Genomic DNA, 144,179 nt, shown 5'->3' on the forward strand with positions numbered 1-144,179 from the left:
TGACCTGTATCAGCTGCGTTCTGCGTATATCACTGTCAAAAACACTTTACAATACTATTTGACGTTAGGACAAGTCCAGGGGTATTCAATTATGCAAGTTCTCTTGATACTATTTTTTTTTCAACATTACGGCATAGTACAGTTACTTGGTCATGAATTTTCACAATACTTGGCGCACAAAGCACGTACGCCAACGTGTAAGCGTAAAAACATTAAATACACTGCAGAAACCACAAGTTAACTACTAAGTTGAGCTGATAGGAACTCACCACTGCTACCTCCATACCAAGGTTGAAAGAATTTCTTTTTCCTTTTTTCATGGCCTCCGTGCCACGTGTGATTTGTGCCAACAATAACTGAAATCTTCGTCGCCGTCTCTTCTCGACTATACATTGAACCTTGAAAACAAGTCCGCTACACCGCTAATAGAAAGTGCATCTCAAAAACGCCACTAGTTTATGAGCTGTATATGAGTGAGCAAGCATTGGCAATATTCTCGAAATGAATTACAAGCGTTATTTGTGAACTATTGAGTTCATAATACAGCAGATCGGCTACTCGAACGTCGAGTAAACAGCTCTCACTTCAAAAGGCGCCACTATCTTACCGCACACTTGGAATCCCTTGTGTGATGAAGCGTTAAACGCTATATTGCGGAAATAACATGCGTACGTAATAGCTCCGGCACCGTTTACGTTCTGCGTATGCGCAATATGGATCACGGAATGCAAGTGTAATAGCTGGGCCGTTGCATTTGCCGTTATCAGCTTTACTAACGCTCCACACTGATATGTAGAGGCAGCAGTCAATATGTGTCTTATTGCCTGCCATACAGCAATTTTGTACTGAGTATGTCTTACGCATCAAAGTTGACTGCTGAAAGACCTCCAAAATACGTACAGTTGGCATGGCTTTTGCGAAGACGAGGTGAGTTTCATTGCATGAAAATGTCATTTTCCGCTTGAATTCTGGCTTCTACCGTCCGCACAAAGCGTACTTGTCACATACTTGTGTTAATTCATCTACTCTGTTCAAATATAAATTGAATCGAGCAAGGTCAGTGATATCCGTTCTTGCGGTGTCCTTGAAGCGTTAATTACCGCAGCAGTCCTACGAGTCACCCTACTCTGCCTCCTGTATCCGGCATTCTTGTGTGCATAGCATATATTATTTCTCAAAGAACAGCTGTGAGTACAGGGTTACTTAAAACGTAGAGAAAGGTTGCTCTTGTTTTGGGTAATTTGGTTAAGGTATGGTTAATTTTTGAGATATCACTTCCATGTACATCAAAGACGGATAAACTTCTAGGCGTCTTGAGCAATTATAACTTGTGGTTCCTGGCAAAAAGTGACCGTGTTGTTCGCCGCTTTGCTTTACCAAGAGCGACGCACCATCTTTCCGTGCGCAGCACAGAAATACCGGTACGTGCATGTAGGGAGCGCTGCACCACAGTGAAAGACGATTGCAGCTCACCGTCGTGGAGTCTGCTGTCGGCAACCACCAATGGCGAGAGAAACGTGGGTTCTCTTATTCTCGCTGCTATGGCTCGGCGGACACTCGTCCAATTGCGCCGTCATCAACGTGTGTGGTAAGTGCATTTAACTTTACTTGGCGACATGTAATCCGACTAAGTTCAAATGCTTAATATTCATTTTTACACACTCATCGGAACGGCCAGGCGTGGAAAGGTTAGACGGTCCAGGCAATGAGAGATCAGGGTTGACCAGTGTGTGGCTGGAATTTACAGAGGGAAATAACTTCAAGCGCTGAATGTTTATATTTGTCGACATCATATTTCATGGTTTCGGCCAAAGAGCCATTATGTAGAAAAACAACTGCTATAACACCTTTTGGTGAGAGCACGTTATTGAATCTTGAGCTTTGCTCATTGTTGTGGCAATACAAAAACAGAAGAATCAAGACACAAAGGAAAGGAGCATTTAATTTATTATAAGGCGTACGAATAGGACGCATACTTTTTATATTTCTGTGTATTAACTTATCAGTGGCACCTACGCACTTCTCCTTGTCTGTTATTACTCTAGTCTCCATTAATCTCAAGCTGCCAAGCAATAACGACACAGAACCCTAAGAACTATTCACACTGGTAAAGCGTATATATATATATATATATATATATATATATATATATATATATGACGCTATGATGACTGGGAGACGTGGCCTGGCTCATACCCCATGTTTTTTCTATTGTGCCTTCTTCGTTCTCAGCTTCTACTACAAGTCACTGCCTTCCTACGTCACAGAATTCCCCTCGCCCTCCCCAAAAGAATGCGCACGTTACCATCTACAAAACAACAAAAAGCATAAAGTGAAGAATGTCAAAATACGCAGTAGTTCGATTTAAGAAGAGAGTTTCTCAACTCGTACAAAAGCTTCACAGCAGAGGGCAGCAGTCCGGTCATATCTAGGCTAGCTCTGGTGGACAAGGCAGGCTGCGGCGCCCGGGATAGCTTAACTCAGCCTTGCACATTTGCACTGATAATGACACGACTTGAAATCTTGTGAGGTACGAACAAGGCTTGAAATATGCATAGCATTGGATTGACGAAAGTCCTTGGCATCAGCTCCAGCGCCGTCGTGGTAACAGGCGCTTTGCTTCTAGTCGGCGTACATGAGAACCAAGGCTGATGGGACGATATATTTTTTTCTCCGTTGTATACGTGGTAACTTCTTCTCTCTTTCGTAACTTTTTGTGGGGTTTTCCGAGTTTGATGGATTGCAGACATGGCATTGAGAACTGGTGCAGAAAATTTTGTCGACGTTGCTCTCTGCGAAGATGGCTTAGGCATTGACTTTGTCTTTGCTTCTTTAATTGCTGTTGTCTTTGATGACCTTGAAGCCTCAAGTGTAGTCTTGAGGAGATTTCACTTGGTCGTTGTTATTGTTCAAGTACCCGTTGTAGTTCCTGGGGTTCGCAGAGTTACCTTTGTTGAAATTGCTCGTTTTGTTGCGAAATTTGGTCAGATGGGCATCCTTCAGGAACATGAGTCTGCTTTTCTTTGCATGGTGTGGTTATCAGTAGATAGTCGGTAGTCGATACTGTACTGCAGGGCTTTTCTTGAAATAAGAGCAGCGTGGCAGAGTGATGAGAAAGCTTCCCAGATGTTTGTGTGTCATTATTATTTGTAAATGTTTCTGTCAGTTCACAATGCGCCGGCTTTGGTAGATTCGAAACTGCTGTTGTGTTTCGACTCACTTGTGTGTTATCACCTAAAAATGAGAGCGCCGCAGACATGGCTTGAGGGGCTTCTGACGTTTGTTTTTCTTTTTGCTGGAAAACTGAGCTGAGAACGTCGTTTGAAAGACTCTGGTCTAGAATATCAGGGTGCGGGTTGGTATTGTGAGGATTCACAAACTCGTCACGCGTAAATGCCGTCACACGTCCGGAGCCGTGTGGGCCATGCGTGCGACACGAAGCATAAAATGATTCGGGTTGTTCAGTAACACCTGGAGTGTTATGGTGCCGTAAACACATTGGAAATGCCAATTTGATTGGCCATAAAAAGTCCAACCGTAAGTTCAGTCTTTTGGCAAAATGGCCTACATTCCTATCGGCATACGGTATGTGCCATTACCTTCTCTGCTGCGACGTGCAAGTCCCTAGTCGGTGTTGTGATGCGGGACGTGTATTCGGATGAGTCATATGATGTTGCAATAGAGGAATATTTACTCTGAAGACTTGTTTGGGAATTTCGCCTACGGCAAGAAGACTTCGTGTAACTGCGATGGACGAGTTGGAAAGCCTTCAGCTGATGAGGTATGGCCAGGTCTTAATCGTATCCTTTGAAACGGGTGATGATTTCTTTGATCGTTTTCCAAGACTCATCATTCTCGAAGATGTGGCTGAGGTAAATTTTGGATGCCTCACCTGAGATGTAGTCAATAATGTTGGTGATCATCTCTTTTTTCGACCAGGATGAAGTAGCGGCGTGGAGCTCGAACAGGTTGAGCCTGTCCTGTACGGGTCCGTTGTCCGCTGACTTGGTGTACTTGGGATTGTCAGAGCCATCGGATGGTGCTGTAATGATACTGGTTATGGTGTAGAGTTGGGATGTACTCGTGTGGTCAATGTTCGGCCAATGTGTCTTGCTGAGATTTTCGATGATGATGGTCGGTTTATGAAGTGGCCGCCAGATCTTCATCCCGTCGACTCGTGTGACGTTATGATGACTGGGAGACGTGGCTTGGCTCATACGCCACATTTGGTGTTGTTGTTGTGGTTGTTGTTGTTGTTCTTGTTCTTGTTGTTGTTGCTTTCCTCTGCAAATGGCTCGTACCCAAAAGAGGAGATTGGCCAATGATAAGGTGAATTTGCCCGCTACTTTCAGCATTGCTTCATTTCTAAAACTTTTGTTATTTATAATTTTAAGTGCCAATTGCAAATTTGCAAAAAAATAAATAAAGGAAAATAGTGAGACCATAACTGAGACGTTTATTTCTATCTGACTTCTTCTTCCTCGGCTTCTAGTACAAGCCACTGCCTTCCGACGTCATATATAAATTATGAAGTCTTGGTTTGGATTACCTTTTATTAGTCCCGAGGCGACAGCTACGATGACTGAGCCAAGATGATGATGCTTCGCGACAACGATGAGGGTGCATGAGCCACACATAATAATGATGATAATGTACCAAAGAAAAGGATGCGTATACTAAATGCCCAGACCAATTCCCTCCGCGTGAAAGCGGCCAGCCTGGCCGCGGAAAGTCAAGGGGACAAAGAACGTCGCATGAAGGGCTTCATACGGGAGACATGGACGACCTCTGTAGTTCGATAACGGCGATCTGCTGGGGCTACAAGTGGCGTCAGGCGATAATTCACTGGTGAAGTCTCTTCAAGAACTGTGTACGGCCTGATAAACCGAGGCTGAAATTTGTCATACAAACCAGGTGTGTGAACAGGCGTCAAAAAGAGCACTTCGTCTCCAGGTTGGAAGGATACAGCACGATGCGATTCATTATAAACTAACTTTCTGTCTTGCTGGCGGGCTTCAGTGTTTATACGAGCACGTTGGCGGCACTGTGCGAGTCGTGCAACGTATTCCTCTGAAGAGGATGGAGATGAATTTGCTTGGCAGGTAAAGAAAGAGACGTCCAGGAAAGAAATAGGGGAGCGCCCATAAACTAGGTAAAATGGCGAGTAGCCGGTTGTCCGCTGAATGGCCGTATTGTAGGCGAAAGTGACGAATGGTAGAACAACGTCCCAGTTTTTGTGGTCTGGTTGAATATAGGCGGCGATCATGTCAGCAAGAGTGCGGTGGAATCGCTCAGTGAGGCCTTTAGTCTGGGCATGATAACTAGAGGCAGTCTTGTGAGTTGTGCCGGAGGCGTGAAGAAGTTCGTTCACTAGTTGTGAAAAGAAGGCCCTTCCACGGTTACTAAGCAACACACGTGGAGCACCATGACGCAGTATAATGGTTCGGAGGATGAAATCGGCAATCTCAGAAGCTGAACCAGTAGTAAGGGATGCCGTCTCGGCGTAGCGTGTCAAATGGTCAACGGCTATTACTATCCAGCGGTTTCCAGCAGCACTGACTTGGACAGGGTCATAAATATCGACGCCTACTACTTCGAATGGTGTGGCTGGGTACGGAAGAGGCTGTAGTGTAATGGCAGGAGCAGATGTTGGTAGTTTTCTACAGTGGCAGGTAGTGCAGAACCCGACGTACTGAGCTACACTAGTGGTAATGTCTGGCCAATAAAACCGACTTCGAAGGCGATCGTAGGTTTTATGGTAACCAAGGTGACCAGCAGTCGGATGGTCATGAAGCGCCCTGAGGACTTCGGACCGAAGCGATCGGGGTAGAACGGGAACCCAGCGCTGACCGTCAGGATGGTAAATTTTGCGGTACAGCACCGAGTTGTCCAGCTTAAACTACGAGAGTTGGCGACGGAGCCTTGCATTAGGTGGACGGGAACTGCCAATGAGGTAGCATATAATACATCGACAGTATGGGTCAGCCAACTGTCGAGAAGGAAAATTGTAGGGGTCGTCCGAAGGCAGCTAGTCTATAGAGGCGAGAGAGGAAACCACCGTAGACGTGGACTCTGAGGGCGTGTTGTGCAAATTGATGGCGGAAACCCCGTGTGGAGTCGCTGGTAGTGGGCAGCGAGAAAGAGCATCGGCGTCACTATTCTTCCTGCCACACTTGTACACGATCTCAAAATCATATTCTTGGAGGCGTAGAATCCAGCGTCCGAGGCATCCCGACAATTTTTTGAGGGTCGAAAGCCAACATAAAGCATGGTGGTCGGTCACAATGGTGAAATGGCGGCCATGTAGATATGGACAAAATTTCTGTACTGACCAAACGATGGCGGGGCACTCCTGCTCGGTGATCGTGTAGTTCCTCTCGGCTGCGCAGAAGACGCGGCTGGCCTATGCAACGACTCGCTCTCGCGAAGAGTTGTCGCGTTGCAGGAGCACGGCTCGTATACCACGGCCGCTAGCGTCTGTATGCAGGAAGGTCGGTGCATCATCGTGAAAATTAGCAAGTACAGGGTCGGTCGTGAGGGCACTCTTCAACCTGTCAAAAGCCGATTCACATACCTGAGACCACTGAAAGGGCATACCGGAAGCAAGTAGCTTATGAAGTGGTGCGGCTATGGAGGCAAAGTTTTGTATGAATCACCGAAAGTAGGAGGCGAGACCAAGAAAACTTCGCAAATCTTTCGGTTGTCAGGGCGAGGGAAGCGAAGCAGTGCAGCAGTTTTATCAGGGTCTGGACAAATTCCGTCCTTGCTCACAACATGACCGAGTACCTTGATTAATCTGCTGGCGAAATGGCACTTTTTAGTGTTAATTTGAAGACCAGCGCTCGCAAGACAAGTTAGGACCTCATCCAAGCGTTGCAGATGTTGAGCAAACGTCGATGAAAAGACAACAATGTCATCGAGGTAACATAGGCAAGTCTTCCATTTCAGGCCACGCAGCACGGTGTCAATCATGTGCTCAAAAGTTGCGGGCGCATTGCATAGACCGAACAGTATAATATTTAATTCGTATAGGCCGTCCGGGGTCGCAAACGCAGTTTTTTCTTTATCATCTTCGTGCATGGGGATTCGCCAATAGCCGGAACGCAAGTCGAGGCTCGAAAAGTATTCAGCACACTGTAAGGAATCTAGGGCGTCGTCGATGCGTGGCATGGGGCATGCAACGCAGGCGACAGTAGTGCCCCGTGTTAGTAAAATTTTATCTTGTGTGATGTTGCTAGCAGTGAGGATAGGTAATCCATTGTTGAAGCGAGCCACACCTGATGCGAGAGCTATGCCTTTATTAAGGCAACGCGGTGATGGAGTGACCAAAATGTAACCAGAGTCGACGTCGTTGGACAAAACTGTAACTAATTGATGTTCGTTTGGTGGTAACTCGATGTCTACTGCAGCGATGAGTCGAAGTGGTCTGTATGTTTCGTCGTTGAGCAAGTGTTCCGTGTCAATAAGATGGATGACACGTTGTGCACAGCAAATAGCCGCGGAAGCAGAGGAAAGAAAGACCCAGTCTAAAATGAGTTCATGGGAGCACGGGGACAGCACAGCAAATTCTATATGATGAAGAATTTAGTCGATTAGTACACGGGCAGTACAGAGAGCGGAAGAGTGAATCATTGTTCCCTGAGCTGTAACCAGTGTCGGTCCATCATAAGGCGTCGTGACTTTTCGAAGACGGGCACACAAATCAGCACGAATAACAGAAAACGCAGCCCCAATGTCCACCAAAGCATCAACGTCCACTCCCTCAACTGTGACTGCAATCGTATTGTAGGGGCGCGCTGGAGGAATGGGAGTCGTGTGTTGGAATGCAGTTTGTCCTCCAAAAACTGCATCGCTTAGTTTTCCGGACGCCGATCAGAAGTAAGGGAAGCAGGCTGAAGAGGAGAAGAACAGTGACGGTACGGTGACGGTGAACGGCGTCGGGTTGGTCGGTGACTACTGCGCAGTTCACCCGATGCTGGCGGAGATGGAGACCGACGCGGCGGTGTCGAATAACGGCGGCCCTGGTACAAGGCTCCCGCGGTACAGTACCGTTCGCGTATGTCATACCCTCGGCGCTCGTCTTGCTGGCGCTTGCGGCAAAAGCGTGCAATGTGACCACGATAGCCGCAATGATAGCACGTAGGCCGAGTCGATCGATGAGGAGGGTAGTAGCTTGCGCTAACTGCACCGAGAGAGAGAGCAGTTAGAGGGACAGGTGACGGCTCAGGCGTTGGTGATGAAAAGCTCGTGGGAAGCTTGTGGGAGGTGCGGCAGCAACCGACGCGTACGTTCGTGGCGGGGACGTAGAGCTGACAGGGCCTGGTGGTGCGGCGGCGGTGTACGGGAATGATGGTAGAGTACGAGAGACAATTGGCTGTAGGTTGGCCATGTGGGTCATTGACGTGAGCTCTTCCCTGATGACATCCCGCAATGACGTTGAAGAAGACTGAATAGGACACACTGAAGGTAGTGTGAATCCCATTTATTCTAATTCTTCACGTATAATCGCCCTTATCGTGTCTCGCAGGTTTGAATCAGTCGTAAAACGGGCCGTGTCACTGTCTGGTTGTAGGCGCATAGACTCGAGTTCTTCGAGGCGCTGACAGGTTGTCGCGACGTCAGCAACGGTAGTCGGATTCTGGATTGCAAGGGCATTGAATGCGACGGGTTCAATCCCCTTAAGAAGCTGGCGCACCTTGTCTGATTCCGTCATTGGTGTGTCAACCTGGCGGCAAAGTGAAAGAACATCCTCGGTGTAGGATGTATACGACTTCCCGATGTGCTGTTTCCGAGTCGCGAGAGCTTTCTTTGCGAGAGCCGAACGAACAGCCGGTGTGCCAAAAACATGGCGAAGCTGATCTTTGAAGGCTGACCAGTCGGGGGTGTTGATGAACTGGTTGAGGAACCACGTCTTCGCGACACCCGTGAGGTAGAATGACACGTGAGCGAGTTTGTAGGTGTTATCCCACCGGTTAGCAGTGCCGACACGTTCGAAATTGTCCAGCCATTCAACTACATCTTCCCCGCGCATACCAGCGAAGGGATGGGGTTCACGCTGGAGGCTGTTGATGACGTGAGAAGGCGCGAAACGCGGTGGTTGAGTGGGAACGGCTGCAGCACCAGCCTCATCTTGGTGCGACATATTTGCGGACACCTGGCCCAAGCGGCGACCTGAACGTAGCTTCAGGGAGTAGAGTCGTTGAGAGGATGGCGGGGGATCTAACAGCACGCTCCACCACGTATGAAGTCTTGGTTTGTATTACCTTTTATTAGTCCCGAGGAACCGGCAGCCGACAGCAACGATGACTGAGCCAAGATGATGATGCTACGTAACAACGATGAGGGGGCATGAGCCACACATGATAATGATGATAATGTACCGGTGAAGAAGATGCGTATACTAAATGCCCACAATATATATATATATATATGTATATATATATATATATATATATATATATATATATATATATATATATATATATATATATATATATATTGTTGAGACGTTTATTCGCGGACGGTTGTCGACGATGCTTGACAGTGACAGTCAATTCGGGTACCAACTCTCTGCACGAGCTGCTCTTCTTCTTGCTAAAAAGGGCAACCCACTAGAAGGCGCTGGAGAGGACGACCCACTGTTCGAAGGCTTCACCACAACTACCCCGGGTACGAAGAGGGTAGCCGCCTGGCGACCTAGCAGCTGGTTACTATGAGCGGGTCGTGGTAGGCTTTGAGGCGCTCCACGTTGACAATGTCGCGCCCTCGACGGCGCATGTCCGAAGATGGTTCGATGGGTTCGATCAAGTAAGTTACAGGGGAAGTGCGTTCGACGACACGGTAGGGGCCTTCGTATTTGGGCAATAGTTTTGAAGATAGGCCAGTTGAAGTGGTAGGGATCGAGAGCCAGACGAGCGCTCCAAGGAGGAACATGGGCGCAGTGGTGCTGGTGTCAGCGCGAATGCCTTTTTGCCGCTCTTGATCATGCGCTGTAAAGGTCCTTGCGAGCTCTCGACACTCTTCAGCAAGCTTGGCTGTAGCAGAAATAGGCGCCCACTCTGACGGATCTGGCTTGTACGGAAGTATAGTGTCGATGGTGTGCGACGGGTGCCTTCCATATAATAAAAAGAAAGGTGAAAAGCCAGTAGTGCTCTGAGGGGCGGTGTTATATGCGTAGGTGACGAAGGGTAGAATGGAATCCCAATTTGTGTGATCGGCGGCGACGTACTTGGAGAGCATGTCGCCGAGCGTACGGTTGAAGCGTTCATTAAGGCCATTCGTCTGCGGGTGGTAAGCAGCAGTTTTTCGGTGAACAACGTTGCACTCTTTGAGAATGGCTTCGACGACTTCAGACAGGAAGACGCGGCCTCGATCACTGAGCAGTTCCTGAGGTGGACCGTGTCGCAGCATAAATCGTTGGAGCAGGAAGGAGGCCACATCGCTCGCTGTAGCCGCGGGGAGAGCGGCAGTTTCGGCGTATCGCGTGAGGTGGTCCACAGCAACAATGGCCCAGCGGTTACCGGCCGACGTTAGTGGAAGTGGCCCATACAAATCAATGCCAACGCGCCCAAATGGCCTGGCAGGGCAAGGTAGAGGTTGCAGACCTACCGGCGACAGGTGCGTTGAAGTTTTGCGGCGCTGACATTCTATGCAGGAGCGAACGAATTTCTGCACATAGCGGTACATGCCGCGCCAAAAGTACCGTTGGCGAATGCGCTGGTAAGTCTTCGATACGCCGGAGTGCGCACATTGCGGATCAGTATGAAAGAATTCGCATATGTCAGAGCGCAGACTGCGGGGTATGACTAGTAGCCACCGGCGGCCGTCACCGCTGTAGTTGCGTCGGTGGAGAAGGTCGTCGCGAACGGCGAAACGGTGGGCTTGATGACGCAACGCGCGAGTAGATGGAGTGGATGGATCAGTCAGCAAGTCTATCAGTGAGGCAATCCATTGATCCTTGCGCTGTTCAGTTGCAACGGCATGAATGCTAATGGAAGAAACGGCAAGGTGAGACGCTGAGTCGTGGGCATTGTCGTCAGGCAAGGAAGAGTGCGACAGGGCGTCGGCGTCAGCATGTTGCCTTCCGTTGCGGTACAGCACGTGGATGTCGTAGTCTTGCAGGCGAAGTGCCCACCGGGCGAGACGGCCTGAGGGATCTTTCAATGAGGACAACCAGCATAGTGCGTGATGGTCGGTGACTACATCAAATGGGCGACCATATAAATAAGGTCGGAACTTGGTAAGGGCCCACACGATTGCCAGACATTCTTTCTCAGTGACGGTGTAATTAGTCTCGGCTTTTGTAAGCGTACGGCTTGCATACGCCACGACATATTCCGGGAACCCTGGTTTGCGCTGCGCAAGGACAGCGCCGAGACCGACACCACTGGCGTCCGTGTGTACCTCTGTAGGGGCAGTAGGGTCGTAGTGGCGGAGTATGGGAGGCGACGTCAGTAAACGACGAAGCGTTGTGAATGCGTCGTCACACTGTGATGACCACGAATGGAGAGGCCCGTTACTACCGAGGAGTTTTGTCAGTGGCGATGCGATAGACGCGAAGTTTCGGATGAAGCGCCGAAAGTAGGAACACAGTCCTAAGAAACTGCGCAGTTCCTTGATGGATGTCGGCTTGGGGAACTCGGTCACGGCCCGAAGCTTGGCTGGATCGGGGAGAATTCCGTCCTTGGACACGACGTAGCCGAGTATTGTCAACTGCCGAGCTGCAAATCGGCACTTCTTCAGGTTCAGTTGCAGACTGGCGTCACTCAGACGCGTTAAAACATGCCGCAGGCGTTGAAGATGCGTTGAGAAGTCCGGAGCGAAAACGACGACGTCATCGAGGTAGCACAGGCACGTGTGCCCTTTCAGGTCACGCAGGACGATATCCATCATGCGCTCAAAGGTGGCAGGCGCATTGCACAGCCCAAACGGCATGACGTTGAATTCGTACAAGCCGTCGGGAGTGACGAAAGCGGTCTTCGGTCGAGCGTCTTCAGCCATAGGTACTTGCCAGTACCCTGAGCGCAAATCTAGAGATGAAAAAAATTCGGCTCCTTGCAGGCTGTCAATCGCGTCATCCACACGCGGTAGTGGGTACACGTCCTTACGAGTGATCTTGTTGAGACGTCGGTAGTCCACACAGAACCGCACAGAACCGTCCTTTTTTGCGACGAGAACGACAGGAGATGCTCAGGGGCTGTTAGAGGGTCGAATACATCGCGGCGTAGCATGTCCTCCACTTGCTCGTTGATTACACGGCGTTCTGTGGGAGATACGCGATATGGACGTTGCCGTAGTGGTGGTTGTGTGCCTGTGTCAATGCGATGCGTAACAGTCGATGTGCGGCCGAGAGAAGGTTGAGAGACATCGAAAGAAGAGCGGAATTTTTCCAACAGGGCCAGAAGCTGGGAGCGCTGGACCGGCGTAAGGTTGTCGGCAATGAAAGGACCAAATACATCAGCGGATGATGAAACAGATGTAGAAACAGCACTAAGCGTATTGGAACTTCGGCAGTGCGTGTCATCAGGTTGATCCATGACTTGTGCGTCTTCGATGGGTTCCACGCTGCCGAGACATTCCCCTCGCACCAACGTAACACTGTACGGGGATGAGTTCAGAACAAAAATAGTGGTGCTGCCGCGAGTTACTTGCACGGTCGCGAAAGGAACCAGCAAACCTTTTCTGGTGAAAACACCATGAAATGGTGAGAGGAGTGCAGTGGTGTCTGAAAGGCTGGCACAGTACACCGACACCGCCGCGGACGAGTTTGCAGGCACTTGCGTGTCGTCCTTGACGAGTAATTTGCTTGCAGTAGATGGACTGTCGGCCGGCGTCAAAGAAGAGAATGGTGTTAGCTCTATTTCTGCTGGTGCGCAATGAATGACGGCGTCGTGGCGGGAGAGAAAATCCCATCCTAGGATGACGTCGTGAGAGCATGAAGGAATTATGATGAATTCAACGGCATACATCACGTCCTGAATCATGAGGCGGGCTGTACACATCGCTGTAGGGTGAATGCTTTGGGCGCTGGCTGTACGGAGGGAGAGCCCGGAAAGTGGCGTGGTCACTTTGCGCAGTATTCGGCTAAGCTTTGCGTCCATCACGGATACGGCGGCTCCAGTATCTACAAGGGCAGATGCACGAACACCATCCACAAGCACGTCTATCACGTTCGAAGGTCTTTCCTGAGGGCTTCCGCAGTTCGACAGCGTCGCAGCCCTTGCCTCGTGGACTGCGACGACTAGTTTTCCTGGTCACCCTCTAGTGGACGTGGTCGCATCGGCGACAGTGAGCGACGTCGCGGAGAATGTGAGTGGCGGGTAGATTGAGCGGGGCGGGACGACGGTGACGTAGGTGGCGGTTGGTCATAGAAGCGGCTCGATTGGCTGGGAAAATTGGAGGCGACTTGCGGTCGCTGCACACGATTGCAGTAGCGTGCTACGTGCCCGACGCAACCACAAGCAAAGCAGATGGGGCGATTGTCCGCAGTGCGCCATCGGTTCGTGGGTCCCATCCATGTCGAAGAACGCGATGGGCGAGCCGGCTGCTGATATAACTGCATAGTGGGCGGTACACGGGGCACGTGGATGACGTCGGTATATGTAGGCGGCACAGTTTCTCCGAAGGCCTGGGGTCTGGCGATGGTTTCGGTGTAACCAAGAGGGCCAGTCACAGGAATCGGTGGGGGTGGCCTGGCGACAACTTGGGCGTAACTGAGTGGTGTAGATACTGGAGGCGGCTGGTGATATTCTGGAACAACCTCCGCGATTTCCTGCTGAATGGCTCGGCGGAGGGGAGGCAGAAGTGTGCTTGACGACTGTTCAGCACGTTGCGGGGAAGCAAAGGCCAGTAAAGAGACCTGGCGGGCAACTTCTTCACGCACGAATGTCTTGATTTCAGCAAGCAGGGCGGTGTGGTCCGGAAGTGTTGAGAAGGCCGAGAGATCAGCGTCACGTGAGGGTGGTCGACGGGTCATCGAGCGCTGCCGTCACAGCTCCTCGTAACTTTGGCAAAGTGTAATGATCTCTGCTACAGTGCGAGGGTTCTTGGCCAGGAGCATGGTGAAGGCATCGTCGGCGATGCCTTTTAGAACATGGGTAATTCTGTCGGCCTCTGACATGCTCGCGTCCACTTTTTTGCACAAGTCATGGATGTCCTCTATGTAGCTTGTGAAGGACTCACCGGTCTGCTGTGCTCGTTCACGTAACCGCTGTTCGGCTTGGAGCTTACGAACGGCAGGACGGCCGAACACGTCGACGACGGCGGTTTTAAAAGCGGACCAATTGGGGAAATCGGATGCGTGGTTGTTGTACCACATGCCGGGCACACCCGCGAGGTAGAAAACCAGGTTGCCGAGTTTACCTGCCTCGTACCAATGATTGGGGACGCTGACGCGTTCGTACATAGCAAACCAGTCCTCGACGTCCATGCCATCCGCGCCGGTGAAGACAGGAGGGTCCCGGATGCGGGGAACACCGGAACATGGCGTCGGCGCAGGAGGAAGCGTTTGCTGTGCGGCGTCTTGGTGCATGGTAGAAGGCACGGTACGGGATCATAGCTCCAGGGGCATCAAATGCTAACCGAAGGTGTTAGAAGGGCACAGCACTCTCCACCAAATTGTTGAGACGTTTATTGGCGGACGGTTGTCGACGATGCTTGACAGTGACAGTCAATGCGGGTACCAACTCTCTGCACGAGCTGCTCTTCTTCTTGCTAAAAAGGGCAACCCACTAGAAGGCGCTGGAGAGGACGACCCACTGTTCGAAGGCTTCACCACAATATATATATATATATATGGAAACAAGTGTATACATAAGGGCTCGTTTTTCGTGTTTTACACAATAGTAATGAGATGACACGTTGTGCACAGCAAATAGCCGCAGATGCAGAGGAAAGAAAGACCCAGTCTAAAATGAGTTCATGGGAGCACGGGGATAGCACAGCCAATTCTATATGATGAAGAATTTGCTGTGCTACCATCCCCACCCAACAGACATTCATGCCAAGAAAGGTGTAGGGGAAGTTATTAGGCCAATTGTAATGTAAATGAGAAGAAAGAAAAGTGGGTGATGAGATAACTTGCCGTGGGCAGGATCCGAACCTGCGACCTTCGAATAACGCGTTCGATGCTCTACCACTGAGCTATCACGACAGCCATCCCCTCCGATACTTTATTGGGTATCTATGCCAATTTAAACACAAAAGTGTCAGTCAGCGCCACTAGTAGCCATGGCAACAAGTGTGGTACACCCTTTATGAGCCTGTCTGGCGTCACGTAGCACGTGAACTTATTACTAATTGGCAGCTGACCAATGGCCTAGCGTATACAACCTAGAGGCACCAAGTCGGCCAGTACGATTCCCTCGTTAATGAATAAGGGAAACAAGTGTATACTTATGGGATCTTTTTTCGTGTTTTACACAAAATTAATGAGATCTAACAGACTATAATGCCGAGGAAGGTATAGGGGAAGTTATTAGGCCAATTGTAATGTAAACGAGAAGAAAGAAAAGTGGCTGAAAAGATAACTTGCTGTGGGCAAAATCTGATCCTGCGACCTTCGAATAACGCGTTCGATGCTCTACCACTGAGCTACCACGACAGCCATCCCCCCAGCCACTTTATTGGGTATCTAGGTAACTTTAAACGTGGGAGTGTCAGTCAGCGCGACTAGTAGCCATGGCGGCGAGTGTGGTACACTGTTTACGAGCCTGTTTGGCTTCACGTAGCACGTGAACCTATTACTAATTGGCAGCTCACAAATAGTACAGCGTATACAACCTAGAGGCACCAAGTCTGCCAATACAATTCCCTCGTTAATGAATAAGGAAAACAAGTGTTTACTTAAAGGCTCGTTTTTCGTGTTTTACACAATAATAATAAGATCTAAGAGACAATAATGCCAAGGAAGGTATAGGGGAAGTTACTAGGCCAATTGTAATGTAAATGAGAAGAAAGAAAAGTGGGTAAAAAGATAACTTGCCATGGACAATATCCGAACCTGCGACATTCGAATAACGCGTTCGATGCTCTACCACTGAGCTACCACGACAGCCATCCCCCCAGCCACATTATTGGGTATCTATGTCAATTTAAACGTGGATGTATATATATATATATATATATATATATATATATATATATATATATATATATATATATATATATATATATATATATATATATATATATATATATATATATATAAGATTTTAGATTTTTCATTGATACGAATTCAAGAATGTGACATGTGTTTAGTATACAAAACGAGGTTCCAAAGTCAAAAACTGTATAGGGACCTCCTGTTATGTGCAGAATGTGGTAAAACAATGTTAGAGGCAACATAAGCAGTAATAAAAATGATAAGCTGAGCATAATTGCAGCATAATTCGCATTATTCAATGATTCATTTGCTTTTATTTTATGTTTTGTTTTCCTTTGGTTTACACACACACACACACACTTATATATATATATATATATGTATATATATATATATATATATCTATATCATCACCATCATCAACCTGACTACGTCCACTGCAGGACAAAGGCCTCTCCCATGTTCCGCCAGTTAACCCGGTCCTGTGCTTGCTGCTACCATTTTATACCCGCAAACTTCTTAATCTCATCTGCCCACCTAACCTTCTGTCTCCCCCTAACCTGCTTCCCTTCTCTGGGAATATAGTTAGTTATCCTTAATGACCAGCGGTTATCCTGTCTACGCGTTACATGCCCGGCCCATGTCCACTTCCTCTTCTTTATTTCAACTATGATATCCTTAATCCTCGTTTGTCCCCTAGTCCACTCTGCTCTTTTCTTGTCTCTTAAGGTTACACCTACCATATTTCTTTCCATTTCTCGCTGCGTCGTCCTCAATTTAAGCTGAAACCTCTTTGTAACTCTCCTGGTTTCTGCTCCGTAGCTAAGTACCGGCAAGGTACAGCTGTTATATACCTTCCTCTTGAGGGATAGTGGCAATCTACCTGTCATAATTTGAGAGTGCTTGCCAAATGTGCTCCACCCAATTCTTATTCTTCTAGTTTTTTCAGTCTTGTGGTTAGGCTCTGCGGTTATTACCTGCCTTAAGGTGACAGAGTCTCTTACAACTTCAAGTGCACTATTACCTATCTCGAAGCGCTGCTCCTTTCCGAGGTTGTTGTACAATACTTTTGTTTCCTGCAGAAAAATTTTAAGACCCACCTTTCTGCTCTCCTTGTCTAACTCCTTAATCAATAGTTGCGATTCGTCCCCTGAGTTACTCACCAATGCAATGTCATCGGCGAAGCGCAGGTTACTAAGGTATTCTCCAATAACTCTTATCCCTAACTGTTCCCATTCTAGGCTTCTGAAAACCTCCTGTAAGCACGCGGTAAATAGCATTGGGCAGATTGTGTCCCCCTGCCTTACACCCTTCTTGATTGGTATTCTGTTGCTTTCTTTATCAAGCACTATGGTAGCAGTTCATCCCCTGTAGATTTCTTCCAGAATATTTATAAATACTTCATCTACGCCCTGATTCCGCAGTGTCTGCATGACGGCTGATATTTCTACTGAATCAAACGCCTTCTCGTAATCTATGAAGGCTATGTATAGTGGTTGGTTATACTCTAAGCATTTCTCTATTACCTGAGTGATAGTATAATTGGGTCAATTGTTGAGTAGCCTGTTCGAAATCCTGCTTGTTCCTTTGGTTGTTTGAATTCTAATGTTTTCTTTACTCTGTTAGCAATTACCTTTGTAAATAGCTTGTATAGTACAGAGAGCAAGCTGATTGGCCTGTAATTCTTCAAGTCCTTGTCATCTCCTTTCTTATGTATTAAGATAATGTTAGCGTTCTTCCAAGACTCTGGTACTCTTCCCGTCAGGAGACACCTCGTAAACAGGGTGGCTAGTTTTTCTAACACATTCTGTCCACCATCTTTCAGCAGATCTGATGTTACGTGATCCTCAGCAGCAGCTTTGCCTCTTTGCATGCTCTCCAAAGCTTTCCTGACTTTTTCTATCAATACTGGTGGGGTGCCATCTGGCTTACTGCTGGTTCTTGTAGTATTAAGGCCGTGGTTGTGTCGGCTACTGCACAGATCTCTGTAAAACTCCTCCACTATTTTAACTATCCTATCCATATTGGTAGTTATTTTGCCTTCTTTTTCCCTTAGTGCATACATCCGACTTTGGCGTATCTCAAGTTTTCTCTTCACTTCTTTGACGCTTCCTCCGTTTTTCAGAGCGTGTTCAATTCTCTTCATGTTATACCTTGTTACATCGCATACCTTACGTCTATTAATCAAGTTCAAAAGCTCTGCCAGTTCTATTTTGTCTGTTGTACTTGACACTTTCATGATTCGACGCATCTTAACTAGGTTCTTTGTTTCCTGGGAAAGCTTGCCAGTGTCCTGTCTAGCTACCCTGCCCCCAACTTCCACTGCACACTCCGTAATAATACACGTCAGATTATCATTCATTGTATCTATGCTAAGGTTGGTTTCCTCACTAAGAGCCGAATACCTGTTCTGCAGCGACACTCTGAATATCTTTACTTTCCCTCACAGTGCTAGCTCATTCATTGGCTTCTTGCGTATCAGTTTCTGTCATTCCTTCTTCAAGTCTAGGCGAATTCAAGACCGTACCATTCTATGGTCACTGCATCGTACCTTGCCAACCACTTCCACATCCTGCACAATTCCTGGGTGTGCAGTCATTATAAAGTCTGTTTCGTTTTTATTTTCGCCATTAGGGCTCTTCCATGTCCACTTGCGGTTTTCTCGTTTTCGGTAGAAGGTATTCAAAATCCGCAAATTATTGCGTACTGCGAATCCTACTGGTAGCTCTCCTCTGGCGTTTCTAATGCCGATGCCATAATCTCCTACTACCTGGTCTCCAGCCTGCTTCTTCCCTACCTTTGCATTAAAGTCGCCCATCACTATAGTATACTGTGTTTTACCTTACTCATTGCCGTTTCCACGTCTTCATAGAAGGTTTGAACTGAAGCGTCATCATGGCTGGATGTAGGTGCGTAAGCCTGTACTACCTTTATCTTGTATCTTTCATTCAGTTTAATTACAATACCTACCACCTTTTCATTAATGCTATAGTATTCCTCTATGTTGCCAGCTATGTTTCTGTAAATTAGGAACCCCCCTGTCTGTTCTCTTCTGTCAGCCAAGCCCCGATAGCAAAGAACGTGCCCATTCTGTAGCACAGTATGGGCCTCATCTGTCCTCCTAACCTCACTGAGCCCTATTATATCCCATTTAACACCCTCGAGCTTCTCGAATAGTACAGCTAGACTTCCCTCACTAGATAAGGTTCTAGCGTTAAACGTTGCCAAGTTCAGGTTCTAATGGCGGCCTGTCCAGATCCAGAGATTCTTAGCACTCTCTGCTGCGTTGCAGATCTGACCGCCACCGTGGTCAATTGCTTCGCAGCTGCTTAGGACTGAGGGCCGTGAGTTATTTGATGTATGCATGTGGGAGGTAATGGCCAGATACTGCAGCAGGGTGGCCAATCCTTCTCTGGTGAGGGAGTGCGTTCCCGTGGTGGTTACAGGTGAGGCCGCACCCCAGGCCTCTTAATGCAGTTCCATCATCACGCGGATTTTTTTCTCATATATATATATATATATATATATATATATATATATATATATATATATATATATTTCAATTTTCTGCTGCCATTATGCTTACTTTCTAATTTTGATTATTGCTCATGTTGCCTCTAACACAGTTTTATCACAATTTTCCCTTAACAGGAGGTCTTGATATAGTCTTTGACTTTGGGACCTCCTTTTGTATACTAAACACATGCCACAATCTTGTAATCGTATCTATAAAAAATTATATATATATATATATATATATATGTATACATATATATATATATATATATACTTAAGGAAAGGAAACATAAAATAAAACCAAATGAATCCATAAATAATGTGAACAGTATAAGTGAAAAAAAAATTAAAAAAGCTGTTTTTTATAACATGTGGACCTTCAAATAAGGTAGCGCAATGGTAATAAACAGTAAAGCTACGCATGCATACTGTGTGATTTCAGTTTTTCCTATAGTGATGCAAGTTTCTTGCATTTTTAATAACAGCTGGTAGTGTGTTCCAAAATGCTATAGATGAAAATTCAGCAGTTAGTTTATCATTATTAGTACGTACCTCAGACAAAAGGACTTTATTGTTACTTGCGAATTTATTATTACTATGGGAAACAAGGTCGGAAGATGAAAAGCAGATAGGAAGTAGTGCCTTGGTTATGTATTTATAAAATGTGATACCTAAGTTGTAATGAAGGAGCTCCGAAATGGTCAAAATGTTGTTATCATGAAGAATGCATTTACCGTTAGAAAAACGTTAACTGTTAGTAATGTTCTTATCGATTGGTTCTGTAGTGCTTGAAGGGAAGCCAACTGAGTCCTATAGGTGTTACTCAGCACATTATGCCATAATTATTATGAGAATGATTGAATGAATAGTAGAGTGACAGTAAAGTGGCAGGTGGGAAGTATGGACGAGTTTTATTCAGAGTGCGGTTGCTGTATGCTATTTTCTTTTTGATGTGACGAATATGGTCAGTATTTCAAGTTAGAGTCGAATAAATTTCGAGAAAAAAAGCGCAGGGACTGGGAAAAGCAGTGTGTGAGCCAAAAGTCAAAGAAGGAATAGATACTGATTATTTTTGATGCGACGACAATACTACAAATTTAGTCTTGGTTGCGTTGATAGTTAACATGTTAGCACTGCACAATTGTGAAACATTTTTGAAGTCAGTGCATAGCTTATCGACGAGAAGTGAAATGCTTTCGTCAGAAATAAATGTGGTAGTGTCATCAGCATACAAAATGGAATTATTTAAGGACACACAGTTAGGAAGATTATTTATATAAATTAAAATAGATCCTTGATAGACACCAATATTAGTAGATTGGTCCTTAAAATATACATTAGAAATGTACACAAGTTGAACGCGTGTAAGCAGGTAGCTTTCAGTAACGCCAAAGCAGGACCACATACACCGATCGCTTCAAGTTTAGTAAAGAGAATAATGTGATTTAAACTGTCCAATGCTTTTGTTAGATCGATGAATACTGATCCTGCGAATAAACGTTCGTCGATAAATTTTTTTAGTTGATCGGTTAGATGAATGAGTACTAGTTTAATAGAGAAATGATTGCGAAAGCCGAACTGACAAGGGAATAGAATATTGAATTTATCAAGGTAATTCGTTAGGCGTACTTCAATCAACTTCTCAAGAACTTTACCAAAATACGGCAGATTGGAAATGGGTCGGTAATTATTAATCAATGTCCTATCGCCTTTTTATGAACTGGGATAATTTCACCACGCTTAAGTTCTTTAGGAAATACGCCTGTCCTAAATATCAAACCCGTAATGAAACACAATGTATAAGTAATTAGGGGCGAAATGAGTTTGATATGAGCAGGCAGGACTTCATCGATTCCTGCACCGGAGGATTTGAGGTGTTTTATGACAATATGTATTTCTTGAGGAGTAGTGGGAAAGAAAAAAAAACAATGAGAAAGGCGTCTATGTGGTGTGATTTGTGTGGGACAGCGTGCGTCAGCGCTAAATAAGTAGGAACAGAGAGCGTCAGCTATGTTGATAGGCGAGTTGAATTCAATGTTGTCGATTACAATTCTGGATGCATGGTGTCGAGAATTCCTGTTTAGAAAGCAGTTCAAATGTCCTATTTTTCTTTAGCCTTATCACGTGCTTGCGATATTTGTTCTTCTAGAAAAGAACGTTTCGAAGCTTTTAATTGTTGGTTTACAGCGTTACGTACTTTTGTACCGGGCAAATAACTTAGAACTAAACGGCTGACTTTTCGTTCTTTTGCAGAGGTTGTCGCGTTCACGTAAAGCAGCTATTAGCTTTTGAGACATCCACGGTTTATGAGAAAATGCTCATATTTTTTTACATTTCTCTTTACAATTGAATTTTTCAATATGCAATATAATTAGGGAAAAAAAGTAAAAAAAGCTTTTTTTTTACTTGAATGAGGAAGAGTGCAAGCACGTAGTTGTCCATTGAAGCGTGGGAGCAAAGAATAATGATCAGTAATATGTATGTGGAGAATTTTCACTTGCGGAGATATTAGCGAGTTTCAGAAAGCATAATCTATCAGGGTCCCAGCACCACTAGGAACTTGCCGTGTAGGAACATCATTTACTGACTCAAATCTATAGCTTTGCAGTAGACTAGTGTAACTAATAACAGTGAAGTGTAATTGAGTAAGTTAATGTTGATGTCACCCACTAAAATGGCTGTTTTATTTTCAAGAGAAATAATATTTAGGACATTTTCAAGATTCGAAAAAAATTTTCGACTGAGGATGAGGGAGATCGGTAAATGCAGCCAACTATGAAATAACTGTGATCGCAATATAGAGAGCAATTAGTAATTTCAATCCAAACTGATTCTCAATTAGTTACAGGCAAGTGCAAAAATGTCTTCTCCTATAAGCAAGATCAGGAGATATAAAATTGGCTGCACCACCATGACTGCTAGTTTTCCTGTTACAGTATTCCGAATTATAATTTGGGAAGCAATTCAGATTTCAGTCAGCAACTGATAACCAATATTTGTGTTATGGCATTATGTGAAAAAGAGTTACTAACGGAAAAAAAGGAGATCATATATTTCATCGAAGTGTTTACGCAGGCTCCCAGCAATGAAAGGAATGATAGAATTATATTTACTAATGAATGAGTTAACATAGTCTGGTTCTATAAGAGCATCCATGCTGATGCGAGAAAAAAATGATGCAATGATATACTTAGGCAAAGCTTAGTCTATTTTTGTCAAATCGAAGTCATCGTGAATGCACAGGACTATAACATTAGTAGTCTTTCTAGCTTTAATTTGACAGTTGTCTTCCAGAGAAACATCCAGTTCTTTTTTTCTTTTTTTAGTGTTAAGGCTTTGGAAAAGAGGACGTTCTTGCTTGGAGTCAAAGGATCATTGATAAAGACAGGGGCGTTAGTACCACCAGCACTAGCACAAAGCTTCACCTTACGTGCTTTACTGATGTAGTCAGATTTCTTAGTCCGAGAGCAGAAGCGTACAATGATGTTTATTTTATCTTTAGAACGTGCTGGCATGCGATGCACAATGTGGAGATAACCAGGTTATATGGGACAGCCAGCCATCTCCCCTATCATTTTCACGATTACACTGCAGTTTTCCCCGACAGTGCACGAAACGCCCTTGCTCTCCACATTGCTCATGCGCGAGTATTGTTCCAGTTCCTCAACCTTGCTGCTGAGGGAGTCATTCTGGGTTTTTAGTTGTTCATTCTCGTTCACCAATGCGACATTTTGGTTAGGTAAGTACTCAACTAGTTTGTTGAAGTGCTCAGCACTCAATCGTAGGGATACTACTTCTTTTTTTTAGTTCAGCAACATCTATGCCCGATTTTTTCAGCTTGAGTAAAAACCTGCCGAAGACCTTTTCAGATGTGTCTTTAACCAAGCTGTCAAAATTAGCCTCAATATTTTCAATATTTTTTGAGAGTTCAGCATTAGTTGGCATGGTAAACACTCTTGATCGAAAAAACAATTGCTGACACAGAAAAAATGAAATGCGAATCAAAACGCAATTTTCGGCAGCAGCGACAGTTGAAAAAAATAGAAGCTATAGAGAAGAAAGCTTGAAAGAATACACGCAATAACAGGGAAGTCTCTTTAACCTATAGGTCTTGCAATGCCACTGCTGCCAGTGAAGAGCAGGTGCTGGTGCTGGCGAGATTATAGGGCTTGCTCTCAGGGCAGTGACGTCCAGCGGTGAAATCGTCGAATGCTAGCAGCAGGCCACAAAGTGATCGAGCAGTCGCAGCTTCACCACGTGTGGATGATTCAGAAACCTCCAAGGGCAATGCGACGTTGAAGCACCACGAAGGTAACCGCCGATGAAGAGGCCGAACGGGCAAAGATACGGGTGGTCAGGATAACTGCAAGAACAGGAAACTCTGCCTAATTTGTAGCTCGTGCAATGCCACTGCTGTTAGTGGCATTGCACAAGCTATATATATATATATATATATATATATATATATATATATATATATATATATATATAGCTTGTGCAATGTGTGTATATATATATATATATGAAATAAATGATCAGAATTTCTTCTCTTCTTGATAAAAATTATAAACCTTGATAAAAATTATAAAATTCGAGAATAGTGCAGTATAGGAATAAAAGAATACTTTATTTATTTATTTATTCCTAACAGTTTCAGCTGGTGGACCAGCTTTTTTCGGAGGATTGGTGATATGATAAGTGGGGTTTAACGTCCTAAAACCACCATATCATTATAAGAGACGCCATGATGAAGGGCTCCAGAAATTTCGACCCCCTGGGGTTCTTTAACGTGCACCCAAATCTGGGCACACGGGCCTACAACATATGCGCCTTCATCGGAAAGGCAGCCGCTGCAGCCAGGATTCGAACCCGCTATGTGCGGGTCAGCAGCCCGCCGTGGTGGTCTAGTGGCCTCAGCCACTAGACCACCGCGGCGGGGGCTTCTTTGGAGGACCTAAGCGCAATGATACAAAATCCCGCAGCCACCGCAGGCGCGTCTGCGTAAGCGGGCGTTTGGTGTGTAGCGACATCATGGACCCGAGAAAACGGGGGGTTTCAACTTGCTTCCATGCCTAGCCGATTTGGATTTGCCGTGTTTGAGGAAAAGGGGATCTTGGGGGTTGAGCCGACGCTAGTTGAAGGGACCTTTAAAGCCCCCCGGCAGAGGCAAAACATCCCTTTGGCCCCGGCTTCACGTAGACGGCACCCCTGGCCTGACCCACCCCGGGGAAATCGGCAGTAACTTTCTCTTGTGTCTCTCTCCCTCATGATCTTCGTCTTTCCTCTCTTTCAATCTTTTCTGTCAGCTCCTCACTTCTGTTTACTTCCATCTTCCAGGCGGCAAGAGTTAACCTTGTGTATGTGCCCTCTCTTGGTCACATATTATTGGGTTATAGCGGCTTTGTACAGCTGCCACTGGCATGCCTTCATAATTCTGCTGCCGTGTCCCCACGTTGAGTTCGATGGTGGGCGGCTGGCATGGCTGCTGAATTTTTATATACTTTATGGCCTCTTTCTCATTTTCTAAACAATCTGATTGCGCTCCTCCTAAGAGGGGGTGCATCGAAGCAACAACGAATGCATTCATAAAGTAAAAAAAAAATTCCTGCTCTCCATGTAATTGACTGTGAGACACAAGAAAACAACGCAAGAATGAACTCCCCGTTTGTTGTTTCCAAATGCCTCACCAGTATCGTTTGTCCAGGGTATCAGGCTACACGTATAGCGAGTGGGGACCTTCTTCTCGAAGTCAAATTAAAGACCCAGTATAAAAACCTGACAAAACTGACCTGTTTTGGAACCACACCTGTATATATCACACCACATCGTTCCCGGAACAATTCCTGCGGAGTAGTGTCTGATCAAGACCTAATTAACCTGACAGAGAGTGACCTCCTTTAGACTAGAACGAACAGCGTAAATCTTTGAACAGCGTTTAACGCATGTACAGAGAATTCAGATTAGGCGTGATGACAAAGAAACCTCGACAAAGCCACTCATTCTTACGTTTTCACAAGCACATTTCCAGAATTTATTGAAACAGGCTGCTTGAAGTTAAAAGTCCGACCTTTCATACCCAACCCGCAACGTGGTTTTATGTGCCAGCGATTGGGCCATGGTTCTCAGAGCTTCCGGGGCCGTCAAACCTGTGCAAAGTGTAGTTCACACGAACACGCTACAGACAAATATGAAGAAGCCACTACCCACTGCACGAACTGCCATGGTGGGCACCCCACTTACTTTCGCACATGCGCTGCATGGAAACATGAAAAAGAAGTACTCACAGTGAAAGTAAATGAAAACATCTCATTCAGGAAGGCGCACAAGCCTCTACTACTGCAGGGTTCTTCGTTCATGGAGGTGGCACGAAAAGGGGCAGTGCCACCAAAATCCGCAGCGCCCGCACGTACCACACAAAGTGGACGAGTGGCAGCGCCATTCACCCTCTCAGTAGAAGTAGCCATGGCTCTTCCGCCACCAAAAGGCTTGGTAGCCTCCGGATCTGAAGCCCCTGTGCCATCTGTGTCTACAGAAATTACTAAGACCTTCGTGCTTGCACGCGTGAACCTCGAGCGGGCATCCAGCACCTCGTCCGAGGTGATGGACACAACAGCAAGTCCAACGGTGTGCACGGCGCCGAAGGACAGGCGTGGCTCTTTGGACCGCGCCAGAAAGTAAGAAACCATCATCACGGGACCTGATAAGGGCTCCTGACTCAATGCAATACTTCTTTAGTACACACAGCATTCAATTAAACTCATAATGGACACACAAATAATACAATGCAACATCAGAGGACTGCTTAGAAACCTCGACAATATCCAGTAACTGTCACACAAACATTCCCCAAAAGTGCTGTGTGTACAAGAGACACACTTAAATTCCAGAAACACAAATTTTCTACGTCGTTATGTAATATTCAGAAAGGAACGCAATGACGCTGTAGCGTCATTTGGTAGTGTGGACATTATAAAGCATCAGGGCGTAGCATGTACGCATCTACCATTACAAACATCCGTTGAGGCAGTGGCTGTTCGAGGAGTTCTTTTGAACATACTTGTAACCACCTGCTCTCTCTTCATACCTCCACAACCATCTCGAAAAACGAAAATTCCAGTCACTGATAAATGAACTACCGGAACCTTATGTAGTCCTTGGAAACTGGAATGCACCTAATGGTCTATGGGGCGACTCTCGGTGCGATGCACGAGGTCGCCTAATCGAACCGCTCCTCTTTTCTTAGAGTGCGTGTCTGTTGAATAGGAAAGAGCCAACATACTTTAGCCTCGCCAACAAAACCTACTCATGCATAGATCTCAGCATTGTGTCCCCATCACTCGTACCCCTGCTTCAACAGAAAGTGATCAACAATCCTTTCGGAAGTGCCCACTTTCCGATCATTCTATGTACACCACTAGAAGAAGGCCCTCAAGATGTTCCCAGATGGCAGACAGACAATTTGTACTGGGAGCAGTTTAACAACACTACTAGTTTAGGTTGCACTGAAATATGTAGGTTAAACATTGATGAAGCTGTGCAGTGCTTCACCGTTTTTCGACTGATGCAGCAGCCAAGTGCATAACACGAGCATCTGGTATGCCTGGCAAGCGACGCGTCCCATGATGGAGCCCTGAGTGTCGTAATGCGCGAAAGGAGCAGAACAGGGCATGGAGGTTGCTCCGAAATTCACCGACAGCCGAAATTATTGACAGCTTTAAGAAAACAAAGTCTCAGGGCAGGGGAACGCGTAGGCAGGCCAGAAAAGAAAGCAGACACAAGTTTTCATCAGGAATAAATTCGTACACACAAGAGGCTAAAGTTGGGAACATGGTTGGCAGGGTAGCAGAAAGGCAAGTGCACTCGCTCCCACTCGCAAACACACAGGGTGACAGCCTGGAAGATCAGGTGAACTTCCTCGGTGCACACTACGAGCAGGTGTCTAGCTCGTCACACTATCCTGAAGCTTTCCAAACATATAAAGCGAGGATAGATAAGCAGAAACTAGAATACAAGTGCACGATATACGAGGCATACAACCAACCTTTCAACTTAGCTGAGCTGCACACATCACTAAGCTCCAGCAGTAGTTCTGCTCCAGGCTACGAACGTGTCACGAGAGAAATGTTGAAAAACCTACCGCTCAAAACACAAAAAAATTTACTCTCCCTATAGAATGCTATCTGGCTTTCTGGTACCACGCCTACTTCTTGGAAAGAGGCTATTGATATCCTTATTTTGAAACAGGGCAAGGACCTTTCCTCAGTTTCGAGTTATAGGTCGATTGAACTTACAAGCTGCCTTTGTAAACTTTTTGAAAAGGTGATAAACCGCCGACTTTACATTTCCTTGAAACACACAATCTGCTAGATCAATTCAAGTGTGGGTATGAAGAGGGTAGTTTACCACGGACCATCAGGTGCGCATTGAGGCAGAGATCCGGGACGCTTTCGTCCACAAACAATACTTCCTCTCTGTGTTTCTCAATATAGAGAAGGCTTACGACAGAATATGACATTTTAGCATATTAAGATACTTGTCTCACTGGGTGTGTGCGGTAGAATGCTTTGCATAATCGAGAGTTACTTGTCAATTTGGACATTCCGTGTTTGTGTGGGCAGTGTTCTCTCCCAATTTTTGTCCAAAAAACGGGAGTACCGCGAAGTGGTGTACTTAGTTGTACACCAGTCTTTGCACCAGTCTACTGCCCACAATATGTTCTACTGTACAAGTGTCGATGACGTCCAGCTTGGCTTCAAGTCATGCAACCTGCAATGTGTGAGCTACAGGTTCAGTTGTGTTTAAACAAGGTCACCTAATTGGCAGAGGCAAACGGATTGCGACTGAACCCACAAAAAAGCACGTGTGTCTTGTTCTCCCAAAAGAGAGGCCTGCACTCAAAACCTAACAATGAACTGAATGCTCAACGTATGTCTGTTAATGTGGAGCGTGAATTTTTAGGCTTAATCTTGGACAACAAGTGGACCTTCGAACCAGACATCAAGTATTTAAAAACAAAATGTGTAAAACACACGAATGTTCGAAAAGTGTTGTCACGTTCTGCGTGGGGTAGTGACAGGCAATGTTTCATAAATTTGTATAGAAGCCTCATTCACACCCGCTGAGATTATGGGGCCGTTGTTTATCAGTCTGCGACTCAAAGTGCTTTGAAGATGCTGGAGCCTGTGCACCATTTGGGCATTCGCCTTTTTACTTGTACTTTCTGCACTAGCCCCGTAGAAAGCCTTTACGTTGAGTCAATTGAGCGGTCGCTTCATTTGCAGAGAACTTACATGTTCTTTGTATATTTCCTTAAGGTGAAAGCAGGCAAGAAGCACCCCTCATACACCACTATAATTGATTTGTCGAGCTCCATTCTGTTTCAAAGCAGGCCTTTGATGAGGCAGCCCTACTCAGTTCGCCTGAAGGGTCTAGCTGAGGAAACTGGTGCGTCACTTGAACACACTTTGTTGGCTGCTGTAGCACAACCGCCACCATGGCAGTGGAAGACTATAGAATTTGTTTCTAAATATTACAGAATATTTTTTCTAAAGATTACAAAACACGCGCCCATTGCCCATAACTGAACATACTTCCTGGAAAATTAACACAAATACACACGTCCTGAGTTCTTTACAGATGCCCCTAAGTCAACTCCTCTGCGTCCTAGGCTACTGTCAGCCCATCCTTTTCGGATGCTGACCTACTACATCCAGACACAGGTATCTTCACAGGGAAAGCTTACGCAATACTTGTGGCCACTAAACATATCACACAACTACAACTACAAAAAGAGATGGGGAGAGATGGTTAGTACGCAGCCGTTAGGTTAAGATTCACCTTTTTACATGCCACTAACATTCCATTTAGCGGCGGCGGGAGTGACATCGTACCACCTACACAAACAAGGGCTTGAAATCGCAAGTGAGAAGTGTGTAGTCGTGGCATTCACCAGAAAACCAATGTTCGGCCACGGCATATCAATTAGCGGGCAGTTGGTGTCATGCAGCCGGAGTCACAGGTTCTTGGAAGTCGTAATCGACCGAAACCTGTCGTGGACACCCCACGTAAACTACGTGAAAAAGCGGCTGACTGCCAATTGTCACTTATTCAGGTTTTTTGCTGCGAAAAGTTGGGGGAATGTCTGTCGAGTCTGTGTTACAACTGTACAAGGTATTATTTATTGGATTCCTGCGGTATAGCCTACCTGTTATATCTAACACGTGCAAAACGAAGCTGCGCACAATCCAAACTATTCAAGCCCAAGCGCTTAGAATACGCCTTGGTTTACCCCGCTGCGCATCGACAGCTGAAACAATTGTCATTGCACAGGACTACTCGATCATGACGTACATCACCATTGAAACGATGCTTACGTACCTCAGGCAACATGCTAGGAATCCTTCTCATCACTTGGCAACCCTCGCTATTGAGAGGCCCCGCACGAAAATTAGTGCAATTGTCTGTGCTCATCGTGCGTTGTTTACGTCAGGTTTTACGCCTGCTGAGAAACTGGTGTATCCTCCATGGTGCCTGACACTTCCACAAGTACGTGTTTCAATTCCAGGAATACAGAAAAAAATCAAATTTGCCTGCATTAGCCCTAAAACAATTGAGCTTGAGCCTTCTGCACGAAATGTACAACAACCACGTGCACATATACACTGAGGGTTCAACCACAGCGGCTGGCTCTGGTGGTGTGGTGCTGATTCCAGCTAGAGGAATCACTCTGCGAATAAAACTGTGACATGTCACTACGTCTACGGCGCAGAACTTGCGGCTTTGCGTGGCGCCCTAGAGTACATCAAATCCAAAAGACCGAGTAAATAAGCTGTGTTTTCCGACTCGAAACCAGCCCTACAGAGCATGCAGTCAGTCCTTCGACGAGGTTGCCATAAACAATTAACTTACGAAGTTGTCAAGCTCGTTCACCATGTCACAGAAACAGGCCACGAGGTCAAGTTTTAGCGGCTTCCAGGACATTGTGGGATCAGTGGCAATGATTCCGCAGACAACGCGGCTCGCACATTGCACCAAGAAGAGCACACCCTTCCGATTCCTTTGTCAAGGACTGACGCTGCAAAACAACTTTGTCACCTGGCACGTAGTCTGAGTCTGCAGGCGTGGAACACCCCAAGAATAAGACATACGAGACTACACTAAATAAACCCTCGACTGGAACTTCGACCTCCATCCGGACTTCGTCGACTTGAAGCTTCACTTCTTTGTCGCCTTTGGTTGGGGGTCGCCTCCACAAAAGCATATTGAACCCTCATCGGATTGACCGACAATGCGGAATGCGACGTTTGCTGCACCAAAAAAGACATCGACCATCTGATACGCCATACCCTCGATTTGCCTGTGAAAGACAGAAGGTTTCGAACGCATTGCGACAATTGCATGATCGGCCACTCTCTGTGCAGATGCTACTGGAACACCGTCATCGCCTTTCGTCGGCTCAATAAGCAGTCAAAGCTGTCTTGTGCTTTTTGAGGACTACAGGCCTACGTGACCACCCTTAACTTTTGTGTAGTGCCACCGCTGCATACGCGCCAGACGATTGACTGAAAATCTTCCTTTTTTGTTTTCTCTCTCTCTCTTTCTCTTTTCTTTCTTGTCTCTCTCTCCCATCCTTATGCCCCTTCCCATTCCCCCAGCGTAGGGTACCGAACCGGGCATGTGCCTGGTTAACCTCCCTGCCTTCCCTGTTGTTCTTTATCTCTCACCCCTACAACTACAAAAAGCAGTAATTTATACGGACTTCCTCAGTGTGGTAACGACTCTGCACACTATTAAAAAACAGAAAAACTGTCCTCGTCTCATTTTACTCCATTTTATGCACACTCAACACACTCAAACAACATGCTGTAGTGTGCTGTGTGCCAGGGCACCGTGAGAACCAAGGCAACGTGATGACAGATCAGTTTGCTGCATCCCTCCATGAAAGTACTGTCACTACACCCATACCAATCCCGGCCCTTGATCATAAGCCGTCTCTCAAACGAATTCTCAGGGACTACTGACAGAGCAAGTGGGATAGATGCACACAAAACAAACTACACGTTATTAAGCCACACCTGGGCTATTGGCCACCAGTATCAAATTCACGTGGTACAGAGCTAACACTAACGAGGCTCAGTATAGGACACACATACACGACACACTCATATCTTTTGTCCGCTGGCAATCCACCATTGTTTGACAGATTTGGTGAAGCAATAACATTTCTCCACATTTTAATTCAGTGTGAGCAATTAGACAATCTATAAAGACAATACTTTCCATTAACCTGCCGACTACATATACCTTTACACCCTACAATGTTCGTCAGTAGGGAACCGCTGTTCACTCATAAATAGTTGCTAGCTTTTTTAAGAGATGTTCGCTTCTACCATGCCATATACCCAGGCATCGCGTTGCACGACCACTTAAGAGAGGTTGGTGGTGCAGTGGCTACATTGAAAAGCACTTGCCTCGCGGTCTTCGGTCACAAGGGCGCTGATGAGACAGTTGTGCTAGAGCCTAATATTTTTACACATGTTTTTATTATCAAAACTTTTTGTTTTGTCACTCATTTTTACTACACATATCACGCACTGTCATAATTTCAATACTTATGTTTTTACCCCCGTTATCACGAGGAACTTTAAGGCCCCTATACAGCCACGCAACATATACTTTCCACATCTCTAGTCATTGAAATGGCGCTCGTTGGTCATCAATTGGCCCTGTCGCAATAAAGCGCCACACATCATCATCATCATCACAAAATCCCGCCGCAAAGAGCCACCCTCAATGTTTGTAGGCCCCCAAAGCGAAAAGAAAAAGAAACAACAAACAAAACAAATGGGCTAACGAGGCAAGCGACAGACCAGAAGAAGAAAGGAGCGATGGAGAGTCGCAGGTAACTAGGGGTATATAGATAAGACGCGCCACCAGAGGAGGCGACCAAGGAAAAGAGAAAAAGTGAAATATATTGCCACTTACTCGCATCCCACATACGAATCGAGTTAAAGTTCACGTGGTTCGGTGGCTGGCCCGCGACTTCGGGCCCCACTCTCTAGTTTTATTGACTCTCTGATTAGGCATATCCCACAATCCTTCTCATTACACAGTAAAGATACCAGCCGCTTCCTTCGAGAAGTCTGAAAACTTGTAGTGCCCGTAGAATGCTATTTGCTCACCATGGATGTCTCATCACTCACTGTACAAAAATATTTCCCACACCGAAGAAATCGCCGCCTATGGAATAAACAAATGGACGAGTGAGTTCAACAAAAGCGCTTTAGAGGTGCTCTTAAATCTTGTACATAAACATAATGAATTTGAATTTGACCAAATACAATACGCGCAAGTGAACGGAACTTGCATGGGAACCAAAATGGCCCCAAACTACGCAAATACTTTCATGGCCTCTAGAGATTCCTTCCCTCGAAAATTCTCTATTCAAGCCGATACTCTACCGAAACTTCCTTGTTGATATATTTTTCGTGTGGGCTGATGGTGAGCGTGATCTTAACAAATTCATTGCCGATTTCAACACCCTGCATGGTTTGATAAAATTTACGCACACGTACTCGCAGAGGAGCATTCACTTCCTGGATTTCACTGTATCACTCAGTGGCACCATCATATCTACTTCTCTGTATAAGAAACCATCTGGCCGCCAACAGCATCTTCCTTTCCACAGCAGCCACACTAATCACTGCAAAACAGGTGTTGTTTGCTCTCAAGCCCACATAAACAGAAAATTTGTTCTAAAATTGCGCAATTTGACACCCACGCACAGGAATTGAAAGCAGCATTCTTGTATACGCAAAAATTATTCACAATTCAATTCAGCGTGCTTGCTCTATGGACCGAGAATCAACAATGAAAGAAAAAGGCAGACATAAAGTTATAGGTTCAGGAGAGAGAGAGAGAGGAAACTTTATTAGAACTTGGCCGGCAGCTTGGTCTTGGTGGCCTCAGATGGCGGCGCTGAGTCCCTGAACTCGGGCGGCATCTTCAGCCTGCCGGACAGCCCAGAGCTGGTCGTTGAGCTCCGAGCTTCTGAGCGCCGCCTCCCAGCGGTGGCGTCGCCGACGGAGAAGGTCCCCCGCGGCTCCCGCAGACGGGACGGCTGCGGGAACGAGTGAGCTCGAGGCTTGCTGTTGCCTGGTATTGGCAGCCGCCATAGGCGCATCGCGGACGGCGGCCGTTTCTCGACCATTGTTATCGGCGCATTCCCAGAGCATGTGGCGCAGCGTTGCTCTGTGCCCGCATGCTTTACATAGATCGGTAATGTGTAAGCGCGGGTAGCAGTGGCGTAAGACGACCGGGCTGGGGTAAGAGTGGGTTTGTAGTAAGCGATAGCTTACGGCATCGTGTCTGTTTAATTTGTCATGCGGTGGCGGGAACTTTCGCCTTTCCAGTCTGTAGTGTTGCGTAATATCTCGGAACGTGATGAGTCGATCACCCCACGACCATTGTGGTCTGTGTTGTCGCTGCGTGTCTGTCAAAGTGTCTCGATCCGGCAGATCAGAAGCCCCGTTCTCGGGAGCGGAGGCGGCGGCCACGGATTGTGCCGCGGCTCGGCGAGTGAGACCTCGAGCCGCGGCGTGGGCCGCCTCGTTGCCCGGAAGCGGGACATCGGTGTGTGCCGGGGTCCAAAGGAGGAAGACTGTTAAATTTTGTTGTGGCGATCGCGACGCTGAGTCACCATCACCGCACCTCTTAAGGATGCGGGCCGCTTCCCGCGAGACGCGGCCGCGCGCGAAGCCGCGGATTCCTGCCTGCGAGTCGCTGATTATGATCGTAGCGTTCGGCACCGTGGCGATTGCTAGGGCTATCGCGGCTTCTTCGGCCGCCTCCGTATGTCCCGTGGTCACCGTGGCGCTCGCGAGGCATTTGCCCGCACGGTCAACGACCGCAGCGGCGTGTGCGTGTCTCCCGTCCCCATATCTCGCGGCATCTACGCACACAACTTCGTCGCTAGTGCCGTACTTCTTTTGAAGGTCACTAGCTCGCTGGTTACGGCGCCCGACGTGGTGCGTCGGGTGCATATTCTTAGGAAGCGGCGGAACAATTAGGCGGTTGCGAACCGAGGCAGGAACATCCGCTTTTTCTCCCTGCTGAGTGTGGTACCGGATGCCAAGTGACTCGAGGATGTGTCGACCCGTCTTAGACCCCGACAAGCGTTGAAGGTTCAGGAGCAAATTTGATTTTCACATACCCTGCCACCGCCTCTCGAGTGAATTCTATACTAAGCTGCCACTTCAACATACTTAAACAGAGTAGTCACCTTTCTGCCGTTTTTCAGACTGCGTCCAAGGTGCTTTACCGAAGAACTAAACCTGAGAGACTTACTGGTCAGGGCGAAATTACACAAATCCAACCACTGCAACGGCTGTAGACCGTGCGAGAAACCTCTCTGCAAGGGGTGCACACATATGGTGACCACAGATACGGCCGAAGCCTCCTGTTCAGACTTTGTGTACAAAATAAAGAGGACCCTAGCTCTGATTCAGCCAATGTGGAATACAAAATTCGCTGTGAGATGTGCCAACAGGAATATATTGGACACATGGAAACCGCGTTCCGTTTGCGCTTCAACAAACACAGGGCACACGTAAAGGGCCTCCTCAATTTGCTGTTTCCAGTCATATCAACCTTCCTGGCCACTCTTTCGAATGCGTAAGTGTCAAACTCCTACAATCCGGCTTCCAGAACACAAGGGAGCGTCAACAGCGGGAGCCACACTTCATAAAAAAATTCATATCACTTACCTACGGAATCAACGAGAGCCCTGGGCGAATGACGCACCTCCATGAAACTTCGTGAAACACTGAAAGTGAATTACTCAATTAATTTATTTATACATATGTAAACTCGCACACATAGGATGATCAACCTAGCGCGTGAAAATAAACGAATTCAATCCTACGTGTATGAACTGGCGCGTGTTAGTATTATTAGATTTTATTTTTAATTTAAGTACTTCTTGTTCTTTTGTTTATGTTTTTGTTTGTTCATCTCTTGAAATATATTTATTCATTTATTTTTAGTATGACTGGTTATACACTTCTCTGCAAGAGAGGGCAGATGAGGGAGGGGGGCAGAGAGCAGATTTAGCTTTGCATCGTGGCCAATATTTTGCGAAAGCTGGATTGGGTCGTACGTTTCTTGCGTGGCCCGATGGCGCGGGCCAGCCGCCGAACCACGTGAACTTTAACTCGGTACATGTGTAGGATGCGAGTAAGCGGTAATTTGTTTCTCTTTTCCCGTATGCTTGGTCGTCTCCTCTGGTGGCGCGTCTTATCTACCCCTAGTTAGCGGTGGCTCTCAGTCGCTCCTTTCTTCTTCTTCTTTTTGTTGTCTGTCGCTTGTCTTGTTAGCCCATTTGTTTCGTTTTGTTTTCGTTTTTTTTTTGCTTTAAGGGCCTCAAAACTGTGAGGGTGGCCCTCTGCGACGTTTAGATCTTCCGAAGAAGGTTGGTCTACCTGCCGGAAATAAATAAATTATTCTTTTTTGCTATACTGCACTATTCTCGAAGTTTATGATATAAATATATAAAGCGAGGTCCTAACACTAAATAAGTAAGTCATATATATATATATATATATATATATATATATATATATATATATATATATATACGTAGATTAAAAAGAGTCTGGCTTCGGTTGCCGTAGAATTAAGGAAAAATAAGTATACGCCTCCAACAAACTGTTTATTGTTGACGTTTCGATCGGAAACCGAACTTCATGAAGGTCGGTCTCCGATCAAAACGTCACCAATAAACAGTTTTTATACACGACGTCTGATTCAGTACTACAATCTTGATTTCTGAAAAAACTCTGTTTACATGCTCTTTTTACAAAGCACTGTCAGATTTATCACTTTCTTTTGATAAATAAACAAAATATTGCGACTTCAATTGTTATCTCCTTTCCACGTTAACCGGAATATAGCGCCCTCCACGCTCGCCCACTGAAGGCATCCAAGTAGAAAAAATATAACTAATGGTCCCCCTTCGCAAAAAGATGCATTTAATGATATTTATCAATATTGATAGCATTAACATGTACAAGAAGCGACAAAAATTAAGAGGAGGCTGAGCTGGTTGTTGTGGGGCCACCTTCTGCGAATGGGAGGAAAGTTAGCTGCATTTAAGGTCCATATTTTAGCAGTCTCGATGTTCCGTCAAATGGAGCTTCCAACTCACGCTGGTCAGCTGAGATTGTACGTTTTTGCATGAATTGCACTAAAATATCCATATAGAACATGTTAGAAAATGCTCCAAGTTTTATTGCTGTTGCATCTTTCTGTAGTATGTCTAGCATTGTTTTTGTCTTAATAACGGGTTTAGAATATCAGAGCATTGCAGGTTTTTTTAATTCCACTCGCGTAACCACGTTTTACCCTGCCCTCAAGAAGTAATAAGTTTAATTTTTTAAAACCACTGTTTGCCGGCACCAGCACGCTTTGTCCAGTAAAATTTATACTATGCAACTAAACTTAGAGAGAATTGCAGCACTTACTCAAGACTTAGCCTTGTCGTATTGAATTGTTGTGTTTCAAAGGCCACGACACGCGAGGGAAACATGCTATAATGACTGAGTGCGAACTATTTCAACTACCGGAGGCAACTATTTCGCCCTTCTCGAAACGGAAGTTTTATTCGCGGTTCTAATTACACCACTATCTCTTATGAAAATTAGTTTTGAGAGTCTAATGTGCAGCTAATGCACACCTAATGAGTCACTAGATTGACAATAGACCTGCAAAGCCTAATGTCTCTTAGCATCAGGTGTACAATAGAGACTCAGATGACAACATGCACTAGGATTTCTGATGATCAAAGTACGCAGTCATTCAGTGCGTGTCGTAATGTCAAAACACATCTCAATGAAAAAAAATTTGTTAATCTTTTAGAGCCAACAAAAATTCCATTTCTTACTACTAAACGTAATAGTCGTGGGAATTCTAGATCTCAAAACCACTATACGATAATGAAGAACGCCGTAGCGATGTGCTTCGGAAATTCCGACGATTATTATTATTATTATTATTATTATTATTATTATTATTATTATTATTATTATTATTATTATTATTATTATTATTAATATTATGAGATATTCATGCCAGAAGCGCGATGCTGAGGCAAACTTGACTGGGGCATTCAGGGGTGCTTTCCACTAGCTTGCGCGCATAAATTTTGAATATGTATTTAAATCTGACAAACATAGCGTCGATAGCGTACGCTTAAGCGGTACCCCAAACAGTTGCATAGATGTGCCAATGCCATTTGCATGGAGGGGATGGTTCCATTAGCCGATCAGTGGACACCGATGATTGATTGATTTGTGAGGTTTAACGTCCCAAAACCACGTTATGATTACGAGAGACGTCGTAGTGGACGGCTCCAGAAATTTCGACCACCTGGGGTTCTTTAACCAAATCTGAGCACATAGGCCTACAACATTTCCGCCTCCATTGAAAATGAAGCCACCGCAGCCGGGATTCGATTCCGTGACCTGCGTGTTTGCAGCCGAGTACCTTAGCCTCTAGACCACCACGGTGGGACTCAGTGGACACCGAGGGCAGCACAGGAGATAAAGTAATCGTATCGTTGTAGTGAGCATATGAAAGCGTATTTAAATATCAGTCTTACTTTTACAATAAAAATATGGCTGGGAGCGGCAGCTGCCAATTGTTTGCCCCTCTCCCCATTTCCCGCCCCCGGTAGGTGGTGGAGAGCGAAGGCGTGATGGAAGGGAAGAGATAAGTTTTAATGTGCATTCATGCCTCTCACGCCGCCACTGTTTTGCTGTCACAACGCTAGCTGTCACGTAGAGACAGCGGCGTAGATAAAAAAAAAACAAGGGAGGGTAAGGAAAGGAATCCCTCGTTGATCTCGGGGAAGGGGGGGGGGAGTAGGCGAATAGTAATTTCGCTCTATGTATACCACGCCAAAAAAAATTGCCTGAAAGGTGTGGAGAGGGGGAGAGCAGAAAGGGGTAACGGACTCAGTGTGCCAACCGCTAGCTACGCCACCATAGAACACCACTGCGTAGACACGTAAAGGAACGGACACCCGGTCAGATACGTTTCTTCTCTGTAGATCAGGAGTGCATGTCATTCATTCATTTCGGCACACGAACAAAGCCGCTGCTGCAAAGGTTTTGCCCTTGAGATCTGCACTTATTGTCATTGTTTTGCAGAGTCTCAGAGAAGGCCATTGCTGTTGACATGAGTTGTGAAACCTTTTTTTATGTTATGCTAAACAAAATACAAACAACTGCATAACTTTATCCATTGCAAACTAATAAATAAGAGGTTTCATTTGGCTTGAAAAGTTTAAATACACTTGATTGTTATTTTAAAATATTTATATAGTGACTCGTTAGCGCTCCCACCTGCACACTTAATTTGGTTAAGCTTGTAAATCAGCAGTTGCAACAGGCCTCGTTGTACTGCGGGCTCACCACCAGCTTCAAGCAAGAACATGTGCAGCAAGTCCGTGGTTGCATAATTGACGTGTTGATAGATATTGCGTGAATTTCATACTGATTCTCCTTTGGAAGTTGTCTGCGGGATAGTTTCCGCGTGTCGGGAAGTTCTGCTGCTTTGATCGAGTGGTGGACGAAGACTCGTCGTACGTTGCCTGCTCCAAACAGCCACATAGGAGGCGCGCTTTCGTGTTCATTCTAAGAAGTGATTTCTTCCTCCATTTATCGATTACTCGTGTTGTTCGCGTGATTTAATGTCGAGTGTGCTTCCGAAGACATTGCTCGACCCCTGGTGTGACAAGCCATGACTGATGTTATGCGAGAGCGTGAGCTTTTTGACGCGCGACTGAAAAGTGCACAGCCTATGCCAAAACTTCGGTAATTTGAAGAAAGTCGCTGAACTGCGTAATTGGGTTACTTCATTGCGTGACAACTGGTATGCAGGAAGCAAAGGCCCGGGCGGCTTGTTGGCACAGCGGGGATGACGAACCAGAGACCCATTAGGCAGGTATGTTTTGAGGTGGCTTATTTTATGTCACCGTAAGAAACAGTCGCTGTGTGCGTTGATTGCATGTTTTAGATTCACGTTGCGCTACGTGATCTATCGTTCGGTCATGCAAGCCTCTCGTCGTGCTGTCATTCCTTGGCTGTTTACTGCACGCGATTATCCTTTGGTCCCTTGTCGCCCTGTAAAAGTGTCTGCTTCTAAACATACTGGTGTCGCGAGAGCAGTTCACGTTCACCCAACTCGATAGTTTGTGAGTTTTTACTCGCAAAACATTCACACGACTGGGCACGTAGATAAAAAAACGCACAGCCCTGTCAAGCACACACGAATGATGTTTTCGTGGCTGCGCTCCAAATCCTTGTGCCACAAATCTATGTAATTTCTTTATGATTAGAATTTCACCCTAGCTGCCTCAAAAATATTTTAGGAGAGCTAACTTGAAGTATACGTATTTCAGTAATCTACACTATGTGCTGAAACGAAGAGTACACTCTCACCGCTGCATTGAAGATATGTTGATATCGAGTGTTAGTAGAACAAAATGGGAATTCAATTTAGTTGTTTAAGCTAACACATGACACCCTTTGTTGCAATATTTGTGTGAAGTTTTGTTAGCTGTATAAATCTGTTTTCTCCTTGAAGCATACCCGGTGCTTCAAGTTTTATTTCCGTGCTTTCTTTTTTACATCAGTGTTGTACTGATATTGCCTACTTGCATGCTTGTGTGACGAGGATGTATAACTTATGTGTAGCATTCAGGGATTTATTATTTAGTTTGTTTTGAGACGCATAAATTAGAAGCAAAAAGATCTTATTCCTATGTTTCCAGATGTTGACAGAGAGTTTTAGAATGTTAATAATTTTGCGAAGGGCTTATGTATTAAAAGAAGTTCTACAGATTCTGCAGATAGCTTGTGTGAACAAAATACAAACTACATGGTAATTTGCCTCAGAGTACCAACAGTTTGTTTCCTGTATGGCTTACATATATGATGCAATACAATATATACGGCTCGTTCTTACACACGCCATGTGCGCATAAACCATGCACTCTTTGCAAACATTGTTTTAAACATTATTGTTTAATGTTTAAACAATATTTTACAAACATTAATTTGCAAACAATAAATTTGCAAACACTAATTTGCAAACATTAATATTTGCAAACATTGTTTGCAAACATTATTTAGATCACCCACACACATGTGCATGCTCTGCATAGTGTTATTTCGTAGTTTTGTGAATGCCAAACATTCATTGGCACTCTGCCCATTGTCAGCAAGAAGGGGCTAGTCCAATATTGCCTGTTTTGATTGTGCCTTGATGTCTTTATTCAGGGATTTACCCTTTATTGTATCAGTATACTGGGTACCGCGCAAACGGTTGAGAGTCCTCCAAGCACAGTAAGCTTCACCACTGGGGTGACGCGTCACAGCCCCTCGAAGCCCGCCTGTACCCTGTTTAGCTACCGGTAGGTAGCCGGCTGGCACTGGCGATCGAACCCCGCACCTCCCGTAGCTGAAGCGGACGCGTACGTGCAATGCCACAGCTAGGGTTAATGTATCAGTATACACTTTGCTAAGACATGTTTGGTACTCGCTATCTGTGTGTGATATAACATTTGTTGTGTGTGAAAGTAATATTTTGTTGTATCTTTTATGTATGTATCAGCGATGGCAGCTGTTCATGGTCCCGACACAGAGGACAGGTTGCAGTGTGCAATTGGAGCGGTCTTTCTGCAAGCCCTAACGAGCCTTTTTAAGTGGTAGGGATTTCTTTTTGTTACCACATAGTGGTATTTTGGACACATAGCACCTATTGAGGTATAGCATGCACTGTCTTTTAGCTTAGGTATAGGAAGCCTATGTGCTGCACTTCAGTGCAGTATTCCTTGGACATGGAACATGCATCATTTGGTTTGTAATCCTTGAACATGGAATGTTGCCGAAGCCAACGTTGTGACACTTGGAGGCGTCTTGATGATGAAAACAGCTGTTCCTTGTCACTGCTGTCTTGAGCAAGGCAAGAGTTTTTGTTAAAGGGTTGCACAAAGAAAAACATTCAGCATTGTTTGGTAAACATTAGGTAATATTTCGCTCAATATAACACAAGAATGAGACCGGTGCACTTTAAACAAAATGGGTTATTGCAACGGAAGCACAAAAATTGACGGCATGATGCTCACTCTTTATTTTTTCGTACTTAGGTTGCAATTAACCATTTCATATAAAGTTGGACACATGCTGCGTCCTTTCTCATGTTTTTTGTGTTACATTGTGCTAAATATCACATAAGTTGGAAAGTTGGCTGCAGCGACATTCCCTCTTATAGGATTTGTTGGTCTATTCAAGTTTCCTCCATCAACATCCATTTTGTTTGGACTGCCATGAAATTGTGTGCAGTAAAATCTTACTTATAATCATGTTTTGCTTATTGTCGTTATGATTGCTTTTACCTTAAATTTTTTTAGTGGAAATAAAAGATTTTTTGAACTAAGTTCTTTTTTACAAGTAGAAGTGTCATTCATTTTCTGTGCTTTTTAGAGGAACTGTAAACAACACTGAAGTCTAAAAATTTAATGACTATAAATAAGCACACTTTTTCTACGTGGACATTCTGCCGCCAAAATTCAGCAAATTCGTGTTCAAGGAAGTCCCGGGGGTTGTTTTTTCAGCTTGCTTTCGAATTTTTACGTGTATGAGCAGATTTTTGGTATTTTTTTAAGTTGTAGCGCAATCTTGTTTTAAGTAACATCGTGCAACATGCAAGTACTTATTCCTTTCTAACAAAGCCTCCTGAGATAATCCTTATGCCTAGAGTTTGGTCATCTGAATTAGGGACAGCTTTTTTTGGGGGGCAGCATATATTCTTGTTTCATCACATTGTTTGAGACATGTTCCTACTACAATCTATGACAATACCATGAATGTGTTTATGTAACACAGCTCACAAGACATAGAGGCCTATCATACAGAGAAGTGTAATCATTGTGATAGTGCCTTGAATAGCCTTATTAGACTGCAAAGTTAAATTGTTGAATGAATTCATGCTCTTGGTGAAGTACAGTACTCACGGATTGAAACAGGACACTCGGAGCGTGTGGCCGACGGTATATGTGCTGCAGCTCGTGGGTGCACGCAGAACCAATGTGTTGCGTTGTGGTATAGGGGGATACGGGGAATACCTATGGAGCGTGGGTACTCCTTCTGATTGCCAAATTGTCGGCCTGTAGTTCACCACGTGTACACTACCAGGGCAGCGCTGCAAGGCTCACGCACATTCGCATGTCTACCAAACTGGCTCACCGCTGCGCACCACTTTTATTGCCACGCCAGCAGACGACCCTCTCGTACTGCGTGCTTAGGCAATACAGTACGAATGCTGTGCAAGTAAGACGCAAGGTTCAGTAAGTATATTGCGCCTTTTGCGCATTTGTAGACATGATAAACATCTACACAAAAGCATGAAAAGTTTACTTCGTGGTTTCTTTCGTAGTTTCTGTCTCGAAAAGAAAGAAAATGTTTGGCATGTTTTCATTCATGCAACATGGAAATAATATCATGTATTAGTGCCGTTAGGGCAAACTGCGGCCTATTGTTGAATAAAAATGTCAGAAGCTCGCTCGTTCTTCTGTGACCGACAGCTCTACAAATGCTTGTCACACAAAATAGCCGCACTATTCTCTGCTTGGGGCGGGACAAGAAAGTACTTAGTTATTGTTTTATTGCTGCACGAAAACAGGCCCATGACTGGAGCTTTTATTTTTTATTGTGACGAAAAGCTTGAAAAATTTTTCATGCTTTTGTGCAGCTATTTATTATGTCAACGAGCACATATCAGGCGCAACATCTTAGTGGCCGGTATCCAATTACTTACTTGCGCAGCCTACGTGCCCCATTGTCGAAGGACGCCGATCAAGAGCGTCGTCTGCTTGCGTCAAAATATAAATGGTTAGCACCGTCCCCATCGATTCGGGCTGCATGCATGCAAAAATTCGCGAGCCTTTCAGCGCCACGCTGGCAGTGTGCACTTTGTGAACTAGATGCCAACTCTTTAGCGACCGGAAGGAGTAAGCCTGCTCTTTAGCTGTTTTTGCCCTCACTCTATACAACACTGCAACATCCTGGTTTCGCGAGCTCCCATGAGCAGCGGCACATGCATTGGCGGCCATGCTCTACAGCTGTCGTGTTTCAATTCTTGAGTACTGTGAGTACTACCTAACATGCCCAGGATGTTGGCCATACTGGGCATGCTAGGTACGTACAAGGGAGGAAACGGGAGTGCAAGCAAATACATGAACTGCTGCATCCAATAATATTTCTGTGTCGGCGTCTTAGCTCATGATGCTGTTCACTCCGGGGTGTACATTTTATTTCCTCGCTGAGCTCTTAAAAATATTCTCAATTGTATTATCTCTGTGACGTAAGGGTTCAGGTGATATTTTTGGCATCTGCATGATCTAAAATAGTCATGAGTTCAACCCTGTGATGTGCTATATCCCTAAATACTTGAGTAACGCCAGTGTTTGGTGGGGTAGGTAATTAATCGCCTAGAAACTTTTGTAAGGTACGGCGAAATATCAACAGAGAAAAGAGAGAGGACACAAAGTAGTGCTAGCTCGTGTTGTCGCCCTTTTGATTGTGCATGTTTTTTCTATTGTTGAAAGGTTTCTTTAGAAAGAGTTCCTATCCTTGTCCTATCAAGACGTTCAGTAAATGCCAACACACCTCAGTGTAGATTCTTGTGCTTATTAATGACCAGCGATCAATTTCATAATTTGCAATACTGGCTAGTGAACATGGGCAACTGTGCACTTTAAAGCATGGAGCTAGGTAAAAATATTTTCTATTTTATAAAGCTTTTGTCACCTCTTCAAGTTACCTAAATAATGTATTTTTGGCAATTGAATATTATGCAAAAATAACCAAGGGTATAAAAATGTTTTTCTTGCTTCCTCCAATCAGTTGCTTGTAGAAAGATGTGTAGAAACGACCTGTAATATGTTACAACATGCATATCTGTGTAATATACTGTAGGTTACAAAAACCACAATTTTTCAATTGTTTTCATTAGAGTTGTGTAGCTGTATCAGCTAGATGTAGCTCTACATTTCATGTGCCTGTTTGTTGCTCAATTTCATCTTGCACATAGGCGTGCGCATAAGAGTGGGGGCAGCCCCCTCTCCCCCAACTTGTTAACTAAGACGGGGGCTACAAAATTGGAAGCCTACTTAACTAAGTAAGGGGGAGTGCCGTGGTGAACCTCTCTGCCACCCAAGTGTAGGAAAACCCTGCACACGCCTATGACTTTGCACCTCTGAACATGAGCCCTCAATAGTTTTCAGTTAAAGAAGAGGGATTTTAATGTAGAAGCTTTGTGTAAAACAAAGTTGTGGAATATAGACCCACTGTTGCATGCCGTAGTCATACATTGGGTGCAATTGGAATTGTGAAAGCAAGTTATTCTGCAATATTGACTTAGAGAAGCTGACTCAGCTGATTCCTCTGTTCGTGATAGCTGGCTTCCCTCCAATTACTGATCAATCGAAAGCCCTTTGAACTGATGTATAATGGTTAGCCTTTTTCATCGCAGCATGAAGTCAAGGCTATGTGGTTCGATATTGAATCCAGAGGGATTATTTTATACCTGATCAATGTATATCACTATTCAAAAAAGGCATAACTCATCAGTTGTAATGTCTATTCATGTGCTGCGCTAAAATGTATGCTGCAGTGCCTACTAAATTTTTATGTTCTCTCTTGCAGGTTTTAAATACAGCAGCGGTGCCACCACGACGGTGCTACAAAACACCCTATCCACAATGAAAAGTCGAAAATAAATACAAATGTAGTTATTCCTTGAAATGTCTCATTTGGGTTTTCTTTGTTTGTTTGTACTTATAAAACAGGACTTTCGCAAGAATTGTAAACAAGGACGAACTAGCTCTATTTATTGTCCTATCCGAACTGAATTGCTTGACAATGTAATGCGTGTTTCCAAATGCAGGCATTATATACTTGCAGCATTATTTATCGTCTTCGAAAGATTCTGACGTGTAAAAAACTATGATCTGTTCGTTGGTGGAAGTGGTATGATGGTATTTCCTTTACAATCCTCTAATCTGTGCACACTTTCATATTAATAATGAAGCGGTTTATTGATCTCCTTTTCAGCAAATGTTCTGTTGATGGCATAGGACCTTAGTCTACAATGTGACGTTTGATGTCAACCTAGTGCATATGCTCGATAGCACTTCACTAGACAACGGCCATCAGAAACTCAGATGTCCGGACTCTATAGACTAACGCTAGCCAATGGTCATCAGAAACTCTCATGTCGGGTCTCGATAGACTTACGCTAGACTATAGCCATCAGAAACTCTGTCATAACTCCATAGACTAACGGTAGCCAATTACTACTAGACTCACATTAGGTACGCATTAGGAAAGCGCATCAGACTGATAATAGACAGTTTTAAGATTGTGATGTAGAATGACATTAGCCTGTTTATAAAAGTACATAAGTTTTTTTTCATAAGGGATGTCGGATACGCGAGAACGTGGGGTGACAGATGTACTGTTTAGAGCAAGGCCATTAGTACTGCGGCTTCTTAGAAACGTGATTTCTCTCATTGCGAAAGAAATGGTGTCTTTCGCTGTATCAGGAAAGTGGGAAATAATCAAATCGTTGGCTACACCAGGAATTTAAAACACCCTTTACTACGCATGATCATATAATAAAACAATTCACCCCGTATCTGCATCTTAATCTGCAAACGTCGTCGAAAGACGATATTCTTGTGTGTGGAAAGAGTGAACAAAGCATTTATTTGATGTTCTGCGCAAGAAAAATGGTGAATGGTATTCTGGAGGCGCTGCGTTAAATTGCCTCGAACGTGCAGCGTAGGCGAACGAACGCATCAAGTCACGTCACACGTAACACATGGGCACCATCTGGCAGCTTTTTCGGAAAACGATCCGCGTGGCTCTGAGACGTGTATGCGCGCCCGTCTCAGAGGTGAAAAGGTGTAAAACGCAAGGTGACGGGTAGGTGCCACCACCATCTCGTCTTAGCAAAGCGCTGGAAACACTCGCCTTCTCGTGCAAGCGTTGCATGGTTAGTGCAGCGGGATAAGCGCTACGGTCTTTCAAATTACTTATGCATGCCTTTTCTAGTAAAAGACGCACATGCAAAATATGTACGTGTTATTATGGTACCCCTGACATGCGCAATAATTGCTTTTTATTCGACAATTGCATAAGTCTGAATGCTAAACCTGGAGCAACATAGGTGGGTGCTGAAGATGGCGTTGGACGTTTCAAGTACCGCGTGCCATTAAAAGTGGACAAACAGACAAATGTATAGACCGACAGATAAACCCAAATTTTTGCGTAAGGTTCCCAAGAAAGACTATCGTTTTAAAAAAAGAAACAGACGCAACTTTCTGGCGCACGCGGAACAATTTATCGGCGTAACGTTACACCAAGCCGTAGCAGACGACATGAAAAAAAAATGGCACCGGATCTGCATGTAATCTGCAAATGTCGCCGAAAGACGATAGTCTTGCGTCCGGAGAGAGTGAACAAAACATTTATTTGGTGTTCTGCGCCATAAAGGAGGCACTGCGTTGGAGTGCCTTGAGCGTGTAGGAAAGGCGAACGAGTGCATCGAGGCACGTTATACACGAGCGCAATCTGGCATTTTTTTCAAAAACAAAGAAAGCCATGCGCGCCTGCGAAGAAAGATGCGTGCCATTCTCGGAGGCGATAAGGTGTAAAACACAAAGCAACGGACAGGTGCCACCACCGTCTCGTTTTAGCAAAGCGTTGGTAACACTTGCCTTTTTGAGCATCGCGCCCCACCGCCCGCGCAGTGTGTTTAACGCTACGTTCCTTAGAATTTCTTGTGTGTGCCTTCTCTAGTATGAAACCGCACATACAAAATATCGATGTGTTGTTGTCGTACCTCAGATATGCGCAACAATTGCTTTTTATTTGACATTCGCACAAGTATGAACGCTAAACCTTGAGCATAGTTGTGGGCGCTGCAGGTGGGGTCTGCCATTTCAGGTGTCGTTAAGAGAAGACAAACAGACAAATGTACAGAAAGACAGACCAATTTTTTTTTTCGTCGAAGTTCCCAAAAAAAGACTATCACCTTTATAAAAGAAAGAAGTTTTCCATGCTGTCCACTTTCACGCCGTACACGCCATGATAGTTCCACGCATAGCAAGGATGTGCATACCCTTCCTTGATGCCTAAAATAAAGAAGTTGGCTAGCGCATACCTGCAACTTGGCCGGTGCTCTTTTGGCCGTAGGTGGGGGTCACATCTTGATTTCTCCTAGAAAAAATATAAATGTTGTAGAGGACTAGTGCAGAGAATTGTTGCGCTATTTTAAAGGAGGTCGGCGGAGATCCCTTGGAATACCGCAGCCTCGACCGCGCGCTGGATGAGTCGGCATGTTCTTGAACCAAATCATCCGTGGCTACCGCCCGGGAGGGTCTCTGAAGATAAGATACATATCAGTCACGTTTGAGTGCGTAGCGAAGAAAGTCACTGGTAAAGTAGGTTAAAGCAGTAGCATGAAGTCCAAAGCAAACACACAGCTTGAACCTATGTATAATTATGACACGCGAATTACGTGTCAGGCGATAAGGTGTCATAATGAATTCTAACGGCGTACATATAAGCAACCACCATTTAATTGTTTTTTTTTACCTTCGTCGATCATGGATCTTACTTTCCCAGCAACAGTGGAAACAGCCGCCCAAAAGAGCCGTGTTTTGTAAGGGTTCGCGAAGGCACTTTTGGCGAAGAGGTCCGAGCAGAGGCGGTGGCCGCCGTACAATTGCTCTCGTGCGAGTTCCTCCTGGTCCGGCTTTTTGGCGTAATTCTATCATACGTCTAACCTAAAAAACCAAACAAATGTACCCACAGATTTCGATAAGCAACACGTAAAAGCACCACAAATATAAAAGTGTGAGAGGCAAAAATATTATGTCACAGCTTGAAAAGCGCAGCGTAGCTCGGCCTTAGTGAAGGTAACGTGAACTTCTTTTACCACGGAAAGCAACCGGTCACTATCACGTAGAAAATTGCTGGGGCTCCTTTTTTAAATATTCAAAAGTGGCAATGCCGATGCAAAGAACTCGTTGTCGGAATATTTCTAAGCTGAACAATTTCATCTAGAGGCACATTCAGCGAAAATATTTACCAGCTGTCTCACGCAAAGGAAAACAAATAAAGAACCACTGCAAGCAAAACAAATACCGAAATGAAATTTTCATTAGCACGTCAGCTGGCATAAACTGGCTCACGAGAAACTGTCCCAAAGTACACTCTCAGAAAAAGGTTAGTTTATTCACTAAGTACTAGCCCGTTACTTTTCACAGAATCCACTAACCAGCTAGTAAATGCAGGTAGTAAAAGTAACCCCTAGTGAAAGGCACAACCTCGTTGGGCTCATAACCAACACTAGCCCAAATACTGCCTAGTTAGTAAGTGGATAGTGCTGACTCGAGTGGTTAGTTCATTACTAAATTGTTAGTAAACCTCGAAAATAAAGGTTTATGCCTACTTCGTTAAATAATCGTGTGCATGGTTATATCAATATGATTTAATACAAAAGTATAGGATAAAAAACGTATTGACATGGCCTTCGTAAAATAATAATGTCTTTTAATTTCGCCTTGTAACTACACTGGGGTAAGCGCGCAGCACAGCAACATACTTATAGAGAATTGACGACACAATCGTACGATCAAATCAGATATATGTGAATCTCATATCAGCATAAAATGTATGCACGAATACATGTTCAAGACTAGGACCTGGCATATTTCTTCTGTAGCAGCAATTCGAAGACTATACCCCGTCTTTGGGACCGCACACCGCGTACTGGTTAGCAGTCACAGAATTTATAAGGTAATTGTTGCTTTCTATGCATCACCATGTCCTCTTCTATTTTACTCTGTATGCCAATACGTAGCACGTAACTTCTATTCCAAGGTAGTCAGAAAACGTAGAGCTTGCGCGAATTTTGCCTACGATGTCTCTATTACGGCAGAATGTACTGTGGCATCTACGACCGATCTTGCAACGTAGGTTGCTTTGTAGTTGCTTAGTTTGAACAAAACACACTAAGAAAGGTTGCCTCGTTAATAACGGCTAAAATTATTAGCTGTACTATCTGGTAGCTAGTAAAAGTACGCCGCGAAGGCAGTAAAACGCTCCAGAAACTAGTAAACACACGCGTTTACTAACTGTTTTTTTAAGAGTGTCGCTTTACAAGTTTACAACATTACTGAAAAATGTGCCGTGCCAAACAAAGTATCACTATGAAGCAGCAAGAGAAACTATTTGGCTTGTCCTGTAGATGCTTCGACAAAGATAGCACTTGCTTCTTCGTACTGAACAAAACGTGTGCATAACTTTCGTCCGCTGGGAGCCGAAACAAATTCGCTGAGCTCTTTCTTCTAGAGTTTTGCCACCACGGAGCAGCGCAGCATGGGTTGCGTCCTTTCCCTTAGTTTGTCAACATTCTGAACGCGTTCGGTCTCACAAACGCCGAGTGTTTTACCTTCAAGGTATTCTAAAAATTTGCACACGTGCACAGCGAAAAGAAACGCCAGGAGCAGACGAACTGCATCGCAGTCAAACACGTAAGTGCGAAAGCGCCGTCCGTCGGGGCAACGAATACAACATCTGGATATAGTGTGCTAAAAATAGCCAATGGATGTTTTCAGTTCTACCCATAATTGCATGCCGTAAAATTGGGTTACATTGCGACAGATTTCACTTGTGTTCGTTTCCTTGCAGGATTATTATCAACACAAAGGCGAATGAATAATCATACAACGTTTCTAAAACCTTCTCTCGTACGACGGAATGTTCAGAAAATCCGCATTTTTATTATAAAGGCTATATTCAGAATAAAAGCTGTCATAACGTTGTCCCATCGTGTGGGGCTATTTTGTGACAATGCTGTTTTGGGCTGAATGTGATTGAAAAAAAACGCCGCCAAAAAGTTACCCCATCAAATGTTTGCTTGAGTTATCTACAATCGATTTCTGCTCTAGCATTGTCACAATTGTGTGAAAATTTATTCATACATCTACCTACTCAATACTTTTTTTTACCTCAAGCTGACTCTATTTGCCTAGTTACCTAATAAATTCAATTCTCGTTTCTCTTTGAGTACAGAATTGTTTCTATTGAGAACGAAATTGCGTCTTCCGAGTCTGGTGATCTCGAATTGTTTTGGGTCCTCTCCATGGTGCTGAAGTTGTGGCGGTCAGGTTTGACTGCCATCGCTCTTCCCGGGTAAAGTTGTCGTTCAAATTTTACTACGTTAAAGCCATCCTTCTTTAAGGTATATTCTCCGGAACCCGTACCATAGACCCTAAAAACCATTCTATAAAGTTTCATATTACATAAGTGGTAGGAGTGTTCATTTCAGATAGGTTGTCAAGACTTCCAGACAGTACGTCCGAATCACCCGTATCTCCTTCTGACCACCTTTTGTTTTCGCTGTGCTGACCATATAAGACGATTCACTGTCACGGCTTTCTTCTGAGTGGTTGTCCTCAAGCGAAGATCTCTTCTTTGGTCGTCTAGCTCTGATACCGGAGTAACAATTGCCCTTCTTGGGGTAACTTTGCCACAGTTGGTGTATCACAATGTCACCCCGCGAAGTATCATCATTTCAGTTTCCTTTATATCGCCTTAAGAAGACATGACTTGCTTAAAGTTATATAACAGTGTATTATAGCCTACATACTAGCAATCACAAGTAGACACTAGTTTTTGCTCTTTTTTTGTGGGTATGGGTTTAGCACGCAATGTTTACGGTGGTTCGAGAATGCGCGCTAAGACACCAGTCAACATGTCGTGTTCTAGAGTGGCTACACCGCAGAGGAACCTCGGGCGTCTGCTGCTAGATCGCTAGGCATATCCGGCGAAGTTTTTGAGGGGCCTATTGCTTTTGGGCGGCACCTGGTCGTGGTGCGAGATTCAAAATACGGAAACCCGAGAGCATGTCACAAAGTATCTCTTGCAGTCACAAAGTAACCCCATTTTACGGTAACTTTGCTTTCTTCGTGTCTAGGTTTGAAAGATGAGTCGACACATGCAAACGTTGCAGAATTTATCTCCTACCAAAACAGTGGCGGACGCTTTATTTCCCTCAAAAATGCTAGTATAAGTCTCCGGGGCCAGGTATAGGGCAGCAAACTTTAACAGAGGTAGGGCCCCCCGGTGCACGCAGAGCGCACAGACGCAGCGCGGGGAAAACAGAACAATGTGTTTGTTAGGTCAGTTGCGGGATCGAGCCGGGCCACCAGGGCCACTCAGCCTGTTAGCTTAGGAATTATGCGTTGTTTTTGTTGAAATCTGCTGCCTAGAAAACCATCAGTTCTGTCAGTTCGTAGGGATTCTTTGCAATATTACCGTTCTTGTCTTCAAATTACCCATTTTTGCCACCAGACAATCACTAGTTGTTTTTGTGGGGGGTTGAAATGGACTCGCGATATCGAATCACTGAGTGGCATATTGCTACCAAAGAACTTTCGCTCATGATGAGGTCGCTTTTCAAAAGTTACTTAGAAATAAGAAGATGGCTGCAAAATGGGTCACTGTGATTAAAAGAAAAGACTTCAAACCTACGAGATATGTCGGTGAGATTGGCAAAGAAGTGTGTGCGACTAAACAGCTACACCCAGTTCTTTGGTGTTTCTGCTCCTGTGGAGGTCATCGCCACCACCACAAGCTGCCTTCCCGAAAAGAAAAAACTGTAGGCAAGGTTGTGCGACTACCTATGTCCATAGCAGCACGTACTTAGTTGGTGAGCACATGCTTACCGCCACCGTGATCAGCTGACTGTCCTGCCTTGCTTCCGTGACGTTCACTTCTAATCTCTAGGAAATGCGTGGACCATGAGCCGCGGCGTATAGGACCCGTTCTCGTAATTTTGGTTCGTCTTGGAGCCAGTTGAACATGATCTATCTTACATATCTTCCTGTTGCAGCGAGAACTTGCGATCACACCTTCAAAGAGTATTCATCAGAGCCAGTCTTAGTCGCCAACAAGTGTGACCATGTAACACGTGTGCTTTATTTCGATTCCGGCTGTGGCAATATGTTTTATCAAAATCCAAAATCATTGTCGTATTTATGCAGCGATCACTGATACGGTGATGCATACAACATTTAGTTGTTATTGTAACGCTCGATCACTCCCGAATGCAACCACATGCAGCGAAATTGTTGTCCAAGCTGTCCACATAGCAGCGATTGATCTAAATAAATGCTTTCTTGCTTTCAACTATGGCATTTGTGACACTTTTGATAACAGTGAGTACTTTCGATTGCATAATATAAGCGAACGTTCCGCTGGCACCTGAAGTGTTCATAACCCAGCTTCCTTGTTCAGAAGCTTGGCCTGTAAAACATTGTTACGCTGCTTGCAAGCTACACTTTGCTGGATGGGTCTCGTCCGAGCAGTAGTGCTGATATTGATGTATGCAGACGTGCATAGATCAATCGCCTCAGTATATTGAAATGAAGGTGAGGGAAGTTTGATTATCACAATGCACAAAAAAAACAGCTGGGATTGCAAAATATTATACCAGCAGCAATGTTCAGGCACGTCTTCTTCACATCGTGCATTTGGGTTTGCGGAGAAGCCCAACGCTATTCTAAAACTCAGATGGCGCCCGTAACGCCAGCTAACGCTATTCTAAAGCTCCCAATAGCATGGATTAAGACCTTCATTGAAAAAAAAAGAAACTACGACAGAAGCGCACAGAGCCAAACCTGGGCAGTAAGGCTATAAACGCGCTAACAGCTAAGAGATTCTCGGGGCTAGGATTACGGTTTTGCAAGCACTGTGGATTAGTGTTACTTATCAGAATAAAACAACAGCGCGAATAGCCCAGAAATTTCAAAAAAGAACACCGATAGCTCGAAATTCGTAAGCTATGACAAATCCGCATGGATGTTTCAGCGTGCGAGCGCGAAGAGATCGCGGTCTCATAGTACGAAGATTCACAGGTGCTGAGCGACCATCACTATCTTACAAAGCAATACTGTAAGGGGGCACACGGATTACTGGGAAGCTGCCACGCGAACCAGCAACGTTGTCGGAGTCATAAATGCCGAGCACATTCCGGCCCAAGAACACGCAAACTGACGGGAATTGCCGTTTACCAAATACGTTTCGCCAAAACTAGGTGAAGTTTAACGCACCAAAAGAAAGGGAAGTTGATCCCGCCGGAGTTGTCTAGTGGCTAAGGTACTCGGCTGCTGACCCGCAGGTCGCGGGATCGAATCCCGGCTGCAGCGGCTGCATTTCCGATGGAGGCGGAAACGTTGTACGCCCATGTGCTCAGATTTCGCTGAATGTTAAGAACCCGAGGTGGTTGAAGTTTCCGGAGCCCTCTACTACAGCGTCTCTCACAATGATATGGTGGTTTTGGGACAGAAAACCCCACATATCAATCAAGAAAGACAAGTTGCACCTACGAACACATTTCCATGCAGATTTTAAGGCAACGTAAACGTCAAAGTTAACATACACTTTCAATTTGCCTTTTCACTCTTGCCTCGTGATCCGCAGTTAAGCAGAGAAACTTCCATCATTCTGTGATTTGGATTGCTCGATTGCGCACGCTGGAAACAAATCTGCCTGCAGGTATACATAAGCTGCGCCATAGTTCATCTGAATACACAAGGCAGCATAGCAATGTCCTGTTCTTTCAGTGAACAGCAGCCGTAACCAGCTGATAAGTAATCAGCACTGACCTTTGTTTGCGCCTCCTGGCAACTCCGCAACTCCTCATTGTCGTTACGGTTCCACCAAAACTGACCAACAGGACACTATATCCATGTTCAGTTGTTCGCATCAGGCGCAGCCCGCGCCATTGCCCTCAATACTCTGTGTCTACCACTTGTGGCGTGGGTGATGCAGAACGTTCACAACTAGTGGAGTGAAAACTGAAATGTGGAGGCACTGCAATCTGAACAAGTGTTGGAACATTCCCGTTTTCGTGCTTTGGCGTTGCAGGCACTTGCAGCCTCACTGTATTTTGCGTCACAGGGCAAACCGCAGTGATAAGGTGGCTCCAGAGTGTCGGCGACGTCGTATGCACTTCTAAGCTGACGGCTGGAATGACGATGCAGCCCTTGGCCAGCCCGTGGGGGCGCGTTAAAACTGCGCAGCCTTCGCCGCTGTGAAAATGCGAAGTTTAAAAGCCAACGTTTCGTCTTGCGGCCGCTCATGGCTATTTCGCTTGCTTGATATACATTGAAATTAGTATAAGCGAAGCATGACCACATGACAAACACGAATGACAGCTGGTGATATGAAAACAATGATGTGCCTGTCATATGCTGCATAACTTACATTCCACACTCGCTGGCGCACTGATGACAGTTTCGCTAACTTGCTATATATAAAAATTATTATTCCATGACATAACTGTATGAAAGACATAAATGACATCTTCTAACCAAGTTATGCATGTCTTGTTTGGTATAACATACAATGCTGGCTGATGGCCATTTCGCTAGTTTGGCATACAACCAAGTTTTTGTGCCGCTAGGTTGCTGCTGTATGACGCTTCTTGCAGTCCGCTTGCATTGCATCGATCCGCACTGTTCGTGGGATCTACCAAAGGTTTTTTTAATAATTTATTTGGTTGGGATCCAGAAATGACCGCGTGCCGCGCGTTCTCGGGCCGCAGTGTTGAGATATTAGCACTCGAATATATATATATATATATATATATATATATATATATATATATATATATATATATATATATTGTTACGTGGAAAATAACAGTTGTCGGTCCGCAGCCACAACGCAGCTCACTGACAACGTCCACTTCTTTACTCTCAGTCTGAGGCACCTTACTTGGGTATGCCCCACTATGCCCTCTTTCAGTCAGACGAAATCACGTAACACGACCCCCGGCGGCAAAAGCGCCGACCCGGCGAGTTTACGGCGCCACACCAGGAGCAGTGTGGTAACGCTTGAGCCTTGATACGTGGACGATGTCCCTTGATAGCAGAGCGGAAGAGGTTGATGGATTATCAGGGACAATTTCATATGTAGTGTCGGTCACTCGTCTAAGCACGCGGTATGGGCCCGTGAAACGAGAGAGAAGTTTTTCTGACAGGCCTGCATGTCGCGTAGGGGACCAAAGAAGAACGAGGGAGCCTGTTGGAAAGTGTTCGTCGCGATGCCGCTCGTCGTAACGATGCTTCTGCGAGTCTTGGGACGCCATTAACCTGCTGCGGGCAAGCTGACGAGCATGGTCAGCTCGGGTAATAGCGTCGCGTGCATATTCAGAAGTATACTGCGCAGCGGCTGGCAGGAAGGTATCCAACGGCAATGTTGGTTCGCGTCCAAACAGAAGGTAAAATGGCGAGTACCCGGCAGTGCCATGCCGGGAGGAATTGTATGCGAACGTCACGTAGGGTAGTGCAAGGTCCCAATCACGATGGTCGGCCGAGACGTATTTTGATAGCATGTCTGTCAAGGTGCGGTTTAAACGTTCTGTAAGCCCATTTGTCTGGGGGTGGTACGATGTCGTGAGCTTATGTTGGGTAGAGCAGGAACGCAGGATATCGTTCACCACTTTCGAAAGGAACGTACGGCCTCCGTCTGTCAGCAGTTGACGAGGGGCTCCATACACTAAAATGAGATCGCGTAGTAGAAAATCAGCGACGTCTGTAGCGCAGCTTGTTGGCATGGCTCGCGTAACTGCATAACGGGTCGCGTAATCCGTAGCCACCGCGACCCACTTGTTTCCGGAGGCGGATGTTGGGAAGGGACCGAGAAGGTCCAAACCAACACGGAAGAATGGCTCCGATGGGATGTCGATGGGCTGAAGATATCCGGAAGGTAGTCTCGACGGCTTTTTGCGACGCTGGCAAATTTCACAAGCGTTGACATAGCGACGTACAGAACGTGAAAGGCCAGGCCAGTAGAAGCGGCGGCGCACACGGTCATATGTGCGAGAGACACCAAGGTGACCCGCGGTTGGCGCGTCATGGAGCTCGCGTAGGACTGTAGAACCCAGGTGCTTTGGTATGACCAGAAGTAGGTCGGGACCATGGGGCGATAAATTACGCCGATATAAGGTGTGGTCCTTTAAGGTAAACATGCGAACGGAAGCGTCTTGCGGTGAAGATTTGAGCTGTTGTATTAGGCGGCTGATATCCGAATCGCGACGCTGCTCGTCCCCGAGATGAAGCAGCTGGGAGATGGAAAGGACGCAGCCCACAGAATCAGTGCTCGTAGGATCGCAGTCGGCCACAGGGTAGCGTGACAGACAATCCACATCTTTGTGCAGTTTTCCTGATTTGTACACTACGGTGTAAGAATACTCCTGGAGGCGGAGTGCCCAGCGGGCGAGACGACCTGTGGGATCTTTGAGGGAGGCGAGCCAGCAGAGAGCGTGGTGGTCGGTAAGAACTATAAATGGTCGGCCGTATAAGTAAGGGCGAAATTTCGCGACTGCCCACACCAGCGCTAGGCATTCGCGCTCTGTGATGGAATAATTACGCTCCGAGGTGGACAGCAGCCTGCTGGCATAAGCTATCACGCGATGCTGCCCACGTTGTCGCTGAGCCAACACAGCGCCTATTCCGTAACCGCTGGCATCGGTGCGCACTTCCGTCGGTGCCGTAGGGTCGAAGTGAGCCAGCACAGGAGAAGAAGTGAGCCAAGTGGTCAGGTCGGAAAATGCTGCTGCTTGCGAGGGACCCCAGGTAAACGTCTCATCCGGTTTGAGTAAATCTGTTAGGGGCCGAGCAATTTCCGCGAAGTTCTTGATGAACCGCCGAAAATAGGAGCAGAGCCCCACAAAGCTGCGGACATCTTTGGCGGTTTTCGGCACACGAAAGTCCTTCACAGCTCGAACTTTTTCTGGGTCAGGCTGTACACCGTAAGCGTCAACAATATGTCCAAGTATTGTAATGCGACGGCGACCAAACCGGCACTTAGATGAATTCAGCTGAAGGCCGGCGAGACGGAATACATCAAGAATTTTTGACAGTCTCTCAAGGTGCGCTTCAAAAGTGGGAGCAAACACAATCACGTCATTCAGATAACAAAGACACGTAGACCACTTGAATCCATGGAGCAGGGAATCCATCATTCGTTCAAAGGTGGCGGGGGCATTACATAAGCCGAAAGGCATGACTTTGAATTGGTAGAGGCCATCGGGTGTTACAAAAGCCGTCTTCTCTCGGTCCATGGGGTCCACGGCAATCTGCCAATAACCAGAACGAAGATCTATGGAAGAAAAGTAGGCGGCACCATGGAGGCAATCAAGGGCGTCATCAATGCGGGGCAGAGGGTATGCGTCTTTCTTGGTGATGTTGTTAAGGTGGCGATAGTCCACACAAAATCGCCACGATCCGTCCTTCTTTTTAACTAATACCACCGGGGATGCCCAGGGACTGGAGGATGGTTCAATAATGTCCTTCGCTAGCATCTTGTTCACCTCCTTCTGAATTATGCTCCGCTCAAAAGCAGACACTCTGTAGGGACGGCGGTGAACAGGGTTGGCATCACCTGTGTGTATGCGATGCTGGACAAAGGACGTCTGCCCAAGAGGTCGGTCACCAAAATCGAAAATATCCTGGTAGGCCTCGAGAAGATGTTGTAGGGCTTCAACTTGCGGAGGTGGAAGATCAGTGGCGATCATGTCTACAATTTGACGGCTGCCCGAATGTGTTGCGAGTGATGTGCGCTGTGGTGAAGCAAGTGTGTCTAAGGCAAGCACTTCAATTCGTGAATCGAGCAACGGACACAGGTGGGCCACAGAAATGCCTTGTGGAAGCACATGATTCATGTAGCCGAAATTGACAAGAGGTAGACAAGTTTTGTTATCTGTGATGCTGAGCACCGTATAGGGCACTGCAACATTGTGCGCAAGGAGTACGTCGGTGAGAGGCGTAGCGTAATAGTCACCGTCGGGCACAGCTGGTGAGCACAGAAAATCGACGTACGTCACAGTTTTCGAGGGCAGGTGAACAAAATCGCTGCATTGTAATCGGCATGTAGGTTGGTACGGGGCGGCACTGATTTGTGGTAGTTCAAGGCGGAGCACACCAGCGGAGCAATCAATCAGAGCAGAATTGGCGGCAAGAAAATCGAGGCCTAGTATGAGGTCGTGGGGACATGTTTCAAGCACGGTAAAAAGGACGACCACTTGATGACCGGCTACGGTAAGTTGAGCTGTGCACATACCGACGACAGGGGCTTTTGCACCATCTGCAACTTGGACGACACTGGTCAAGGGGGGCGTGAGGACCTTCTTCATGCGACGACGAAAACGCGAACTCATAATACAGACGTGAGCGCCCGTATCTATCAAAGCTTCAACAGGTGTACCATCAACATATACTTCTAGGGTGTTCCGGTTCAAACGTAAGGGCAACAGAGGATTTTTGGGTAAGGTCGACAGGGCAGCTTCACCTCCAGAAGCTGCGCAGCCTAGTTTTCCGGGGACGCGCGGCGGTTGAACGATGGCGAGGGAGAGCGGCGACGCGTGTTTGAACGAGAAGGGCGGCTTTGAGGCGGTGGCGACGACGGGGCAGGGTGGCCGTCGTCCTCAGGGGCAGTAAATGCTGTAGACTGAGTGCGGGTCGGATAACGGTGGTTTGGTGGACGGAATGAGCTACTGTAAGCGGGGTACGAGCCAGAAGACATAGATGGCCATTGACTGCGGCAGTAACGAGCGATGTGTCCTGCGCGACCACAGCGGAAGCAGATTGGCTTATCATCAGCTGTTCGCCATTCAGACGGGTTCCTGGTTTGAATAGAGTACGGACGGCGACGTCTCATGTCCACAGAAGCTATCGAGGGACCAGTATTATCCAGTGTGGATGCAGTGGACAGGATACCAAGGTTTGCGAATTCCTGGCGGACAACAGCCTGGATCAAGGCGACAGCTGGCGTCGAGGCGTCGGGCAACGTCGGTAGTTTGTTGGCAGCCGGGTAAGCGGCCTCGAGTTCACGTCGGACGATGCGCGTCACGTCTTCGGTTGTAGATGGATGACAAGGAGTGGCTTCGCAAGACGACGTTGCCGCGGTGTTGGGTAGGCGCTGAAACTGCTGCAAAATGCGTCGACTCTTCGCCTGCTCGAGACGGCGGCACTCTTTGATCACGGCGTCCATGGTCGTTACGTTGGTGAATACAAGCAGACTGAACGCATCGTCGGCGATTCCTTTTAACACGTGCGAAATCTTGTCGGCCTCAGTCATGTTGGGATCGGCCCTTTGACACAACGCTAAAACGTCTTGAATATAAGTCAAGTAGGGCTCAGTGGACGTCTGTGTACGGACAGCCAATTGCTTTCGGGCATCAAGTTGTTGACCAAACGGGTTGCCAAAAAGGTCGCGGAGCTGTTGTTTAAACATTTCCCAGCTTGTGATTTCGTGCTCGTGGGTCTCAAACCAGGTGCGAGGGGTCTTGTCAAGATAGAAAATGACAATCGCAAGCATAACGGTTGGGTCCCAGCCATATTGCTTGCTGATGCGCTCGTACATGCTAAGCCACTTGTCCACATTCACGTTGTCCTCTCCAGTAAAGGTACCGGGATCACGTGGTTGCGTTAGGGTGACGTACCGGGTTGCTGTCGTTGCTGAGGTAGGTGGCGAAGCCGTATCCTCACCCGGAGCCATGGTAGCAGACTTAAGGAGGCGTCCACTGCGTAGCTCCGTTGTCAGAAGAGCACCCAGCACTTCCACCAAAATGTTACGTGGAAAATAACAGTTGTCGGTCCGCAGCCACAACGCAGATCACTGACAACGTCCACTTCTTTACTCTCAGTCTGAGGCACCTTACTTGGGTATGCCCCACTATGCCCTCTTTCAGTCAGACGAAATCACGTAACAATATATATATATATATATATACATACATATATATATATATATATATATATATATATATATATATATATATATATATATATATATATATATATATATATATATATATATATATATATATATATGGGAAAGAAGTGTATACCTATGGGCTCGTTTTTCTGTGTTTTGACAAAACATTAATGAGATCTAAAAGACAACAATGCCAAGGATTGTATAGGGGAAGTTTTTAGAACCAGTAACTAGGACGAAAGAAAAGTGGGTGAAAAAATAACTTGCCGTGAGCAGGAAGCGAACCTACGATCTTCGAATAACGCGCTCCTTCTCACAGCAATATATTTTTTCACCCACATTTCTATCACCCACTTTTCTTTCGTCGTATATATATATATATATATATATATATATATATATATATATAGACTGTCTTTGATATGCACATGGCATAGTACGTTGTACGTATAGCCAAAGAAAAGTGTGGCACAATTTTTTTAGAAAGTAATGCGCTGGCCATTTGAAAACACTTTTTTTTTCTTCTAAGCGTCAGCACCGCAAAGAGCAAAAAAAAAAGCGGAGCAGCAGGAGAAGGAAGAGTCATTGGATGAGCATCATGGTCAAGCGGCAGCGCAAACTGAGGCAAGCACAACAGAGGGCAACGTTGGGCTGTAATGCGCGTCTTAAATTGGTGACAACCAGAGAAGGTTCACAAAGAAGATTAAGCGGCGCTGACAATCTTACAAGAGTTTCCTGCAAGTTCACTTTTTCGCTAATATGTATTCTTTGCTTCCATCGTTTATATTCCTAAAGCTTGTAAAACAGGGAGATTTTTTTAATGTACGATGAACTCTCTAATAATTCTCCTTAGCAGTTCATAAGTGTCAACTGCTGTAAATAACTTTGCAGGTACATGCTGGGTTTTTGTAAGTTCATAAGCCATGTGTTTATGTCACAAGAGTGTTTTCGCCCAAAGAGCTCATTATTTATGCTGTGCAATGCACACTTCACTGCAGCGCATGTTATGTGGAACAATACACAAGCAAAACATGTACAGGCGCAATGTCTTAAAATTTAATGGGCACCTAAGCAGAACAATAAGTGGAACACACAACACCGCCTCCCCCTCTGTACTGAGTTCCAGGTAAGAATGATGAACACAAAGAAAACAAAACAAACGTTCCACAGAAGATCCACTTATATGTCTCATTCCAAATATTAACAGATCGGATCCGGATACATTTATGTGGATCACGTTTTTAACTGGAACATATATGAAACCAGATTAAGAATGCAGATGCCTAAAAGAGACGATACGCGCTTGCCGCCATCTTTATGAGGACACGACCGATTGTGATGTGGGCACTTGGGGAATGCGCCTTCGCTTGTCATTACGTGCAGCATTATCATCTAAAGCCCGCTGTCACCGTTCGAGATGGGGCGATCGCCAGTAGGAGAAAGCATTTGAAATATGCTGCTTGTGTCTTTTGTTATCCATCTTCCACGTGAATCTTCCGTTACCTGCTAACTGCAGCGTACACATTTTCGAAAAGGTATGTGTGCGTTGGTAGGCACACTTGTCGATAACTTCCGATTTTACTTTTGTCGCAGTCGAATTTGTTTGTGGTGCCGTGCCTATTTTCTATGCACATAGTGAATACTATTGTGATTGAACTCGCTATTTCGCTTCATTGTATGTTCGCGTACGCGAATCTCTTCGCTTAGCGGTTCAGTCTTCGATGGTTATATAATGCCCGATTGGATATTAGAGATTGCGACACTTGCTTTTTTTTGTGTGTGTAATTCTCCTTTTTCGCAAACGGCATGCGAGCGTACTCAGTTTTATGGGCCAGTCAGTATATGTGGTGGTATTTTGTTACGCTACGACGCGTCGACTTGAAAAAAAGAAAAGAATTCATGAATGTCTACACCCGGCCTTTGTATGTTTTAACGTCCACTTTGCCTTTTTTCACCTCTTAGTACTATTACTGGGCCGTGTGTACGGTTCAGGCCTAGTAGCTCATTGTCCTGATTAGGTTCGTCACGTGGCAACGTGTGTGACGCCAGGAAGATGGAAATAGTGCGGAAAACAAAATGAAGTTATATAAGACGAGAAAAAAAACCATTGCAAAGAGAGTAGTAGGCGTAGTACACGCACGTGGTTGACACACATAAAATAATAGGAAACTGTCTCACAGTCTGTGTTGTAGCCCGGTGCCTTGAAGTTGGACCCGTTGCATGCTCGTATGCAGTCGTCACTGGGGTGCCAGGTCTGCATAAAACTGTAGAGGGCATCATCAGGTCTAAGCGTAGCCGCACATTGTCAGTGATGTCGCCTCGCTGGACGCTGTCGGCAGCTCCGGTCTTTCGAACCTCGTGCGTAGTTGCGGGTTCACCCTAGACTCCCTTGCGTCGTCTTGTCGGCGTCCCAACAGCTTCGTTCTGCCCGAGCGCCTCTCTTCTTTTTTCAATCGCGCTTCAATGCGCCTTAATTCTTGTCATCTTTCAGGTGATGTGACGCTGTCGTCTACTATGCTCGCATTTCCCAAGCTACTGCATCACATCACTCCCCACTTAAGAAAGCTCTTCCGGTAGAGGAGCCCCGCACACTTGGCACATTCTATCACAAAAGTACATACGAGAAAAAATATAGAAACAAGTCACTGAACTAGAGCGTCATGATACTTGTATCGCGCATTAGGGTTCACATTCCAAGCCATTAACACCACTGGACATCAATTCTTAATGCAAAGGTTGCACACGGAGTCGGCAAACGGCTTATGTAATCAGCGCCCATATAGTCGCTGCCTTTCGTGTACTCGACCGAAAAGTCGTAATCCATAAGAATGAGGCTCCACCGTAACACGCAGCTGTTCACATGCTTGATGAGTTGATGTACACAAGCGGTTTGTGGTCACTTTGTAGAATGAATGTGCGCCCGAATAAATAAGTATATGTGAAATTTCCGGACCGCCCACGTCAGAGACAGGGCCTCTCGCTCCACTGTAGAGTAAGCAGGTTCGCGTGGTTGCAGTCTACGGCTTCCGTACGACACTGGGTGCAGTATTCCTTTCGTTGGAATGGAACGCATGGTATAGCTCGTCGGTTTCGGTGTGATCCGCAAGCAAACAGCTGATGCTTCATGTGGTGGTGCAGGTGGTCGTTTCTCATACTTTTTGAGTAGGCTTATATGAAATAGCGTGCTTCTGGTACCGGCGTCAATTACATAGTCGACATCACTTCTCCTCTCAAGGAGAGTAAAGGGTCATCTCCTCATCAGAACCAATTTGTTCGTACCCGATGGAAGCAGTAGGAGAACCTTGTCTCCAGGACATAATTGACGTGGCCTGGTCTTTCGGTCACAATGCTTCTTCTGTACTATATTAGCTTTCAGCAGCTCCTCCTTGGCTAAACGGCAGGTGTCTTCAAGACGATTCCGCAGTTGGACTACGTATCCATAGAATGTTTTTACATCATCATCAAGATGATCAGTGGCCCATAAATCTTTCAATATCGCCAGAGCACCTCTGACGTAACGGTCGTAGAGCAAGTCAAACGGGGAGAAGCCTAAGCTCGACCGGGGAACTTCGCGATAAGCGAAGAGTAAGGGTGCCAATGTCGGTCCGATTTCTCTGGACTCTCCTGACACATTATTGTTATAATCTGTTTTTGGGTGCCATGTAACCTCTCTACAAGATCATTAGCCATGGGATGATATGGGGTTGTTGGCAGTTGTTTGAAGGAGAGAAGTTGGCCTGGCTTCTTCATTAGACGTAATGGGAATGACGTGCCTATCTAACTGATTATCTCCCGTGGAACTCCTACACTAGGAAACATCTCCAGAAGCGCCTCAGTGACATTCTACGTCTCGATGCTCGGCAGTGCTACAAGCATCAGGATAACGCATTGCCATGTCCACCATTGTCAGTACGTACTTGTTTCTGCCCTGTGACATCGGCGATAATGGACCCACGATATCAAAGGCTACTTTGTTGAACGGAGTGTCAATTATAGGAGTGTTGCCGAGTGGTACACAACCCACCAAGTGCTCGAGAATAGTTATTTGACATATGTGGCACGATTTAACAAATCGTATGATGCCGGATTCAACACCTGGCCAGTAGAATTCTTCGAGTACTCGGTCTGTGGTTCGTTTAATTCCCTGATGGCCCAAAAGGATGCCTTAGTGGGTCATTATCATCACAAAATGTCGAAGGCAACTTGGTACCACAAGCTGATCGACCTCCCTCTTAGAGTGAAGGGTGTACTTGCGAAACAGGGTTCCGTCCTTCATAAAGAACAATATTTTAGCGAACTTTGTCTTGACCCCTTTGTTAACGGCTTCGAAGCATTTCCGCAGGCTGCTGTCTTCCTCCTGTTTGATTTTAAAGTCCTTTAGGCTGATGTTGAAGGCGTGAATAACTCGTGCCGGGAGTAGATGTGGATGTCCGGCCCATCGGTTTACTGCTGCAACTTTTGTCTTGAAACGTATTTTTCTTGCAGCCCATGTTGAAGTCTTTGCATACAAGGGCCTGCGTGCAGAACCAAAATTTTCCGCGCCATAATACTCTTCTGCAGTGTTCCTGGTGTAAAGACGGCTCTTGCAATCGTTATCAGTATTGTGAGCATCTCGAACGCCTTCCATATTTTCCAAGAAAACATCATATAAAAGATTATCTATAAAAAGGACTGGTCTTCCCAGTGAAGAAAGGTGAAATAATTTCCACGTGTGCTCAGGAAGCTTCATCAACCATCCATCCAAAAAGTACATCGAAAATGTCTTTCTTATCAGCTTGCTATCCACCACGAGAGAACTTTTGACAACGATGGAATCGCATCCAGTACCTCGAAGTACTGTTGCGGGATGTCCTTCGAGTACACCTTCACCCTTGAGCACAGGTTTTTCTTTCAGCTTGGCTGGATGCGTTTCCGCGCACTCCAGACTATAAGGAACACAAAGGGAAGCCTGCGACTCTGAGGTATTTACCTTAGATCCATCTCTTTGTTGAAAAGATCTTAAGGCCTTCTCAACGGTGTTGGCGTTTTGGCGCATTCACGTGTTTTATGCCCTGTGCGGTGAGATTTTCCACAAAAGGGTGGCTTTGTACCTGGACCCTTTGTGTTGGTGCAGTAATCAGCAACTATGTGACCAATTTAGTTACAAAGGAAGCACTGCGGCTTCTTTTTATCTTCTTGCCGCACAGACGTGCGAGTTTGACCTGGGGGCTTGCTCAGGATATCGCCTTTACATTTGACAAGGTTAATCAACCCCTGGGCCTCCAAGTAGTGGTCTGTAGCTTCCGCAACGTTTTCAAGGCTTTCACAGTTTCTTTCTTTAAGAAACACAGCGAGTTTCTCATGACATTGTGCGAAACATGGCTCCGAAACAATTTTGTCTCGCACAGCATCGTAGGTCTAATCTGGCTTGGCCATTTCGCCCCACACCAGTGGTCTAGTGGCTAAGGTACTCGGCTGCTGACCCGCAGGTCGCAGGATCAGAGCTCGGCTGCGGCGCTGCATTTCCGATGGAGGCTGAACTGCTGTAGGGCCGTGTTCTCAGATTTTCTGCACGTTAAAGAACCCCAGGTGGTCCAAATTTCCGGAGCCCTCTACTACGGCGTCTGTCATAACCATATGGTGGGTTTGGGACGTTAAACCCCATATATCAATCATGTTTTGGTCATTTCTTGCCAATGGTCAAAACAACGTTATACACGCCCGGCAAACTGCGTGCCCGTTTCAGAATTATCTGGTTTTGCTGATCGAAAGTTTGTCCGATAGCCTTCTTCCATGAAGCGAAAGCGTTGTAGTAGCGTTTTCTTCACGGTTACGTAGTCCGTGGCATGTTCAGGTGCCGTAATACCAACTACACTCAAATCTTCTACGGTCAAGCAAAGGCTTAGTGATAGAGCCGATTTTTCTTGCTGCCTGTCTTCACTAGTAGTGACGCTTTCAATTCGCTGTATACATGCGTCCAGCTCATCGCGTTCCCCGTTAAAGGTTAAAATGAGTTTATGTGAACTTTAGTAGCTCTGCGTGGTGCCTACGGGTGCACTTTTGGTAAGCTGCCCTGTAGTTGTGCTACTTGCTGTGGCACCTAACTGATGCAACCTTAACTTTAGCTCAAGAACTTCCTTCTCTGCCTCTGCCTCGGCTTCTTTCAAGCATTTTGTTCAGGCAGACGTGCATCACATGCCTCTTTTTCGCGTGTGCGTTCTTGATCCATTCAATCTTTTAGTGCTGAGCCACTTAACCCCGATTTCTTTCCGATTGCCGTCAGCTTATCTGCCTCTATCATCAACCGTCACACACACATATGCGATGTGATGCTCTTATTAGATGTAACAAAGGTAGTTCTGTCTCGTGGATGCCAGATATCTCGTCGTTAGGTTCGTCACGTAGCAAGACGTGTGACGCGAGGAAGATGGAAACAGTGCGAAAAACGAAATGAAGTTATATTGGACGAGAAAAATGATGATGATGTTGATGATGATGATGATGATTGTGATGACGATGATGATGATTATGATGATGATGATTGTTGTTACTCTGGTGCACACCCACAAAGAAGCATCGGCCAAGAACCGGGCGGCAGGATCTCAAGTAAAAGGCTGGTGGTTTTTCAAACACAAAGTAATTTTTGTCTGAAAAAAAATTGTGTAGAAAAAAAGCCTAAAATCGAAAAAGGAAATTATCTGAGCAGGGATTGATGTAGACTATCAGATGCGATTTGAGACATATATATATATGTAAAGGTGGCAATCTCTTTGTTTCAATTGTGTAGTCAAATACCGCAAAGCAGACGTCCCTGTGGCTATAACCAAATTTGCTCATTGCTACTACTGCTCCTCATGTATCGATTGCTTATTGTTTTGCATGCTAGAAATGATTGCTTCGTGTTTATTTTCTATATCATATGTATGCCCTCCCTGCAATTATCTCCTTGTGACATCGGCAGTATTGTTAAATAAATAAATAAATAGTGCTGCCACACAATGAAATTACTGCCACATTTATTTTAATCCAAATTTTTCAAGTGGAGCTACCAGGTATCTTTTCCGCTGATAAGAATATCGGTGACAGAACAAAAAATGATCTATCATTTACATTTCTTCGCAAACCTAGCATAACGGTGACGCCTTTAGACCAACTTTATGCAAATAATAATTTAGTTGCGGAATTCTTCAACACAATCTTGTGTAAGTAACTTCCAATTGCCGTGTTGCGCACCACTGTCTATTCAAGCAGCATCTTAGATGTGCCAAATTTTGAAATTTATTCAATGAGTAGTAGTTGGATTCATGCAAACAGAGGTTTCTAAACCTTATTGCTGCTGCGTAAACCGTATCAGGCAAAATCGGGATAAGGGAACCGCTAAGAGATACTGTAGCTAGTGCATCCGCCATCTCATTGAGATATATGTCACGATGGCCTGATACCCATAAGATCTTTAGTTTTTTGCAAGTTTGTAGTTATGAGTTGTCGAAACTTGTGCATAAGTGTTAAATTAGCCCTTGAAGATAGAGGAGCACATACTGAAAAAGATTTTGTAATTACGACTGCTTCCGAGTCGCCCGAAGGAAGTTTCCGTAGTGCCAGTACAATCAAAAATAATTCTGCTCTGAATATTGGTGTGTAATCAGGAAGTCTAACCGAAAAGAACCAGTCAAGGGAACGCGAAAAGATACCTGCTCCAGCCATTTTATATGATACGGATGCATCAGTCGCAATTATGTTGTTCAAGTTCACGTGTGCCAAGTAATCCTTAAGCCGTTCATATAAATATTGAAATGGCATTTGCTTTGCAATAGAGGGATAAATATTCTCAAATTCCGTTCGAAGATCTAAATTATTGTTACTTGTTGAGAAAATATGTTTGATTTTGATGTTCAATGGTTCCAGCTGTGCTTGAACGAACATGATTTGTGGGCAGTGGAATCGCGATCACCAACCACCAAAAAATAAGCATGGTTCTGTTTGTTTGTTTGTTTCCCTGTACTGATGGCTCATACCCACTTACTGGGATCAGCAGAGAAAGCGTAGTGAAGTTTTTTTGTGATCATTTTAAGTACGTGTGATAAATTTGTAGTTCAATTTGACCAATGTAAGGAAAATTACATAAAAAGAGAGCAAACAAAAAAAATTAGAAAATTCAAGTTGAGAACTTTTGAGATTTCAGGTGCTGTAATTACTAGTCTGCTGCGTTCACTTCACTTTGCCATTTAGAATTTTTAGGGGGGAGTAATAAATAATAGTTTTTTGATTGAAGATCACGAAGGTATACGTTTGGATGCCAGAATAAAATCGCAAATGGCACTGAAAGCATCCCTGTGGCAATGTCGCAAAACTGAGGCACCAAAGCTTAGTGCCGTTTCCACCGTCAACCTAACGCCTATTTTCAGAAATGGAATAACTAGAAACATTTTTCAAAGTATAGCGTATCAGCGACAATACAAAAAATAATGTTCTAGTGATTCCATTTCTCAGCGGAATGCGCAGTGGGGTGATATTGTCTGACCAGCTCTGAGTAAATAATAGTTTAGGGGAGGACACGACTTAGAAATTTAGTAGTTAAAACTTCGAGCTTTCTGGGCTGGCTCCAGTGGGGTCGCCATGGAAACTTGAGGTGGTTATATTCTGTTCTTGTAGTTACTTTTTCTATCGTGTTAGTGGAGATTGCTGATTTTCGATATCTTATTGCTGTAATATATTCAAGATCTGGCAGTATGAATAAAACTGAGACATCAAGTGCGGCTCGTGCTAAGGAATGGACCAATTTATGTAATCTTAATCCACAGTGTCCCGGAACCCATAGTAACCTCAGGAGTCTCAACAGCGGGGGTACTAATGTTTTGAATGTCCTTAGAATTCGAGAGTTCTCTGAAGCTGTCAAAGCTGCACAAACTGAATAAGAATCCGTCATTATGACTGTGTTGTTTTGATTTGGTCGAAGTTTTCGAAGAGCTAAAATAATCGCCACGAGCTCCACTTCAAAAACTGGAGTAAAATCAGGTAGTCTCACTGAGAAGGACAAGTCAAGCTAATCAGAGGCAATGCCTACACCTGCCTTCAGATTATTTACTGAAGCATCTGTGGCAATTATATTTTTATTTTAAGCATGCTCCCAGTAATCTAATAATATGTTATTTGAAAATTAGAGAGTTTGTAACTTGCCGTTTTGTGGGAATATATCACCATACTCAATTAATACATGACAATTCAAGTCATTAGTCTCGTTTGTAATTCTAATGTCCTTATTTATACTAGGTAGATTGATTTGTACAAACATTATCTGAGGTGTGTGAAACCGTGGCCAATGAGCAAGAAAAAAGGCGCGTGGGTTTTTAATTAAAGCATATTGAGATCGTCTTGCCGGTAAGCTATAAAATTTTAAAAATGGTTGTACCGCCAAATTGCGAAATCGACAAAGTAGTGTAGGCAGGCGCGCTTCCTGGTATACAGTACGTTGATAGCCACAAACCTAGGGTGTCCCACACACATTCACAGTCTTCTCGCTCCAAGACAACTAGAGGTTTTGTTTCCTAACCAGGGCCACCCGAGAATAGTATGCATCAGAATTTCATGATGACGCGCATGTACATCTTGTACAACATTATCAAGGTGTGCCTCCGTAACCCATATTTCCAGTTAAATAGCTTGTGCAGTAAGCTTGAGACCCGCTGTGCTTTGGTAGTTATATATTCTATGTGTGGACTCCAGTTAGGTTGGTCAATATTGCTACCTGTAGGCTGCCACAAACCATAGTGCGAATGCGCGTGTGCGCCCGACGAAGAAGATGAGGCTCGCGGGCTGCTCGAGCTCGGAGCCAGACTGGCCAGTGCTGCAACCGCTCTTGCAAATATATTTTTCGAATATATTCGCAATACTTTGTCTCGTTACTCACGTAACATATTTGGTGGAGGTGGAACGATCCCCGTCCTCACCACGCAGCTCCGCAGTGGCCGCATCCTCCAGCTTCCCGCCATGGCTTCCAGTGACAACGCGTCCGCTTCATCATCTGCGGCTTCTCCGACAACCTTTGTCGCCGTCCAAACACCACGTGATCCCGGGACATTTTCTGCGCAACCTGGCCTCGACGTCGACAAATGGCTTCGCCTTTATGAACGGGTCAGTCAAACTCACCGTTGGGACCCTACCATGATGCTCGCTAATGTTCTCTTCTACTTGGACGGAACCCCGCGTGTCTGGTACGAGACAAATGAGTCCGAACTCACCAGCTGGGACACGTTCAAGGAGAAGCTACGTGACATCTTTGGGGACCCGACCGGTCGCCACGCAGCTGCACGACAGGAGCTGGCTACCCGTGTCCAGTCGCCAACTGAATCGTATGTGTCATACATCCAAGAAGTTCTCGCTCTTTGCCGAAAAGTGGACGAGGCGATGTCTGAGGCTGAAAAGGTTGGACACGTTTTGAAGGGAATCGCGGACGACGCCTTCAATTTGCTGGTGTACACTAACGTCTCGACCATCGACCGTGTAATTCAAGAATGCCGCCGTTTCGAAACAGCAAAAAGCCGTCGGGTGCGCCCTCCTTTTTCTCGGTTGCCAAACACGGCGGCTACGTCCACCTGCTCCGATTCTACCGTCACACCGCCCTTTGAGCAGAGTGTAACGCGTATCGTTCGACGGGAACTTGAAGCAGCAAGTCCAGCGCCGCTTCAGCCCACTTCTTTCGAACATACGATACCGACAACCCCCGCGATCTCCGTTATTCAGGCGGTCGTACGACAAGAATTCGCCAACCGCGGGTTCCCTGATGCTTGCCCCATCTCTTGCCCCTCCTCCAGACCAATTCCCATTAATGCACCTCGACGTGACCCATTTGTTGCTCCACGATCTCGCAACCCGGCGGAATGGCGAACTCCTGACGACAAACCGATCTGCTTCCGGTGCCACCGCGTTGGACATGTCTCCCGCTACTGCCGTGCCTCCTGGACGCCGCCACATAGGAGCCAGTTTTTCGCACCTTATAGCCCATATGAAGATCTTCGCCGGTATTCGTCCAGCCGTACCGCCCCTGCTTTCGACACGTCTAACAGCCGCCTTCCTGCTCGTTCTCCGTCCCCTCAACGCCGTCGTTCCCCGTCGCCCAACCACTTACCGATCTTTTGAAGAAAGGCGTTCCATTTTCGTGGAAGTCCACTCAAGCTGCCGCCTTCTCTCACCTCATAACACTTTTGACGACGCCCCCTATCCTCGCCCACTTTGACCCATCTGCCCGAACTGAGGTCCGAACTGATGCCAGTGGTCACGGTATCGGAGCCGTTCTCGCCCAATGCCAACAGGGACACGACCGCGTTATCGCGTATGCTAGCCGCCTCCTTACACCTGCAGAGCGTAACTATTCGATCACAGAGCGAGAATGCCTTGCTCTTGTCTGGGCGGTCTCAAAATTCCGTCCATATTTATATGGCACTCACTTTTCCGTCGTCACCGACCACCACGCGCTCTGCTGGCTTTCATCCTTAAGAGATCCTACAGGTCGACTTGGTCGCTGGGCTCTGCGACTGCAAGAATACACCTTTTCTGTGATATACAAGTCTGGACGCCTGCACCAGGACGCCGATTGCCTTTCTCGCTATCCAGTTGACCCATCGGCCACCATACCTGACAACGACGCCTGCGTGTGCTCCGTTTCTCAACTGAACCACATAGCCGACGAGCAACGCCGTGATGCAGCCCTACGAGCTATCATTGAGCGCCTCGACTCCTCCCCATCGAACCGATCCTATCGCTCGTTCGTACTCCAGAATGGCACATTATACCGGCATAACTTCCATCCAGACGGCCCATCTCTGCTGCTTGCCATACCCAAACACCTCCGCTCGGCTGTACTCCACGAACTTCATGACGTTCCTACTGCCGGTCACCTGGGTGTGTCCCGCACATACGACCGGATTCGCCGTCGCTTCTATTGGCCAGGTCTGGCACGGTCCGTCAGAAGATACGTCGCGGCGTGTGAGGAATGTCAGCGCCGCAAAACACCATCGACGCTTCCGGCTGGGCGCCTTCAACCACTCGATATTTCTACTGAACCTTTCTTTCGCGTCGGCTTGGACTTACTCGGCCCTTTTCCTCTGTCTTCTGCTGGCAACAGGTGGATAGCTGTGGCCACAGACTACGCCACACGCTACGCAATCACACGCGCCCTTCCAACAAGTTGCGCCACTGACGTCGCCGATTTTCTTCTACACGACGTGATCTTGCAACATGGTGCTCCACGCCAGCTGCTCACGGACCGAGGCCGCACATTTCTATCGAAAGTCATAGCGGACATTCTACGCTCTTGTGCAACACGCCACAAGCTCACTACGTCGTACCATCCGCAAACAAATGGCCTCACAGAACGCCTGAACCGAACCCTAACTGACATGCTTGCAAAGTACGTTTCCTCAGATCACTCTGACTGGGACATCGCTTTACCATACGTGACATTTGCCTACAATTCTTCGCGCCACGACACGGCTGGTTACTCCCCTTTTTTCTTGCTGTTCGGCCGCGAACCCACATTACCCCTCGATACGACGATTCCGTTACCAGCAGCTCCAACTTCACAATATGCTCTGGACGCCATCAGCCGGGCCGCCCACGCACGCGAAACCGCTCGTGCTCGCCTTCTGACCTCCCAAGCAAACCAACGGCGTCGGTACGACCAACGACACCGCGATGTGCACTTTTCGCCCGGTTCGTTGGTTCTGCTGTGGTCTCCGACCAGGCACGTTGGCCTGTCTGACAAGCTGCTCTCTCGGTACACAGGGCCCTACAGAGTGCTTCGTGAGGTGACTCCCGTCACTTATGAAATCACTCCTGCTGCCTCGCCGTCTTCATCCACCCCTAGGGCCAGCGACATCGTACACGTCGCACGCCTGAAGCAGTACCACTCGCCCAATGATCTTGACATCTAGATGCGCCGAGACGGCGCCTTTGCCGACGGGGGTTATGCTACCTGTAGGCTGCCACAAACCATAGTGCGAATGCGCGTGTGCGCCCGACGAAGAAGATGAGGCTCGCGGGCTGCTCGAGCTCGGAGCCAGACTGGCCAGTGCTGCAACCGCTCTTGCAAATATATTTTTCGAATATATTCGCAATACTTTGTCTCGTTACTCACGTAACAATATAAATGGTTCCCAAATATTTTGTAGAATCTACTTGCTGCCCGAGCGCCTCTCTTCTTTTTTCATTCGCGCTTCGATGCCCCTTCATTCTTGTCATCTTCCACGTGATGTGACGCTGTCGTCTCCTTTGCTCGCATTTTCCAAGCTCCTACACCACACTCTTATGAAAGCTCAGTTATACATGAGATTTTTCGAGTGCTACATAGGACTGTAAAAAAGGCCCAGGCAGCATATGCCAAAACGAGTAAATAACGCGTCACGCATAGTTTATTTTAGATATTTCTCGCACTCGCGTTGCCAGTAACGCCGCGCGGCTGAAGTTGCGACAAAATGCAAGTTGGTCATCGTGTGTGTGTGACGTAGTACGTGACAGCTGACCAAGTATATCCTCAAGCTAATTTTTGGGACACTATCATTTTCGCGAGACTTCGTGCCGTACGCTGCAGTGAATGTTACAATTTCTACGCAGACGTGAGTCTATAAGCCGTTAGTGACGCGGCAGCTCACTTTGTACCGTTCTCGAGGCGCCCTGCGCTAGCTGGCTGTTTTGTTGGACGACGAGGTGAGTTGTGCGAAATCTTCTGAGCCTACAAGGTCGCACTCTAAGTGCGTGTGCTCGAGGATATTACTTCTGCTCTTTGACAAATAAAGCTGCGTATATTATCAAGCAGACAGGTCAGAAAACAAAAACGCGCACGTGGCGCATTCTTTTGTTTGCTGCCACGATGATAGCGTTTGTTTACGTTTACGCTGGTTGCGCTTGCCACCAGATCATTCGATTTTGCATTCTTCGGGCAGCTAGGAATAGTCTCGGGTTCCCCATGCACGTGACAATGACGATGTTTCCTGTCCCAACATGAACTAGCTGGTGGAATTTCTTGCTAGCTCTGGCTGCCAGGGAACTGCCGGGGGTCTTGAAATGCGAGATCCCCAAAGGTTAGACCAGCTGTTGCGTGTGCGCAGTGGAGGCGGACACACACAGCGGGTTGAACTAGGGAATCATTATTAAACCAGTTTTGCGGAAGAAAACTGAATTGACCGGATATTTGGTTGGTTATTCGGTTGACAATACTGTGATATTTGAATAATCTAATACACGGAAAATCATTTTGTAATGCTGCGGTAAATGTTCGTTTTTTAGGATTTTCATGTTTGTAGGAGACATTGCAATCATTTGTACAAGTCCGATATGTGCTTTTTTTCACCTTCTCACACTGTTCATTTTTCTTGATGTGGGGAAATTATGTGAGTCACTAGTGACAATGCCTCTTGAAAGGTAGTTAGTGATTACTCATCCACATATATTGCGTTAGTTATGAATATCCGGAGTGTGTGAAAGTGCATGCACAGTTGAGTGATATAAAGTCACTACATGGGCCGTTCGTGATTACGTCAGTAATAAATTGATGAGCTGCGCATGTTGTGTCGCTGCGCACCCAATAACACTTAAATTTCGATTAAGCTCTTAGCGAGTCTACATATTTGTTTTCGAATATTCTAATAACTGTGTGCACGTTCACTCAAATCGAATAAGCACCATTCCCGTTTCGTTAAATCCGGATAACCGAATAACCCGCTTTGAAGGCTCGACTCGCTTGTATTCGGTTTAGCCAGATAACTGGTTTGGCGGATACTTGCAAGCCCTTGATTGAACTCAACCATAAGGTGCACTTCATCTTAAGGTTGAGCTTTTTTCAAACAACATACAACATGCGTTCTTTGTTCCCATATTTCCAGACAACAAAAGTACTGCCAACGCTCCTAACCGTCATGGCCCTAGCGTTCTATAAAAAGAACCGAAAGATATTTTGCTGTCAATCGTGACATAATGAAGTCAGAAATTTAAAAAAATGTCTGAACTATCTACAATACAACGGCGCAAACATAGGGAGTCATTTTTTTGTCGTCGTCTACATTGAAGCTCTTAAAAGTGTAAAACAAAATGGCGGAATGCGATATCAATAAGACTCGCCACAAGTAATTAATAAATTACCTTTACTTATTAACTAATAAATCAGTAGCTATCGTAATTTTTTATGAAGATTTTAAGATGGTTAAACTGCTATTTCAAAATTGTATCTTCCCTAACACAAGACTATCGCCCACACCAATGGGCAATGTTCATGTCCTGAAAATAGGACACCAGCACTCAGTGGTTGCCATACCTCTGATTGTACTCAGACTAATTCAGATGTTTACTTCTTGTAAAAACTCCCTATTTCCTGATATTGCTGTCGAGAAACTTGCCCGACTTACTTTCACAATATGTATAGGAAGTGTAATAGCGAAATATGTATAGAAATTTGATTGTTTTATGAAATATAGTAATTGAAGAGGATGGCAGTGAAGTATAGTTCCATCAGGTTTCTCTTCAATAACTGATTCAATTTTCAGAAGAATTTCATATAACGATTACACCTCAGATATTTAACAAATTCTATTATTTCTCTCCTCCCCCTATTTTTCTTCTGTTTACATTGCGCCAAATTAATTTCACAGTCAAAACAAAGCATACCTATTCCCCTACTCTGGAAAACCAAAAAGTATCGACTTGCATTAACCACCGGCTTCTTGACCAATCCCATTATTGGGTGAGAACCACAAAAGAAAGGAACAAGCAAGCAAGCAAACTGGGCGGAATCAATCATGGCTCCACGAAGCAGAATTTGTCAATTTTTTATTATGTAGGTTCTTCTCAAGTGTTCCATAAGTGGATGGTGGCCATTCAAGTGCATTGATGAGCTGTGGAGCTGTTTACCATGAGCGCAAAGACTTGCTTTTGGAGAGTTTAGGCGCTGTAACTAATGCGTGGTTGCCGTATGTTAGTTTAACAACGATAACTGGCACTAACTAACAGGGTTAAAAAACTGGATGTGTCTAAACTCAGCATATTTCACTTGGCAACATGTCCTATGTTGAGGACATGGAGCCATTGTTTTTGCATACTACTGAAATACTCTGCAAAAATATTTTCGTATTCTTGTAGTTGTAGTATCTTCAAATCAATGAGAAACAAAAATCTCTACTAGTTCAAGGCTAAAATGCTTTACCTTACCATCAACTTGGACAAGACCGGGTCCAGACTGGTCGCCTGTGACACAGCAGACCTGGAGACTTTCTCTAGGTACGCTTGCTCCAGCATGAGCGCTTCAGCTGGTTCTGGAACAGCAGCAGACACCTCTGTAAGCAACAACCCGCTCAGGGCATCAGCAGGCCCGAGGTCTTTTCCCGGATGGTACTCCGGGATAGCTGTATTCCGCCACCTTCAATGCCCATCGTACCACTCGAGCTAATACCTGCACGTAGACCACATTGTCTGGCCCCAGTAGCCCCAGTAGTTGTTTGTAGTCCGTTACTGCTTCGACCTTTCGGCCTCACGGGTACTGGTGAAAACGCTCGTTGCCAAACATCAGGACGAGGCCTTCCTTGTCCCGCTGACTCTAACGCTGCTCTGATGTGTGATGACGACGAGAAGCAAACGACACAGGGCGTTCTTGACTATCCTTGTCTCTGTGCGCTAGGATGGCTCCTACACTGTATGGTGATGCATCTACAATAAGGAGAACAGGCTTGACTGGAACGAAATGCACCAGCACCACTGTCTTGGTGCTTAGCTGTTTACTGTGCTCAAACACGACATCCTGCACATTCTGCCACTCCCAATGCTGGCCATCTCGAAGCAGAATGTGCAGTAGCTGTAGATGAACAGACTGGTTGGGCAGGAACCTCCGGTAGAAATTGATGGGGCCAAGGTAGCTCTGCAGCTCTTTCATGCTTTGGGGCCTCGGTGCCTTCAGAACAGCCTCAACTTTGCGGGGGCCGAAGACAAGCCGGCCTGGAAGATGACGTGTCTCTGTGCTCAGTGCTTTCTCCACTGTTATTTATTGTACTGATGAGGACAATTGCACAACCCAAGAACACAGCAACTTATGTTTATACACAAAATATTGCATTTTTTTGCAACCACAGTCTTCAGGCCATATATGGCGGCTACAGACTTGCCTCAATATATTGGAGAGCGGGCTCGATGGCAAATGCTTTCTACTTCATCCGACTAAATGTTTCATTCTTGTTTTGCGGCTGCAATACTCCATGCATATTGCACTATCTTAGCACGATGAGTTTGTACCGCAGGTGTAATCCATTGAATACCTCGGAAAAATTATTATGTCTTCCCTAACTGCTGACCTCACATCGACTATATTGCCGCGAGGCGTATTGCGGATAGTGTTGCGCATGCCGATACCGCCGGCACGCGGCCTTATCGTGGTCCAGGATGCACCGCGACTCATCTGTGAAGATCATGGCCCGCACGTCGACCATTCGTTGATAACGAGATAGCGCCAGACGCTACGGCGACTGTATCTCGGATGGTGAACGCGCCTTGCGTTCCAGTGGGACATTTCTGTTACCCGACGGCCGTCGAACGCGCTGTTCGCCTCCCGCTAAGCCGGTGTCTTTTTTCCTTTAGTGGGCGCAAGTCCGCCAAATAAACGGATCTCCTTCTATTTCTACTAACCTCCCGGTCTCCTGTCTTCGGGCTACCCTCACACTTACGTGAGATTCTGGTGGAGGTGCTGGGTATGCACAAAAACGACCTTAAAACAGCCACTGCAGAGAACGAGGACGCTGAAGACACAGATACTCGACAGTGCGCCTATTACCGACGCTTTGTCAAGACCTTCTCACACATTGCTGCCCCTTTGATGCAGCTCACCAAGTCGGACACCCCTTTCGAATGGAAAGCTGAGCAACGTAAGGCATTCAAAGAACTTCAACAACGTTTACAGTCGCCGCCTATGCTGGGTCACTTTGATGAAAATGCCGAAACTGAGATACATACAGACGCCAGCAGCATCGGCTTAGGTGCCGTTCTCGTTCAGAAGCACAAGGGCTGCGAACGCGTCACCACGTATGCAAGCCGCTCACTGTCGAAAGCGGAAGTGAACTATTCCACGTCTGAGAAGGAGTGTCTTGCGATAGTATGGGCCACCTCGAAATTCCGCCCATACTTATATGGCAGACTCTTCAAGGTCGTAACGGAACATTATGCGTTGTGCTGGTTGGCCAGTTTGAAAGACCCTTCTGGCCGCCTCGCTCGATGGAGCCTACGGCTTCAGGAGTTTGACGTTAAGGTAGTCTACACATCTGGTCGTAAGCACTCCGACGCAGACTGCCTCTCAAGAGCCCCTGTCGGCGCACCACCAAGCCATGAAGACGACGATGCCTTTCTTGGGCCTATCAGTGGCAGCGCCTTTGCATTACAGCAGCGCTCAGACCCGATCCTACAACAGTTGATCAACTACATCGAAGGAAAAGCCTCCATACCGCCTGCACTGTTCAAGCGTGGGATATCCTCCTTCTGTGTGCAAAACGGGGTGGTAGTTAAAAAGAACTTCGCACCGAATGAGGCAGCTTACCTTCTTGTCGTCCCAAGCAGCCTCAGAGAAGAAATTTTACAAGCGTTACATGACGAACCCACTGCAGGCCACCTCGGTTTTACACGCACACTCCACAGAATTCAAGAACGATACTACTGGCCCCGCCTCTCCTCAGATGTTGCGCGGTACGTCAAGAGTGGCCGCGAATGTCAGCGCCAGAAGAGACCTCCAACAAAACCAGCTGGATTTCTCAAGCCAATTGAACCCCCGTCGAGACCATTTCAACAGATTGGTATGGACCTGCTTGGACCTTTCCCCACGTCAACATCCGGTAACGAGTGGATCATAGTGGCCACTGATTACCTTACCCGATACGCTGAAGCTAAGGCCCTCCCGAACGGTACAGCCGTAAAAGTTGCCAAATTTTTTGTCGAATCAATTCTCCTCCGTCATGGCGCACCTGAGCTACTAAGAACAGACAGGGGATAGGCGTTCACGGCTGATCTTACTCAGGCAATCTTACATTACAGTCATACAGATCACCGAAGAACAACTGCGTACCATCCGCAGACAAATGGTCTCACGGAACGCTTGAACAAGACCATTGCCGATATGCTCGCTATGTACGTGGACACAGAACACAAGACCTGGGACTTAATTCTGCCTTACGTGGTCTTCGCCTACAACACCGCGGTGCAGGAGACCACTAAAATGACACCATTTATTCTCGTCCATGGGAGGGATGCCGTTACTACCCTGGACGCTATGCTGCCTAATGTCACCGATGAAAACAACCTAGACGTGGCCGCCTACCTTCAGCGCGCAGAAGAAGCCCGGCAGCTCGCTCGTCTGCGCATAGAAGACCAACAGCGAAACGACGCAAGACGCTACAACCTGCGGAGACGCGATTCAACATACAGGCCAGGTAACAAAGTCTGGGTTTGGACGCCCGTTCGCCGCCGAGGATTAAGCGAAAAACTCATGCGCCGTTATTTCGGCCCATACAAAGTCATCCATCAAGTGGGTGAAGTGGACTATGAAGTGGTCCCTGATGGGACTAGCTCATCCCAACGACGCCGCGCACGACAAGAAGTGGTACACGTCGCCCGTTTGAAGCCCTATCATGCGCGCTAAAGGAGGCTCCCTGTTTGCATCTCTTGTTTTGCTTATGTGTGCGTGATTCGTGCTTATTTCGTGACCGCATTCAACTTCTGCTTACAACAACTAGTTTCTGAGGCTACTAGGGTTGACAGTTCATCATCATCCCTCCTTGATTTGGCACTGGTTAGCAGCTCGTTCCAAGGTTGTTCAGCCAATGTAGAAGAAGGAATATGTGATCACAAGTTGCTTGCTGTGTCATGTCCTGTTTCGGGAACACGTTCATTTACTAGACCGTCGGATACTTTCGTGAGAGATTACACTCATGCGGATGATAACGCTATTTTAGAATATTTGGAATCGCGTTTTGATTGTTTTAGCCAAGTTAATAATGTCAATGAAATGTGGTCAAACTTTAGAGAAATTGTTCTCTTTTGCGAGCAAAGATATGTGCCGTTAAAAAAGAAACGAGTTAATAGGGAATATCCGTGGTTCACGAGAGAAATGATTCATTTGAAACGCAAAATTAAGCGTCAGCGCAAGCGTCAGAACACGAGTGATTTTTCAAGCCTTACTTCTAAGCTGCGAGAACTAACGCAATCGGCAAAGGAAATATTTTTTTCAGATACTCTACCGTCATTCATGAAGAATGAACCCCAAAAATTCTGGCGCTATCTGTCAAAAGATAAACGAGGCATTTCAGAGATCAGGGTCGAGGGAGAAAGTATTGTTGATGTGACTACCATTGCCAACAAATTTAATGTCTTTTTCCAGTCCGTTTTTACACGGACAGCCACGCATGCTCAGTTGCGGTCATATGACTCTGATAGCCTCATGCCAGAAGTGGAAATCACTGAGGATGGAGTCCTTTGCCTTTTACACAAACTAGATGTAAAGAAATCACCTGGTCCGAACGGACTATCTAATACTTTTTTGAGTAGATATGCTGTTTGGGTGGCAAGATATTTACATCGCATTTACACTGCATCGTTAGACGCTGCAGTTATTCCTCATGACTGGCGCTCGGCAAAAATAATTCCGGTACATAAATCGGGCTTCACTTTGGAAGTTAACAATTACAGGCCTGTTTTCTTAACTAGTACTTGCTGTAAATTATTTGAGCACATTATATTTAAGGCCATGATCACTTACTTAGAAAATAACAAACTACTGTATGCCCAGCAGCATGGATTTAGGTCTGGTTTGTCGACCGTCACCCAACTGGCTGAAATAACTGATGATTTAATTAGAACGCTTAATTTGAAAGGTCAAACCGATGCCATAATTTTGGATTTTTCTAAGGCCTTTGACGTCGTACCCCATCAGAATTTAATAACAAAATTATTAGCTATAGGCATTGAGCGGAAGGTTGTAGCATGGATCGCGAGCTACTTGAGTAACAGGAGACAGTGTGTTATCATAAATGGCTGTCTCTCGAAAGAGTTGGCAGTGCATTCGGGAGTTCCGCAGGACTCAGTCCTCGGACCTCTTCTTTTTTAGTTTATATTAATTATATTTATTTCTGTGTCGAGCCACCGATCCAGATTAAACTATTTGCGGACGACTGCGTAGTGTACACATCCATAAATAACCAAGAAGACCAAATTAAACTTAATGATGCCTTGCGCTCAATTAACGAATGGTGTATAAGGTGGGGACTAAAAATAAATTGTTCAAAAACAAATTCCGTTACGTTTACCAACAAAACGTTACCCCTTCATTTCACATATTTCATAGGAAATGCTGCAATCACGAGAACTGATCAGGTTAAATATCTGGGAAATACACTTACCAGTAACCTCAGTTGGGAAACGCACGTTGAAAATGTGTGTTCGGGTGCACTGAAGAAATTATTCTTTTTGAAAAGAAAACTGCGCAACACTCCTCCCACGTTAAAACTAAAAGCGTATAAAGCCCTCGTGCGACCAAAATTGGAGTATGCCGACATTATTTGGAGCCCTTGGCAACAATATTTGATTAAGAAAATAGGAAGGGTCCAAAATATAGCTCTGCGCTTTATATATTTCGCTTACTCCCGACAACATAGTGTAACTAATCTACGTAATAGGGCAAGCCTACAAATACTAGAACAGCGCAGGATAATATCCAGATTAAAATTCGTCTACCAACTTGATCACGGGGACTTTAAATTATCACGGGAACGATACCTTCAGCAGCCTTCTAAACTTTCAGCTAGGACAAATCACAACAAAACGTTTAGGCAGCCACCTAGCCACATTAATGCCCACAAGTTCGCTCTCTTTCCTCGCGTAATTTTTCATTGGAACGCATTACCTGCGGAAGTAGTGAATGCTGCCTCGACGGCTTCATTCACTCAACAGATAGAAAAGATTAATTTCACCATATAAGTGATGTATGCAGAAAATAGTGTCATTTGAGTGCAAATCATCCGGCTACAAATGTTGAAAATATTCTTAGTTGAGCGCAGTTCTGTTGAACAGCGAGAAAATATATTTGACTTTTCTGTACTTGATAGTTATGTATTTTTTCATTTATGCCCTGTACTCCAGTGTATTACTAGTTATTGCTTGAATGTATTGTTTGTATCCCACTCCTGCATGGGCCCGGGTAGGGCCTGCAGTATCTGTAAATAAATAAATAAATAAATAAAAATTTGCCATTTACTTTCGCACAGGCTGTCCTTTTGTTTTGGTTTTATTTTAAACAAAGCATCGGGTCGATGCTTACGTTGAGGAGGGGAGCAATGCCGCGAGGCGTATTGCGGATAGCATTGTTACACGTTTATTTCAGTACCAATAAAAGCAAAAAAATATGAACTACGCACTGAACACCAAAGCCTTCATGTTGCCGAATTGTTTACATCAAACTTAAGTATACCTAGAGACGTTCGAAAAGGGAAGTTATGTCAAAAAATACGCTAGCTTATCCATCATACTCGGTCATCGAAGCTAACGAAATGCAAACGAAGCAATTTGAAACAGTTTTTTGCAGCGAAAAAAAAACTGATTCTATGAACTGCGCCAAAATGACTTCAGAGCTGGCATCTGGAACTGTCGCCATGCTTACGCACACTGAAATCCGTAAATTAGCGCATGTACGGAAAGCGGTATAGACAACGTACATACCTGCGCATGCTCACTTCAATCCCGCTATCACGGTAAGCCCACTGTGCCGCTAAGTCCAGTACTATACCTGCCTTATAATGATATGTCGCACTATGTTTGTCCTATTTAGGAATTTTGTTGTGTTCATTTCTTTAGGACTCCAGTCTACAAGATCCAGCATTTATTTCTTTTTGAAAAGCGAACCATTGCGCTCAGCTTTCGCCTGCCTAAACCATTTGCTAACAATGGCTGTACATAAAATCGTTGTATAGAGTTCAACGTCTCAAAATCGCCCTATGAATATGAGAAACGCCGTAGATCAGGGCTCCGGAAATTTCGAACACCGGGGTTTTATCAACGTCCACCGAAATTTGAGCACACGGGTGGTATTTAAAATTGAGGGTTCCTTCGCTTTTTTAGGTATCGCGTTTTGACTGTACAGATATTCTCAACAGTTACAACTCACCGTTACGATTACCAGGCACAATCTTTGGAATATATTCTGGTGCTATGTGGTCTCAACTTCTCAGCCTGCAATATATTCGAAAGACGTTTCTGTATCCTTCAAGTTTGCGTAGATGTGATAACATCCTCACTTTTGATAATTCATAGCCTGTGGAAATTCAAATTGATTACATTTCTTCTACATTTAAAAATTACTTCACCACCATATCTTAGATGGCCTAATACCAGATCACCGGCATAGTATCATAAAAAATTGGTATTATTGCGACAGCTTCATGGCATTGACAAAAAGTCCGGTGTAAATATACTTACCGCAAATTTTGATAGCTCTTAATACCTTCGACTACATAATTTTATACCCGCTTTCGTGGATGAATTTGCGGCAGTATAGTGCTCGTCTTACGCAATTTGGACGCGGATATCAAGTCAGCTGTTATAATAACATATTCTCTACTTCTCTGTGTGGCATTTTTGTTGGTGCTGAACCCCACGTGATGAAGGCATTCCGTGCACTAGTACCTACGCAATGGAGTAAGATCTGATTAGTTTGGGTGCCTAAACATAAGAGATTTTTCTCAATGAAACAGCAGATTATTTAGCCAATCGTTCCTAAATAGACCAATGTTACCACGCTTTTTATCATCCGCTTATGCGACTGCTGCTCGATTATGCATGCGTATGATTGAGGAAGCCTTTGGAGACACAGCACTGACAAACTTCACCGAGTATCAGCCCTATTTATATCCCCAGTAGAGAGCCTTTTGTGAAACTTGTAAACTAGAAGTAGCTATCACGGGGCTGCGCTGCTGGTACTGAATCTAAATTTATACAGGCGCAGTTCTGCTCAGCTACTTTCTCCACTGTGCGCATCTTGTGGTGAACTGGCAACAACAAATACTCTTTTTGTGAGCTACAGACGGTTTACTACAGTACGCAAAACCTTTTTATAACCCTTTCATGTATTCGAATGCATTTATTTGTGCCTGCTCTTTTGTCTTTCGGGGCCCCGATTTTCGCGTAGTGCAATGCGAAGTTATACGTGGCTTTGAGAGGCTATATTATTGAAAGTAATCGAGAGGTAACTAATCAGTAATGTTATTGTAATTTATTGATATTATATAGATTATAAAAATAAAGGCATTCTTTTCTTTATTATTAGCCCTAATTTTACTAAATGCTTATGTACTTAGTAGATAAATGCATTAGAAAAGGCAACATAATTTCGTATGCAAGCTGCAATCTTTTTATTTTATAACCTTCACCGATCTAAAAATTCATAGTGTTTTATTAAACGTCTCAACTCTTGTCCAATGCCCCCCTCCCCCGTGCGTATGAGCCAAAGGTATTAGGTGAACAAGAACAAGTAGAGCGGTTGGGCAAAAAAAAATGAGCCTTGAGTGGCAGTATTGACAGTGATGGTGAAAGTGTTGAACATCAGGTTTAGCTGGTTAATAATAACGATAATGAACAGTGGTTTTAACAGTGTTGATTCAGACAGTCAGCAAGCGGTCATGATAACGTTCAGGATGATGTTGATGACAGTAATGAAGAATGGGTTGAATCGATGTAAAAGGCATTCTCTTTTCTTTGTTAGTGACAACGACAAATGGGTTGAAAAACAGCCTCCGGCAGACAATATTCTCATGAACGACCAGAAAAAATGATGGACCTTTTGTAACTAGTGAACTCAGCGTCCACATATGTGGACACTTTCTTTTTTCTAAAACTGCATTGAAAATCGGCCAGCTTTCGGTTTATTCTACCTTCGCTGCTGATATTTTTGCATTTACGGAAAAAAACTGTTTACTTGTACAACCAGTTTGGACATGCGATACAAGGAGTAAACAATCTCAGCGCCAATTGGATTCGCTGCGTGGTCCCAGTGTTGCCATTTCGAAACCTCTAGGAAACGACTCAAACGCACAAGTGGTCGACGGTCATATCAAAAGGTCACCACGGCATCCACATGTTCGAGTGAGATAGCTATGCTTTATCAGTGTACATGAGGGTGCACATAAGGCCTTTTTTTCCGTAGCCATTCACTACGACGTGTCTCATCAACATAGAGTGGTTTCGTGACGCAAAATTTTATTCAATAAAATCTTATCAAACACGCACGGACATGGCTACAAGGTCTGCTGAAAAACCATGAACCTACACGCCTCGTGAAAAAACAACCCTTATTTTGCCAAGCAAACAAAAAAATGGTGTTGTGCAGTGGACTTATCTAGCAAACAAGAAGCAAACAAAAAACTCCTGTGGTGCAGTGGACTCCTGTGGTGCTGTGGGTAAGTCCAAACTATCATTCAAAGCGTCAGCGGTGCCGATCCGGCGCAACGACGTCCAGGGTCTTCAACCTGGCCCAAGGTGTCATCTCGGCTGATTACTCACTAACGCTGATGGCGGACGTGGCACTCCCCTTAGGGTTTTGGTTCCGGGTCTCTGATCGTGAGGCAGGAGTCAAAACGCGGTTGTACATGTCCAAGCTTCTTAGCATTGCTGCGCTGTAGGTGAACTTACGTGCGGAGCACCTCAGCTCTTCTTCCTTGGTTGGCACGCCGAGCCCGATGTCTACCACAGCGCGCAGCAGTCGAGAGAGCACCAGTTCGGTGTTTTAATATTGTTCTTCCTTCGAAAGGCTGCTTCTCGGCGTCTCGATTGTTGAAAGGGTGGCGCTTTCACGAGCGTTCATCCTGGTGCCCTGGGATTGTACCGCCTCGGTGCCTCGTTTAGAAGTTGGCCGGAACCCATGACGCTTGACGATCTGCCTCTCTGGTGGACGTGCGGGGTGCCGTTCCTTGTGACGTCCGGGCTCGCATCTGGACTCCATGGTGAGCCGTGGTTCAGAGCCACTTCGTGAGAAATCGCTGGACCCACCCTTGGTGGGAAAGGTGGAAACCGCGCCAACGCTCGGTATGACCGTTGGACCTAATAGTACGGCAAGGGCTTCGTGGGCAGTGTGGGCTCCCGTGTCCAAGGCAATGTGGACGGCAAGCCAAACAGCTGCTGCGCGTAAGCGGCGCACCTCTGTCCGTCAAACCCCGGCAGTGGGTGCTGGTGTCTTCCATGAAACAAGAGCTTCCGCGGTCGGGGGCCATCTGATTGCGGCGGAAGTTGGGGTCTTTCGCAGTGGTCACCCATGGTGTTGTTTTGGAATGACGCCAAGCCCTTAAGTGTGCACTACGGGCGCAGGTGCAAGCGCCAGCTATGAGTGCACGTAAGGTGCACTGGCCCAAACGTGAACGACTAGGGAAGACAAGGCTGACTGCTTGTGCACTACTATGCTGGCAAAGTCATTTTTATTGGGCCTGTTATTGAGGTATCACCGGCATCGAAATTCTTGACAGGCGCTAAATTGAGAAGAAACTGTTGTTAAAGAAATTTGCTACACCTTCACTAACAGCCACATCAGAATTCAAACACTTCTTATACCATTAGAATACTAAATATTTCAAACGGCAAGGAACGGAAGTCACAATCACTGAACTGCGCTGTCGAATTCCGCAGCTAAACTTATATTTACACAGAGCTGGTCCGGCAGCCTTCCCTCATTGTCCTGTTTGTGGAGTAAATGAGTCAACTGAACCTTACCGTATTTACTGTAACAGATTCTCTGCCTTACAAACATACACTTTAGATGTTGTTTGCTACCTTCTCGAAATAGATTTAAACGCTCGAAATGTGGTTTCTTTCGGGGCTTTGTCTCTCGACCACCGTGACGGGAAGATTGTTGACGCATTGCAGGAGTTCTTCAAGAGTTCAAAAAAGTTTAAGTGTTGAAATCATTCTTCGGTGGATTTAGACTTTTCTAAATTCACAATAAATGAAATACACCTCTTTATTGCATTACACTACAGAATATTTACAATTCAACAATAGAATTCATCCGGTTGCATCTTTCTTTTTTCTAGTAAATAGATTATTCTTCACTTTTTATTAAGGAAGAAATTCGTGAAATTTATCCGGTTCTTGGCCAATCCCTCAGCGTGGGTATGCGCCACATCGTCAAGGATCTTCACTTCACTTAAATTATCCAACATCAGATTGGTCGTTTGCTCTCCGCCTCCTATATTTCACGCCCATCTCTGTAGCAGAACCATTAACGATCTTTCAAGCACTCCGCAAATTAACATCATCTACAAGTTTCAGTAATTTGCACAGATTGTTTATTGGTTTGTATTTAGCTCTCAGTAAATTAGGAAACACACTTTCTGAGTGGACTGAAATTCCTAATTCTTCTCCTAAAAACATAATTAGCTTGGTTTGGCTTCTAGCACATGGAAACCTATTTCTGAGTGAAATCGCAGATGCGCTAGCAAAGATATCTTGGAATGGTTCGGTTACGCATGTATTACCGGCGACCAAAGCCATGATAGGCGCTAGAACAAGGAAAAAAATTGTTGTTAGAAGAAATTTCTGCTCTATTATCAACGGCAACATTACAAATTTCACCACACGAGGCACCGTAGAACAGTAAACTGTGTCCAACAGGAGAATTTGAAGTTGTAACGATTGGACTACGTTGTCAGACTCTAGTTTCTAATTTTCATTTATGCAAAGCTTTTATTTACGCAGCTTTTTCCAACTGGTACTTCTGCGGAGCAAATGAGGCAGCTGAACATTTTCTCGATGCCTGGATCAGATATTACACGTGGCAGAATAATACTTTAGGTACCGTTTGCCGGCTCCTTAGATTGCCCCTAAAGGTAGCAAATGTGCTTTCGTTTCGGGCTTTCTCGCGAAGCCACAGTGACGGGAACTTTGCCGATGCCTTGACAAAGTTATTAAATGTTCAAAGAGATTTTTTTCTTTTTCTAAGTTGGGTGTGAATTGCAAATTATTATTTCCCAAGTTACGCATATAAGAGTTTCTACCTATGTTTGTGTTCACATATTGGTAGTATTTGCAGTTTTGTTCCTTTACTACTTCTTTCATCTTTCTCTTGACAAAATTTAATCAAATCATTGAGAATTTTTTGTGAAAATTACCCAGATGCTGGACAGTCTCCAAGCGTGGGTCTGTGCCACTGTTCAAGCTTCTAATCTACTGAAGGTCATTTGCGTGGCAAGCAAGTTTTCTACCACACAGTCACGCGTCTGCTTGAAAATGAAGGGAGATTTATTTCCTCACATTCAAAGTGCAGGGAGAATATTTCGCATTCTGCACGCACCCTGTACACGTGCTTCATAGCAGAAAATTTAATAGCGGAGTTATATTGCATGGTACAAATTTACACAGCTATCGGGCATCACGACATGTGATCACCAACCTGACTTCACGGTTCCAACCCAGCCAACCATTACAAAAGGCACGAACGTTATTGCGCTTATTCTCTTAAGAATACGTAGTGGGTACATAGCAAGTTCAAAAGAATTTTGCATCCATAATTGCGCGGGGTTTGAAGTGTACTACCCTGGTATACACAGAGTGCAGCCATGTGCGAAAGTTTCACAGAGACGTGACACTTTTAACTTTCCCAATTGCGCTCTAGCAGACCACAACTAATTTTTCAAGTAACATCATACAAAGAAAAGCAAGCAATAAGTGGTTTTAAGTGCGCACTAGGAGTAGAATATCAATATTGCTTGTAACTCTGAAAACCAGAGCTTAAGGGTCCCTAACTCCTTTAGCAATAGCAAGCCCTAAAGCAGATTAGTAGAGTTAGGTTTGTAGGCTTGCATAAAGTCTTGTACAGTGTTCCCGGATGAAATCATTAAATCACATTTTTTTCGAGGTGAGGACGGGTATGTGCAGTTCCTCCAGATAACCAGTTTATGTTGCATCCAATCTGCTCTGTGAAGATAATGTTGGCTCTGATGTACGCAATCCCATCAAAATAAACAAATATCACCAGTACTGTTCATCTTGGAAAGAAAACTATGGGCTATTTTTAAAATGTCCTGTTTCAATCTGTGAGCACTGCAAATCGCTTCGAAAAACCACACTAGCGAAAAAAAAGTTTTCACTGCGTGCATTTATCAAGACAAGTGTAAATTAATGCACAATATCAGTTTGAGCGAAAACAGACAAATAAGGACACAGGCACACAAATCTCAAGACGCCCTTAGGATTGGAGTATGCCAACTGTATTTCGTTAGTTAATTTCGCAAGTCGTAATTTACCTTTGAAATTTCTTCAAGCTTTATGCAAACAAAAACAAACATCTTTACAACAATTTTATTTTTAGAAAAACTTCAATAAAACGAATGCCATAATATGATGGTGTACAGTTTCTTTTTCGAAAATGAAGCCATGCCTTGAAGAATAAAAAAAAGCTGTCATATCGCTTGAACAAAACAGCCTAATCAAGTAACCGCAACTCTCAAAGCGTGCGATGCGCTTCATTTTCTTAAATATATTATTCGAGAACAGCGTGCGAATGTAATAAAACTGAGAAACGTACTCTTTCGTGTAACCGAGATATGTGTTTCACGGAGCCTGTTAACCCGGATCACCTAATCACACCTTACGACGAGGTCCAATCGTACAGCTTTTGAGAAGGAAAACTGTGGGGGAACGCTTCCACGCAAGTTTAGGTGTGCATTTTTTACCGCACAAGATATTTACGATGGTCAATCGGGCTCCCCCCCCCCCCCAACTCCTCTATGTGCGTTCGAAATTGAAGCACGTGCAGCGAAGTAGATTTCTGAAAGCTCGCGTTAATAACTGGTGTAAATTGCAGCAGCATTTCAACACAAATTATGAACAAGAGGAATAAAAATTGGCGAACGTGATCTGCACCCATGACTCAGGTGAAGCAAAAAGTAACAATGGCGTGGATGGATACACAAGAAACTTGACAGTATCTCCTACATTATCCAAGAGATCAACTTGGGTGAGGTCGTGCTTCTCACGGAAGGTAGATTATCCGAAGCCTATTGGCGAACCACGTTTTATTTGTTCGCAATTAATAGCGCAACAATAGTGCCTTACCAGTGATGTTCTCGCAAACTATTTTCTTTGACTTTACTCTATATGGGCCGTGGGGCTTTCTTGTCTGGCGTGCTGAACTACTGCTGCCTGCGGAAAATGTTTTCCGAATAGTTCGCGCTTCTGACTGACACACTCTTACATTCTTTACTGTCCCCACCCATTGCAAGCGGCAGTGAGCAGTCAGGTGGACTATGGGGACAATGGATCCCAGCTGTCCGCACTAGCCGTAGAAAGCTTATGTTAATCACCTTTTGGAGAGGCATTCGGTGGAGCCGCCATTACTGCTTCGTGTACGCTAGCTACCGGGATGCGTTCCAGCCACATCTTCATCTTACTTCTCGAGCATTTTTTAAAAAATTATAAAGATATAATCAATAGATCAATAAATTATCTCAACCCTACGTCTTTGCATTTATCTCTCACTTTTTATTATTTCCTGTCTACTTATTCCTTCTCTTTACTTCCAGCAATAATTGATTGATGATATGTGGGGTTTAACGTCCCAAAACCACTATATGATTATGAGAGACGCCGTAGTGGAGGGCTCCGGGAATTTAGACCACCTGGGGTTCTTTAACGTGCTCCCAAATCTGAGCACACGGGCTTAATCTGAGCACACGGGCCAGCTATTTCTGGCGGCTAGGCTTAACCTTGTGTTCTTACTCAACCTTGAGTAGTTATATCTGGTTATAGTGGCAATGCACCGCTGGCATCTCCATCCTTATACTCTTAAGTGGCAACCACTGGCACGCGTATGCACGCGCCTAAGCGTCAAAAGCATCTAGTCGCTTCTCTGGAGGTAAAGGGCGCGCAACTTCTGGCACGCGTCAACCGCGTTGACGCCCACGCGTCCAAGACCGATGCACAATATCGCTTGATCTTTTGGCTTAGAACTGTCCACGTTATGCACAGAATGGCACGTTCTCAACTGGAGCGGGTTTGTATGTTTTAGAGGATATAAGAACACGTTAAAAAGTTGATAGTGCTTCACCCACCACAGTTTAGACTATTTTAGAAGTAATTGACATCCCAATGCCCAAAAAACTACAGCGATATGCACCAGAAATCAACATCGGTGCGTGCGCCGCTCCCACCAATGAAAATTCGCGTCTAGGATACTGTACGTCTATCATAGGCGTGTGCAGGGTTCTCCTTAAGGGGGGGAGGGCGAAAGTTTGTCGCAGTGCCCCCTTCCTCTTCCTCTAATAGGGAGGGGCTGACTTAGCGCCCCCTCGCTACTATGTTAATATATGAAAGTGACATTAAGCCCCCCCCCCCCCCCATCCTCTCTTCGGGGAATGAGGCGGCGGCTGCCCTCCTAATCAGGTTTATAAAATACTGGGTTCCTATACCTGCACTACCAAATTTATTAATAATATCGTGAATATGCTGTTGCCTTCAGTACATTTACACTTCATATTTTAAAGCCCTCAGCTTTATAATCACGCCTGAAACTTCATGATCTGACAGATTTAAGTCATAAGACCACAATTGAGGCCAGAGTAGCAGGCTTTCAGCTGATGTGTTTGTTAGAAATATTCTCTAATGCAATAAAGCACACCTGGTTCTTATTGGTACAACAGATATTGGTCATAATATAGAAACCAAATTTTGTGTACAATGCCTTTGGGCATTTTCGATAGCCGAAATGTGCTCAGATGTAAATTATAAACTAGCCCGTGTAGAAAATGACACCCCCCTAAGTAACCCGGGCAAAAAAGAACTTGAGCAACTTGCAGCTCAATTTGGAGTGCTTGCACGGGAATGTCCGGCTATCAAAGATTGTCAGGACGTCCTCGAAAGTAGGAATAGTCAATATAACCTGGTATTTTATGGTTTACCAGATAATGAGAATGAAACGTGGGCACAATCAGAGGAAAAAGTTATTTCTTTTTGTTCTGGTGAATTACAGCTCAAAATTGCCCCAGACGCGATTGAACGAAGTCACAGATTAGGCCGATATTCGGCGGCGACGAAAAGGCCCGTCATAGTGAAGTTTATATCTTTTAAAGAAAAAGAACGTGTGCAGAAGTCTTCTGGCAAGCTAAAGAGAACCAACTTTGGAATCAGTGAAGACTATTCAACCAAAGTCAGGCTAGAGAGGCAAAAGTCGATACATTACGCTAAAGAAAAGGGTGGTAGTTTTAAGCTTCGTTTCAGTAAGTTATCCATAAATGACCAAATCTTCCTGTATGACAGTGCTGAAGATAGCGTTGTGCCTAGTCGTAGATAACAACCACCTCGAAATGCCGTTTTACTGACAAAAGAATTGAGAAAAAATGAACTAACGTGCATCGTAGTTAAGCGTAGCAGTTTGAAAAAACGACAGAACAGAATTTCTTTCGTCATTAGACATGACTAAACCGCACATAGTTTTTGGCATGGAATCTTGGCTCGATACCACCATCGCAGATCATGAATTCTTTCCGTCGACCTATGCAGTATACCGAAGGGTCCGCACGGCGCACGGAGGTGGTGTATTTCTAATGATCCATAACAGTATCAGTAGCGTTCAAATTCATAGTGTTAGAGACTTGTGTGAATCTGTGTGGTGTAAGCTTATGCTGGGTGGTGGCTCAACTGTGGCTGTTGGTTCCTTCTACAGGTCCCCTAGTAATACCGCACCCGAGCCTTTATTTACTTTAAGCGATACTTTGTCAACCCTAAACACAACATGCATAAAGGTTGCCCGTGATTTTAACCTGTATACCCGATGTTGCATGGTCCTCATTCAAACCGATAACTCACAGTGAGTCACTGCTACATAGAGCTATTCAAGAAATCGTGAATGCACATCAGTTATATAATCTTGTGACAGCCCCCACAAGGGTGTGCAGTACTAGTGCAAACGTATTAGACCTGCTTTTTTTTGCAATCATCAAACGCTTGCTTCCTCTGTTGTTACAGTAGCATTTAATAGTGACCACGAAATTGTCCTTGTTAAAATGTGCTTAGCTGTAGCTCAACAAAGAGATTCGGGGCCCAAAAAGGTGTTTTTATATGAAAAAGGAGACTCCGCTTCTATTTCAACAAAACTAGACGCCTATTTACCTGAGTTTCAAGAACTATGCTCGTGTTCTGGTTTCTTGATTGAGCTAAAAACAAAACTGTTATCTCTAACTCAAACTTTTGTATCATCGCGAGTCATTTCAGACAAACAACGAAATGATAAAATATGGCTAATTAAGGAACTCCGAGTGCTCATAAAGAAAAGAGATCGTCTCTATCGCAAATATTGTCACACGTCGGACCTTGAAACATACAAACAGATGAAACTACTTGGTAAGAAGGTAACCAAAGATCTGAGGAAAGCGGAGAAAGCTTACTTAAGTGATCTGAGTATTAAGGTGAAAGGTAACCCTTAACTCGTCTGGAAATACGTTTAAAGAAAGGCAAAGGTTCCTGGTGGTATTCCTGATATAAACGATGGTACTAAACACTTGTCGGACAGTACAAGTAAAGATGAATGCTTTAACCGGTACTTTAAGTCTGTGTTTTCGGTTTCGTCAGCGGTTCTACAATTAGCAACACAATAACGTTATCGGAAATGGCGGAGTTTGAAATTTCAGAACAAGGTGTTGCATATCTTTTGAAAAACCTTAGTGCAAGCTCGGCATCAGGGCCATATCAAATTTGAAACTTCATTTTAAAGAACTGTACATTTTCAATAGGCCCATTTTTTACAGCTGTGTTCAGAAATTCTATATCGCAGGGTGCATTACCTGATGACTAAAAACGAGCAAATGTAATTCCTATTTTCAAGAGTAGTGACAAGTCAAGTACTTGCAACTAATGGCCCATTTCGTTGACATGTATGTCCTGTGAGACACATCAGCATGTTATATACTCGAACTTGGCAAAGCATCTTGAGAGTAACAATTTTTTCTGTCCAACACAGCATGGTTTCCGGAAAGGGTTTTCCTGCGATCCGAAACTCGTAGAATTTACACATGACATTGCCGCAACGTTAAATTCCGGTAGCCAAATTGATTGCATTTTTTAAAACTTTAGCAAGGCTTTTGACACTGTTACTCACTCACTCCTTTTACTGAAATTATCGTGTCTCAATATATCTGCTAACACACTGGCATGGCTACAAGTTCATCTCTCATGCAGGAAACAATACACCGTCATTGATAGCACGTCGTCGTCACAAGTAGACGTCATTTCAGGAGTGCCACAACGCTCCGTCCTGGGGCCGCTTCTTTTTTCGATTTATATCAATGATCTTGCTGAATGCGTGGACAGTCAAGTGAGGTTGTACGCAGATGACTGCTGCATATATCGTGAAATTAAGTGCACTCAAGGTTCCGAACAACTGCAGAAAGACCTTGACTCAGTACTAGCATGGTGCAGTACGTGGAAAAATCAGCTTAACGTGTCAAAGCGCTGTGTCGTTAGGTTTACCAAGGAAAAGCAGCCATTTATCACAAATTACTTCATGGAAAGGATACCATTATCCATGGTAAATAAATACAAGTATCTTGGCGATGTCATCAACAGCACACTATCGTGGAATGATCATGTTCGCATGGTATCAGTTAAAGCCAGTCGCGTGCTGAACTTCCTACGCCGCAATTTCAGAACCACCCCCTCTGTTCTTGAACAAGTTCCTTACGTGTCAAATGTTCGCCTGATTTGAGAATGTGCTTGCACTGCCTGGGACCCGGCCAAAAAATGGCAGCATATCCACGGAGTGAATGATGGAGAGTGGGGCGAAGCATTCGTCCGTCCATGCGTCCGTCTGTGTGACCGTCCATGCGTCTGTTTGTGCGCCCGTCCCTGCGTTCTTTCGTGCATCCTCCCCTGCGTCCGTTCATGCGTCCATCCATGCATCTGTTTGTGTGTCCGTTCGTTCATCTATTCAACACTCCAAGTCCCACCATCTCACATCTTTTTATCATATATTCCCCATATAGAAGCACCGCCATCCAGCGGACATTCCGAGGACTAAACGAGAGGTGCCACACGCACAATTTTTACGGCCTGCGCTTTGGGTCCACTTCCCACCTTTAACCACCTCGAGTTCATGGTATATTCTAGTTCACTGTATTCATGGCACTGCGACCAAACGCTCGCTAAACCTTTCGAAAACCAAGGAGGTTACGCCCAGCGAGTATAACGTAGCAACCTTTCCCTGTCAGATACGGCTCAATTTACATGCCAATGGCTGCTAATGAGAAATGAGAGACAGGAGAATTCGGCTTTTACTTTCTTATGGCTTGCGCTTCGTATCTACTTCTCATTTTTAACCACCTTGAGTTCATTCATGGTATATACAAGGTCATTGTATTCATGGCACTGCGGCTCAACGCTCGCTAAACCTTTCTAAAGCTAAGGAGGTTACACCCAGCGAGTATAATGTAGCATCCATTTCTTGTCCGATAGTGCTCAATGTACATGCCAATGGCTGCTAATGAGGATCGCAGCGTGCGCGTTGACTAAAAGCCGAGTGCTCATGTCTCTCATTCCCCATTAGCAGCCATTGGCATGTACATTGAGCACTATTTTTTATTGTTAAACAACGCACAGAAGAAATCTCTTACTGGCACCACCTTGGAGGTCAAGTGTTATACCTATTTCGGGTATGTGCCACTGGTGGTTACATACGAGGGACGCCCAAGCCATATCATAAGGAGCTTCGCCCCTAAAAGGTAATTATTGATGCATTAGAGCTCATTCAGAAACGTGCCGCCGGTTCGTAACGGGTGATTACGACTTCACCAGAAGGTCTAGCGAAATTGTTAGTTCACTCAATTGGCAGTTACTCTCTTCAAGGCGTAAATATATCGGGCTGTATCATTTCTACAACCTAATAAAAGACAAAACTAGGATCGATAAAAACAAATACATCAAACCACCAACATACATCTCATCCCGACGGGACCATCCTTTGAAAGTGTGGGAATATATGTGCCAAACATCAACGTATGCAAATACTTTTTTTTTTCTAACACTATTAATGAATGAAACAGTCTTCCAAAAAAAACTGTGACTGCCCCTTCCACAGTAATTCCTTCTCTTTTAAAGGAGTATGTGTTCACACAATGATATTGTATGCTGTGATTTAGGTATTTTTGATTTGTTTTCATTTTTTGAGTGTCTGAAATTCAACTTGTCCCCACTTATTTAAAGGTACTATGAATTTGCGAACCCCCTACAACAACGCTCCCACAGGGCGCTGTAGGTATAAGTATAAATAAATATAATTAAAATGAATAAATTGAGGCATGCCAACGGGCATATACTCTGAAAAACTGGGCTGCCAAACCCACAAACGCTTTTGCAATTGACATGAAAGCATTCTGACAGCAGAGCAGCACTCTGATATATTCAGTGTTCATATTTCACATAAACATGCCAAGTGCCACCATAAAAAGCATTGTCATCTGAAATTAACTGCATGCAGTTAAAGTGATTGCTCAGCACTGTAGAAGCGACTACCGGGTCGTATATTGTATTGACATGCGAGACACCAAAATGATCGAATGATCGAGAACACCGTCATTTCAAAATGACTACGTGCAGTCACAATGGCGTTGAAGCTGTCATATTGACAACTCGGTTGTATTCCTTATTGCCATGGTGAGCTGTCAAATTGATCAAGAACACTTTCATCCTTATAAGACAATATTATGTAAAATTGACTACTAGGTTGTATTTTTCGTGGACATGCTAGCTGTTAAATTGATCAAGAACACTGTCATTTCTATTAGCAACATGCTGTTAAATGGACGACTAGTTTGTACTTCATATTAACATGGGAGACGTCAAAATTAAAAAAAATACACTGTAGTTTAGAAATGACGACCTGCTGTAACATTAACGCTCAAATGCTTTGAAATAGAGCTGCCCAGATTTTCCGGTCCATTTGACGAGATTTTTTTAACAATGTGCTTATCTCCGTTATCAATGAAAAAAGCATTGCTCGCAAGTAAAAGCCGTTGTGCGGCACGCTCTTTAAGAATAGGCTATCAGCAGCTGGTCTGATTTACGGCAGTTGTTGGCTTGCGAAAACCACTGCATCAAAAGTCATTCACATCCATCAGCCGGAAAGTTGGTGATGCAGCAACGGATGACGCAAGCACCAATCTTGCGAGGTCGAAAGAGCTCTCAGTGAGAGAACTTAGTAGGGACGACCTTCCAATTATGTACGACGATATGTGGCACAAACATGGCCGCAAAATGGCATGACATTAGACTTGGTTTGGATTTCGCAGTCCTGTCGAACTTCTTCCTAGCTTGCAGTTGGCACAAGGCTCTGCCAAATGGAGTGGAAGTTTCGCAAGCGTTTCATGGCCCTGTCTGTGAGCAAAATGTCTGTGAGGAGTCGGCTCGAAAAAGCCGAGAGGGACAATTTCACGGGGCTTGCGTATTTTAGTCGCACTGCATTCTGTTGCAAAAACAGCATGATGCCAGTACGTTTTTTGACACTGGTACACGCAGGAGACCCTGGTACACGCTTGCACTCAATGGCCCTTCGCTGGGTGCACTGGGAAAAAGCTGTGTCGCACTGGTATGGGCGCTGGCACAACCGCTGTGATGCTCGTGCGCATTGCGAAGCGCTGGAAGCGCTGGAGTTTTCACTGGAAAGCGCTGGTGAATACTGGAGCACGCACTGTTTCTACCAGAGGAGATACAGCATGCATGTTATTGTAGCGCGTGCCGTGGTTTGTTTCGGTGTCGTTGAATATAAAACGCTTGATTCGACGGCAGGGAGAGATGCTACCCTAACACATACCGAGCATACGTAATTTTATTATCAGATATTGAGTACACGTAAGCGGTCTTACCAAGTGCCCGGCCCAGCAAGCATTAAACATGTGATGCCAGCCGCTTTGGTATATATATGTTACTGGTGCTTCTTGCTTCCTGTACACACAACTTTAAAGTCTGAGAATAACTGTAAAGTATAGTTTAGATATCCATGAACCTAAATCAATGTTTTGTCTTGTGTCGATGTTCGCAAAAGGAGCGCTGACGATCGAACATCGCGCTTTCAGCTACGCAGGCTGTCACTGAAAGCTGCCTGCCGCACTTAGCCGGTACTTCTCCGACTGATATGTAACAACACGAAATTTTCAGTTGGTTATTTAGTACACCTTCAAGAACTGACTCCCTGGCATACGTTTTCAGCGGATTGCATTGGTATTTCTATTGGTGTTTTTTTTTTATTGTCGGTTTTGATATAACTGCATATATCTGTACACTAGCATGCCCGCTGTTTAGTGCCAGCGGAGGCCAAAAAAAAACAGCTGTCGCTCGCCATCGCCTATCCATAAATGCATATCTGGCATTGATTTACCTTCCACGTACTTCAGGTATAGTTTAGGTAACAGTTAGAAATATTGCGAAGCTCAAATGCATAACTTCAAGCATCGCAACTCAGCAGCCTTACCCAGTGCCCCGTCCCAGCGAGGCCTATCGTGCCGCCCGCGTTGGCGTACCTGCTGGCGGCGCTTTTTACTTTAAGTAGGCACAATTCTAAAGTGTAGGAATGACTGTAGAGTACAGTTTAGACATCCCTGAGCCTAAGTTGACCATTTATCAGCGTGTGCGGTGCCCGCACAAGGATCGGCGACGATCGACGTGTCATGCTTTCAGAAACGTAGGCTGTCACCGAAACCTTCCTTCTGAGCATAGGAGCCGGTACTTCTCTGACTCATACGTAAGAACACGCAATTTTGAGTTGGCAATTTGGTACGCGTTAGCGAACTAACATACTCGCATACTTTTAGTCACTTCTTCGGCGGTTTCTTAGTTGCAGGTATCGATACAACGGCAAATATGTAATCTGGCACGCCAGATGTGTACTGCTACATAGTCGCTTGCGCGAAAGAAAAATACTCAATATTCACTCGTGTGCGTGGATATCTACCAAACAACACATGTAAATCATCTGCACTTGTTGACTAGTAGCAAGTGCTAGAAACGACTATCAAAGAAAAAAAGACTATCGGCAGCAACAGCTCAGAATTTGTGGCTGCTCCTTCAGTCAATTTGAGATTTTTCAGCGTTAACACGTAGATGCTTCAAAAAACTTTGCGCTCTTGCTAATATCTACACGTCCTTCGGTGCCCGGAAGCCGTTCGTCACTGTCGAATAAAGACGCAAGTGTTATTGGGAAAGGAATATCGTGTCAGTCTTTACTGAGCGACTTGTAATCATGAAGTTGAATGGGAGTTTCTTCGGATGTATAGTCGTTTTACAACCCTGGAAGCATATTCAATCAATAAAGAAAAAAATCTAGCGTGGCGTAGTGGGTAGCGTACTCGGTTATACATCATGAGGTACAGAGCTCAAATTCCGGCAAGTGGTGTTTTATTTCTTTTTTATTTTTTAATTTTTATTGTGAATGTGCGTTAGTTTACTTAAATATTTATTTATTTATGGCGAATGGGCGCCCCCGTTTTATCTCTGAGAAGCCATTTTGCACGGAGTACTAGGACGCTGCCACTCCAGCGTCCCAGTACCTGCGCTGAGAGCGCTGGTACCAATTGTTCTTTACGGTGTACAAATTTCGTCAGATTTAATCATATTTTTCATAAATAAAAACTCAATTTCAACTTAAAAACTCGTTTTTCTCAAAACACAAATTTCGCCGTTTTTCTATGTGCCCCTGTTTTTTCGGGAACTTCTAATGTGAGGATCTGCTTATAATTTTGCCAAAATTTTTTCCAAAGTATGCCAAATGCAATTATCTAGTTTAAACTTCTATATATTATTGCATAATAAAAAAATTCTATGTAAACCTTTACTAGGGTAGGTGAAATATGGACTTTTCACGTGTAATATTTTTCACACCTAGTACATAATTTGTATGTGTTTTCTAATTAGTTATTTGTTTTCTACAATTTATTTTAAAAATTATGAAATACGAATGTTAAAAAATTTCGAAAGTTCAGGGATGAAAAGAGGGAGCAAAAGGATTTAATTTTTCCATTTGTCATTTAGCATAGCTAAAAGTAAGCAGCTTGCAAGAAAACTAATTATATATTTGAAATCAGCATGAAAAGTTCCATAAACAGCTGAAGTTTCGTTGCTCTAGGGTGAATAATAAAGAAAGTGTCTTCGAGTAGCATCTCCCCTTAAACAGAACCACGCACATGCGTGTTTGGGTATAAAAGAGGCAAGACGGACGCACGCATGGACGGACAGACACATGCACAGACGGGTGGATGCACGAACGCGTGCATGGACGTCGTTCTTACGCACGGACGGACGGGCATACGCTTCATCCCTTTTATCATCCTTCCTCCGTGGATATGCTGTGATTTTAGGGGCGAAGCTCCTCTTAGTGTAAGCTTGTCCTGCGTCAGGAGTAACCGCAGTATCAGACAGACAGACGGATGGGCGGAAGCTTGAATGGGCAGAGGGATAGATGGACGGACAGATGCAGGGATGAACGCACGTATAGATGGACAGACGGAGGCACACGCAGACGGACCGACAGAGACAGACGGACGGATGGATGGACAGAGAGGAAGACGGACAGACTGACGCTTCGTCCCATTCATCATCATTCACTTCATGGATATGCTGTGATTTTTGGCAATGTCTCTATCTTTTTATCATTTCCTTGGATGAAGTAGTCGATGCAGCACTCGGCTGACCGTCAACAAGCACCAGCAATCTTTTGCCGTTTAGGAAACGCGACAGGGTCAAGGGTTTTCCTTCGTCCGGTGATACGTGCAGAATTGTCAGGAGGCGTGAAATAATTAGATTGTCAACCTCATCGAACATGGTCCAAAACTCTTCAAAGCTCCAATGTGCGTTTTCAAAGATGTGCCGAAAGCATATATTGACACTCTTTATCTACACGCTCCGAAAAGCCCACCCCTCTCTCTCTCTTTCCCACAAAGCTGCTCGCTCAACAATGTACTTCTGTTGCATTTGGTGATCTGCATTTGAATAAGTAGGTCTCTTTAAGTTTCTTCAAGTTTACGGCGTTATGCGTGTATATGTCTGACGGAAAACCACGACGCGACGTAAAAAACCGAGAAGCCAGCAGGAAATGTTGTACGGAGTAATCCCAAGCTCAACATGAATAGACTGAGTGACCACGCAGCAAAATACCGCCATGTGTGAGGTTTCTGCCTTGTGTTTCTTTTTTGTGAATAGTGGGCCGGCAAAGTGAGTACCAACAACCTCAAAACAACTGCCCGGCGCGTTTCTATCTACCAGAAGCAGTGCAGTCGGCGCCTTAGCTGCACCTATTCTCTCCCTCATAAATCCGTTACGTGTTCAAATGAATGGCCTTGGAATCTGACGTCATCTTGAAATACACTAATTCTCGAATATTTTCTATTGTTTCCTGGACATTGCCATGCATCACAGGCAGGTGACATTCTCTCACAGTAAGTTTAGGTACTTGTGGGTAGCATGTAATAAAATGGAATGTCTGAGAGCATTTTCTTCCGCTTTAGAGTGCTATAATTACCCACCAGCTCGCAGAAGTACACTGTTATCTAAGAAGGAGCTCGATATGAATATATCAAACTTTCAAACTACGGCTGTCTTCAATTAGGCTTTGTATTTCTTTGCCGTAAGTATCTTCTTAGGCAGTCTTGATCCAGTGAGTATTTCTTCAGTCAAACTATTTGGCAGCGAGATCACCAACCTAAGTTTTTTTTTCTTTTCGTCTTTCTAAGGAATCTCCAGATAGAAGCAGTGACACCAAGATGTTTCTTCAACCTACTATATCTCCTTGAGTCTATGATTGGCCCTCTTTTGGAATCTGAAGACAACTGAAGTAACGTTTCATCTTTCCTCTTCTGTTATTCCTATTCAACCTCTTCCCTAGTGAAAAACCTGGGTTGTTAGATGCTGGAATCGTTGGTGGATATAGGAGAAGGAATACTCGATATTTGGGAATTAATAATGGAAATGGTGGAAACTGTAGCGGTGATAAAGGCTGTTGACAGCGAGAGTGGAAAAAATTATGGCAGATGGTGGTGGTTGTAGCGAGCCAATGGTGGTGAGAGTAGAAAATGCAGGCTGATGATTGCGATGCAATACGTGTTTGGTGGAAGGCCTGGTGAGCAAGCTGGATGACAGTGGCGTGATGGATGCTTGGTGGATGATGGTGGCATGATGAAAAAGCACATGACAGTGTGTGAAATCACTTATTTGTAGCGTTTCATTCTTGAATGCGCAGAGATATAGGTTTATGGTCAAGAGAAACCAATGCTGTTCATTGCGCATTCTAGAACATTTGTTTTATTCCCGCTGTGTCAACACCGCCTCAATTTTTGATGAGCGTAGACTGTAACCGTCCGTATGTTTACATTTCGCGCACGTACTTGCATCAGTTTGACATCCGCGATGTGTTTCTTTGTTGTGATGTTTAGAAGAATAAAGGTGTTACTGTGAACAATGACAATAAAAGTTTTACATCGCCGCGCAGTTTTCAAAAAATAAATTATCTCCAGAAGGCAAGTGCCCCTTTCAATTTTAGAGCAGAATACAGCGGTCACGTGATGTCGCCACGCTAGAAACGCAATTCTGGCATTCCTTGCACACTCTTTTGCTTAAGCCGTACTTTTAAGTTAAAAAGTGCGTGTGACGCTGACATGCATAACCTTTTATTTTCGACATGCGTCGAGACGAGGCCCAGGGAATGAAACTTTCACCCTTCAGTTCTACCACCATCATTTCCACCAATGGTTAGGCCTACCGAACGAGCACGTACAAGTGTTACCAGCGCTTCTGGGTTTCAGAATACATGATTCTGACGAGTAATAATGAAAATACATCACAGCTATGGCATTATTTACTCTAAATGAAGCTTTTTTTATTGTGTGCGGAGTCCGCACAAGAAGCGAAAAACATCAATGCAACGCGCTTCCAGCACTTCCACCAAATGTGCGCATCCCCTCACCAACAGCCGCAAGTCTCACTCACTGGCAAAACACAGGCTCGTCAATTGATATGCTTTCTGAACCAATATGATAGCATAATGTTTTTGGTGCACTCAATATTTTTGGCCAAGCCGTTATGTAGCTGTTCCTAACGATAGAGCAAAAGCAGTGCACTGGCACGACTGCGCTGTGCGTTGCGCGAAACGTATGACAATCAATTGGGGGGGGGCATATATTGAATGAACCTTGAAGCGTCATAAAGCCTGAGCAGATGTCACCCTTTGAAAGAAGCGAGAAACAGATAATAAACTTGACAGTAACTGCCAATAAACTGTACCTGCTTCTCAGTCTCCTGACTTGTTTTTATCTAGCGGTTGATTGATTTATTGATATGTGGGGTTTAACGTCCCAAAACCACCATTTGATTATGAGAGACGCCGTAGTGGAGGGCTACGGAAATTTTGACCACCTGGGGTTCTTTAACGTGCACCCAAATCTGAGCACACGGGCCTACAACATTTGCGCTTCCATCGGAAATGCAGCCGCCGCAGCCGGGATTTGAACCCGCGACCTGCGGGTCAGCAGCCGAATACCTTAGCCACTAGACCACCACGGCGGGGCTATCTAGCAGTTGTATATTGTAACAAAAACATAGCGCTGTTGCCACTATTGCAGTGGTAATTGTTAGAGGCATCAGTTGTTTCTGTTTTTCTAATGTGCGAATTGAGAAGCTGCAGATCCCATTCTTCTCGAGTACGCTCGCTACAAACAGAACTCAAGTTGAGCAGTCAGTTTGTTAAGTAGTTAAGTAGTCATTTTACAGCAAGGTTACCATGAGTCGGCTTGGCGCAGTGGTTAGTGTGGTCTGTTGTGAATCCGAAGGTTGCACGTTCAGCTCCCCGCTGTTGCCTCTTTTTACGAAGGTTTTTTATATCGTTTTTTTACAGAATAAATTTTGTTATTTTTAAGTGGTAGCTTGTCATGGTGGTTTTGACGCTGCTTTACGCTCCAGCATTCCTGACACTCCACCATCCACCTTGCGCCACTGTACACCATGTTCCACCAATATTTCCAGCACAATAAGCCACCAAAATTGTAGGTGGTGGAATCCACCATTTCTATTGTGAAAGTTTTTTCAATAGGGTTGCGCAACTTTTGAGGTGTTGAATGACACACTAACCACAGTCTTGGCGAAGCCAAGGCTGACCATCCACTAGAGCGTGGATTATGACAGTACTAGGGCCTACAGCTCTATACGCTTGCGGACTTGCGTCGCAAAAAAACGTAAAGCTCAAGCCACCGTTCTCCTTCTGCACTACGACGCACCTCTTGAAATTAATCTGCTGAAAGTTTAGCAGCTCCTCACGCAACTTTCTACATCTTCTTTTAAGTCATCTGGAATGTCGGTATCACTGTTTAATGCTCCTTCTCACTAACCATCAAAAAACTCTTTTGCTCTAATGAAGTACCGGCTGACATTTGTCCACGGGGAGCAAAAAAATTCCGGTAGCCGCTTGTAGTACTGCTCCCTTGCTACTTAGACTACCTCTGACGGCTCTCCGGACATCTTTAGCTAGAATAGACAAGATTGCTTTCTTGTTTGCAGCTCTGCAGTATGCTTCAGAACATTTCTTTGGCAGTGCCTAGGACTTTCACCGCACAGAACAGATAGCGATAGCATTAGCAATGCGAAAACAACGCGCACTACGACTCATATCGATTTCCGAACCGCGGTCTAAAGCTTCTGCATGGGCTTGATACGTAACGCAGCAGCCCGCGTTCTCTCACGTGACCCTTGAACTGTCACCAAACACTTGGGTTCCCGTTCTATATAGGCGTCAACGTGCACTTTCTCGTACCAAGCGCCAACGAGCTTACCAACTCCAAAACGCGACACCTTACTCGCCACGTCAGGATAGAGGGTGGCCCACGACCGCTTAAGGGCAAGAAATGGCTCTGGAACCAACTGAAAACCGATAGAATCCTCTAATGAAATCTGTCATCACTATCGTCTCAAACGGCCTCAGTTTTCATTATCGCCATTCTGACGCAAATGACCACGAGCACTATCCTTTCGTCTTCTACAGATAGTAGCTTATCCCTCACCAGCAGTTTATGCAGGATTCATAAGCGAACTAGGGCCGGGATGGCCTGGATGCGACATTTCACGATGCAAGTCGCAACATAATGTTACGGGTGCTTGGCGAACAAGATGGCGACAGTTCATCAACAACCAGCCACCGACATCGTCTTTCTCTTTCTTGCAGCCAGGCTGTGCTGGCTGTTGTGTATTATAACTCGGCGGTGGAAGCACCGTCTCGGTGGTTGAGCAACTCGGATGCCGTAGAAGGAGGGTGATAAGGCTTCGGTCGAGCTATGTGCACGATGTCACTCGAAGGTGACGATGATGACGTTGAATCGGCTGGAACGATCTCGTATGTAACGTCAGTCACCTGGCGAACGACGCGGTATGGTCCAGTGTAGCGTGACAGCAGTTTTTCAGAAAGCCCTACATGCCGAGTGGGAGACCAGAGGAGGACAAAGGAACCCGGTGAAAAGTGCACGTTTCGATGATGGGAATCGTAGAGCTGTCTTTGGTGCTCCTGTGAGGCTTGCAGGTGGCTGCGGGCGAGTTGGCGTGCGTGGTCGGCTCGCGCGATGGCTTCGCCGGCATACTCAGTGACCGAGGGCAGCAAGGTGTCAAATGGTAGGGCGGGTTCTCGGCCATATAGAATATAGAATGGTGAATAGCTGGCAGTGTCATGACGTGACGAATTATATGCGAACGTCACAAATGGCGAATGAACGTACCAGTACTGGTGGTCGGCCGCTACGTATTTAGAAAGCATGTCGGTTATGGTGCGGCTGAGGCGCTCCGTAAGACCGTTCGTTTGCGGATGGTACGAAGTGGCAAACTTATGCTTGGCAGAGTAAGAGCGCAGAATTTCATCAACGACAGCTGATAGAAAGGTCCGGCGCCGGTCTGTGAGAAGTTGGCGTGGAGCTCCGTGTGCTAAAATAATATCATATACCAGAGAGTCCGCCACATCAGTTGCGCAACTAGTCGGAAGTGCTCGTGTGATAGCGTACCGTGTCGCATAGTCAGTGGCGACAGCGATCCATTTGTTGCCTGAGCTGGAGATCGGGAATGGGCCAAGCAGGTCAAGGCCAACTCGAAAAAAAGGTTCATTGGGAATGTCGATCGGCTGAAGGAATCCAGCTGGTAGGGAAGATGGCTTTTTGCAGCACTGGCAGGGCTCACAAGCGGCGACGTAGCGTCGAACAGAGCGGGCAAGACCAGGCCAAAAGAAATGACGACGTACACGGTCATATGTGCGAGATACGCCCAAGTGGCCCGCCAAAGGAGCGTCATGAAGTTGGTTGAGAACAGTCGCACGAAGATGTGCTGGCATGACGGGGAGCAAGTCATGGCCATATGGATTGAGGTCACGGCGATACATGATGCTGTCTTTTACCAGGAACATTTGTAGAGATGGGTCGTGAGGCATTGACTCAAACTTGTCAATGATGGTTCGCAGGGAAGCATCCCGGCGTTGTTCGTGGTCAAGGTTGAGTAGCTGCGTCACAGACAGAAAATCTGGAAAGGTGTCGGTATGGGCAGCCTTTCCCACAGGGTAGCGTGATAAACAATCCGCATCTTGATGTGACCGCCCTGTTTTGTACGATACGGTGAACGTGTATTCTTGTAATAGTAGGGACCAACGAGCTAGGCGTCCTGTGGGATCCTTGAGTGAGGCCAGCCGGCAGAGTGCGCGGTGGTCGGTGACTACCCGGAATGGACGTCCGTATAAGTATGGGTGAAACTTGGTGACTGCCCACACAAGAGCGAGACACTCACGCTCCGTGATTGAGTAGTTGCGCTCGGCTGTAGATAGCAGTCGGCTTGCATATGCTATACCACGGCCATGTCCGCGTTGGTGTTGCCGTAGCATTGCCCCGATGCCATGCCCACTAGCGTCAGTTCGAACCTCGGTTGGAGCTGATGGATCGAAATGAGCTAAAATTGGCGGTGTTGTAAGGAGCGTCGTGAGCTGGGAAAAAGATGAGGCTTGATCAGCGCCCCAAAAAAACGGTGTGTCTTTCTTCAGGAGGTTTGTGAGTGGGCCTGCAATGAAGGCGAAGTCATTAACAAACCGCCGAAAGTAGGAGCACAAGCCCACAAAACTGAGAACGTTCTTTGTTGACTTCCGAACAGGAAAGTCCGTGATGGCGCGAATTTTCTCGCGATCCGGGCGGACTCCTGCGATATCGACCATGTGGCCAAGTACGGTTATTTGACGACAAGCAAAGGGTCATTTCGACAAGTTCAGTTGAAGTCCGGCTCGACGAAAAACTTCAAAAATCACCGATAAACGCTTGAGATGCGAGTCGAATGAGGGCGACGAAACGATAACGTCGTCTGAATAACATAAGCAAGTTGACCATTTAAACCCTTGGAGCAATGAGTCCATCATTCTTTCGAATGTGGCCGGCGCATTACAGAGACCAAAGGGCATAACTTTGAAGTAATAAAGCCCGTCAGTGGTGACAAATGCGGTCTTCTCACGGTTCATCTCGTCCACAGCGACCTGCCAATAGCCAGAATGAAGGTTGATAGTGAAAAAATACGTAGCACTGTAAAGACAGTCTATGGCATCGTTGATTCTAGGCAACGGGTAAACATCTTTCTTTGTAATTTTGTTGAGATGCCTATTATCTACACAAAAGCGCCATGTTCCATCCTTCTTTCTGAAGAGGACGACAGGAGGAGCCCAGGGGCTACAAGAGGGCTTGATTATGTCTTTTGCAAGCATCTTTTCGACTTCCTGTTGTATGACTGTGCGCTCGGACGCGGAAACACGGTATGGACGTCGGTGAATGGGACTCACATCACCAGTATTGATGCGATGTGTAACAACACTCTTTCGGCTTAAACCCGTGCTGACGAAGTCAAAAATGTCACTACAGGACTCTAGGACGTGACGAAGGGCTTCCGCTTGATCCGGAGCGAGGTCTTATGGTACCATGTGGTCAACGTCGACGCCCGATGAACGTGATAGAGTTGGTTTATGGTCTGAGGTGCAGCAATCATCCACTCTGAAGGGTTTAACCGTATGGTCTTGTAGAGCAGTAATTTCGGCCAGGGAGATACCTTGTGGAAAATTTTGGGCTGTGAGGGCAAAATTGACAATAGGAAGGCAAGTGCGGTTTTCAACGATTGTCAGAATGGTGTGCGGAACAGTGACGCCACGCGTAAGCATCACGGCATGAATTGCGGCCATCATGTAATCACCATCAGGTACAGGTGGTGTAGAGAAGAGGTCGATATGTGTGACACAGTTAGGCGGAAGGTGTGCAAAATCAATGCAGCACAGGCGACTTCGCGGTGGGTTGGTCAGATCAGAAAGTAGAGGCATTTCAAGGTTAAGACAGTCGGCAGAACAATCTATTAGGGCCGAGTGAGCGGTTAGAAAATTCATGCCTAAAAAACTTCATGAGGGCAATTTTCTATAACGGTGAAAAGAACAGCAGTGCTTCTATCGGCGATAGTCACACGGGCTTAGCACATGCCAATATTCGCGGCAGTTCCCCCGTCGGCGACTCGAACGGCTCGGTTCAAGGCAGGTGTGATAACATTCTTTAGGCGGCGATGAAGAGCAGCACTCATTATGGACACATGCGCACCGGTATCGATCAACGCGCGCACAGGTACATTGTCTAAAGTAACGTTCAACAGATTCCGGGTGGTCGGTAATGTTACACAATGATTTCTTGCAGAGGTCGTCGTCATTGCAGCTTCATCTCCAGAAGCTACACTGCCTAGTTTTCCGGTCGGGGCTGCTGCGAATAGGTCGGAGAGGAAGGACGGTGTTCTTGGGGCGAACGAGATTGACGGCGAGCAGGGGATGGTGAGCGGGCACAGCGAGGTCTCGTCAGAGGTGCGGCAGAATCAGAGGATGTGGTCGGCATAGGGGAATCAAAATTAAATGTCGATGACGACTGGTGGACAGAAGTGGCCTGGGTAGGAGGCCATAGTGTGCCGGCGGAACCCAGTGATTGCGGCAGTGGCGAGCAATATGACCGACACGTCGGCAGTTGAAGCTTAAGGCCTTGTCGTCAAGTGTACGCCATTCGGACAAATTGCGCTGTCGAGAGTAGGTGGAACCAACTCGAGGAGCGGAGGGACGATGATGAAATGGCTGGGCAGAGTAGACTGCTTGAATGGGTGTAGGCCAACGTAACATTCGATAATTCTTGACGAACGATGGCTTGTATCAGTGAAATGGGGGTCGGTGAAGGATCAGGCGTTGGAAATGGAGTAGCTACTGGTTGGGCTGCCTCGACCTCACGACGAATGATGCGGGTTAGGTTGTCACATCGGGGAACTGGGTGGACGGCGTCATCACAAGAGGAAGTAGCAGCTGTGTTCGGCAGGCGCGTGATGCCGTGGTTGACGCGGCGGGCTTTAGCCTGTTCTAGACGGCGACATCCTGTCAGGATCGTGTCGATGCTCGTGACATTATTAAAAACCAGCAGCTTGAACGCATCGTCAGCAATCCTTTTGAGGACGTGATTAACTTTTTCTTCCTCTGACATGCGCTGGTCGACCTTGCTACAAAGCGCCAAGACGTCAAGATTGTATGAGACGTACGATTCAGTAGACGTCTGGGCGCGAGTGGCGAGAGTCTTCTTGGCAGCGAGCTGACGACCAGATGAATCGCCGAAAAGATCACGGATCTTCGATTTTGAAAAGGTCCCAGCTTGTGATTTAGGCTTCGTTGGTTCCAAACCATGCTCGCGGCGTGCCGTCGAGGAAGAACACAACATTGGCGAGCAGGAGCGTGGGATCCCAGCGGTGGGTAGCACTGACTCGCTCGTACCGCGGTGCAGCCAGGAGTCAACGTCAATGGTATCGTCAGCGGAGAAAGTTCCAGGATCCGGCCGGGGTGGCAGGGTGACGTAGGTTGTGGACTTGGATCGAGAGACCGGTGGGGAGTAGGCACTGGAAGTTGAAGTAGCCGAAGAGTCCCCGGTGTTGCGACCGCTGCGCGTCTCCATCGAGGTACGAGACTCGTCCACCTCCACCAATAATGTCACTGGTAACTTATTTATTGAATTAAATACGATGCACCGTGCTCGGTGAAAAAGATGGCGACAGTTTGCTTGCTTGCTTGTTCCTTTCTTTTGTGGCTCTCACCCACTAAAGGGGATTGGCCAAGAAACCAGTGGTTAATGCGAGTCTATTTCTTTAGATTTTCTAGACTAGGGGAATATGATTACTGTGTTTTGACTGTGAAATTTATTTGGCGCAATGAAAAAAAGGGGGGAGAAATAATAGAGTTTGTTGAATATCTGAGGTGAATCGTTATATGAAGTTCTTTTGAAAGTTGAATCATTGCAGTGTATCAGCTAAATAATAAGTGGTAGTGTGGCTATTAAAATTTGAGAGCTGATGGCTGACTCAGCAAGGTAATCTTTTCGTGTTATATATGAATTCGCAGAGGGCCCCGCAGATGTTCCTTTCGCTCTGTCCCAATGAAGTGGCCCCAAAAGACAAATTATTAGGAGTATTAAGTGATATTCCTAATTTTTTGAATAAAATTTCGAAGCAGTTTTTTCTTTGATTTTTGAAACGGTGACAGGTGATAAGAAAATGGTCGATGTGTTCAGGTTCGTTACAGCTTGAGTGGCGATAGTTCATCAACAACCAGCCACCAACGTCGTCTTTCTCTTTCTTGCAGCCAGGCTGTGCCGGCTGTTGTGTATCAATATGCTGCGGCAATGCCCCAAGCTGTACGCGCACGACTTGTCTCCAACCAAAGAAAAAGACTAGCATACATTCAACTTCACACTAAAAAGACCAACTTCGGGCTGTCTAGAGGGCTCGAGATCTGGCCGTCGAGTTTAAACTGCCAGTTTCATTGTGGGCCGAGCCCACAGACGAGGCCCCTAAGAGGGTCATCGCTTCTTCAGGTCGAAATAAAGGTATTCAGTGAGTCAGTCAAAACCTTGAGACGCTGATTATTGGCTTCTAGGAGCATATCGTTTCGTACCTGCCAAGCTGACAAAGGGAGTTGCGCAAAACAGCCCCTACGTGTACTCATTCAATGAAACAACCAGCGGATTGCATGGCACCCTCAGTATGAAAATTTGGAGATTCTTGAGTGGCAAATGTTTTCTGTGCCGGGCAGGTGAGAACAATATACATTTGAACAATGTTAACATTTTCGAATTGTTTAGCTTCCGTTGAGCTGGTGCCTTGGGCTTGGTTTGCTTCCTGTCGCTAAATATGGATGGTGTCGCATTCATCCTCAACTTGTTTTCTACGAATTTGTTGAGGATAACTGGCTCAAACTTGTTTTCTTTAAAGCGATTGTTGGCAAAGAACACATGTTAAAAAAAACTTTTCACAGCAGCGAAACAAAATGAGCGTTGGAGAACGTCTTCAAAATGCTTGAGGATATTAATGAAAATCAGCACGCTTTATTTCAAGATTTACTGCTTTCATCTACTGCACGCCAAACAGTCATCTGCTGCAAGTAATGAGGCGTTTTGCAACTTATGCGCTAAACGTGTGACGCGATAATTCACGGCAAATATCCAGCCGTGGTCCACTGAACCACTGTCACTCATCGAGCCTCTCAGTTTCGAAATTGTAAAAAATTCTGTCACCCAGAATTTACGTGCCAAATTCGGCCTTACAAAGAAGCATTTGCACGTAGATACCAGGTTTTAAATGTGTTGTACGTGCTAGGTTGTTTTTGGTTGGCTAGTCTTACGCTGCTGATATTACACTTATATGCTCGCTGCATATTTGCCCATCCATCTTCACATTACAATGCAAGCCTGGTGGCATGTGCTTAAAAATTGTAGTGGTGCAGTTAACAGCACTTGTTCATTCAGAGTTATTAAAAATACATTATGTTGGTTCTTGAGGACAAAATTCACGCTGACCATCTGGTGCTTTTTTACGTATGCCTATAAGACACAATACACGGCTTCTACTATCTCGCCATCATTCAGAGTTGTCAACACCGGACAAACTTGATAAACCGCTAATATACAGTGTTCTACACTAGCCCAAAAATATACTTAGCTAACATGACGAGGCAGAAGTACACAGCCGCAATGATGATGTAGTCAATCATACACCCTGTCAACTTCCTCTTCATTTTTACTTTTTACATGCTTAGCTCTATGGCACGAAAGGCCCATAGAGCTAAGCAAAAAGCATCAGCTTAGTTATTTTTTTTACCAAAATTCGCTACATTAGATCGGTGAAGGTACGCTAAATATTGCTCCTGAATATTACAAATGCGTGTTCAGACTAGTAGCTCGTGCTAGCCGCACTGCACCGTCACAAAGTTCACTGCGATTCAGATGCACTGTTAAAGAACGAGTATAACGTAACGGATCGCTGGCGCACAAAAAAAAACAGCGCCCGCACTATCAGCAGAGGGCCGGAGCTAGCATTAAACTGCATCTAGCGGGATCGAAAGCGCACCGATGCCATGAAGTCTCGTCGCCTAGACAACCTGCTGTGTGCCCTCGCCGGGCGCACAGCGCGGGAAAGGGGTCGACATCGTCTTACTTGTCGCTGCGTGCGCTGACGAAAAACCCTCCCGTGTGTGTGCGTGTGGTGGGCGTGACTTCTCGATCATTAGTCGGTGTTTAGTTTGAAATGTGCCTGCGCTCTGTGATCCACCAGTGTGTTCTGTCAGTGCTGATTATTGCGAAGGTGCACCATCCTGAAGACTGAACCAGTAATCATATTGTGGAGCACTGGAAGTGAAATAGTGAATACCGCTATCACGTTGTTCCGTTCAGCGCTTTGTTAACTGCGTGAGCACAAGAATAATGCCTTAAAACATTTTTGTTTTCAACTAGTTGATGACAAATTGTCATTTGTTTACTTAGCGAGAATATTTGTCTGAACTGTTTCACGCGGATGTTGGCGAAGTGTGATTGCGGGCAAGTTTTTTTGTTTGTTTAGACTGTTTTGAGTACAAAGCAGAGTGAGCGAGCGCCACTTAGGTTCAGTGAAGAAATTGAACAGATTCTTGCGGTGCCCTTTGTTGGCAGCCGTTTTTAACGGGACCTGCTTGTGCTGCTCATCAATTTTAGTTTACTAATTAATACATGGGTGGGGACGGCGCCTGTTAGCTCTAAGCATCAACCGTATGCAAGACGCAGATGCTTGGGCATGTCGGTAGTTCATTTACTTTCTTTTTTCTTCTTATTGCACAAAAAGACTGAGAACGAAAAAGAAGGGCGTGGTGTCCATGCCGTTCTTTTCGGCTCTTTTTCGTTTTGTGCGGTAACACTACAGTGATAACTTGGGTTGATGCATCGGGTGACAACACAGCATATTGCTTCGCGTTAGGTGCGCCTCGTGAAGTTTGCCTACTTGCTAATACATTCATTTCGTTAAATTTCTCTGCACGGGTATTTTCGTTCACCCGCAACGTAGCGTGACACTGCCGATCGCTGCGCCTATGTAGCGGATTGAGCCCTGAAGCTGGACTTTTGTTTGAACAGACCTTTAGTCTTTGTGTGGGGTCGAATTGCCTACTTGAACAGCGCAAACGCTTGTTTGAACATAATTGCTAATGTTCGAGCACAATTTATTCAGATTGTTTCCATCATGTGTAACTTTCAAAATATTCTTGTTATTCAGGGTTTTATTACCATCGCCTCGCTTTGGCGTTTAACTTCTCTAAGTACTTCAGATGTTAAAGGTATATCCGCTATGTGAAGCTTATTATTAGTTTTTGTTGCACGAAAACACTTTATTTTTATACATACTGCACGGTATCTAAGCATGTGTTGCAGCCAAAATGTAAGACTGGGCAGCATATCTATCTGGGAACACAACACGCACAGCCACTGAACAGCCTACGCTGCACCGGAAAGGAGTTATGCTTCCTCACCCTGACAGCATGATTGAAACAAATGGCCCTAATTTAGCAGTATGCAATGGTCATTCAGTGAAGGTAACACGGTCAGTTTATTCGACATTTCCCAGCGAATTTCGCGGCTATGGCAATTGTGTTTGAAAAAAAATCGTGCTGATTTAATGCACTGAAAACAATGAACTGCTTGAATATTTCGGAGAGAAAAAAAGTTTTAGGTCACGTGGTTGCCTTTCAAATTTTTCAGACTGCTGTTTGAGTGTTATTTGTGAAAAAAAATTTTACAAGTACCGCACCTTTTTTCTACCAATTTTTGGGTACATGGTAAGTAAAGGGGCTTATGTAAGGTATTTGAAACTCAGCAATATTAGTAAAATTTTCGACCACATACGTGTGCAAGAATTTAGCCAAAGGGTGTTATGTTTGCATTTTCTCATTGCTATACTGCCCTTTGTATGAATATCTGAGCTGTGATTTTTCTTACTTCACAGAAAGGATGTTTTTAAGAAAAATTATTTTCAGACATTTTAAGCTGTTAACCTCTGCGAGAAAAGATCACTCATTTCACAGAATTGTCATTTTTGTCCTTATTGAGATGCAATTAGCACCATGTGGTGGTCCAATTAAAAATCCCCTTTTACCTAAAGTGAAAGCAAATAAACAGTTTTTTGTATGTGACAAGTTTCATCGTTACAATTTCTATTTCAAGAAATAAAATAATTTTCGAATTTTCCCATCAACGGCAATGGGGAACTTCGAGGCGTCGGCTGCTGTATGACAAAATGGCGAATGGGGAACTTGGAACTTCAAAAATCATTTAGGGGCAAAGCTCTTTAGGCCTTGGGTCGTTCCCTCCTCTGTAGTCGTACTAGTATTATGTAGCCACTTGATGAGTTGCACAATAGATAGCGTTAGTGGTTTTTACACCATACACACGGACAAAATGATGATTCTTGGGGCGAATCGTTCGTCCGTACATTTGGGCGCTCGTCCGTTCGTCTTTACATTCATCCGTCCAGGCTTCCGTGTGTCAGTCTGTCCGTGTGTCCGTCCGTCTTTCTTTTCCTTCATACTGGCGTCAGACTGTCTGTCCACCCGTTTGTGCGTGCGGACGGACGAATGCTACGCCCCACTGATCATCAATCACTCCGTGGATATGCCGCGATTTTTTCTCAAAACATGAATTGCTATGAAAAAATTTGGCACATGAAAAGAACTGTTTATTTGCTTCGATTTAGGTACAAAGTCTATTTAAATTCAACCACCACATGGTGCAAGTTGCGTCTTAATATAAACAAAATAGTTATTTTGGGAAATTTGCAAGCTTTTTGTCGTAAAGTTTTAGAGCTTGAGAGGTCTAAATTATTTTTCCCTCAAAACATACCTTACGTGGACTAAGTATTCACTCCTCAGATATTCATTCAAAGTGCAGTATCAATATAGAAAAATGCAGATATAACAGATTTCGGCTAAATTATTTGAGGCGTATGTGGTCGAAAAATGGTAATATTATTACTGAGCTTCAAACACATTACGCAAGCCCTTCACTTAACTTGTAGATCAAATTTGGCAGAGAAGAAGAGATACTTGTGAAATATTTTTTTTCACAAACATCCAGACGAGATTCCGGGAACTTAGGAAGCAGCCACTTGACCAATAAATTATTTGTTTGCGAAATATTCTAGCAGTTACCTTTTTTAATGCAGTAAAATCAGCGCAATTTTTTTTCGAATACATTTGCGGTGGTCACCAAATTGGCTAGAACGTCTTATGTGGAATGACCCAATAGTTAATTATTCCATTATATATTCGTGTCATTGTGAGCCAGTCCAAGAACACTAGTATCATTTGCATTTTATTACGTAACTGTACAGTACTTAATTTTACAAGTTACCTGCACTAAATACCTTCTCAATGCGCATACTCCCATGTGTGCTCAGTGGCATTGTGCTTTTGTGCAATACAAACAAAATATGTATATGTTTCTGCGCGTCCTACTGTATTGCTTTTAATAAACTAATCGAATTAGTACCATGGTAGATCTGCAGAAATACACATGCAGCTGTGTTGATGCATACTTAAGCATAGAACTTGACATTCATTTAGATTGGTCGTTGCATGCAGCTAATGGAACATTATCAACTTGGAGCAACACCTTTTTCTTTCCCTGCGCGAGCAAGCTGAAAGGGTTAAGTAAGGTTTATATCTATGGCACAAAAGGTATGATTCTGCCACAGCGCGCTTTTTATTGCGTTTATTGCTCATCATACCTTTTCTACAATTTCTCACTGCAGTGGAGCCCGATGCCTCTGATTATGCTTGCTATGCACTCAATTTGTACTTACACATAAGAAAGCAGTTATTTATGCATGGTGCACACTGTATGTTGCACTCTTTGTGAAATTTCAGTCATTGTTCCTTGTGTATTTATTTTAGGTTTCCGGGATTGAATTTTCGTACAGAAAGAACAGCTTCGCGCCACTTCTCTTGAAGACACCAGTCATCTCAGCAGCTGAAGATGACTCTGCAAGTAGCAGTGACGAGTGTTTTTGCAGTTAGAAGTATACAAAAACTGACATTACATCAATACAACCTCAATTACACTACCTTGGTGAATGTTCCCTTTTTCAATGTCGAAATTTATACGGCGAGATGTAATGGGTTTTAAATGTGACTTCAGAAACTAGCTTTCTCTTTCTACGTGTTTTTTTTCTATTGTATAGGTGTCAATCGAACGCCATACGTGTCAGTCATTTGCCCAACTAGCGCCATTGTTTTTGAAAGTTGTGGAGAGTTATTGCATTGAAAACAATGAATTTTAGTATAGAAAGAAAGTACTCTGTCCCGTGACATATTTCAAAGTTTTGCAGAATCTCATCAGAGTCCTGTTTGTCGGATTTGCATTTTTTCTATAATAAAGGCAGAAGTTAACATATGGACTTATTTGATTTTTGCTTCGGCGTTATGTTCGGTTGGACCTTGTATACGCTACAGGTTACTGCTTGCACTACTGTGGTGTGTGTGTGTGTGTGTGTGTGTGTGTGTGTGTGTGTGTGTGTATGTGTGTGTGTGTGTGTGTGTAAGTGCCTTCCCCGTCTTCGTAGTTTACGGCCCAGTCTACGTACACATATATACACTGGTCTCATGCATCTCATTCAAGACCATGACACCTTATTTTATCAGCTGTATGCATGCAGGTATAAGTGCAGTGGGTGACACCAGTATCTTTCTTCTTCCCTGTCAGCCGCAGAGAAGGTTCATATATGCTTCTCCCTGAGAACAATTGAGACTTGGACCAGTTGGTGATGCATATTTGAAGGAATGAAGTGCTGTGAAGGGCTCTCTTAAACACACAAGTCTAAGCGTCACCTCCTGTGTTTCTGCTTTTGTTGCCCGTTAATTGCGCTTCACTTGATCAAGTATCCTCATCCATATAACTGCCATCATTTCAAGGGGGTTTTCTGTGTACACCCCACTCGCATGGGTGTAGCTTCATCCAACACCCATATTTTAGGGGTGTTCATAAACACCTATTAAAGTAGGGTGTAACGTTTCTTTACACCCTACGGTTTCAGGGTGTTTCTGAACACCTTATTCTTTAGGGTGTTCCTAGACACTTAAGGGTGTTGCCCATGGGACAAAACAAATACGACTTATAAAGCGTTTCGAGACAGCGAAAGAGCAACCAATCATGGCACAATGCAAACAGAGTAAAAGTTGGCCGTCCAATGCTCCAACGAACTACAAAAGCTTGTTCTTGTTTTCCTATTACCTGTGGCGCATACCAACTACAGCCATAACTCCACATCGTCGTCAGCCACTGCATGGACAAATGGCGTAAGATTCCTTGCAAGTGTTTAGCGGATACCACGCTTCTTGAAAGAATGACGAAAAATACCATAGGGAATGCCAGCCAACTACCTAAAAGTTTATAATAATGCCCTAAATTTTGGGTACCAAGCAATTGTGCTTGCAGTAGTTAGAAAATGAGTGTTTTGAAAAGTCCACGGAAGGCTGCTCTTCTAGCTTTTGCCATGACTGTGCTGCGCCTTCCGTGCGGGCCCGGTGTTTTGTTTTTTGCAGCAACACGTAACAACTGAAGCTAAAATTAAGAAACAAGTGCAAGGCAACGTAACTGTAACAAGTGATACTATGAATCAAAATGACCCATCCATAGCAGCGAATCAAACCTGACCATTTCGAGTAAAAAGCAGGCATTCTATACCCCTCAAGCACTCCGGCGGAGCCACGCGCAACATTTAAAACCACGATACATTGCTGACTAACGATCACAGCGCCAAGAGCGAACTGACCCTGTTTCGGCTTCACTTTCTGTGCATTGGTGCTGTGCCCATTCCGCGCACTCCGCTGATCTAGCGCACACATCTTTTATGTAGTGCAGGGGCCCGAAGCTTGAATCGTACAGTGCGCTACCCAGAGCCCGTGGGTGTTGCGTCAACTTGTACACATCTACCACCTTATCTTGACGCAACCGCATTTGCGTACGCATGGCGCCCTTCACGTCTGCAATATTGGCGTTTTCGCTAGTTTTGTTTTTTGTGTAATTTTCTGCGTTGAATTTACAATGCAACACTGGTGGGCTGAACAAAAATTAGTATTTCCTGATTATTTTTCAGCAAAATATATTAAAATGATATCATTCGTCACAAAACTATTGCCCCAATAGGGCAGCGCCTAAAGAGTTATCATCTATTCACATCTATGTCTCGTAAACCAGAAGGCCACCCCGATACTGCAACATTCACTTCACAGGACGTTTACACTAATTGCCCACCACCGTGCGGTGTAGTGCGGACGCAGCATGACAGCTGACCTTAAACCTGCGAGGGTGATTCCGGCCGAAAAATCACATTTCGGTGCAAGTTCGTGTAATGTGTGATGTCAGTGCACCAGTGTCGTAGCCAGAAGAGTTTTTCGGGAGGGGTTGACCGACCCGATTGAGAGGGGGGGGCGGCACAGGCACCCGCTTTTCCTCTGTGACGTTACTATCAGCCGTAATTTGAGCAGATTCTATACATGTATGTCAAAGTACATGTATGTGCATGCTTGCAAAGAGAGTAAGTAAAACTAACGTAATCGCAGTGTAAATGGCAGGTACAGTGACCGTTTGGAGCAATGGCCTCTCGTCGCACTATAAAATGGATGGGTCTTCGAAATCACATCGTTGGGGTGGCCCACTCGATGAGAGAAGACTTCATAAATCGTTAATCTCTGTTCAGCGCAGACGCCGTGGTATTCGTTGTGGTGAAGTGCGTTTCACAAGTCGAGGACAGCTGCACTTACAAGGAGGAACGAGGAATGTACGTAGCATATTTTTCTGCATTCATTGTTACATTTCGGTTTTGCTTAATTTGCTCAGTGATTCATTTCTAAATATCAATGTTTCTGAATGCATGCCTATGGGAATATTTTTTTTTGTTAAACACTCTAAGTCGAGCAGCCCTGACGCATTGATTGATATGTAGGCCTTAACGTCCCAAAACCCCAATATGATTATGATAGACGCCATAGTACAGGGCTCCAGAAATTTCGACCACCTGGGGTTCTTTAACGTGCACCCAAGTCTGAGCACACGGGCCTACAGCATTTCCGCCTTCATCGGAAATGCAGCCGCCGCCGCGGGGATTCGATCCCGCGACCTGCGCGTCAGCAGCCGAGTACCTTAGCCACTAGACCACCACGGCAGGGGAGCCCCGACGCAGGGATAGCTTTTAGTCAACATTTTTTACTTAACTGCGCGCATCAAAGCATGCTTGCGAAACGCAATAAGTAATTTTTTCCTAAGATAGGCTGCACGTTGGCAACATAATTTTGCATGCATTATTTTTTTCCGGCAGGCTTTATTGCACACCTTGATTTATGCTACAGTGGCAGTGTGACTTTTGATAGCAATAAAGTACTGCAATTGTAGATGTTTTATCATGCAGTCTGCAAGGGGAAGATAATCATTGTTGAGAAATGTTCAGTTTGCCTCAATCAACAATGCACCCGCGACCAGACTATACATCGTCCCTTAAAAATAACTTGTTCGCTGCGTATATGCGCTAGAAAAAATAAATACGCGCAACAGCGCATATTGCTCTTGTTTTTTCTTTGTACATTTCATTGCTCTGTTTCTTTAAAAATTAGCGTACAGTCGTTATTTCTTTGTACGTCAACACACTCATAACTGCACAAAATATTTCACCGCGCAACATAAAATGTCATATACTCTTCTAACTAATACGTGAATTCACGTTTTGCAGCACTTACGCCGGCTAAAACAGGAGCAGCCTCCTACCACACAAAGTCTCGAGTGATCGGTTGACCAGTAATGAGGAAATGAACTCCCGTCTTCTTCAGAGCATATAGTGCACCATGTTCTTTTTCCCCGAACGCGTGAACTCCGACGAGAACCGCCAGCGCATGCAACACGAGTCTACTTGCGCTGTACTGTGCACCATCTGTGCCTGTTGGTTGTCTGTTTCGGGCATTCTGCTTCGAGTTGCTTGAACTTCACTGCGGACATCAACTCCTTCTCGTTCATTCACTTTTGTGGTATGGTATCACAATGAAACAGGAACCACCAGACTTTCGTAGGGACGCGATCACAAACACGGGACGTTTAGCGCGAAGTAAGATGCTGGGCAAGCGTGACCTTACCGGCAACTGAAGCGAAGCGGAGGAAATGCATACCCCCGAATATTTCCACCAGGGAAGAAATGAGTGCTGGTGTTCAGGGCGGAACATTACCAGCGGACATGTATCTTCGCTAAAGTTTTCGTTTCTTGCATTCAATGCTACTGCCACAACTTTGCTGAGCGCGTTGCTTCTTAACGATGAGAAGTCAATCCTTTGAAATACACTGCCCACAAGTATTGGTGGGTAGTTCGTGTCCTATATCAATCAACGCCCTTCTATGAGACTCGATGGCCGCGCCAAAAATCTGTAAGGTAACGCTTGATGATTATTTCTCGATAGGTGACGCTTGCCCTAGTGCACACCCAACAACAGGCGAAAAGGCTACGGCCGCCGAAGAAACGGTTCCCAACTGTTTCTGCACTACCTGAATACGACTAGTGTGGCAAAAAAACTGCAAACTGATCGTCGCCAGATGCATTTACGAAAACCACGATTCCTGACAACGACATTGGTCTTTACGTATTTAACGGGTCAAGACGCCAGGAACCAGAGAATGACGAGACTAGACTATGTTTGCTAATGACGCCTTAGAAACCAGGTGCTAAATACTCCTTTTTCTCAGTTTGTGAGCGCTAACTGAAGTTCCAACCTCTCTGGCTAGAAATGTTTGCCTGGGTTATGTATTCCGAATATCAGGATGGAGCTCCTTGCGTGACATGTGCGCGTTTTGGAAAAAAAAGCTCCGGCAATGGGACTCACGAAACTTTTACTGCCTTGGTCCTCTTCCTGTTTATGCGTAGGAAGAGCTCGCTCCAAGTTTTAAGAAGCCACAACGAGTGTGACTGCCTCAGGACCGCTGCTCTATACGCGTGCAAATCTTCGTGTCAATAGGAAAAGATAATGAACACTATTTCGATATGGCATGTGTGTCTTTGCTGTGTGAAATGATGCTTGCACGAAGTTTACTTCGTTTCTTGTGAAAGAATTATGTTTATTTTGTGTGTTGTTCTTAATTTCAAAGGATACAACGTCCAGCCTTGTGTCTTCATTCTTTGCGTTTATTTAGTGTTATGTGACTCTAGTTGCAGGCACCGCTCAGTGTGCACTTCTAGTAATATCTAAGTGAAGGAACGAACTTATAAAGCAAATCAATATATATATATATATATATATATATATATATATATATATGGGATATGGCACAACAGGAGCGTTGTCAACAAGGATAAATTTATATATTTCCCAACAGTTTCGGGAGGGGACCTCCCTTCATCAGGGGATGAGTTATAACTCATCAGGGGATGAGTATAACTCATCCCCTGATGAAGGGAGGTCTCCACCCGAAACTGTTGGGAAATAAATATATTTATCCTTGTTGACAACGCTCCCGTTGTGCCATATCCCATACCTTCACGAAGACTAACTGGCCCATTGAATTATTACTTCCACTATATATATATATATATATATATATATATATATATATATATATATATATATATATATATATATATATATATATATATATATATATATATATATATATATATATATATATATATATATATATATATATATATATATATATATATATAGTCAAGTATATCCTCCGTGAGCGGTCACAACCTGGTTTATCTCGACGTTTCGGGCTGCAGTCTGGCCTTCATCAGGATCCTGAAGAAGGCCAGACTCTAGGCCGAAACTTAGATGTATATATATATATATGTATATATTTATTTATATACAGAGAGAGAGAGAGAGATATATTTGGTTGCCGCATGGTTATAAGTATGAAAGTAGGTGCGTTTTCACATAAAAAATGTTTATTCAGTCGACGTTTCGACGGGAGCGCTGTCGTTTTCAGGGAATAATAATATTTACACAAGTTCCGTGTCTTTTTATGGCTTCTCGTGACAGGAGACAAAGAAAAAAGAAACGTTAAAAAATAAAAAAATAGGAAAAGGAGAAGCAAGAAAAACACGACGGGATTAGAAAGGGATAGCATCTCAACAAAGTAAGGCGAGCGTAAAAGAGCCGCTGAAGAAACAGTTTTGCCAAAGCTCATGTACTTTGACACACACACACACACACACACACATACATACATACATATATATATATATATATATATATATATATATATATATATATAGTGTGTGTAATATTTTTTTAGCTTTGAGTTCCTTATTCTGGCGTTATTTTCCACATGGCCGAACAAAAAAACTTGTGCTAACTACAGCTGCGCACACTGCATTTCTTATTGCGCTGCCTTAGGATTCACGGGATCGAATCCCGGCTGTAGCGGTTCAAATTTCAAGTGAGGCGGAAACGCTATAGACCAATGGGCTCATATATGGGTGCACGCAAAGAACCCCTGATGGTCGCAATTTCCGGATCCCTTTTCTGCGGCGTCTCTCATAATCATATGGCGATTTTAGAACGTTAAACCATACATAATATTCAATCAATCAATCAGTCAATCAATATTATGACCATCAACGTTTTAGTTATCTGCTTAGGTGACATGATTAGTATATTAGTAGGCTTTTCTAAGGTTGCGATACGCCTGCGCGCTTGCCTGCGTTCCATCTTCGTCATAAATACTTCGGAGGGCCTTTAGCAGTTAGGGCGTAGTAGATATGTGTCAATGTATTGTACGCTGGCGTGCGTGTGTGTGTGCGTATGATAGTGTGTTTTGATGATAGCATAACGTGCGAAGGTTCAATGGAAATGGTATTTTCTAGCTTGAGTTTATCTTAGCACATGTACGAAGTGTCACACTACATTATGCTTGATCGTGGCCTATCAGACCTTGGAACTGTGTTTGGCTTTTACCAAGTAAACGAATCTCTCCCTGTGAAAATTATTGTAGTGATAGATTCTTGCGAGTACACGTATGACTACCCCTGCAGGAATAATCTCGTCGCCGAACCAACTTACGGCGCTCACGGCCAATATTCCCGCCAAAAATCTCACAGTACCAACGCCTTCAGAAACACCCTGACACGTGTTCCCGCGTGCAGACATTATTCACTGTAAAAGCACCAGGGAATGATTGTGATAGTATAAAACCACTTAGTTTCTAAATTTTGTCTGTGCGAAGTGACGAAAAAAAAGACGAGTAAGTTGCCGTTGGGGGCTCGAAATATTTCGGAGAGGGGTTTTAACCCTGCCCCCTCTTCTTCGCTACGCCACTGCAGTGCGCCTTGCTGTTCAAATGGTGGGCCGTACTTTCAAGGCCCTCCCAACACGGCGAGCTGTATAGTGATGCCATGGTTATCGAACGTAAAATCTCTCAGATTACGAGATAACTGAAGAATTCTCTTCTATTTAACATGTTACCTTGCTAGTGGAATAAACTGGTTTAACAGTGGAAGTGTCTGAGTCTTCCTGGCTGACGTTTCTATAGGAGGACCTATCTTTTTCAAAAGCGCCGTGTCATCCTTGGCGTGTTAGTTTTAAAGGGGTTAGTGGTGCTTGTCTATGTTGGTAATTGCCGTATGAAAAGCAAAGAAGTACTATAAAGTAAAGCGAGCACCGCACTCCTCTGATTTATAGTTTTTGTTTTGCTTTTCAGATGCCAATTAATAACAGGGACACGCACCACTAACCCCTTTGAAACTAACACGCCAAGGAAGACACGGCGCCATTGGAAAACCAAGGTCCTGCTATCGAAACGTCGACCCGCCAGTCTCGGGCGATTCCACTGTTCACTTTGATTATTTCACCACGTTGTTTTCATCTGACGGCTCCCATCTAGACTTTGATATTACCTTGGTGAGATGGCGCAACACGTGTGCACCTAGCCTGCATATGCCGAAATGCTTTCTCACGCGCTTGCAATAAATTAATAAAGCTCAAGCTTCGATTTCGTAATTCGGGAAGCGCGACTGCCTTAACAGTGAACCACGTGTATCCAGAAGATTATGCTGTAGATGCATCAATCTTTTTACACATGGTTGCAAGTTTTAGCATTTTAGTTTTTTTTCTTAGAAAGGAGCACCAGCTGACGTCACGGACGTGAGTGGTAGATTAGGGATCTTTTATATCTGTCAATGGGCGCCGTGCGCTTCGCCTATAGCTGCCACAACGAACGAGTGGAAGCCAACCTTCACATCCCTGGTGACTGTGATATGGGCAGTCGACCATACAAGGTCAACGTAGCACTAGTGTCGAGTGCAACCTTCTTCATTGCATAAGATGACAGTCCAGGAATTAGACACGGCATTCAGTCGCCTCTCCATTGCTACCGTGGAGCAACTATGTACTTTCGACGACAGGAATGTTGCCTGGCTTTCCCTCATGAGAAGACACGGTAGCAGAGAGCTGGCGATCGCGGCGCTACGGGAAATGCTGGAATCTTGCCAGACCCGCGAGCAGAGGCTCGAGCGCCTCGCCTGTTTCTACTGCTGGATGGCACCGCTTCCCATTATGCGACCGTGGACGCTGATGACTATAGGTGACGTGGTGAACGAGGAGTTGTTCAACGAGACGGCGCTATTGACTCGCATCGCGGATGCTATAAGGGACCTTGGCCGTGAGACGACATTCGTGACGACGCAGAATGACGCATTGGTGTACGGCTGCCTTGTGGTGCAAGACACCGGGCCCCCGCAAGTGCACGTGAGCCACCACAGGTCCAACGTAGAAACACCGACAGCGCACGTGATTTCCATGTGCTGCTGGCGTTCTCTGCCTTTCATGGCTGTGCACGCTACGGACGCTAAGGTGTTCCCGCAACTTGACTACGCTCTCTCCACGGTGCTGGGCTGCGACATCGACCAGCTGTTGCGCGGCGATTACGACAACCTCGTCGACGCATACAATGCGGTGCTTGACTACACGGACAGAGGAGTTCACTTGCGACAGCAAAGATGAGTGGCGTGCAAGAAAGCTTCAATATTGTTGAGGACCATCCTTTTGAAAATGGTCAATATCCTTATTACAATCAGTGCACTAATTGAGCCCTATTGCCCAATTTACTTCTGTCCAGGATCTGCGTAGCGATGTAGTGACAACGACCGGCATAATTGGGACAATAAGGTCACTCTGAAGCATAACCTCTAACAATCAGATAAAAAAATATTGCTTTTCATCCGGGAGTGTTTGCAAACACATCTTCGAGTGTTTGCAAAGGCTATTCATGGTTATTCATAGCGTGAATGCGTAGAAATATACTTTTGTATGACTGTACAGTAGAGTGTGAAACGTTTTAAAATTGATTATGCTAGGTAAGGGCCTTTATTATTCCAAAAAAGGTTGTTTTCCTAAATGAATTATTTGTAGCTTGTGATGCACAGAGGGAATTATGCGTCACGTTTTTTGCCGTTTACAATGTTGTCTTCTGCGACTGTAGCCTTGCACTCTTGATGAAGTGCAATTAGTTTTAGTTCACCACTGATCATTGGAAAACTATTTTCCCCACCTGGCAGCCGTTCAATGCCCGAGCGGACTCGTTTCCTTCCGTTGCTATACGCCCACCAAGTGAAACTCTCCTGGTCAGTCTTTTTATTCTGATATTATTTATATGGACAGTCTTGGCTGGTCTTCGCCATCGTCGTCGCCGCGGCCGTCATTTCGGTATATGTATATGTATGTATATATATACGGGGAAAGCTGCGCTTGCCTTCTCTTTCTGCGAAGTGAACATCGTCTTTCTTGCCATGATCGTCTGCGCGCGCGCTTATCTCGTGAGCGCGCTTATCTCGCGAAAAGGGAGGGGGGCGCTCATGGTGGCTGCACAATTGCGGCAACTATCAGCGCGTGGCTTATGCCCCCACAGCACGTGGCAATTTCTACAGGCTGCGCTCTCAAGAAAAAACGGTGCCGAAAGTGTACCTGTAGCGGCCGTATTTTCTTACACCAACGTTTCGTAGAGTTACGTAAGACCGGATCTAAACGAGTTGACTGCCAGCCTCAATTCGCACAACATGCCAATTTATCGCTATCACATTCATTGCTTCACTTTTTTGGGGAAACTGAATATGTGCAATCATCCCTGCCACAGTCGCGAACTTCACTTACCATGCACAGGAGTATACATAGCCACCAAGAAAGCTTTTTGAGACAAAACTAGGTGTTCAGTGGCTATGCACGTTTTGGAGGCTCTGTACTGTTTGTCATAAGTTATTTAGCTTCACATGCAGAGGAAGGATTTGAAATGTGTGGTACCAAATAAAACCTCATGCTTGCCATGTAATTCTCTTTACTGCGTTCTTCTCGTCGTTCGTATTACGCACTTGATACGAACAAATACAGCAATCGCCTTTATGTCCGTGGCTGTATTCCTTACTGACCAAGCGCAATTTACTTCGCCAGCGTGCGTCGGCGAGCGCTTTTGCGCGGACTTCAACATTTCCGGCTACAACAAACTTCGATGTATGTATACGCGTGCCAACATATACGTACGAGTGCTTGTTCAGCCACTCCTGTTGCGTGTGATCACCTTCCCTACTTCAATGTGTCTCCACACATGCACAGAAATTCGTCTAGGTTGCTTTCAGTCGAGCAACCACACTAAAAGAATTGTTTGTAGCAAACACGGAACAGGACTTCACTTTTCAGCATGGTAGAGAAAGTCCGTACTGCACGTTGTCGGACAAGTTGCGTCGATTGGAAACTCATCAACTTGATACGATCAGCACCAAATGCTTCGTTAACGTCCAGTAACCGAACACATTGGAAATTTGCAGCATGAACAGAGGGGTCCACTGTTAAAGAAAACGCTTGTGTCGTCGGCTCGATGCCGCTGCCGGCCGGCTGTGGCAACTAGTTTTGCGTAAGCATGCTGTGGGCGGTGCTAGTTTGTCGTCTGCTAAAGTTGTGGCTGTCCTTCTGATCGCCACAAAGCGTGACAGAAGTTGCATAATCTTGAAAAATGGTCGTTTTCCTTCGACTTTGAAAGAAAATGACGGGAATGATCTATAATCAGATAAATGTCACCTGGCACATCAGCTGTATTGCAGTGTTTTGTTAACCTTTTCGTTGGATAGAGAATTGCCCGCTATGAGAAAGGTTTCTCTTGCCACCAGTTCAAGGCGCTTATAAACTCTTCGTTCAGCTTAAACGCACTGCAGACTCTCCATTCTGCACCAGTGAACATAACATACGCACTCCACAAGGAAAAATAAACTTTATCATGGCTATGCTAAAAATGCTTCTGTAAAAAAGTATACGCTTTCTTTAACCGCCGAAAACAGCCAGGTAGTATTTTATGCAACATTATTTGCTTTCATTTTTGCCACATATCTATATCTGAGTGCAGCCATTCATTCTGCGGACAATTTTCAAACCACAGGGAAGGCCGGCTTCGTGGCAAACCGCAGTGTGGCACCAACTGTAGCGGACGACAAACTTGCGTCGGCCACAGCGTTCACTGCTTCTGCGCGAAAAGAGTTGCCGCAGCCGGCCGGTGGTGGCGCCGAGCAGACGACACGCGCTCCGGTGTTCCCTTCAACAGTGGACCCCTCTATTGAAACTCAACCTTCTACCCACTCCCTCTGTTTACTTGAGCAGAGCTCTCTCAGCTGCATCGCGGCTGTTGCTATAAAAGGGAGTGGAAGGTTGGTTGCATGCTGTCTGTCGTGTCTTCTCTCGGCTGATGCTGCTTGTAAAGGGGGGAGACCAATGCCTTTAGATACGTTGCAACAACTTGACTTTACGTACAGTAACTTATGTACTAATTCACAAGACTCTTCACCGTTGGAACCGTCGCATGTTACCTCGGCAGAGCCGGTAGTGCAGAGCACCCTTTTCTGCAACCAGAATCCCCATGAGCAAACAGGAACCAGGTTGTAATGTCTCGGTTGCCCCTTCGAATCCTCGCCACGGCCAACCAAAACAACTCAGTCTGGTTATTGGACGCACTACACATATTTGTTGCCGTCCTTTCCTCTCGCTCTCTTATTCAAGCACTCGACCTCTAGGTTGGAGAGAGAGAGACGAAAGGACCAGCCTGCACACTACTTTCCGCGAACTGTGCGAGCGCACACAACGGTGGCGCCACTCGGCTGCGGGCCCCCTGCCATTACTGCGATATGACTACGCTGTCCAGCGTGACAGCCGCCCCGCGGACTCTAATCCATATGGATGGGTGCCGATACACTGGATATTCTCACGTCGCCCGCTGGCACTTTGCTGGATGGGGACCACCTAGCTGGTTGCCAGAAGCAGCGACCAACCATAGTCTTCTTACAACAACAAGCGTCCTGCTGCCGGAATTATCGTCTACCGAGAATCGGCTCTTTGTGAAGCGCACCCTTTTGCGACCCATGATTCCTAAAATTCTATCAGCTTCGTCCCTACGGTTGGATCACTCAGCTCCTTGACTACGACAAGCTCCTCACCAACAGGCACCCGACAAGGGAAACCTGCAACACGCCCTAAGTAGCTCTCCAAATGAAATTCCACGCAACACTGTTCCCACTCGAGAAGCCTTCACACTTCCCCCTTTGCGATTCTATGGAGATGCGAGCTCTTTGTAGTTTATTTCTTTTCTTCAGGAACTTTTTATTGTCGCACCAAGTCGCTTTGGGTTGGCCACCGAACGGCACCCCGTTCTCACTATATAGAGGATTTTAGTCTGTCCGGCGCACCGCTATAAGAAAAAAGTTTGCGGAGACCGGTTTACCATGCCTGAAATGCGCATGCGCGTGCTTTACGGGGGTTTACTGGACACGCTCAAACGCCCGACATGCTTCCAAGGTTGCCATTACCGGCTTCCCTTTCCTTTGAGCCGAGTCAAGTAGAGCCAAACAAAAACGTAAAAAAACGAATTGGCTACTTCGAGGCCCGCTACCAGCATGGCGCCGCAGACATGCTACTCGCCTTTCGACGATAAAATTATACTCGAAGAAGTTCTTGCGCTGAACCCTTTCGAGAATGCTTCGCGGTGGCACACAATCACTGAAATATTGTCAATGCTATTGCGGCAAATTCACGAAATGCGAAAGAGCGCGTTGATTTTCTCCTGGCCCACTTCCTACGGAATGACGTGAAAAATAAAAGAAGTAAGTGAACCATATGTTTCAAGTTATCTTCAAGCCACCCCGTTGTGGCCAAACTTTGTAAACGTGATTGTTTGCTTGTCTAGATCAGGAGCAGAAGAATACGCGGCAATCGACGTATTTCTTCAGCACGGGGCTGACCCCGCCGCCGAATACTCGTATCGGCCACCACAGTCGGCTGTTTCGAACCATCGTGCAAAGAAAACTCCAGCTTCCACATCAGAGACCACGCCAGAGTCTGCGTCCGGGTCCACCGCTAAACGGGTCAGACCTATTGCGCAGGTTGGTTGAACGGCCGCCTCATCACCGCGCTGGAGTGCGATGCCACTGAATCAGGAGCGGAGATAAGCAATCAATCTGGCAAGAACTTCTCTACCCCCCCTCACTTTTTTTATATTTGTCTTGTTTCATAAGGCGTGGAGAGGAAAGTTCTGAAACTATGGCACTAATGTGCATCGTTCAATCAAGTTAACTTCCACAATTCAAGGCCAAGTATCCTCTGTATTGGTTGACCCATATGTGACAGTAGTATTAAAAGTATTATTATTATGCACACTTAAATCTGTTAATGTGTGACTTTCTCAATGTTTTCATTTCCAGTTGATATGCACGAGATAATTGCTATTTTCTGGTAATAAAGTTTTTGGAGTGAATTCCACGATGACACCGTAATTACGGTCACTATCAATGTCCCTCAATTAGCTGATAATCCGTCTTCTTAACTACCTCAAAGGGAACAACAACCTATTGTTAGGCACCTATTTTTTAGCACAATAGAAAGTCTAATAGTGAGAGTGTCTAATCAGATAATAGTAACAAGCAAAATGCCGTGAAACATTTGTAATAATTTGTTTCTATCTCCGGTGAATATGCAGTTGGAGATGCACGTTACAACACATGCCTCAAACAGTGAGCAAAAGAGTGGTTCGTGTCCTAGCGGGGCAGTACACTGGGCATGTGCACACTCTGTGCGCTTACGCAGCAGCTTAACAAGGTGCGCTGGCTGCCCAAAAGGTAGCACCCCTTCTCAGCGTGCAACTCCTTTTGCCTAGTAAATAAAACACAGAATAGAGCAGGCTTTGTTATACGTGCTATAATTTTGATGATGGCATGCATGACAGCATGGAAATATGCAACTGCATACAGCAGCAATAGACTCGGGAATCTAGCTGCGAGAGGCTTCTTCTGGGCTGTACGACATACCTATTTTTGGTTGCTTTTAAAAAAATATCTAAAATATAAATCCTACTTTCAATTCGAAAAGGCTGCTGTAATCTGCCACAATAATCATGTTTGTTTTTCATTTCTGCTTGGATGTAGTCACACATTTCTACTGGTTGTCGGTTTCATCAAGTAACTGCATTCACAAATTTCCAAATGATGTGCTGCAACAATCCTTTCTAGCGTTTAGGATCACTGGTGTTGTTCAGCCTGATTGAAAGCAGATATGCACCTATTTCAGGGTGAAATTTTAGGAAACTTGTGTAACTAACATCACTAAAAAGGCACTGGTTTTTGATTTCATGTGTTTTAATATTTTCCACCTGTACAAGGTGACGCAGTGACCCAAGCGGCTTCACTGCTGTGTACCATGTATGCAAGGGAGAATGAAGATACAGCAAATGATGCGGACGATCCAGACACACGCTGCAATTTTGACTGGCCCTCATCAGCTGAGGCCCAATGTATGTAAAAATATTCAAGTTCTAACATAATTCACTATAAGAAAGAATTGGTGAAGCACTTATACACATTTTTGCCAGCATACTCTGGCGAACCTGTAAAAAGCCGTTCTTAGGTGAAACTGCCTTCACTTATTTTGAGCAGCAGTGTTCCTGCGCATGTGGACAACGTGATCACCTGCCACATCTTCTGCATTGTTCTTATCATCTATATAGCTTACCGCATAACACTGTTTTGTTTTTGCTGTTGTTGGTTGAGCATATGCAGCCATACCAACTCGTAGCACTGGATCGATATTTTTAATCAATAAATGGCCTCGTTCTCTGTTGTGATAATTTCCCCAGACACCAGTGGCAATAGGTAGAATGGTGAATAGTTTTTCCTACGTAGTTTAATTAACACTTCAGCAATCCTACTGTTGCAGGTGTTTTGTTGCTTCGTATCCCCCTGCTTAATGCAATGAGCCACTGAAAGGTTTACTTGAAATAATGTCATTACTTTGAAGAATCACATGTGTGCCCATAATGGGGTCAATTTTTCTAGCTCCCAACATGAGCGCAGCTGGCATGGCTGATAAGCAGACCCACACGCCGGCAACAACTGTTGATGAGCCAGAAACAACTGCTGGTGGGCCCTCAACAGAATTTCGTGGCAGCCATACACCATCACCAGGTATATTATTATTCTTGTTTCCTTGTCATGTTTTAATAGCAATTATTAGTGGGGTTTCACGTGCCACGTAAAATTTACCGATTTTTTGTGGTTGTGAGAACAGCTGATAGCATGATGAATACTTGGGCAAGTATACTGGTATAAATGTGTTGCTTTTCGTAATGTTGCCTATTGCAACAAGCCAATTAAAGGCTTACTAAAAATCATGTCATCACTCTGAAGAGTCCCGTATGTGACAAAAATGGGGTCCATTTTTCCAGATCGCGAGATAACACCTGTTACGGCCAAATAGGCAAGCCACACGCCAGCAACAAATGCGGATGAGCCTTTTTCCCCAGCCACTCATAACCGCACACCATTGTGACGTATATCATTCTGTTAACTTTATATTCCTGTTTGTCATGCTTTCAATAGGTAGAAATTGTGATATTTCGCTTGCAACACCCACAATATGACTATGAGGTGGGTCGTAATGTACGTACTCGGCATTAATCTTTACTCCTTTCAGTTTTTTTATGTCAACGTCAGTTAAGTACATGAATGCCATTGCATTTCGCACACCCTGAAAGAAGCCACAGCGGCTGAGAATTCAACCTACAAGCTTGCATTAGGCAGTTCAACAACTAAGCCTGTTTTATGTTTTCTTTGTTTTCTTATAAAGAAAACAGACTGTATTTGTGATGAACATGCCACTGCTGCCGGTATGAATATCAGCATTTAATGATTCATGATACAATTCATGAAACATGACTGACTGTTGACATATGGATACCTTTTGTGAGCTTCCGCAGAAATTAAATTCGATGGGCTATTATGTGAGGTCATACAGAGAAACAAGTATTGAATGCCATTTGGACATATTTTAGAGCAATTTTCAGACACGTCCATTACTATCAGAGTTTCAGTGATGGAAGTGCATTTTTACTTTTTGGAGTATACTTTAGAGCAGCCATAGGTGTTTGCAGAGCAGTAAAAAATGATAGTTAAGAGCAGCTATCAGTGTTTCAGAAGATATTAGGTTTGTCATATATTAGTACGAGCTCGGAGCATTGCCGAATCAGCTCTAAAATAATATTTCTGATGAAACCTAATTAGCAGACAACAGTCATTGTAAAATTAATGTATCATACAATAGAATATTGTCCAAAATGTGCTGTGTAATAAGCTGCAATTTAAAATACTACCTTGTTTGGCAGAAATCAAATCAAACTGGAAAAGCTGAGCACCACATTTTAGAAGTAGCCACAGTCTCATATAACTGATGCCAAATAAGCAGTAGATATTCGGCATCAAATAAAAGCAGTTCTGCTCATTGTCAAATTTCACCATAGTAGCCTGCATGTCTAGCTGAGAAAAAAAACATACAAGCTATATGCTTCATATGCCAATTCTTGTCGCACATACGAGATCAGAGCCAGTAACACTGTACACTAGGAACACACTGGGATGGTAGTACGCAGATTCTCTTCAGTTTTTTTAAGACTTCTGAGTTGGTCAAACAGTAAAAGTTCAGGATTCTCATACTCTCAGTGTCATCTCAGAGCAGGTTTGAAGCAATTTGTAACAAAGAATACCCTTCGGAGTAGCATTTCTCTTTCGGAGCAGTTTGAAGCAATTGAAGCAGCTTTTACATCTCTGCATGTCATCAAGCAAGCTGTGCTTTATGCAATGAGCAGTACTGGACTCTCCAAACATAGGCTGATTTTGCGATTACAATTAAAATTCAAGTGACAAATCAATTTCAGTTAGTGTCTGAAGTGCACAATTTCAGAGGCAGTAGACAGAAAGCAATAAACATGACAATCTTGGGCATTTTCAGAGATTTCAACAAATGTGCCACAGCCACTGCCTAGAGGCAGTGCAGGAGCACGATTGGCTGTATCAACAGCACAGAGCTCTCGACGACGCACGCCAGTAAGAGATACATAACAAAGTTTTTGCTCTATCCAAATGATCCTAGAGTTTAAAGGGCTTGTCTGTCAATAAGGCACCCAGAAAAAAATTCATTTCATTACAGCAAAGTAATATGTGCCATTGTGCAACCACAGCACCAACTTTGACTTTACTACAGTGTGATTTTGAGCTCAAGTACAAATATGGTTGCAACAGTAAATGTTTGCGTCAATCTTTGAAGTCCAGAGTAAAATTTTATATCCTGTGGGCATATCATTCAGCAGCTTAAAGCGGCCTTAGCTTATTAGCTAGATTACGTATAACATGTTTACTATAGAAGTCACAAGGCTGTTCAGAGAGTTAATGTTTTGGTGCACTTTCTGTCGTATAGCTTGTAGCTGAGACATAAAGCCTTGCCACTTTTCAAGGGATTGTAGAGCTGGTGAAAGTTACTGAATTTAAATCTGCCACTATCAGCATTGCAGGACACCAAAATATATAGAACTGATTTCAGAAATGTAATGAGATTTTCAGTAAGAAACTAAAATGTTTGCTATTCAGATATGTTCAACCAAAACATTTTTGCACAAAACAGATGAAAAAACTAATGGGGTTTCTTAAAAGCATAAATATTTCTTAGATGTTCGTAAAACTTACGTTTGTAAATCCGAGTGTTTACGGTATATGGCACTGAGATCACAGCAATAGTGCTCGTCTTTTTAAGCTGATGCTAGATTGTTAATGCTTGTCAGGGGGCTCCTTGGTTTGCAAGCACTGTAACGAAAGAACAGTGCAAGAAAACAGGGACACACTGGGCACGCAGATGAGCGCTGACTCGCACCTGATTTTTATTTGCCGCAGTGCATAAATATATATATCAGTCACGTGAAAATAAAAAGCTGTTCAACAACTCTTGCACTCGTCCGCTCATAGCGAAGGCTTTTTCATTCAACTATACAAATCTATGAATTCCCTTTTTTTTCTTTAATTATGCCATGCTATTACAAGCACCTTCGTTTTTTTTCAATGTGTGCAGCTTCAATGATTATTGTAGTCACCTTGTCTGACGAGCGGCTAAGCACTGTCGTATCTTCCAAGTGAGAAATGGTCCACAATCTCAGCAACGCAACCAGGCAGAATTTTATTTCAGTATGTGTCTGTTGGGGGTCAGGAGTGAGTCACCACCTTAATCTGAAGAGCTGATTAGGCAGGCAAAGTGTTTGCCAGATGAGGGTTGTATCAATTGATATCAGGAGCCAATCTTTCAGTTTGCTTGAAAATTACAGTGACAAAAAAAGTTATTCAGTATCCCTTTAGGTATACTTCAGTGTGTCAAGTCCAATGTTTTTCGTTTACATATTTTTGCAGCAGGGAGAAGCCAAATTGAGGCAACGCTGTTGTTTTTCAAGGCCAGGTATGATCAAGGCCAGGTATGATCAAGGCGTAGAAATGCGCCTCCTCAGCTACCAGATCAACAGAAGAAAGCTGGACCTAAAAATTCGCCAGCACGAAGACAACATCAAGCTGCTACACCAGAAGCATGCCAACGACGTCCGATTGAGGGAAGCGGAAATGGAAATGACATGAATGAAAATGATGGCAGTACTTTAAGAGAGGCGGGTTAATGCAGCATTCCAAGCTTCTCAACATGAGTTATTCAAAGAAATCATTGAGGGGAAAAAAGATAAATCATACTAGCAATTGTGTGACTGCTAAAAACTAGTCAGTATGCATTTCTTTAAAGTTGCTATGTATTGAAGGAGTCCCTCAAACGACACCTCAAAAACCTGCAATCGATAGAAGTCACTGTCGGGGACAGAAAGTGGTTACAACTGACTACCTTATGGTAATAAGATATGTGGGGCTTAACGTCCCAAAACCGCCGTATGATTATGAGCGACGCTATAGTGGAAGGCTCCAAAAATTTTGAACACCTGGGGTTTTTTAACGTGCACCCATATCTCGACACACAGGCCTACAGAATTTTCGTCTCCATCGAAAATGCAGCCCCCGCAGCCAGGATTCGAACCCGCGACCTGCGGGGCAGCAGCCGAGTACCTTAGCCACTAGACCACCACAGTGGGGCACGACTACCTTATGTTTAATGTGCATCATTTCTCCTATCTTTATCTGAGCTCCAGAAATAATATAATACATTGTGCACTATAATTAATGAATTGTTGGCGCTGTTGTGTGTATTGTATGCGTTCAAGCTATTTCATGTTGTCACAGTAATCTTCATTTGTAAAGTTGCAACGTGCGCCTCCGAAACTCTGTATTTGGTAGCCATACAAACTAAAACGAAAACAGTAGCTCTAGGTCTGTTTGATTTACCTGCACCACATGGAATCAGTTCACGGCTGTGCACGCAAAGTTCAGAAATCGAGCAGTGCGAGTCCAGCAGTGCTGGCAGAGCACAACATCTGAAACAAATGACGAGGTGCCGACGGGGTGCAGGCTTTAATTCTGTTGGCTGAATTCACACCGTTCAGCTAACACTGATTGATGGCAAACTGCACATGTGGACAAGCCTACACGATCCCTACAGGATCACTTGCAAACATAACATTTTATTAATGAAATAAAATGTTATAATTTTTGAAGTGACACTTAGAAAAGCTTCTCTGTAAGCTGGCTGTGCTATCCAATTTTATTGTGATAGTTAAAAATGCACATATTTTGAAATAGTTGGAACACGGGGCAGTATTTTTATATATAAAAGGTCCAACAAAAAAGGACGAGACTAAGTGTGCACCTTGAAAAGAGTGGAATTAAAAAGAACTGTTCTACTGACATCATCCTACACGCATCCTCAATCCATGCGGCCAGTTTGGGCTTAACACCGATCACACCAGTTGTACGTTCAGTGCCATGAGTGAACGCATGCAACTGTGTTCTAAAAAATGTGTAATATAAAAACTGAACAGATGTTCAACATCAAGTTTCTTGTGAAACCTAAAAAACTTCTATGACAGCATGTCGAATAGTAAATGAGCTTTATAGAGAATAAACGTCTCATGCATGTGCGTTAGATTGGCGTAAGTGACTTTCAGGGGAAAGTAAGTGTGGAAGATGATGAACATTTTGTGGGCCCAAGGTCAGTGATTACAGATCCAAACATTTCCAATGTTTCCGAGTGATCTGTGGTGACCGGAGGTTAAGTTTTCATGCAGTAGTTGTTACAAGAAAAGCTGTTCAACGCATTTTAAAGGAGCAGTGCCACTTAATGTCAAACCTGAGAAGCGGCGTTCATTGGATTGCTTGGTATGCATGTTTCTTTAGCGAAGCATGAATGGCATCTATTGTGCAGAAACTATTCTATTTTGAGCGCCAAGAGCGTCCAAAGGCTGAATGGCGCATTCAAGGCCACGAGACATCGACAGTATTTTGTAGTGTTCAGCAAGCTCGTAGGCCATGCCTCAGGCACTGAGCGACTGCGAGCGAGCCGCGCTGACGTCATGCCTGGCTACGGCTTCACGTGCTTTGTTTCGCTCTGTTCACTTAGCGCGTTCGTGTGCGTTCTGCGTTTTCGTCATGTCCCTTCGGGTGATTTGTAATAGAGCTGTGAGCATCGATTTGGTAATTTCAAGCTACGATCATTGCGAAGTAACATGCGCGCAGCGTTCGTATGACTTCCAGCCAGCGTAGCCCGAATATGCGTTGCCAGCTGCCCCATCACTGCTCGGTCTAGCGTTGAATGTGGAATCTCAGCTCAGAAAAGGACAGAACTGAGAATGATTTCTCATGCGACGATTCCATATTCCTCAATTTTCTTATCGTTGCTAGTGCACGCTGATGATGGATGTGAGAACAATGGGGTTGGGAAAGGCATGCCTATCAATGTGCACGCTGAGCAGAGAAAATGTCAACGGAAACTGGCGCCCACTCATGTCCACCCGCCCACTGATGCAGTCTTCTTAATGACTTTTTTAGCCACTAGGTTTTGGGTTCTGGCACTGCAGTGCTGCCGTTACACTGACGAACTCGACCACATAGTACAGCTCTATGCCAATTAGAACTGTCTATAATCTATGAATAAACAAAGCATTAAGGTACCTATACTAATGCTAGGTACCTGCGCTTCGCCGATGACATTGCATTGCTGAGTAACTCGGGGGACGAATTGCAACTCATGATTACGGAGCTACACAAGGAGAGCAGAAAGGTGGGTCTTAAAATTAATCTGCAGGAAACGAAAGTAATGTACAACAACCTCGGCAAGGAGCAGCGCTTCGAAATACGTAATAGTGCACTTGAAGTTGTAAAAGACTATGTCTACTTAGGGCCGGTAATAACCGCAGAGCCGAACCACGAGATTGAAGTAACTAGAAGAATAAGAATGGGGTGAAGCACATTCGGCAAGCACTCTCAAATTAAGACAGGTAGATTGCCACTATCCCTCAAGAGGAAGGTATATACCAGCTGTATCTTGCCGGTACTTAGCTACGGAGCATAAACCTGGAGACTTACAAAGAGGGTTCAGCTTGAATTGAGGACGACGCAGCGAGCAATGGAAAGAAAAATGGTAGGTGTAATCTCAAGAGACAAAAAGAGGGCAGAGTGGATTAGGGGACAAACGGGGGTTAAGGATATCATAGTTGAAATAAACAAGAAGAATTGGACATGGGCAGGGCATGTAGCGCGTAGACAGGATAACCGCTGGTCATTAAGGGTAACTGACTGGATTCCCAGAGAAGGGAAGCGGGTTAGGGGGAGGCAGAAGTTTAGGTGGGCAGATGAGATTAAGAAGTTTGCGGGTATAAATTGGCAGCAGCAAGCACAGGACCGGGTTAACTGGCGAAACATGGGAGAGGCCTTTGTACTGCAGTGGACGTAGTCAGGCTGATGATGATGATGATGATGATGATGATGATGATGATTAGTGGTAATGGCAAGAGCACAATCAGAAATAGGTTCAATACTCAGAAGACCTACTTTATTAGCAAGATTTCGCTTCATGTTTTTCTTTTCATTTGTGAAAGTTAAATATTACTGAAAGGGAACCCACCTTTGACTCAGTTGATGAGATTCAGGCAAAATTGAGAATCTCTTGAAGGGCCTCCCAAAACTTCGTAGCAAAACTAGCACCAGCCATAATAGCACTGTGTGCAGAAGTGTGTGAATGCTGAAGGGGACAACTTTGAAGGTGATAATGTTAAGGAAGACTGTTTTTGCAAGTACAAAAAAATTCTTCTGCACTCTCATGTTTTTTTTAGAGTTTGAAGCCTTTTTAAATCATGACATGAGCATCAAAGCTACAACAGTCGCACCCTGCTACAAAAAAAACTGACAAGGCTCGGAAAAATTTTTATTGTAGTAAAATAAAAATATATTTCTGATCTGAGCTAGCAGAACAAAGACACGTTTATTCTCAATATTTAAAAAAAAATGTCCGCTGCTTCCAATTCTTTCCCAGCAGCGACACGACATGTTTCTCACCCACGCATAGCGAGGCCATCGTCAAAAGCATGCTGAAATAACACCTGAAACCAACTTAGTGAACAAACCAAACAGTTCCAATAACACGTGAACACCAGCAGCTGTCCACTATCAAAAATATCCGACAACGCCGACATAGAGGCAGGCTATTGTGGAGCGGCGACTTTTGCAGTATTCTATACCATTCTTATCATCCATCACTCGCCGCTAGCTGATTTTGTTGATAATGCGGACGAACAGCCGCTTTGATTAGTTACCACACTGGCGAACATAACGATAAGCATCGGAATCGGAAAAGGCATCGTTCCAAGGGTGCACGCAGCAGCTGCGTGGAGGAAACCATGAACTGAGGAACTGCGCTTCAGCTTCATTTGTCTGCGGCTCAATAGAAAACTAGTGGCAAAAGCAGGGCTAGAGTGTACTAGCAGGACAGTCTCATTACCACCGCTATCGAGCAATGGCGGTGCCCATGCTTGCTGAGCAGCCCCGGTACTTGTGGTGCTAACTAGTGTTTTAAACTTCGTTGACGCATTTTCAGGATCTGAAAATGCATCGAAATGTAAAGATTAGGTTTACTGCATAGCAATATGTATCTGAGCCTCAAATCACATCGTAAAATTTTTTTGAAGTGGTACGATTGAAGAAAAAGTGTTTGTTGTGGCTACTATATTTATGCCTTGACTCCTATGAACTGCTGACGCGGAATCGTGAATTTTCGTTGAAGCGGCGTTCGTTGTAGCGGAGTTCGGCAGTACAAGATATTGTCACGATAATAGAATGAAATTCAATAAAGTGCTGGTTATCAACACGTCAGTAAAATAGAGACGAACCTCTTGGTTCTATTCTACTAGCTGCCAGAAATAAAGCTCGGCTACGCGCAAACGGCAAACTGCCTTGCACAACAGACAGGGATCCATTGTATGCTCATGTCAATATGCTATGCTGGTATCTCAAATCACACAAGGTATTTTCTGAGGGTGGGCGTAGTAACATCAAAATATGTAGACACTTGGCTGCCATACATTCAAGTACGGGAGTTTAAGAACAATGTTGCAACTTGGTACATCCGACCCACCTTCTGCCAAGTCATCTTCTGGCCTTTATGGAAATCAACGAAAGCAAAGTCTTCAACGACTCTGCCGAAGCCCCACTTAACGGCCTGCCACACTGAGCTCATGCGCTTATTTAAGTTAACCTCAAGGGAACGCAAAGAAGCACCTCCAAAAGGTTTGTAGAGCAGTGGCTGGAGTGGGTAGGCGGGGTCTCCTTATATTACGTATGTGTGACCTTGAGTAACAGTCTCCAAGTTGCGGTAGAGGGCAGTCTCATTTAGGATACCCGCGGAAAAAAAACTGCTCAACAATACTGAACATTATGTGGGATAATCAGACATCGTATCCTGCTACAGAAACAGTCGAGTTGAGCTTGCAGAGAAGAATTAGTGGTTCAGCAGTGTTATTGCACTAGTGACACCAAATTTAGTGTAGTAAAGAGAACTTGCTGAACTGCCAGTTGCAGATTTCCTTTGCTAGTTGCGAAGCTATCTTTGGACTGCACCCGCTGCTTGACCACACACCTTTGCTTCATCATGGTGGTGTATCCAGTTATTGCTCACAGACACAGGACAGAGAAGAGCATGGCAAGGTGAAAAAAAAAACTGTGATCGTGAGACAAAGAGGGAAGCAGCATGTATCCTGCCGTGTTCTCACGATATGACTGAATATGTGAAATTGAAAAGAGTAGAAGGCTGTTGAGTTCTAAGTGATTTTTCATGGCAGTGTGACGTTACTGTAAGACAGCAACTAGTCAATTGCTAGCAGCAGATCCGTATTTTTAATTAAATGTATATAGGGAGAGGTTGGTGCCAATGCGTGGCACCGGCTACTCCTCTTCTCTAGCACGAAAGTCGACATCACACGTTTTGTAGCAAACACAAGGCTATACATATGTACATGTCACAACGCTTACGCAATGAGTGCACGTTTTTCAACACTGAGTTTAAACAACACACAGAAATGTGTCCACACTACATAGAAATGTGACCGCACCACACTGAGTTTGTAAAAACACGAGTAATCACGCCAATTTAGGTGTTCACACAAAACGTGAAAGTTCAATAAAATGTCTACGGTGATCTTGTCGCTCTAATACTGAACTGTTTTCAGCAAGGTTTTCCCAAAAATATTGTCGTAAGACACAAAAATACTGATTTGAAACATACCGCGGTTAACAGTGACGTACATTTATTTTTTGTTTAGTACTTTTGAGCTATTTCTGATTCCTCCAGAAAGTAAACGACTGCACGCGCTGCAGTGGCTTGTAGCTTTCCTTTTGGTCATCATTTGCTTGTAATGTACATTAGCAACGACTAAACAGATATCGTCCCATGACCTCGACAGCGATTTGGGCAACTTAGGCAGCACCCAGAACGTAGAGATCACAAACTCAGAGTAACTGCGATGACTAGTTGACATGATGTTCATTGCAGTGAGGCATGCTAATGCTCTGCGATGGAAAATTTCAAATCAAAGAAAATATTTTGGATGTGTTGCTTACTCCAGTGTGTGCAAAGCGTTAAATACACTGCATACTAAGGAAAGCAAAAATGTTGCTTTTGAGATGTCTCAAGTCATTTTAGTACACCTTTATGCTGCATACGAAGAAATAACAAAATGTCACTTGCGGGACATCCCAAATTGTGTCACTGCTCCTTTAAGACACCTTGTCAATGTCAAGGGCAAGAAGTGATTGAAGCGGAATAAGCCAATAAAAGATGAAACATTTTAACTGCTTTAAGCCTAGTGAAGAAGTAACATTACAAGTTAAACGTTTTTTAGCGAGGTTGGTAAAACTAGGGGCGTGCACAGTGAAATGTAGAAATGAACGAATACACATTGAATAGTGATCTCACCTCCTTCATGCCTAATTGAAAAGAGTACTATTCAAATAGTAGTTGAACAGAAAGGCACCCAATTTCAAGACCATCGTAGAGTGCCACAACACATAATTGCAAGCAAATTTCCACACTTTAACGAATTAACATCGCCATATTATTTGACCGCTAAAATATACCATTATGTGAACTGACAGTTTACATACAGCAGCATACAGTCTTTGAAGTATTTTTTCATTTTTATGACCAACATAGAAGTTACATCAATATTAAAGGAGGTACTTTGCCACCAGCTCTTGAATAACATTCCTTACCATGAATCTTTTGGTACAGCATCGAGGTTACACTTCCTTCAGCAACACTTGTTACTGCGGTAATGACTGAAGTCTTGGTAGTCCCGTAATCGTGTAAAGTTATTGTATCTTCACAGTCTAATCATTTAAACAAGAGTTTTGATCTTTTGCTCTTCTAAAGATTTGTTGCTTTGAGATTTCGCCTTTGGTTATTTGTGATTATGCAAAAAGAACTAAAAATATCCGGTAGTTTCAATAAACACCAAATATTCATTCGAATAAAACACCAAATCGAACAAAACACTGCTGAATTTGCCATTTAGAATTTCGGAATAGTCAAACACTCTTGTACTAATAAATGAGGGCAGACACAAATGAACAAATGGGTACATATGTGCCGTCTGAAGTAAAGGTGTCTGTTCGAGCTGGTACATCACCAATTCATGATGAAACCACTTGCCAAAAAAGAAGTGTTAAGCATCAAGTGGGTACACATATACGAAATAGCATGCTTTTGAATTTAACCTACATGAATTGTCTATCAAAGAGGTGCATGCTACCTTGCCAGGACATGCCAATGTGTTTGAAGCAAAATGTTTCATTAACAATATAGTATTTTAAGGGACATTTCAGTTAGTCCGGTACTTTGTAGGAGAATTTGGAGGAAAGTTAACATACTAGCATCATGACGATGGCCTTGAAATGGCCCATCCAACTCACAGGTTATGCCATTTGCGCACGTCAATGCCTGAAACTTCAAAGCATAATAGCATTTGGGCCCAGAAAAATTGTCTTCTTGACTAGTTGATGGTCGACAAGTTTGTCCAGCTGTTCCGTCAATAAATACCGAGCAATTCTTCAATAGGGCACCTTTCCTGAGCACAGCCTGAAAAATAAAATAGCAGCTGCAGAAAGGCATAGCACGTCGTCCCGAGATCAAAATAACTATAAGCTAAACTTTTTGCAGTAAAAAAAGCTGCTTAAGGTGCAGTAGCTCTACCTGACAAGACGTGTGTTTGGCACAAACACAATGCTTAGCATCACTGCAACAGGAATTCAGATCTCTCTACCACAGATCTCTCTCTACCACAGAAAAACACATACATTGACACATACACGAAGAATTTTGATTATCACATTCTCAATGCTAAGTGGTTCACGTGAATCTGTCCTTATAATCATTCATTAATAGTAATTACTAACACCTTTTATGCTGGTAGTTGGCATCAGGCACTGTGTCTTTTAAAGTAATGGAGTAAACTGCATGC

The 144,179-nt window shown here is 44.8% G+C and overlaps 1 long non-coding RNA gene across 1 annotated transcript; it reads left to right on the forward strand.

Annotated features, from left to right (window-relative positions):
• Positions 1 to 1,472: 1,472 nt before the first annotated feature.
• Positions 1,473 to 45,483, forward strand: LOC142776655 (uncharacterized). The gene is made up of 4 exons (XR_012887705.1): positions 1,473 to 1,588; positions 39,556 to 39,619; positions 41,291 to 41,384; positions 45,385 to 45,483. It is a non-coding gene; the product is annotated as an uncharacterized LOC142776655 (long non-coding RNA).
• The last annotated feature ends 98,696 nt before the right edge of the window (positions 45,484 to 144,179 follow it).

This window comes from Rhipicephalus microplus, chromosome X (assembly GCF_043290135.1).
Source record: "Rhipicephalus microplus isolate Deutch F79 chromosome X, USDA_Rmic, whole genome shotgun sequence".
NCBI classification, from domain to species: domain Eukaryota; kingdom Metazoa; phylum Arthropoda; class Arachnida; order Ixodida; family Ixodidae; genus Rhipicephalus; species Rhipicephalus microplus.